A 130049-nucleotide genomic window follows, 5' to 3' on the forward strand; every position below is an offset into this window, starting at 1 on the left:
AATAAATGCTGGAGAGGATGTGGAGAAAAGGGGATCTCCTACACTGTTAGTGGGGATATAAACTGGTACAGCAACCATGGAGAATAGTATAGAGGTTCCTTAGAAAACTAAAAACAAAGCTACTATATGATCTAGAAATCTCACTGCTGGACACATATCCAGAGAAAGCCCTAATTCAAAAAGATAAAATACACCCCAGTGTTCACTGCAGGACTATTTACAAAAGCCAAGACATGGAAGCAATCTAAATGTCCATCAACAGAGGAATGGATACATACAACAGGATATTACTCAGCCATAAAAAGAACAAAACAATGCCATTTGCAGTAAAATGGATGAACTTAGAGATTACCAAATGAAGTGAAGTAAATCAGACAAAGACAAATATCATTATTTCACTTATATGTGGAATCTAAAAAAAAAAATGATACAAATAGACTTATTTACAAAACAGAAATAGACTCACAGACTTAGAAAACATATTTATGGTTACCAAAGTGAAAAGGGATAAATTAGGAGATCAGGATTAACATATATATACTACTACATATAGAAAAGATAACTAATAAGAATCTATTGCATAGCACAGGGACCTCTACTTAATACTCTGTAGTAATGTATATAGAAAAGAATCAGGAAAAAAATAGATACTTTGTGATTGAATCACTTTGCTATATACTTGAAAGTAACACAACACTGTAAATCTACTTTACTCCAATATAAAATAAAATAAAAAATTTAAAAATTCCAGTGGTCAGTACTCCTTGTAATACATAAATCAGACCATGAAATCGTTCTTCTGCTTAAAATCCTCTAAGGCCTGTCAATCACATTTGGAATAAAATACAAACGCCTGACTTAGCAGTTCCCAAGATGAACTGATCCTGTATCTTTATGTCTTTAGTGTTAGCCATTTCTCTTCTTCTTCTTTATTTCCTATGAAATTTTATTGTAATTACAAATTCATGTGGAATACAGAGTACACACTTATTAAATTTCTTCCTATACTGTGCTTATTACATACTTAAGACAAATTTTCCTAACATGCTTTTTACCTTCCTTGCTTCTCAAATTCTATTTTCTGGAGAGCTGAGGGTATGAAATTGTAAAGTTTAAATCTGTAACTCAAATATCATAGTTAAAAATGTTTTAATGTACAGCATCTTAGGAATAGAATACAGCATGGATTAAACTCCCAGGTAAGTTGTTAAGCCAGACAAGTATCTGAACAATAATAGATGGAATGACATGCCTTTGCTTCTCTACCAGGGTTCTCAAAACAGCACTATAGTATTTGGGGATGGATGATGTTATTTCTTCAAAATGCTGTTCTGAGCATTTTACAATATTTAACAGCATTCCTGGCCTCTATCCACTAGCTGCCAGTATTGCTCTCTTCTCTGCAGCTGGGACAATGAAAACATCTCTGGACCTTGGCAAACATGCCTTGAGGGAACAAAACCACTGTCAATTTTATACAAATAGGAAGTGCCATTTGTTAGAATTCCAGAATTATCATTTATTGTAAGGTGTTTTTGTGCTAGAAATGCAGGTTCCAAGCCATTATATTGGGCCCTTTGTGCTGTGCTTAGTTGCTCAGTTGTGTTCAATGCTTTGCGACCCCATGAACTAGAGCCCACCAGGCTTCTCTGTCCATGAGGATTCACCAGGCAAGAATACTGGAGTGGGTTGCCATTTCCTTCTCCAGGGGATCTTCCAAACCCAGGGATCAAACACAGGTCAAATCCCATATTTCAGGCGGATTCTTTACCCTCTGAGTCACCAGGGCCCTTACCCAATTCTTTCTCTTATTTCCATGAAAACATTCTGGAATTTTTATGTACATGACTCTATCATGGGTTTTTGTTTTTTTTTCTTCCCCACTTTCTTAGGTTTCATGCATATTTTCATGTGTATTTTAAACAGTAAAATAAGGCTATGGGCCTTACACACATTCCCAAAACCCTCAAAATAAAAGTGGACATGTAACCCCAGATATTTTATTGAAAATTACTGAATGATAAAAACACAAACTTTAAGCTTAATAGAAACAGGATTTCTGAGGGGAAACTGTAGTTTGTAGATAACTGAGGTAATCCTAAAAAAATTGAAGTTTTCAATTTTCTGTTCCAATAAAAATAATTTCATTTGTTTATATTTCAGCATCTCTAGAAAATAGCCACTACCCTGCCCCCAGAGATGACTCTACTGCCTACACAGCTGTCTGTTCTGAGACCCAGGCTGAGAATACTGTCCCTGACCGTCATTCCACCTCCCAGCCTGGCACCTCTGGACCCCAGTCTGAATATATAATTATACCACCTGGCTATTCAGTGATTGGAGCAGTTGGCTTTTCTGTCCAACTCCAACCAGTGCCTCTTCAGCCAGGTGTGCCTGCATAGTTAGAAGGGATTCCACTTTCATCAGACTGTCCACCAGGGCTGGAATGTTTAAATCAGGTAATTTCAAATACATAAAAGACTCTTAACAAGTAAAACTGTGCTTCCAGTTTACCTAATGACATTAACAAATAACTAATTCACAAAAGTCTGAAATGGTAAAACAACATTTCTTGCTAACAAACTACTCTAATTCTTCTAGGTGAGGTTTACTAGTAAAGCAAAATATAAATGTCTTAGGAAACTGTGTGTTCTATGATCTTGAATATAATCTACAACAATACTCAATGGCAAACCTTTATTAAGCATTATTTTCCAAGTTTTGTTCTTAAGTGTAATACACATATTAATGCATCTAATCCCTTAGAACTTTATGATATGTAGGAACTATAGTTATCACCATTTTACCAAAGGCCTAGAAAAGTTACATAATTTGCACAGCATCAAAACGCACAGGAAGTAGATGTGACTTTTTACTTCTGGAACTTTGGTGCTGGATCCTGTGTCCTTTAACCCCAACACTGAATGACTTTCTAGAAATTAGAAACAAACATCAAATAAAACTTAGTGTTCAGTTCAACAACTCATGTATGACTTAACTTTTTGTTATCATTAATAGAATTACATTTTACGTTGCTTTTATTTTTTTGAAGACAATTTTATAAATGCAACCTTTAAAGGGGAAAAAGTCCTGGATTTTAATGTACTACATTATAGCATATCTCAGCAAAATCATGTTTTACATTTGTTTGATGTTAGAAATCTCATATGTAAAGTAGAATAGGAAGTTCTGTGTGCCCAAACTATATGAAACTAAATATTCCTGTGACATCCAATCAAGTTTCAAAAAGTGAGTAGTGTCTCTTACAAACTCTGAACTAATTTTATATCCTAAAATGTACTTGGGCATCATATATAAGATTATTATTAGTTCATATATTGTCCAAGAAATATCCTCGATGGATATTTTTAAAATCAGGGACTCAAGGAATATGTAGGGGAAGTTTATCACCTACTAGAAATGATGGTATCATGTACACTTAAAAAAAATTTTTGAGATTTGCAGCAATAATACTCTTTAAATAGATTAAAGTGGTCTTAATAGTTCCTAAACCTCTTCTAGAGAGAGCAGTGTGTTCTTATATTTACAGAACTTTCAATGTAAGTCAATTTTATTTCACTTGAATTTTCTTGCACTAATAGTGAACACTTTCAATTGATGTTTTTGAAAAAAAATTACCATTATTTTTGCAACAAAAGGTAATATAAAGTATTATTGAACACTGACAGTATTGATATATATTGATGATTATTTATATTAATTCTTAAAATATAAAAATATATATGATTAACAGCTTAATTTATTTGTTTACTATAATAGGTAGATCAGATTCAGGTTCATCAGCAAATTGCACTTACAGAAGGTAAGTATTCATTGTATTGATTATGTTTCTAGAAAGACGGGACAGTTGATACATTGATAAAGGAGTTGGTGATATGCAAAGAAAAGTGTATCACCAACCACTAACTGCAAATAAAACAGTTTCAGTGATATTGGACCATTAAATCTGTTTATTTACAAAAGCCTCTGTGACAATGAATTGATAAGGTTTATCAGCAGCTCATTTCTTAAAATAGAGAGTCAAGTGTTAAAATACTATTTCTCTGGGTCTCTGTCCTCATGATAAGGACTCTAACTTTGAAAGAAAACAATCAGAATTTACCTTTGTTCCCTATGCTCTCTAGACATCATTTCAAGGAACTTGTCTCTTTACCTGACTTCTATGACTTCAGCTATTTTCTTCCCAATTTCTGACAACCTTGACATTGGCAAAGAGCTACCAGCAATAGTTCATGTTAATTTATTATCATGTATTAATGCTAACACTTGTTGTTTAGTCAGTAAGTCATGTCCAGCCCTTTTGTGACCCTGTAGACTGTAACCTTCCAGGCTCCTCTGTTCATGGGATTTCCCAGGCAAGAATATGGAGTGGGTTGTCATTTCCTTCTCCAGGTGTATTGTATCTGTATATTGTCACCCTGTTTATTTAACTTCTATGCAGAGTACATCATGAAAAACGCTGGGCTGGAAGAAGCACAAGCTGGAATCAAGATTGCCAGGAGAAATAGCAATAACCTCAGATATGCAGATGACACCACCCTTATGGCAGAAAGTGAAGAGGAACTAAAAAGCCTCTTGATGCAAGTGAAAGAGGAGAGTGAAAAAGTTGGCTTAAAGTTCAACATTCAGAAAACGAAGATCATGGCATGTGGTCCCATCGCGTCATGGGAAATAGATGGGAAACAGTGAAAACAGTATCAGACTTTAGTTTTTTGGGCTCTAAAATCACTGCAGATGATGATTGCAGCCATGAAATTAAAAGATGCTTAGTCCTTGGAAGGAAAGTTATGACCAACCTAGATAGCATATTCAAAAGCAGAGACATGTATCTGTAGACAGATGCAAATATTTGTATGCATCTAATGGATCATAATCAGAGAAGGCAATGGCACCCCACTCCAGTACTCTTGCCTGGAAAATCCCATGGATGGAGGAGCCTGGTGGGCTGCAGTCCATGGGGTCGCTAAGAATCAGATACGACTGAGAGACTTCCCTTTCACTTTTCACTTTCATGCATTGGAGAAGGAAATGGCAACTCACTCCAGTGTTCTTGCCCGGAGAATCCCGGGGACGGGGGAGCCTGGGGACTTCTGTCTATGGGGTCACACAGAGTCGGACATGACTGAAGCAACTTAGCAGCAGCAGCAGCAGCAATGGATCATAATATACACAGTTCCTTTTGGCATGTGATTTTAAGAGTATATCTGTTTCATTTTTATCCAACTTTGAAAGTAGATTATAATTTTCTAGAATTTTTTAAGACTGTCTCCGTTTTCAATTTAGATTAAATCTCTTGATGGAAAATATGTGGTTGGCAAGATTTCCAAGCAGTTTACTAGGATTATGAGAGAAATATTTACACACTACAGCAGCTTTAGCATCCAGTTTCCTGCGGACATTGATGTGAAAATGAAAGCTGTGATACTTGGCATGTGTTTTCTCCTTGTAAGTCTGTTCTCACTAATTTTGGCTGTAGATGATTTCTCTAGTATCAGGCTTAAATTATTCAGTAAACTGTACATTTTAGAATGAGCTTCTTAAATTTATAGCTTTCCCCCCAAAAAAGTATTTATTTAATCCTAGCTCTTAAATTCCATTTTCACCTGATACTGTGCATTTATAGGTGACTAGTTCTCTCTGGAACTACTTAGTTTCACATGTCAACAGAAAGACCTTATATGTTAAGGAGAGGCCCTAGTCTTTGGGGCTTGTATTAAAAAGTCAAAATTAGTGATATGGGAATACTTTAAATATGAGCTTACATAGGATAAAACTCAGAGAAACTGATAGGTTTCCTTTTGATTCACTATTAAATCATCTAATATAAAGTGTAATCTGCAATGAATATAAATCCAATCAAGTCATCAGATCAAATTGCAAATTGAGAGGAAGTACATGGGATAAAGCAATGAACCAGACCTTATCTTCACATTAAATCATGTAGGGAAAATTCAGAAACCCCAAATACCATATCATACCCCAGTTCAATTAAGTCAGAAGCTTAGCATCAGAAGCTTGTAAAACTCCTGAGATAAATTCAAATCTGGTCAAAGTCAAAGACACCTGAGACAGAGCAATGATTTTTCTGTAATCCCTTACCTGTACAGTAGAAATGCCTGGGTAGCTTTCACACTCCCTATGTCAAGATTGCCCACATCTAGTAAACCAAAATCTGTGGAGGTGGAAACAAGTCTTTAAGCTGATTAGGCTCCCAGATCATTCCAGTTTCCAAACAAGATTTGAAATCATTAGGTAACTATCTTAAACAGTCGTTGGAGATGTAATCAGGAAAAACCAAAAGGTGAGAGGATATACAGCAAACAGGACCATTTCCTTCAACAAATAATTGTCAAGGAAGATAAAAAGAAAAATAATTTGAAAAAAGTAGAGAGACATCAACCTTACCCAGTTTGTGCAGCATGTCTGGATATTGATTTGAACAAATCAATGTAAAAACACATTAACAGGGAATCCAGGGAATTTGAATACTGACTGGCTATTTGATGATGATGTAAAACTAAAGTTTTTTTAAGCTCTGATGATGATAATAATACCTATGTATTATTGTTGTTCAGTCGCTAAGTCGTGTCCAACTGTGTGCAAACCCCATGGTCTGCAGCACACCATGTTTCCCTATCCTTCACTATCTCCTGGAGTTTGCTCAAGTTCATGTCCATTAAGTCAGTGGTGCTATCTAGCCATCCCATCCTCTGTTGCCCACTTCTCCTTTTGTCTTCAATCTTTCCCAGCATCAGAGTCTTTTCCAATGTGTTGGCTCTTTGCATAGGTGGCCAAAGTACTGAAGTTTCAGCTTCAGAATCAGTCCTTCCAATAAATATTCAGGGTTGATTTCTTTTAGCATTGATTGGTTTGATCTTCTTGCTGTCCAAGGGACTCTCAAGAGTCTTCTCCAGCACCACAATTCAAAGGCATCAATTCTTTGGCACTCAGCTTCCTTATGGTCAAACTCTCACATCCATACATTACTACTGGATAAACTATAGCTTTGGCAATATGGTCCTTTGTCAGGAAATGGATATCTCTGATTTTTAATATGCTGTCTACATTTGTCACAGCTTTCCCTCTAAGCAGCAGCATCTTTTCATTTCATGGCTGCTGTCACTGTCTATAGTGATTTTGGAGACCAAGAAAATAAAATCTGTCACAGTTTCCACTTTTTCCCTGTCTATTCACCATAAAGTGATGGGGCTGGATGCCATGATCTTAGTTTTTTGAATGTCAAGTTTTAAGCCAACTTTTTCACCCTCTTGTTTCACCCTGATTAAGAGGCTCTTTAGTTCCTCTTCACTTTCTGCTACTAGAATGGTATCATCTGCCTATCTGAGGTTGCTGATATTCTTCGCAGAGATCTTGATTCCACTTAGTGGTTCATCCAGTTTAACATTTCCCATGATGTACTCTGCATAGAAGTTAAATAAGTATGGTGACAATATACAGCACTGAAATACTACTTTCTCAATTTTGAACCAGTTCGTTGTCCCATGTCTGGTTCTGACTGTTGCTTCTTGACTCATATACAGCTTTCTCAGGAGACAGGTAAGGTGGATTGGTACTCCCATCTCCTTAAGAATCTTCCACAGTTTTTTTGATCCAAGTAATCAAAGGCTTTATCATAGTCAATAAAGCAAGAGTAGATGTTTTTCTGGAACTCCCTTGCTTTCTCTAAGATCCAGTGAATGTTGGGAATTTTTATCTCTGGTTCTTCTCCTCTTTGAAACCCAGCTTGTGCATCTGGAAGTTCTTGGTTCATGTACTGCTAAAGCCCAGCTTGAAAGATTTTGAACATAACCTTGCTAGCATGTGAAATGAGCACAATTATGCAGTAGTTTGAAAATTTTTTGGCATTGCCCTTCTTTGGATTGGAATGAAAACTGACCTTTTCCAGTCCTGTGGCCACTGCGGAGTTTTCCACATTTTCTAACATATTGAGTACAGCACTTTAAGAGCATCATCATTTATGATTTTAAATAGGTCAGCTGGAATTCTATCACCTCCACTAGCTTTTCTTGCAGTAATCCTTCCTAAGGCCCACTAGACTTCACACTCCAGGATGTCTGACTCTAGCTGAGTGATCACACCATCATGGTTATCCATGTCATTAAGACCTTTGTTGTATGATGGCTCTGTATACTCTTTCTCCCTTACCTTAATCTCTTCTGCCTCTGTTAGGTCCTTACTGTTTCGGTCCTTTATTGCTGGCGACGGAATGAAACACCAACACTGCAGAGTGGTTTGAATCTTTTTATTTTTACTCCTTGCTTCTTACAGCTGCTTTACTTTATATCTTTTGCACAACAATCTACAGGGCAAGTTGCCAAGCACTATGATTTAGTGACTATACAGTGTGCAGGCACAGGGCGAGATAACCTTTACTTTAACTTATTTACTGCAGCTAAGACTTTGTTTTGGGGAACTTCCTTATCAACTTAGAATCTGTTTTGTCCCTGGGTCTGTTCCTTTTGAGGAATCAGAGAAACATCCTTGTGTGCAAGAAATGTTCTTTTCCCACGGGAACAAACAGAGGATTCTTAGCTGAACATCTCGTTTGCAAGAATGTTCAGCCCTGGTTGAGAGTCTCGTTTGCAAGCACTTCTCAACCTTCCTTATACGTTATTCCCTACACTGAGCAGAACATCTTGTTTGCAAGAATGTTCAGCCCTGGTTGAGAGTCTTGTTTGCAAGCACTTCTCAACCTTCCTTATACCTTGTTTCCTACACTTTATCTTGCCTATCCTTGCATGAAATGTTCTCTTGATATCTCCAGTAAGAGATCTCTAGTCTTTCCCATTCTGTTGTTTTCCTCTATTTCTTTGTACTGTTTATTGAAAAAGACCTACTTATCTCTCCTTGCTATGCTCGGAACTCTGCATTCAATTGGGTATATCTTTCCCTTTTTCCCTTGCCTTTCACTTCTCTTCTTTCTCTATTCTCTTATTTCTTCTATTTGTAAAGCCTCCTTAGATAACCACTTTGCCTTCTCGGATTTCTTTTTCTTTGGAATGGTTTTGATGACCACTTCCTCTACAATGTTACAAATCTTCCTCCACAGTTCTTCAGGCACTCTATCTATCAGATCTAATCCCTTGAATATATTTGTCATTTCTACTGTATAATCATAAGAGCCTTGATTCAGATCACACCCAAGTGGCCAAGTGGTTTTCCCTACTTTCTTCAATATAAGCCTGAATTTTGCAAGAAGGAGCTTATGATCTAAGCCAAAGTCAGCTCCAGGTCTTGTTTTTTACTGACTGTGTTGATTTCTCCATACTTGGCTGCAAATAACAGTGTGATTTTGGTATTGACCATCTGGTGATGTCCATGTGTAGAGTCTTCTCTTTGGTTTTTGGAAAAGGGTGCTTGCTATGACCAAGATTTTCTCTTAAGAAAATACTGTTAGCCTTTCCCCTGCTTCATTTTGTACTCCAAGGCCAAACTTGCCTGTTATTATTCAGGGTATTTCTTGACTTCCTACTTTTGTATTCTAATCCCCTATGATGAAAAGGACAATTTTTTTTTTTTAATGTTAGTTCTAGAAGGTGCTGTAGTTATTCACAGAACTTGTCAGCTTCAGCTCCTTCAGCATCAGTGGTTGGGGCATAGACTTGGATTACTGTGCTGTTGAATGATTTACCTTGAAAACAAACTGAGATCATTCTATTATTTTTGAGGTTGCACCCAAGTACTGAATTTTGAACTCTGCCCTTGACCCAAGGGGTATTCCATTTCTTCTAAGTGATTCTTGCCCACAATAGTAGATATAATGATCATCTGAATTAAAGTCACCCATTCCCGTCCATTTTAGTCACTGACTCCTAAGCTGTCAATGTTACTCTTGCTATCTCCTGCTTGGCCATGTCCAATTTACCTTGATTCACAGACCTAAGATTCCAGGTTCCTATGCAACACTGTTCTTTACAGCATCAGTCTTAACATTCACCACCAGACATATCCACAACTGAGTGTCGATTCTGCTTTGGTCGAGCCACTCCATTCTTCCTGGAGATAGTAGTTATTGCCTTCAGCTTCCCCAGTACTATATTGGACACCTTCTGACCTGGGGGACTCATTTTCATATCTTTTTGCCTTGTCGTTCTGTCCATAAGGTTCTCCCTCCAAGAATACTGGAGTGAGTTGCTATTTCCTTCTCTCCAGTGGATTATGTTTTGTCAGAACTTATCACTATGACCTGTCCATCTTGGGTGGCCCTGCATGACATGACTCATAGCTTCACTGAGTACACAAACCCCTTTGCCATGACAAGGCTGTGATCCATGAAGAAGAAATTATCAGAAGAAGAATGGAATTCTTACAGTTATCAAAAAATGCATAGAATTATGGGATTTCATTTCTATTAAAATTAAATGCTGCATGTGGAGCTCATATAGCTATAGACTCGCTACAGCTTTTTAATTTTCATAGTTATTTTTTCTTGTTTAACAGATATATTACTGTGTTTCATCAGATCCCTTAGCATCCCTCTGCATCAAAATTATCTCTGTTATGCTGCTGAAATTCATTTCTATATTTTTGTTTTTATCTAGGATTTCATGTTTTATTAAAACAATGGCTGCATTCAGATTTTGACAGGAGGCATATGGTAGCAGAGTAATGAAAGTATCAAAAAATTTGATGTCTATATTGATTGGGACTGTATAAAAGAAAAACTCATTTTATTTTCTTGAAAGTCATTATGCCACATGTGAAATACTCTTGATATCTGTAGCCCCAGAATGTGATTTCAGTTTGAAACTATGGTCCATTTTCTGCTCACATGCTTATAAATATTTTATACATTTTCTTTGAATGTTCACTGTATATTTGGGAGAAATGCATAGGACTGTTTACCTTTAGACATGAAACTTCTTATGAAAAATGATTTTGAATTATATTCTGATTTATTTTACATTTTATAGCAAAAATTAATGAAAGACTTATTAAATTAATTATACTGTAAAATTATATTTTATTAAATCTAATTATTTCATACATAATAAGTGATGTTATTTTGCAAACACTGTATATTTGAGAACTAATATTAACATAATTTTAGTTTCCTTTACAATTATGTTCAAATAATAATATAAATACCAAGGAAAGTAAATGTGTTTGTTTTATATTCAGGGATCCACACTATATTAAATTTTTGATAAACTAATCTGCTAATGTAAACAAAATCTTCATATTGACAAGGCAATAAATTGCCATTTTTGACAGTTTTCAGCAAACAAATAAAAACATGATTCTGTCCCCAAAAGGACACATTTTTAAAACTCACCCTAAAACTGGGGTATTGTTATAATTTTTGAAGTAACCATTTACACATGAAATAGCTCCTATATCCTACTGTTTACAAAACACAGAAACCTTGATATTATTCTATGTATTAAATATAACATACCTACTCCTTTGCAGGGCTTCCCTGGTGGCTCAGTGGTAAAGAACCTCCTGCCAATGCAGGAGAGGCAAGTTCAATCCATGGATTGGGAAGATCTTCTGGAGAAGGAAGTGGCAACCTACTCCAGTATTCTTGCCTGGGAAATCCCATGGACATAGACTGGCAGGCTATAGTCCATGGGTTAGCGAAAGAGTTGGACATGACTTAGTGACTAAACAACATCAGCAACTCTTTTTCAGGGTAAAAACTTCAATAGAAACCTAATATGAAGTGTACCAATGATCAAATAAGTGAAATTTTAGAATTGTTAACTTGTTTTCTTATACATCTGATTTTCTAAACAATCAGTGAACAAATAATTCAGGTGGTATTCTGAATCCTGTGCCTCTCATTATCTTTCAATCTCCTTAAAAGGAGCAAAAGCATATGACACTATTAGTAAAGCCAATACTAGTACTAGGAAATAGGATTTCTGTCTATCAGTACCTGGTCACCTGAGCTGCTCGGACCTGAGAAGGGCAAAAAACGCACATCCAACTGAGTCTGTGTCCTTGTGGAGTGCCTGAGAACCTGAGTGGCTTAGACCTGGGAGGTTCATGAAATGCAGGGTCTGCTTTGGACAGTGCCTTTGCAGAGAAACCTGGAGCCTGAACAGTGTAGACACAGGAAACACATGCTGCCTTGATTGGCAAAGCCAGTGTGGTCCATATTCTGTGATCACTCCCAACACATGCCAGCGATATTTGTTTGCAGTATTCCTCCCTCCCTACAACACAACTGAACAAGTGAGCCTAAATAAGTGAACACCTTCGCTCCCTTGTGTCAGGGTGGAAATTAGACACTGAAGAGACTTGCAAAGAGAGGAAGCCAATATTAACAAACAAGAGGGAACCATTCTGGAAGTAACAGGTGCAACAGATTAAATCCCTGTTTTTAACATTGACTAAGCATTGGAGGGGGGCTATAGACCTTAAGAACAAGTACAAGCTCAAACAAGGAACTATCTGAAATTGAACTGACTCCACACTGCCCACAACAGCTCCAGAGAAATTCCTAGATATATTTTTACTATTATCACTTTTTTAAAAAAGTTTAAGTTCTTTATTACACCTTTAATTTTCATTTTTATAACCTACTATTACCTTGCCAAAAAAGGCCCTATTTTTAAAGCTAATTTAATATATATATATATTAATTTTTGTGATTGATTTTGGTTTGTATTTTTTATATTGTATCTTTGAGAGTCTAACCTCTATACTAGATTTTTAATTTCTGCTTTTTGGTATTTGTTATCAATTTTGTACTCAAGAATCTAATCTTCAGTATCCATTTTCACTTAGGGATGTGATTACTGGCTTGGTTGCTCTCTCCCCTTTTGACTCCCCCTTTCTCTCCCAGGTCTCACCTCTATCTCCTTCCTCTCCCTTCTCTTCTCTACTTTGTGAGCCTCTCTGGGTGTTCCAGACTCTGGAGAGTACTTAGGGAATTGATTACTGGCTACATTGCTCTCTCCTCTTTTGATTCCCCTTCTTCTCCTCTTGCTCACCTCTATTTCCTTCCTCCCTCTTCTCTTCTCCATGTAACTCTGTGAACCTCTCTTGGTGTCCCTCACTGTGGAAACTGTTTCACCATTAACCTAGATGTTTTATCATCTGTACTGAATGGATGGAGAAATCTTGAGGCTATTGTAAGAATAAGACTGAAAACCAGAGGCAGGTGGCTTAACTCCAAAACCTGAGAACATCAGAGAACTCCTGATTTCAGGGAACATTAATAAAGAGCTCATCACCCAAAAGCCTCCATACATACAGTGAAACAAAGCTCCACTCAAGAGCCAATAAGTTCCAGTGCAAGACATACCATGCTAATTTTCCAGTAAGCAGGAACACAGCCCTGAGCATTAAAAGACAGGCTGCTCAAAGCCATGCCCACCCCATAGACACCCCAAAACTCACTACTGGACACTTCATTGCACTCTAGAAGAAGACATCCAGCTCCACCCACTGGAACACAGACGTTGGCTCCCCTAACGAGGAAAAGTTGAAAAGCCACTAGTCCAACCACCCACAGGGAGCAAGCTCCACAATAAAGAAGAATCATTAACTTCCAGCCTAGAGACAGGGCACCATAAACACAGCAATCTAAACAAAAAGAAAAGGCAGAGAAATACTCAGCAGGTAAAGTTCAGTTCAGTTGCTCAGTCATGTCTGATTCTTTATGACCCCATGAACTGCAGCATGCCAGCCCTCCCTGTCCATCACCAACTGCCAGAGTCTACCCAAACCCATGTCCACTGAGTCAGTGATGCCATCCAACCATCTCATCCTCTGTCATCCCCTTCTCCTCCTGCTCTCAATCTTTCCCAGCATCAGGGTCTTTTCCAATGAGTCAGCTCTTCGCATCAGGTGGCCAAAATATTGGAGTTTCAGCTTCAACATCAGTCCTTCCAATGAACACCCAAGACTGATCCTTTAGGATGGACTGGTTGGATCTCCTTGCAGTCCAAGGGACTCTCAAGAGTCTTCTCCAACACCACCATTCAAAAGCATCAATTCATTAGCACTCAGTTTTCTTTATAGTCCAACTCTCACATCCATACATGACCACTGGAAAAACCATTGCCTTGACTAGACAGACCTTTGTTGGCAAAGTAATGTCTCTGCTTTTTAATATGCTGTCTAGGTTGGTCATAACTCTCCTTCCAGGGAGTAAGCATCTTTTAATTTAATGGCCACAGTCACCATCTGCAGTGATTTTGAAGCCCAGAAAAAGAAAGTCAGCACTGTTTCCACTGTTTCCCCATCTATATGCCATGAAGTGATGGGACCATATGCCATGATCTTAATTTTCTGAATGTTGAGCTTTAAGCCAACATTTTCACTCTCTTCTTTCACTTTCATCAAAAGGTTCTTTAGTTCTTCTTCATGTTCTGCCATAAGAAAGAAAGAAAGTGAAGTCACTCAGTCATGTCCAACTCTTTGCAACCCCATAGACTGTAGCCTACCAGGCTCCTCTGTCCATGGATTTTCCAGGCAAGAGTACTGGAGTGGGTTGCCATTTCATTCTCCAGAGGATCTTCCCAACCCAGGGATCAAACCTGGGTCTCTGGCATTGTAGGTAGATGGTTTACCATCTGAGCTACCAGGGAAGCCTTGAATATTCTGCCATAAGGGTGGTGTCAACTGCATATCTGAGTTTACTGATATTTCTTTGGGCCATCTTGATTCCAGCTTGTGCTTCCTCCAGCCCAGCATTTCTTATGATGTACTCTGCATATAAGTTAAATAAGGAGGGTGACAATATACAGAAGGTAAAGGAATATGACAAGTGCCCACAAAACCAAAGAAGAGGAGATAGGGAGTCTACCTGAAAAAGAATTCAGAATAATTATAGTAAAGATGATCCAAAGTCTTGAAAACAAAATGGAGTTTTTCTTTTTTTTAAAAATAAATAGACTAGAGACAAGGATTGAGAAGATGCAAGAAATGTTTAATAAGGACATAGAAGAAATAAACATCAGTCAATAATGAATAATGCAATAACAGATTAAAAGCACTCTCGAGGGAACCAAGACTAGAATAACTGAAGAAGAAGAGAGGATACGTGAGGTGGAAGATAGAATGGTGGAAATAAATGAAGCAAAGAGGCAAAAAGAAAAAAAAAGAATTAAAAGCAATGAGGACAACCTCAAAGACCTCTGGGACAATGTTAAATGCCCCAAAATTCAATTCATATGTGTCCCTGAAGAAGAAGACAAAAAGAAAGGGCATGAGAAAATACTTGAGATAATAGTTGAAAACTTATCTAAAACAGGGAAGGATATAGCCACCCAAGTCCAAGAAACTCAGAGAGTCCCAAACAGGATAAACCCAAGGTGAAACACTCCAAGACACATATTAATCAAACTAACAAAGATCAAACACAAAGAACAAACATTAAAAGCAGCAAGGGAAAAGCAACAAATAACACACAAGGGAATCCCCATAAGGATAACAGTTGATCTTTCAATAGGAACTCTTCAGGCCAGAAGGGAATGGCAGAACATACATAAAGGGATGAAAGAGAAAACCTACAACCCGGATTACTATACCCAGCAAGGGTCTCAATCAGATATGAAGGAGAAATCAAAAGCTTTACAGAGAAGCATAAGCTGAGAAAATTCAGCACTGCCAAACCAGCTCTTCAACAAATGCTAAAGGATCTTCTCTAGACAGAAAACACAGAAGAGGTTTATAAAATCAAATGCAAAACAACAAAGTAAATGGCAACAGGATCATACTTATCAGTAATTGCCTTAAATATGAATGGGTTGAATGCCCCAACCAAAAGACAAAGACGCCCTGAATGGATACAAAAGTAAGACCTCTATATGTGCTGTCTACAAGAGACCCACATCAAAACAAGGGACACATACAGACTGAAAGTATAGGGCTGGAAAAACATATTTCATGCAAATGGAGACCAAAAGAAAGCAGGAAGAGCAATACTCATGTCAGACTCATATCAGATAAAATAGACTGAAATAAAAAACCATGAAGAGAGACAAAGAAGGACACTACATAATGATCAAAGGATCAATCCAAGAAGAAGATATAACATTATATATGCACCCAACATAGGAGTACCTCAATACATAAGGCAAATGCTAACACGTACAAAAGGAGAAATTAACAGTAAACAGTAATAGTAGGAGAGTTTAATACCCCACTCATACCTATGGATAGATCAACCAAACAGAAAATTAACAAGGAAACACAAGCTTTAAATGATACAATGGACCAGTTAGACCTAATTGATATCTATAGGACATTTCACCCCAAAACAATGAATTTCACCTTTTTCTCAAGTTCACACAGAACATATTCCAGGATAGATCACACCCTAGGCCATAAATTTAGCCTTGATAAATTCAAAAAAATTGAAATCATTTCACGTATCTTTTCTGATCACAATGCAGTAAGATTAGATGTCAACAACAGGAAAAAAAAGCTATTTATTAAAAATACAAATATATGAAGGCTAAACAATACACTTCTGAATAACCAACAGATCACAGAAAAAATCAAAAAGGAAATAAAAATATGCATAGAAACAAAAATGAAAACACAACAACACAAAACCTATGGGGTTCAGTAAAAGCAGTGCTAAGAGAAAGGTTCATAGCAATACAAGCTTACCTCAAGAAATGAGAAAAATATCAAATAAATAACCTTATACCTACAGCAACTAGAAAAAGGAGAAATGAAGAACCCCAAAGTTAGTAGAAGGAGAGAAAAAAAAATCAGAGCAGAAATAAATGAAAAATAAGCAAAGGAGACTATAGCAAAAATCCGCAAAACTAAAAGCTGGTTCTTTGAGAAGATAAATAAAATCGATAAACCATTAGCCAGACTCATCAAGAAAAAAAGGGAGAAAAATCAAATACAAAATCAGAAAGGAAAATGGAGAAATCACAACAGACAACACAGAAATACAAAGGATTACAAGAGACTACTATCAACAACTAGGCTAGGCTTCCCTGGTGGCTTAGAGGTAAAAGCGTCTGCCTCCAATGTGGGAGACCCGGGTTCGATCCCTGGGTCGGGAAGACCCCCTGGAGAAGGAAATGGCAACCCACTCCAGCATTCTTGCCTGGAGAATCCCATGGATGGAGGAGCCTGGTAGGCTACAGTCCACGGGGTCGCAAAGAGTCGGACACTACTGAGCGACTTCACTTTCTTTCACTTTCACTATCAACAACTATATGCCAATAAAATGGACAACTTAGAAGAAATGGATGAATTCTTAGAAAAGTATAATGTTCCAAAACTGAACCAGGAAGAAACAGAAAATCTTAACAGACCCATCACAAGTACGGAAATCGAAACTGTAATCAAAACACTTTCAACCAACAAAAACTCAGGACCAGATGGCTTCACAGGTGAATTCTACCAACAATTTAGAGAAGAGCTAACACCTACTCAAACTCTTCCAGAAAATTGCAGAGGAAGGTAAACTCTCAAACTCATTCTATGAGGCCATCAGCACCCTAATACAAAATCAGACAAAAAATGCCACACAAAAAAGAAAACTACAGGCCAATACCACTGATGAACATAAATGCAAAAATCCTAAACAAAATTCTAGCAAACAGAATCCAACAACATATTTTAAAAGATCATATATCATGACCAAGTGGGCTTTATCACAGGGATGCAAGCATTCTTCAATATCTGTAAAGCAATCAATGTGATATGCCACATTAACAAATTGAGAGATAAAAATCAAATGATTATCTCAATAGATGCAGAGAAAGCCTTTGACAAAATTCAACATCCATTTATGATAAAAAAAAAAAACCTCTCCAGAAAGCAGGCATAGAAGAACATACCTCAACATAATAAAATCCATATATGATAAACCCACAGCAAACATTATCCTCAATATCGAAAAATTGAAAGCATTTCCCCTAAAGTCAGGAACAAGGCAAGGGTGCCCACTCTTACCACTACTATTCAACATAGTTTTGGAAGTTATAGCCACAGCAATCAGAGAAGAAAAAGAAATAAAAGGAATCCAGATAGGAAAAGAAAAAGTAAAACTCTTATTGTTTACAAATGACATGATCCTCTACATAGAAAACCCTAAAGACACCACCAGAAAATTACTAGAGCTAATGAATATAATAAAGTTGCAGGATAAAAAATTAATGCACAGAAATCCCTTGCATTCCTATACACTAACAATGAGAAAACAAAGGGAAAATAGGGGAAAAATCTCATTCACCATTGCGATGAAAAGAATAAAATACTTAGGAATAAATTTATCTAAAGAAACAAAAGATCTATATATAGAAAACTATAAAACACTGATGCAAGAAATCAAAGAGGACACAAATAGAGGAAGAAATATTTACCACGTTCAGGGATCAGAAGAATCAATATAGTGAAAATGAGTATACTACCCAAAGCAATCTATAGATTCAATTCAATCCCATCAAGCTACCAATGGTATTTTTCAGAGAACTAAAACAAAAAATTTCACAATTTGTATGGAAACACAAAAATCCTCAAAGAGCCAAAGCAATCTTGAAAAAGAAGAATGGAACTGGAGGAATCAACCTGCCTGACCAGACGATACTACAAAGCTACAGTCATCGAGACAGTATGGTACTGGCACAAAGACAGAAATATAGATCAATGGAACAAAATTGAAAGCCCAAAGGTAAATCCATGCACCTATGGACACCTTATCTTTGACAAAGGAGGCAAAAATATACCATGGAGAAAAGACAGTCTCTTTAACAAGTGGTGCTGGGAAAACTGGTCAACCACCTGTAAAAGAATGAAACTAGAACACTTTCTAACACCATACACAAAAATAAACTCAAAATGGATTAAAGATCTAAAATTAAAGACCAGAAACTATAAAACTCCTAGAGGAAAACACAGGCAGAACACTCTCTGACATAAATCACAGCAAGATCATCTATGATCCACCTCAAAAAGAAATGGAAATAAAAGCAAAAATAAACAAATGGGACCTAATTAAACTTAAAAGCTTTTGCACAACAAACAATAAGCAAGGTGAAAAGAAAGCCTTCAGGATGGGAGAAGATAATAGCAAACAAAGCAACTGACAAAGAATTAATCTCAAAAATATACAAGCAGCTCATGCAGCTCAATACCAGAAAAATAAATGACCCAATCAAAAAATGGGCCAAAGAACTAAATAGACATTTCTCCAAAGAAGACATACATATGGCTAACAAACACATGAAAAGATGCTCAACATCACTCATTATCAGAGAAATGCAAATCAAAACTACAATGAGGTACCATCTCATTCCAATCAGAATGGCTGCTACCAAAAAGTCTGCAAACAATAAATGCTGGAGAGGGTGTGGAGAAAAGGCAACTGTCTTACACTTTTGATGGGAATGCAAACTAGTGCAGCCACTATGGAGAACACTGTGCTGCTGCTGCTGCTAAGTCGCTTCAGTTGTGTCCGACTTTGTGCGACCCCAGAGACAGCAGCCCACCAGGCTCCCCTGTCCCTGGGATTCTCTAGGCAAGAACACTGGAGTGGGTTGCCATTTTCTTCTCCAATGCATGAAAGTGAAAAGCGAAAGTGAAGTCGCTCAGTCCGTGTCCGACTCCTAGCGACCGCATGGACTGCAGCCTACCAGGCTCCTCCGTCCATGGGATTTTCCAGGCAAGAGTACTGGAGTCGGGGGCCATTGCCTTCTCCGGGAGAACACTGTAGAGATTCCTTTAAAAAATAGGAAATAGAACTGCCATACGACCCAGCAATCCCACCGCTGGGCATACATACTGAGGAAACCAGAATTGAAAGACACGCTTGTGCTCCAACGTTCTTTGCAGCACTATTTACAATAGCTAGGACATGGAAGCAACCTAGACGTCAATCAGATGTCAATCAGCAGATGAATGGATAAGAAAGTTTCGATATATATATACAAGTGTATATATAAACTTAGCTATCAAAAAGAACACATTTGAATCAGCTCTAATGAGGTGGATGAAACTGGAGCCTATTATACAGAATGAAGTCAGAGAGTGAAACACCAATACAGTATACTAATGTATATATATGGAATTTATAAAGATGGTAATGATGACCCTATATGTGAGACATTTGTAATTAGTCTCCAATTAAAATTAATTAATTAATTAAAAAAATAAATAAATAAGAGCTTAGGGGAGAGACTTCCTTTCATCCACAGCAGAACTGAACACCACTAGGTTCTAATGTTGAGAACACTGGGATGGCAGAGGAGCTGCAGGAAAAGTCATGTCCAGACCACCTTTCATTAGTCTAAATAATTCACCAAATGCCACTTTGCTATGATGAAGTGTAACTGAGGCACTCACATTCAGTTTTTATTTAGTACAGACAGTGTGCCAGGTACAATGAGGTACAGCTGGATCCTAGTGGTATTAGTTATGCTAGTTAGAGAAGGAGGGCTTTCTGAGCTGTCATGTACCACAGTCAACCCAAAAAGAGGTCAGAGGTACAGATGTTATCTCTGTATAGCTACATCTTGCTTTCATTTTCTCCCTCCCCTTCCTCCCATATTCTTCTTTCCTTCTCTTTACATAGGACCCAGGATCTCTGGTTATGTAAAGTAAAACTGCACTTAATCTGAAAGATTCCTCTGTCTTCAACTGTGTAAGATAGATTTAAGCAGAAATCCACACACCATCTGCAGGACTCATTTAAGTTCAAATACTAGACAAATACCTTCTCAGTAAATATTTACAAAGAGAAAAATGACCAAATATGAAAGATTAGAAATTTAAATCAGAAAATACCATGAATTACAATAAATATCTTATTTATAATCTCTGATTTTTGAGGGAATGCTGCATATGTATTTATTTCTGGAACAAGCAATAGAGAAAAGACAACATTCTGATGTAGCAAAAGTATGATGGAAGAAAGATACCACAATAAAAAGATAGATTTTAGAACTTCTCCAGAAAGTCTAACAAGGTATAGAGAGAAAAGGTGATTTTTGAGGAACAGATATATCAACTTTGGGCTTCCTGGGTAGCTCAGCTAACAAAGAATCTGCCTGCAATGTAGGAGACCCCAGTTTTATTCCTGGGTTGGGAAGATGCCCTGTAGAAAGGATAGGCTACCCATTCTATTCTTGGGCTTCCCTGGTGGCTCAGGCAATAAAGAATCCACTTGCAATGCAAGAGACTTGGGTTTAATCCCTGAGTTGGAAAGATCCCCTGGAGGACAGCATGGCATCCCACTCCAGTATTCTTGCCTGGAGAATCCCCATGGACAGAAGAGCCTGGAGGGCTACATACAGTCCATGGTGTCACGAAGAGTTGGACACAACTGACCAGCTAAGCACTTTACAGTACATATCAACTTACAACCAGAATTCCAGAAGGAAAAATAAGATAGAACCAAAAGAATAATTTTTTAAATTTATTTTTTATTGAAGGATAATTGCTTTACAAAATTTTGTTGTTTCTGTCAAACCTCAACATGAATCAGCCATAGGTATACATATATCTCTTCCCTTTTGAACCTCCCTCCCATCTCCCACCCCATTCCACCCCTCTAGATTGATACAGAGCCCCTAAGAATAATTTTTATAAGTAAGAAACCTTATTCACAACCAGGACTGATTTTACTCTTCCAGGCAAATGAATTTATCATATATCAGAAAAATTCATGGAAATATCTATTTATGATTATTTATTAACAAAACAATTATTATATGTTTGCAGGAGGGCAGACATTGTCAGACCTTAGTAGAATGGTTTCTATGGCTTAAAATTCATGACCTTCCAACAGTCTAGTTAATTTTTTTTTACTTCATCAATAAGGTTCAATCAATTCAGCATTGTTTAATCACAAATATTTAAAAGATCAAAGGATATGAGACAAGGAGAAATCCCAGAAAGGTACTGTGTGCCCCCATTTCCCAAGCCTGCCTTTGAATAGAGACCTTACCACTGCAGAGGTTCTGTCCCTCAGCATGATGTGACTTAGAGATATGGGGTCATTGACTCATTCAGAACACTGACTCATTCAGAACTGGCTATCCTTCTCACCCTGAAAAGAACAAAAGAAAAGCATCACGTCTCAGGTCATCATGCTGCCCACCAAGTCCTAGCTCTTTGCTTATAAGTATCATTCTCTACCCAAACTGAGCTCTTTGAGAAATGAGCTGAAATGAGATCAATTTCTCGGCTGATCAATGAGAAATGAGCTCTTTGATCCTAGAGCTGAAGCAGGGAAAACTAAAAGATGAGCCTTAAGCAAATCATGGAATATCAAGGAAGTGCTCAAGGTATGAAGATGGAATATCAAATGAATAAATTTGAAAGGGCTTCAACCAGCAAAATTAAGGACAATTTGAGCATCAAAATACTTTACTAGATTATTACCATTTAATAAAGTAGGACACCGTGTGTCCTTATAGATATAGTAAAGGTAAAAATGAAAACTTTAATGAGGACACAAATATAGTTTTGAATTACTCTCTCATGAAACTTTTTCAATTTTTAAGGGGAAAATATTAACTTTTACAGCACAGTCTAGCAGCCCCCACTATGATCATGTAATCAAAGTGATCATCATCAATAAGAGAACAAAGTAAATTGATAAGATTCAGTAAGATAGAGCATCAGGAGTCACGATATGTAGTTTAGCATAGCACACAGTGAAGTAATATTTCCAAGTTTTATTGAAATATAATTTATATATAACATTGTATTAGTTTAGATGTGTAACATGATGATTTATGTTCAAATTGCAAAATGATCACCACAGCAAATTTAGTTAATATCCAACCCCTCATATTTAATTTTTTTTCCTTGTGATGAGAATTTTAAGATTTCTTCTCTTAGCAACTTTCAAAATACATGACACAGTATTGTCAACTATAATCACCATACTTTGGCCACCTCATGAGAAGACTTGATTCACTGGAAAAGACTCTGATGCTGGGAGGGATTGGGGGCAGGAGGAGAAGGGGACGACAGAGGATGAGATGGCTGGATGGAGTCACTGACTCGATGGACATGAGTCTGAGTGAACTCCAGGAGTTGGTGATGGACAGGGAGGCCTGGCGTGCTGCAATTCATGGGGTCGCAAAGAATTGGACACCACTGAGCGACTGAATGGAACTGAACTGAATGTTTCAAAACTTGAAATATACTAGATTTTCAGTGAGACATAATATCTCTGTATTTCCTTTAATTAGTAATTTATGTCAGTTCTCTGAAACATGTGATTCAGTTTACTGAAACCAAGAGGATACAATCCTGCAATGCTTGTTTGATCTTTTTGGGTCTAGAAAAAGGAAAGACTTTCAATGTTTTAATCTGGCTGAGGGCTCATGAGTTGTTGTTGGTCTGTACCCATTAGGCTTTCTCATTTTCCCCAGGCAGAAGTTAGGCATCCAAGCAGCACAGTTCCTTTTGGATTAGCGGCACTTTTTACTAAGTGACAGCCTTTATCATGGTCTTTTCCCAATGTAGTGGTCAGTGGGACTTGTCTGTCTCTCCTGAACAGAGTGTGAAGTGCTAAACTCTGCCCCTATTTTCAGGGAACACCCCCACCATTGACATCATGGATAGGGGCCAGGTGGCAGTTCATGCTCACATCCACTTAACAAGCCCCATCCCTTGGCTCACGGTAGTTCACAAATGTTGTGTTGCGTTGACCATTGTTAAGGTTAGCCAAAAGGCTCATGCCCAAGAGAAGCTTACCACAGTATCCCTATCACTCTGCCTCAGGTCCTCATATAGCAAAGGCACTCTGTCTTTTCCGTTTTGAATACCTTTCACCACTTTTTTTGATATACCAACCTCGTTACCTCTTCCTTTACCCAAAGCCTGACACCAAATGCGATGTCCTAATTCACACTCCCTTGCATATATATTTGAAGGGGAGCTTTTCAAGAACATCCCCCTGCACAAGGTGCAGAAAAAGGGGAATCAATACAACAGAAGACTACATACATACTCTGACACCATTTTACCGATTATAATGTAATTTTAAAAATTCTGTGACTATTGTTCAAAATAGAGCTTTAGGGTCTTTAGCCACCAATAAACCCATGAGGAAGTGGCCCCAGCCTGGTCAGTTATTCAAATAAAGTGTGGGTGGCACTGGACAGCCCCCTTTGTCCCTATGCTGCCTCTCCAGAATCACAGCTTTATGTCCTAGTACACATATGAGTATTCACAGAACTAATTAACTTCAAAGTTCTGAATGGAATGTTTATTGTTATGGCGGTTTGGATGTCCCATCTCAGACTCTTCCTCACAGCAGCTCTGGCAAACTGTGGGTGTGAGCCAGACGAAGGACCAGGCCTCCTCAAACTCTCCTCTCAGGTAGCTATTTCACGTGGAATGTCTAGAGACTAATGTGTTCTAACTGTTGGCACCATAACTGATGTCTACCCTATCTTTATGTCTATGGTCTTATTCATGACCTATCTGTTAAAGATGATAACTCACCTTAGGAAACTGTAGTCTTCATGCAAAAGAGTCTCTAACTTGGCTGATGTTTCATTGCTGATGTTCTGATATAAGTGAAAATTTTGCTTCCTTTCTGGAGATAATACCCAGTTTCCTGGGTTTTGGACAAGTCTGTGAGATTCCCACTCAGGTGTTCAATATCAAAAGTTGAAAGCTGAGATTTATATCTGGAGAACAGGAAAACAAATATCATAGCTCATGAGTAACCAATCTCCAATCTCATATGATTTCTGAATTCTAATCAGCCATCTGTGTAAAATATATCTGCCCCTGCCTGAGCCTCTTCTTCCTGCCCAAATTCATTTACTCCATCCACACCCTCTGCCCCCACTTCAGGAACCATTTCAATTACTCCTGCTGTTCCTCTTCTTCGGAAGAGGATGTTAGCTCTAGCTTCCTTATTTATAATTCTCAGTGCCAACAAAGCATCTTTGAGGCTCATATTTTTGATCTGTAAAACTGGGATGAGAGGAGAATGGCATTATTGAAGTGGAAAAATCAGTTTTTTTACCATATTCAACACAAAGAAGACTGATTTTGATCAGTTCAGTTCAGTCGTTCAGTCGTGTCCGACTCTTTGCGATCCGATGAATCGCAGCAGGCCAAGCCTCCGTGTCCATCACCAACTCCCAGAGTTCACCCAGACTCATGTCCGTCGAGTCGGTGATGCCTCCAGCCATCTCATCCTCTGTCGTCCCCTTCTCCTCCTGCTCCCAAGCCCTCCCAGCATCAGAGTCTTTTTCAATGAGTCAACTCTTCGCATGAGGAAGCCAAAGTACTGGAGTTTCAGCTTTAGCATCACTCCTTCCCATGAAAACCCAGGACTGATCTCCTTCAGAATGGACTGGTTGGATCTCCTTGCACTCCAAGGGACTCTCAAGAGTCTTCTCCAACACTGCAGCTCAAAAGCATCAATTCTTTGGCGCTCAGCTTCTTCACAGTCTAAGTTTCAAATCCATACATGACCACTGGAAAAACCATAGCCTTGACTAGACGGACCTTTGTTGGCAAAGTAATGTCTCTGCTTTTGAATAGGCTATCTAGGTTGGTCATAACTTTCCTTCCAAAGAGTAAGAATCTTTTAATTTCATGGCTGCAGTCACCATCTGCAGTGATTTTGGAGCCCAAAAAAATAAATTCTGACACTGTTTCCACTGTTTCTCCATCTATTTCCCATGACGTGATGGGATCAGATGCCAAGATCTTCATTTTCTGAATGCTGAGCTTTACACCAATTTTTTCACTCTCCAGCTTTCATCAAGAGGCTTTTTAGTTCCTCTTCACTTTCTGCCATAAGGGTGGTGTCATCTGCATATCTGAGGTTATTTTTATTTCTCCCAGCAATCTTGATTGCAGCTTGTGCTTCTTCCAGCCCAGCGTTTCTCATGATGTTCTCTGCATATAAGTTAAATAAGCAGGGTGAAAATATACAGCCCTGATGTACTCCTTTTCCTATTTAGAACCAGTCTGTTGTTCCATGTCCAGTTCTAACTGTTGCTTCCTGACCTGCATACAGATTTCTCAAGAGGCAGGTCAGGTGGTCTGGAATTCCCATCTTTTGATGAATTTTCCACAGTTTCTTGTGATCCACACAGTCAAAGGCTTTGGCATAGTCCATAAAGCAGAAACAGATGTTTTTCTGGAACTCTCTTGCTTCTCCCATGATCCAGCAGATGTTGGCAATTTGATCTCATCTCTGGTTCCTCTGCCTTTTCTAAAACCAGCTGGAACATCTGGAAGTTCACGGTTCATGTACTGCTGAAGTGTGGCTTAGAGAATTTTGAGCATTACTTTACTAGTGTGTTAGATGAATGCAATTGTGCAGTAATTTGAGCATTCTTTGGCATTGCCTTTCTTTGGGATTGGAATGAAAACTGACCTTGTCCAGTCCTGTGGCCACTGTTGAGTTTTCCAAAATTGCTGGCATATTGAATGCAGCACTTTCACAGCATCATCTTCCAGGATTTGAAATAGCTCCACTGGAATTCCATCACCTCCACTAGCTTTGTTCATAGTGATGGTTTCTAAGGCCCACTTGACTTCACATTCCAGGATATCTGGCTCTAGGTGAGTGATCACATCATCATGATTATCTTGGTCATGAAGATCATTTTTGTACAGTTCTTCTGTGTATTCTTGCCACCTTTTCTTAATATCTTCTGCTTCAGATAGGTCCATACAATTTCTGTCCTTTATCGAGCCCATCTTTGCATGAAATGTTCTCTTGGTATCTGAAATTTTCTTGAAGAGATCTCTAGTCTTTCCCATTCTATTGTTTTCCTCTACTTCATTGCATTGATTGCTGAGCAAGGCTTTCTTATCTCTCCTTGCTATTCTTTGGAATTCTGCATTCAGATGCTTATATCTTTCCTTTTCTCCTTTCCTTTTTGCTTCTCTTCTTTTCACAGCTATGTGTAAGGCTTCCCCAGACAGCCATTTTGCTTTTTTTCATTTCTTTTCCATGGGGATGGTCTTGATCCCTGTCTCCTGTACAATGTCATGAACCTCCATCCATAGTTCATCAGACACTCTATCTATCAGATCTAGGCTCTTAAATCTATTTCTCAATTCCACCATATAATCATAAAGAATTTGATTTAGGTCATACCTGAATGGTTTACTGGTTTTCCCTACTTTCTTCAATTTAAGTCTGAATTTGGCAATAAGGAGTTCATGATCTGAGCCACAGTCAGCTCCCAGTCTTGGTTTTGCTGACTGTATAAAGCTTCTCCATCTTTGGCTGCAAAGAATATAATCCATCTGATTTCAGTGTTGAACATCTGGTGATGTCCATGTGTAGAGTCTTCTCTTGTGTTTTTGGAAGAGGGTGTTCGCTATGACCAGTGCATTCTCTTGGTAAAACTCTATTAGCCTTTGCCCTCCTTCATTCTGTATTCCAAGGCCAAATTTGCCTGTTATTCCAGGTGTTTCTTGACTTCCTACTTTTGCATTCCAGTCCCCTGTAATGAAATGGTCATCTTTTTTGCCTGTTAGTTCTAAAAGGTCTTGGAGGTTTTCATAGAACTGTTCAACTTCAGCTTCTTCAGAGTTACTTGTTGGGGCATAGATTTGGATTACTGTGATATTGAATGGTTTGCCTTAAGAAACGAACAGAGATCATTCTGTAGTTTTTGAGACTGCATCCAAGTACTGCATTTCGGACTCCCTTGTTGACCATGATGGCTACTCCATTTCTCCTAAGGGATTCCTGCCCACAGTAGTACATGTAATGGTCATCTGAGTTAAATTCACCCATTCCAGTCCATTTTAGTTCATTGATTCCTAGAATGCCGATGTCACTCTTGCCATCTCCTGTTTGACCACTTCCAATTTGCCTTGATTCATGGACCTAACATTCCAGGTTCCTATGCAATATTGCTCTTTACAACATCGGACCTTGCTTTTATCACCAGTCACATCCACAACTGGGTATTGTTTTCACTTTTGCTCCACCCCTTCATTCTTTCTGGAGTTATTTCTCCACTCATTTCCAGTAGCATATTGGTCACCTACCGACCTGGGGAGTTCCTCTTTCAGCAGCCTATCGTTTTGCCTGATTTTGATAGTCATCCATGAATGAGAATACCTTGCATAAGCAGTTAAGCAGAGATATTCTAACACACCACTGGGGCAAGAGATATCAGAGATTAGGCACATTGAAGAGGGTAAGAGGAAGCATTTACTTTATCCACATCACCTGTTCCCAAGGTGGCAAAGCTCAATACCAAGGGAGCCATTCTTGGCTATGATTTTTCACACCAAGCAAAGTCTGTCATCAGAGTGAGTACCTAGATTCCCCAGATGTGCAGGAAGCTGAGAGAGCAACCTATTCAGAATGCTGACTTGTGTAGAACAATGAGGGCACAGCTAGGTTAACTCTACTAGGGCTCTTGGAGGACAACACAAGGACATGGATCCTACTAACTTCATCACAGATTCTATCAGAAAGCCCACCTGCTAGCCCCTGAGGACACCTCACCTAAAGACCCCACTCATCTGGCCCACAGGTACCCCCAATACTTCATGTGCCTCACCTGCTAGCATCCCTACCCTGTAGCCAGATACTGTGCCTGCCCCCATTTGCAGATGGCTAGGGAGTAGGCAGAGAAAGGAAGCCTGACAATGCAAGATTTGAGAAAAGAAATCACACAAACTCTGGCATTCAGCACTATCCTAGGGAAAGCAAACAAGAGACTGTTGGTACCTGGTTGGCTTTGCAGGATAAAGAGAAGACATAAAATCTTAAGAATTAATCTCCCTCCCCCCACAGAGCAGGCATATTTGTAAAAAGGTCTGAACAAGCCTTAGAATCCCTAATAGGACTGTCAAAAATATTTCTCTCCAGAAAAAGATCAGTAAAGACTGAAGGAGTTGACTGATGCTTCAGGTACAAAGAGCAATGTAAAACTTCAAGGAACACAAAAATTAAGGAAACATGAAATCACCAAAAGAATGCAGTAATTTTGTAGTAACCAAATCCTCCAAAATGGAGGTCTATGATTTGCCCAATAAAGATTCAAGACAGTTCCTTTAAAGAAGCTCAGTGAAACACACAAAAAAACCAAAAGACTAATGATATTAGCAAAACAGTACATGATCAAAAGGAGTTTATCAGAGAAAAATCACAAAAAGAACCAAGCAAAAAACAGAGCTGAACTTCCAGGTATATATGTGAAGGAAATTAAATCATTATATCAAAGAGATATGGCCATGTCTGCAGGCTTAGTCGTGTCTGACTACTTGGGACCCTTTGGACTGTAGCTCTCCAGTCTCCTCTGTTCATGGGGTTTCCCAGGCAAGAATACCAGGGTGGGCTGCCAACTCCTTCTCCAGGCATCTTTATGATCCAGGTATTGAACTCGCTTCTCCTGTGTATCTTGCATTGCAGGCAGATTCTTTACCCACTGAGCCATCAGGGAAGCCCTATCAAAGAGATACCTACACTTATTTTCTTTCATTTTTAAAAATTATTTATTGAGATATAATTAACATGTAACATTTCGTATGTTTGAAATGTATAATGTATTGGTTTGATATGTATATGTTGCAATATGATTACCATAGTAGCATTAGTTAGTACCTCTATTATATCATAGTCATAAGGAGAGAGTGGACACATATACATTACCGTATGTAAAATAGCCAATGGGAATTTGCTGTATGATGCACGGAGCTCAAAATCAGTGCTCTGTGATTACCCAGAGGGGTGGGATGGGATGGGAGGTGGGAGGGAGGTTCAAGAGTGAGGGGACATATGTATGCCTATGGCTGATTCATGCTGATGTATGGCAGAAACCAACACAATACTGTAAAGCAATTAACCTTCAATGGGATAAAAAAAATTTTTAAGATACATTCATGTTGTTACAAATGGCAGAATTTCCTTCTTTCTCATGGATGAATAATATTCCATTCCATAGGATAAAAATATCTATATAGATATCTCACATCTTTCTATTCATTTATTCATTGATGAATACTTATGCTGTTCAAATATGTTGGCTATTGTGAATAATGCTGCAGTGAATGTGGGTATGTAGATCTCTTTGAGATACTGATTTCAATTGCTTCAAATATATATCCAGGATTAGAACTACCATTGAATATGGTAGTTCAATTTTTTTAATTTTTTGAGGAGGTGCCAGTTTTTCATAAGGCTGTACTAAGTTACCTTACTAGCAACAGTGTAAGTTTTCCCTTTTCTCCATATCCTTACCACAATTTTTTATCTCTTATCTTCTTAATAAGAGCCATCCTAACAGATGTGAGGTGCTATCTCACTCTGGGTTTAATGTGCATTTCCCTGATGATTAGAGATAATGAGCACCTTTTCATATACCTGTTGACCATTTGTATGTGTCTTTAAGTAAAATGTCTATTCAAGTTCTTTGTTCATTTTAAAATTGGATTATTTGCTTTTTTCTGTTCAATTGTATGAGTTCTGTATATATTTTGCACATTAGTTCATTATCAGATACATTGTTTATAAATATTTGCTGCTAATTTGTTTGATGCCTTTTCCATTATCATTTCCTTTCTTATGAAGAATCTCTTTAATTTAGTCCCACTTGTTTATTTTAGTATTTGTTGCCTTTTCTTTTATAACTTACCCAAAAAAATCACTGCCTAGATATCTTGATATCTCTACACTTCACTCACTTTAGTCACTCAGTTGTGCCCGACTCTTGGTGACCCAATGGACTGCAGCACGCAAGGCCTCTCTGTCCATCAGCAACTTTCGGAGTTTACCCAAACTCGTGTCCATTGAGTCAGTCAGGCCATCCAACCATCTCATCCTCTGTGGGCCCCTTCTCTGCCTGCCCTCAATCCTTCCCAGCATCAGGGTCTTTTCCAATGAGTCAACTCTTCGCATCAGGTGGTGAAAGTATTGCAGTTTCACCTTCAACATCAGTCCTTCCAATGAACACTCAGGACTTATCTCCTTTAAGATTGACTGGTTGGGTCTCCTAGCAGTTGAAGGGACTCTCAAGATTCTTCTCCAATACCACAATTCAAAAAAATCAGTTCTTCAGTGCTCAGCTTTCTTTGCAGTCCAACTCTCACATCCATACATGACTACTGGAAAAACCATAGCCATGATTAGACTGACCAGTGTTGGCAAAATAATGTCTCTGCTTTTTCATACACTACCTAGGTTAGTCATAACTTTCCTTCCAAGGAGTAAGTGTCCTTTAATTTTGTGGCTGCAATCACCATCTGCAGTGATTTTGGAGCCCCCCAAAATAAAGTCTGACACTGTTTCCATTGTTTCCCCATCTGTTTCCCATAATGTGATGGGACCAGATGCCATGATCTTTGTTTTCTGAATGTTGAGCTTTAAGCCAACGTTTTCACTCTCCACTTTCACTTTCACCAAGAGGCTTTTTAGTTCCTCTTCACTTTCTGCCATAAGGGTGGTGTCATCTGCATATCTGAGGTTATTGATATTTCTCCTAGCAATCTTGATTCCAACTTGTGCTTCATCCAGCCAGGCATTTCTAATGCTGTACTCTGCATATAAGTGAACTAAGCAGGGTGACAATATACAGCCTTGATGTACTCCTTTTCCTATTTGGAACCATGTTGTTGGTTTGTTGTTCCATGTCCAATCTAACTGTTGCTTCCTGACCTGCATATAGGTTTCCCAAGAGGCAGGTCAGGTGGTCTGGTATTCCCATCTCTCTCAGAATTTTCCACAGTTTATTGTGATCCACACAGCAAAGGCTTTGGCTTAGTCAATAAAGCAGAAATAGATGTTTTTCTGGAACTCTCTTGCTTTTTCCATGATCCAGTGGATGTTGGCAATTTGATCTCTGGTTCCTCTGCCTTTTCTAAAACCAGCTTCAACATCTGGAAGTTCACAATTCACGTATTGCTGAAGCCTAGCTTGGAGAATTTTGAGCATTACTTTGCTAGCATGTGAGACGAGTGTAATTGTGCAGTTTGAGCATTTTTTGGCATTGCTTTTCTTTGAGATTGGAATGAAAACTGACTTTTTCCGGTCCCATGGCAACTGTTGAGTTTTCCAAATTTGCTGGAATATTGAGTGCAGCACTTTCACAGCATCATCTTTTAGGATTTGAAAGATTTTAACCTAGAATTTCACCAACTCCATTAGCTTTGTTCGTAGTGATGCTTTCTAAAGCCCACTTGACTTCACATTCCAGGATGTCTGGCTCTAGGTGAGTAATCACACCATCATGATTATCTGGGAGGTGAAGATCTTTTTTGTACAGTTCTGTGTATTCTTGCCACCTCTTCTTAATATCTTCTGCTTCTCTTAGGCCCATACCATTACTGTCCTTCAATGAGCCCATCTTTGCATGAAATGTTCCCTTGGTATCTCTAATTTTCTTGAAGAGATCTCTAGTCTTTCCCATTCTATTGTTTTCCTCCATTTCTTTGCATTGATCAGTGAGGATGGCTTGCTTATCTCTCCTTGCTATTCTTTGGAACTCTGCATTCAAATAGGTATATCGCTCCTTTCCTCCTTTGCTTTTCAGTTCTCTTCTTTTCACAGCTATTTGTAAGGCCTCCTCAGACAGCCATTTCGCTTTTCTGCAATTCTTTGCTTGGGAATGTGTTGCTCCCTATCTCCTGTTCAATGTCATGAACCTCTGTTCATAATTCATCAGGCACTCTAAGAGATCTCGTCCATTAAGTCTATTTCTCACTTCCAGTGTAATATCATAAGGGATTTGATTTAGGTCATACCTGAATGGTTTACTGGTTTCCCCCACTTTATTCAATTTAAGTCTGAAATTGGCAATAAGGAGTTCATGATCTGAGCCACAGTCAGCTCCCGGTCTTGTTTTTGCTTACTGTATAGAGGTTCTCCATCTTTGGCTGCAAAGAATATAATCAATCTGATTTCAGTGTTGGCCATCTGGTGATGTCCATGTGTAGTGTCTTCTCTTGTGTTATTGGAAGAGGGTGTTGCCTATGACCAGTGCATTCTCTTGGCAAAATTCTTTTAGCCTTTGCCCTGCTTCATTCTGTACTCCAAGACCAAATTTGCCTGTTACTCCAGATGTTTCTTAACTTCCTACTTTTGCATTCCAGTTCCCTATAATGAAAAGGACATATTTTTGGGGTGTTAGTTCTAAAAGGTCTTGTAGGTCTTCATAGAACTGTTCAGCTTCAGCTCTTCTGCATTACTGGTCAGGGCCTAGACTTGGATTACTGTGATATTGAATGGTTTGCCTTGGACATGAACAGAGATCATTCTGTCATTTTTGAGATTGCATCCAACTACTGCAATTCAGATTCTTTTGTTGACTATGATGGCTACTCCATTTCTTCGAAGGGATTCACAGTAGTACATGTAATGGTCATCTGAGTTAAATTCACCCATTCCAGTCCATTTCATTTCTCTGATTCCTAGAGTGTCGACGTTCACTCTTGCCATCTCCTGTTTGACCACTTCCAATTTGCCTTAATCATGGACCTAACATTCCAGGTTCCTATGCAATATTGCTCTTTGCAGTATCGGACCTTGCTTCTATCCCAGTCACATCTACAATTGGATGTTGTTTTTTCTTTGGCTCCATCCCTTCATTCTTTCTGGAGTTATTTCTCCACTGATCTCCTGTAGCATATTGGGCACCTACCGACCAGCAGACTTCATCTCTCAATGTCCTATTTTTTTGCCTTTTCATATTTTATGGGGTTCTCAAGGTAAAAATACTGAAGTCATTTGCCATTCCCTTCTCCAGTGGACCACATTTTGTCAGAACTCCCCACCATGACCCATCCATCTTGGGTGGCCCTGCACAGCATGGCTTAGTTTCGTTGAGTTAGATAAATCTGTAGTACATGTCTCCAAGGTATCAAGAATATATTCCTCTATTTTCTTTTTCTTCTAAAAGTTTTATAATTTCAGGTCTTACATTTAAATCTTTGATTCATTTCGAGTTAATTTTTGTGAGTTGTGTATAAGCACTCAGTTTTATTCTTTTGCAGATGGATATATAGTTTTCCTAACATTATTGATGAGGCTGTCATTTTACATTGAGTGAGATTGGCACTCTTCCCTGCTTATATGCCAATGCCATGCTTTTTAAATTATTATGGCTTTTAATATAGTTTAAAATCAAGAAGCCTGATGCCTCCAAATTTGTTGTTCTATCTCAAGACTGATTTGGCTATTCAGTGTCTTTTGTAGTTCCATGAAAATTTTAGGATTGTTCTTTCCACTTTTCTGAGAAATGCCATAGGAATTTCTATTAAGATTGTATTGAATGTGTAGATTGCTTTGAGTGGTGTGGACATTTTAACACTACTGATTCTTCCACTTTGTGAACATGGATTATTTTTCCATTTATTTGTGTCTTCTTCAACTTGTTTCATCACTTCTATAGTTTTAACGGTTCAAGCCTTTCATTTCCTTTGTCAAATTTATTCCTAAATACTTTATTAGTATAAATGGGATTACTTTTTAAATATCTCTTTCAGAGAGTTTGCTGTTAGTGTATATAAATGTAACTGATTTCTGTATATCACCTTTGTATCCTGCAACTTTACTAAATCCACTTACTATTTATAAATATTTAGAGTAGTTTGTAGGCTTTACTATGTGTAAGATTATGTCATCTATAAACAGATAGTTTTGCTTCATCATTTCAAATATGGATACTTTTTTTTAAACTACTTTTCTTTTATTGCTTTTATGTAGCTTCCCATAAGTTTGTCTATGCTGTATTTCCATTTTAATATATTTTAAGATATTTTTATTTTTCTTACTATTTCTTTGACCCATTGATTGTTCAGGAGCATGTTTAACCTTCATATATTTGTGAATTTTTCAGTTCTTTTCCTGATATCAGTTTCCACTTTCATACCATTGTGTTTGGAAAAGATCCATGATATGATTAAAATCTTAAACTTGCTAAGACACGTTTCATGACCCATCTTGCAAAACATTTTATTGCACCATTTTCACTGCAGTATTGTTAACAATATACAAGATATGGAAACAACCTGAGTATTCACTGGAAGATTCATGGATAAAGAAAATAATGCTATAAATACTGGAAGAGAAGGTGAAGAAAAGTGAACCCTCCAACTCTATTGGTGGAATGTAAATTGGTGCAGCCATTGTGGGAAACATATGGTGATTCCTTAAAGACTAAAAATAGAGTTACTGTATGAGTCAGAAATCTCACTTTTGGGCATAGATCCAGAAAGGACGAAAAGTCTAATTAGAAAAGATGCATCCACCCACTGTTCATAGTCTGGGTACTTTCAGTTCAATTCAGTCACTCAGTCATATCCAACTCTTTGTGACCCCATGAATCACAGCACCCCAGGCCTCCCTGTCCATCACCAACTCCCGGAGTTCACTCAGACTCACATCCACGGAGTCAGAGATGCCATCCAGCCATCTCATCCTCTGTCGTCCCCTTCTCCTCCTGCCCCCAATCCCTCCCAGCATCAGAGTCTCTTCCAATGAGTCAACTCTTCGCATGAGGTGGCCAAAGTACTGGAGTTTCAGCTTTAGCATCATTCCTTCCAAAGAAATCCCAGTGCTGATCTCCTTCAGAATGGACTGGTTGGATCTCCTTGCAGTCCAAGGGACTCTCAAGAGTCTTCTCCAACACCACAGTTCAAAAGCATCAATTCTTCGGTGCTCAGCCTTCTTCACAGTACAACTCTCACAGCCATACATGACCACTGGAAAAACCATAGCCTTGACTAGACAGACATTTGTTGACAAACTAATGTCTCTGCTTTTGAATATGCTATCTAGGTTGGTCATAACTTTTCTTCCAAGGAGTAAGCGTTTTTTAATTTCATGGCTGCAATCACCCTCTGCAGTGATTTTGGAGCCCAAGAAAATAAAGTCTGACACTTTTTCTACTGTTTCCCCCATCTATTTCCCATGACGTGATGGGAGATGCCATGATCTTAGTTTTCTGAATCTTGAGCTTTAAGCCAACTTTTTCACTCTCCACTTTTACTTTCATCAAGAGGCTTTTTAGTTCCTCTTCACTTTCTGCCATAAGGGTGGTGTCATCTGCATATCTGAGGTTATTGATATTTCTCCCGACAATCTTGATTCCAGCTTGTGCTTCTTCCAGCCCAGCGTTTCTCATGATGTACTATGCCTAGAAGTTAAATAAGCAGGGTGACAATATACAGCCTTGACATACTCCTTTTCCTATTTGGAACCAGTCTGTTGTTCCATGTCCAGTTCTAACTGTTGCTTCCTGACCTGCATACAGATTTGTCAAGAGGCAGGTCAGGTGGTCTGGTATTTCCCATCTCTCTCAGAATTTTCCACAGTTTCTTGTGATCCACACAGTCAAAGGCTTTGGCGTAGTCAATAAAGCAGAAACAGATGCTTTTCTGGAACTCTCTTGCTTCTCCCATGATCCAGTGGATGTTGGCAATTTGATCTCTGGTTCCTCTGCCTTTTCTAAAACCAGCTGGAACATCTGGAAGTTCATGGTTCATGTACTGCTGAAGCGTGGCTTGGAGAATTTTGAGCATTACTTTACTAGCATGTGAGATGAGTGCAATTGTGCGGTAGTTTGAGCATTGTTTGGCATTGCCTTTCTTTGGGATTGGAATGAAAACTGACCTTGTCCAGTCCTGTGGCCACTGTTGTGTTTTCCAAAATTGCTGGCATATTGAATGCAGCACTTTCACAGCATCATCTTCCAGGATTTGAAATAGCTCCACTGGAATTCCATCACCTCCACTAGCTTTGTTCATAGTGATGGTTTCTAAGGCCCACTTGACTTCACATTCCAGGATATCTGGCTCTAGGTGAGTGATCGCACCATCATGATTATCTTGGTCATGAAGATCTTTTTTGTACAGTTCTTCTGTGTATTCTTGCTACCTCTTCTTAATATCTTGTGCTTCTGTTAAGACAATACCATTTCTGTCCTTTATCGAGCCCATCTTTGCATGAAATCTTCCCTTGGTATCTCTAATTTTCTTGAAGAGATCTCTAGTCTTTCCCATTCTGTTGTTTCCCTCTGTTTCTCTGCATTGATTGCTGAGCAAGGCTTTCTTATCTCTCCTTGCTATTCTTTGGAACTCTGCAGTCAGATGCTTATATCTTTCCTTTTCTCCTTTTCTTTTCCCTTCTTTTCACAGTTATTTGTAAGGCCTCCTCAGACAGCCATTTTGCTTTTTTTTTTTTTTCATTTCTTTTCCATGGGAATGGTTTTTATCCCTGTCTCCTGTACAATGTCATGAACCTCCGTCCATAGTTCATCAGGCACTCTATCTACCAAATCTAGTCCTGGGTTGTTTAGCACATAGGTAATAGAAATGCAGTTATTAAGATGCTGATGTTGAGGGCTCAGAAGGAAGTGAGGAGCATCATACTCCTCAGAAGGAAGTGAGGACAACATACTTTAGAGAATATCTATACTATCACAACCAGACTGTTGGTAGAAATACATACATTAAAACACTGCTGGTGAGGGGACAGGAATAAATGACAAAAATACGTTATTGGAAACCTGAGTAATGGGTGTTCTCATAATAGAGTGACAGAATGCTTAGCTGAATTTTGTCCTAGAGTCATGTTGAAAGAAGAATTTGTAACCAATGAAATTGGATATTTAGCTGAGGAGATTTCCAAGTAAAGTATTGAGGGTGTACACAAAGAAAGTCCAGGCCCAGATGACTTACTTGGTTAACTCTACCAAACATTTAAAGAAGAATTAATACAAATTTCCCATAAACTCCTGAAAACATACAACAAGAGATACTCTTTTCAAATTATTATTGAGACCAGTATTACTTTGATGGTAAAATCAGACAAAGACATTATAGGAAAAGAAAGCTACACATCCAAAAGATTTTTTAATAATTTAACACAAAAATTCTCAAGAAAGTATAAGCAAACCAAACCCAGCAAGATAGAAAAAGAATTACATAACAAGAATAAGCAAGCTTTATTTCAGAAATGCAAGGTTGATTTGAAACTGAAATCAGTTAATACATCATACCATATAAACAGAATAAAACACAAAAGGAGATAATCATCTCAACAGACACACAAAAGCACTTGAAAAAAAAAGTTAAACACCCATTTGTGAAATAAAAAAAATAAAAGAACTAGGAATACAGGGAAAATTCCTCAACCTGGTAAATAACATCTGCCAAAACCAAAACAAAGAAAAGCAAAACCCACAAATAACATCATATTAAATAAAGCCTGTTTTCCCTATAAATTCAGTAACAAAACACAGATATTCCTTCCACTTCTACTCAGCACCATGCTAGAGGTTCTAGTCTGATCAAGTAAGAAAGAAAATGAAATAAAAAACATGTAAATTGGAAAGAAAGAAGTAAAACTTTTTCTATTTGTAGACGGTACTAACAGAAAATCCAAAGGGCTCCACTAAAGCAAAATTAGAGTTAAGTAAGTTCAGTAAAGCTGCATTACTTAACATAATTGAATCAAATCAATTTTAGTTGCATAAAACTGCAGTGAACCATACTAAAAATAAGAAAATTTTATTTACGATAGCATCAAAAAATAGGATACTTAGAAATAGTTGTTTTAAAGATGTACAAAGTTCTGAAAATCAGAAAATATTATTGAAAGAAACGAAAAAGATCTAAATGAGTGGAAATACATCTAATGTTTATTGATAGGAAGTATTGATATTGTTAGAATGACAATACTCCCTAATACAATCAATGGATTCTATGAATCTCAGAATCACAGGTAGCTTTTTTGTAGATACTGACAAAATTACCCTAAAATGTATGTGAAAACTCAAGGGATCCATAATACACAGAGCAATCTGGAGAAGGAACAAAGTTGAAGGACTCATTCTTCTACATGTCTAAATTTACTACAAACTAAAGTAAGACACTGTAACTGACTTAAGGTGGGCATATGTATCAGTGGAACAGAATGAGAGTCCAGAAAAACACCCTCATGTTGATGGCCAATTGATTTTTAACAAGGATGCCAAAACAATAGAGGAAAACATCTTCAACAAATAGTGCTGGAACCACTAGATATTCCTATGTCCAAGAAAAAGTTGGACTTCTACCTCACAGTATACACAAAATTTAACTCAAGGGATGAAAGATCCAAATGTAAGAGCTAAAACACTATTAGAAAAACCAGAGGAATAAATCATTCTGATTTTGGATTAGAAAGTGATCTCTTAAATATAACAGCTATAGTACAAGCAAATGACAAAAATTTTGTACTACATCAAAATTATAAACTTTTGTGCTTAGTGGACATCATCAAGAAAGTTAAAGACAACCTACAAAATGGGAGAAAATATTTGCAAATCTTATGTTTTATAATGGGATTTTTAAACTGTCACAGTTCAACAATAAAAATGCAAGTATTCAATAACATAAGGAAAAAATGCATAAGAATTTGAAGAGAGTTCTTCAAAGAAGATATACAAGTGGCCAATAACACATGAAAGGTTGCTCATGAACATTAGTTCAGTTCAGTTCAGTTCATTTCAGTCGCTCAGTCATGTCCGACTCTTTGCGACCCCATGAATTGCAGCACACCAGGCCTCCCTGTCCATCACCAACTCCTGGAGTTCACTCAGACTCATGTCCATCGAGTCAGTGATGCCATCCAGCTATCTCATCCTCTGTCATCCCCTCCTCCTGTCCCCTGTCCTTCCCAGCATCAGAGTCTTTTCCACTGAGTCAACTCTTCGCATGAGGTGGCCAAAGTACTGGAGTTTCAGCTTTAGCATCATTCCTTCCAAAGAAATCCCAGGGCTGATCTCCTTCAGAATGGACTGGTTGGATCTCCTTGCACTCCAAGGGACTCTCAAGAGTCTTCTCCAACACCACAGTTCAAAAGCATCAATTCTTTGGCACTCAGCCTTCTTCACAGTCCAACTCTCACATCCATACATGACTACTGGAAAAACCATAGCCTTGACTAGACGGACCTCAGTCGGCAAAGTAATGTCTCTGCTTTTGAATATGCTATCTAGGTTGGTCATAACTTTTCTTCCAAGGAGTAAGCGTCTAGACACCTCCAAATTTAAACCTATAGCTACTAGATGACCCAATTAAACTAAAAAAAAAGAAGAAGAAAGAACATAGCTCTTCAATTTGCATTTTCCTCTTTTCCTAGGATCCTTTCTTCACTTCTCTTAACGTCAACTCTCATTTCATAGCCTGATTCTTTAGACTGCAACCTATTATTTAAAACTCACTTTTGTTTTCAGTAATAAATATTTTTCCAAAATACATCTTTCTCTCACTACAACTGATAGTCATGTCTTACATTAATTTTGTGATGTCTTGTTTGTTTTATTTTTTAACATATCAATACCTGAGAGTAAAACATATATTTGCCCCTAAACAAAGTAAGTAAATTGTTCAATACTTCTAATGTGTTTATCATCACCATTAGAATCATTTTTTAAAACTTTGAGCTGGAAGCATGGGTTTGTAAATTTATTTCATAGATTTAATCCTGATGCAAGCTGAAGAAAATACAGAGAATAATGAGAATTTAATAAATGCCAATTAGAAAATTTTGACTCCATATATATTTGTTCTGTTAGGACACGGCACTACAGTTAGCACCCCAAACCTCATTTTTAAATAGTTTATCTGGTCTTTATGCAGGATAAAATGTTTTCATGTCCACCATAACATATCCCTCAACAGTGGAGGGGAAATGTTTATCCAGTCACTGTCAAATGATTCTGAGCCTAAAGATTTAATTTTATTTAAATAGATCAAGGCCACATAGGAATGTGTATAACAAACACTCAGTTTATTACTCATATTAACTGGGGACTTCTTGTAGTCCTGAGGTTCCTTTTTTTTTTTTTTCTTGAGAGATAGACTCTGTAAATAAAACCGTAAATATTTCAATTGAGAACACTTTAAAAAAATATGGATGATGTTCACCATTTAATTTAATGCTTACCATTAAATGAAGAAAAACTAAACCTGAATTGAGGTTGATTCCTGTCTCTAACCATGTTAATGTTTCTGTAATGTTAGATTTTGAAGACAAAAGGAGAAATCTTTCCAATCTGTCACAGTCTTGAGTATTTATATAATCTCGATTATGGCTTTTTGTAATATACAACCCAGGACACATTGGATGCAAACATCAGGGTCAACAGCGAACTGTCCACCTGGATTAGAATATTTGACTCAGGTACAATAATGTGTTTCTTAATTTAGTTGATGGAAAATAATATGAAGTTAGATAGTTTCAAAATATTATTTGTTACTGGAAAATATTTTTACTATAGATTAAAATACTACACTTATAACTTCAAAAATTTTACATTTTATTTAATTTTAGTTTCTGATTGAGGCAGTAAACATAATTTAAATACAGTCATTTCTTTGGAGAAAGAAATGGCAACCCACTCCAGTATTCCTGCCTGGAAAATCCCATGGACAGAAGGTCCTGGCAGCCTACAGTCCATGGGGTTGCAAAGAGTTGGACATGACTGAGTGACTGAGCACATCCCTTGGCATCTATGGGGAATTGGTTTCAGGACCAGCCTGGCAGATACCAAAACCACAGGGTTCTCAAGTCCCAGAGCCCACCCTCTGAATATGTGGTTTGGTGTCCACAGATACAACCAACTGTGGATCATAAACAGGGCATGGTCAGAGGTTACCTGAATCTGCAGATGTAGAACCAAGAACTGTATGCTGACTATATAGTTACTCAAAAGAATCTGCTTATAAGCAGACCCTAATAGTTCAGACAATGTCTCTTAAGGCCCAACTATGGTAAAACATTGTTTTTTTATAAATTTATCATCTGGGAAACTTATTTACAAGGCAACCCACTCCAGTACTCTTGCCTGGAGAATCTCATGGAGGGAGGAGCCTGGTAGGCTACAGTCCATGGGGTCGCAAAGAGTCAGACACGACTGAGCAACAAACTACTACTACTTTTTAAAACAGGAACCTGGATTTGGGGAATGTAAGTAAAAATTACTTAAGGACTCTTCAGTTCATCTAATGCTTAGTACAAGCCTGGTTTACAAATGTAAAATATGAACACTAATATTAGAAAAAATATCTATTCTCCACAAAATTTAATGATAGAGAATAATTATCTTTGTGATATCAATTCTGATTTAATTTCCTGTAGGGCTATCTCTGAATAATAAGCTTTGGCATTTCACATTACTAATTACTGGCTACATCTTATTTTTTAACTCTTTAAAAGTGAAACAGTATGCATGTTCCTTCTTAAAAAGGTTATTTACATTTTCAGTGCTTAATTGTAAATTTGTTCCAAACACTAATAAAAATCTAATTTCATTTTTTAATATGGGCAAAAACTACAAGAAACTTTTTACTTTAAATTGCAATACAGATATTTCTCTCTGAATTTCAAAAATATATTTCATAAAATTATTTAAAAATTTTTGTGAACAATAATGTTGAGACATTAACAATAGAGCAAAGAGAATACACTTTATAGATTATCTGATAATATTTTGTCATTTCCTTTTTCTATGGTAAAAAATATTAAAACTTCACATGTAGACTCATATAAAGGTATGATATTTGACAGAAAAAAATGAGAATTCTTGATAATGAATCAATTACTTTAAATATCCTAAATGTAAGTATGAATGTATATAAGTATTGTTATGTGCTTTAAATTTAGTTTGATTACTCCATTCCACATATGTTTATTTTCTACTGTAATAGATAAATCACTTATTCGTGTGTCAACGTTTTGATCTGGAAGGTATGTACCAAATGCACTGATATATTAATTCTTAAATATGTAATTTGTTTTGCTATAGATCTACCAATCCCTATAAATTAAAGTGCTTCTTTTGTCTGAAAAAAACTAAACCTTGAAATATACGGAGATTGTATAGAAGATCTTGAGATGATGCAAACATGAATATGATCATAGTCTTCTCATGGGAAGAGAGGCAGAAAGATATTGGCTCCAGATTATAACTGAAAATTCTAGTCTGCATTAGTCTTGCTAAGAGCAGGTCCATTTCCTGAAAACATTCACCCGTCCTGAATTCCTTTAAGATAGGTATTTGAGAGAAGCAATGATTTCAGATTCTTCGGGAATTCTGAATAGAAACAGGATACAAGTAAAGTAATGGGGAGTCCAATCCACTCTTTAGTCTGAGAAATTAAACTGTCCTTTAGAATGCAACTGTTTACCTTTATCTCAACTTAATACCAAGATACATTGCTAAGTATAAAAAGCAGTTAGAAAGTAGTGCATATTGTAGTTTGTGAGTGTATGTGTATATAAAATACATTTAGTCTTTGCATATGTTTAAGATTTCTCTAGAATAATGCATATGAAATTGGAGAAAGGAGAAGGAATACAATAAGCCTAGAAGGAAGAATTATTTTAAATGTTATGTTCTTTGCATTTTTGAATTTGTGCCATGCATATGTAATTTCTAACCATAAAAGGAAATGAAATTTAAAAGGAAGCCAGAAGGTTTTTTTTTTTTCATAAATTTTGAGTTATAGTCTATCTGTGAATGTTAAATAAAAATGAATACATTCTAAATATGTTGGTACAATATGAAGACATAATTATGTTCATTTTTATGAATTATGTTCACTTTTTAACGGTTAGTGGAAAATATTGTAACTAAGTTTCAAAGGTCGATATTAAAACAAAATGTTAAATGTATATTAGAACAACATATATTCATTATACATATATTCACTAAAGAACATTTTAAATTAAGAAAAGCAGAAGATAACCATCTATGCAAAACTACTGATAAAGCTGTTCTGAAGCCTTTTAAAAAATATTCCTTTGATGAGGCTTTTTGAAATCATTTTTACTCATTGTCCATGAAATAAAATATATTGAATATAGTTCCCTGTGCTATACAGGAAGATCTTGTTTTCCTGTTTTATGTATAGTAGTATAAATGTGTTAATTCCAAACTCCTAGTTTATCTCTCCCCACGTCCCTGCCCTGCTTTCGATTTAGGTAACCATAATTTCATTTTCTATGTCTTTGAATCTAGTTTTGTTTTATAAATAAGTTCATTTGTATCATTTTTTAGATTCCACATATTCAGATATCCTATCAAGAGATATCATATATTATTTGTGTTTATCTGAGTAACTTCACTTAATATGATTATGTCTATCCATGTTACTGCAAATGGCATTTTATGGCTGAGTAGTATTTCTGTTGTATATATACACCACATCATCTTCATTCAATCATCTACTGATATACATTTAGGTTTGCTTCCGTGTTGTGGCTATTGTAAATAGTGCTGCTATGAACACCAAGGTGTATGTATCTTTTCAAATAGAGTTTTCTCCAAACGTATGTCCAGGAGTGGCACTGCAGGATGATTTGGTGCTAGTTTTAGTTTTTTAAGGAGCTCTTAAAGTGGCTCTACCAATTTACATTTCCACAAACAATTTAGGAAGGTTCCCTTTTGTTCCACACCCTCTCCATTTGTCATTGTAGACTTTCTAATGATGACTATTCTGACTAGTGTGAGGTGATACTTCATTGTGGTTTTGATTTACATCTCTCTAATAATTAGTGATGCTGAGTTCTCTACAGATATATGCCCAGGAGTGAGACTGCAAGATCATATAGTAAGGAACTATTTTTAGCTTTGTAAGGAACCAACATAATGTTCTCCATAGTGGCTGTACCAATTTACACCCTGACCAATAATGTAAGAGGGTTTCTCTTTTTCACACCTTCTCCAGAATTTATCATTTATAGACGTTTGAATGCTTGCCCATTCTGACAGGTGTGAGATGATACTTCATTGTAGTTCTGTTTGCATTTCTCTAATAATTAGTGATATTTAATATCTTTTCATGTGCTTATCAGCCATCTGTATGTCTCTTTCAGAGAAATGATTATATAGATCTTCAGCCCCTTTTTAACTGAGTTGTGTTCTTTTTGACTTTTAGCTGTGTAAGCCATTCATATATTTTGGAAATTTGATCCATTGTCAGTAGCATCATTTGCAAATATTTTCTCCCAGTCCTTAGGTTGTCTTTCCATTTTGCTTATGGTTTCCTTAGCTGTGAAGAAGGCAGATACAAAAAATTCTTACTACAATTTATGTCAAAGAGGGTTTGGCCTATGTTTTCCTCTAGGAGTTTTATGGTATCCAATCTTACATTTAGGTCTTTAATCTATTTTGAGTTTATTTTTGTATACAGTGTTAGAGAATATTTTAATTTCATTCCTTTACATATAGCTGTTCAGTTTTATCAGCATCATTTATTGAAAATACTGTCTTTTTTTCCATTGTATATTCTTACCTTCTTTGTTACAGATTAACTGACTGTGTCAGTTTATTTCTGGGCTTTCCATCCTGTTGCATTGATGTATATGTCTGTTTTTGTGCTACACTGCTTTGAATACAATAGCTTTGCAATATAGTTTGAAATCAGGGAGTTTGATTCCTCCAACTCCATTCTTCTTTCCCAAAATTGTTTTAGTTATCCGAGGTAATTTTTGTTTTCATACAAATTTTGAGATTTTATTTTTGTTCTAGTTTTGTGGGTAAAAAAAATGCCATTGATACTTGATAGGGATTGCACTGAATTTATAGTATAATCATTTTAACAATACTGATTCTTTCAATACAAAACCACCGTATATATTTCCATCATTTGTGTCATCTTTATTTCCTTCATCAGCATCTTAGTTTTCAGACTACAGGTCTTTTGTCTCTTAGGTAGGTATATACCTAGGTATTTTATTCTTTCTGATGCTACAATAAATGGGATAATTTCCTTAAATTTTCTGTCTGATCTTTTGTTGTTAGTGTACAGAAATGCAAAAGATGTCTGTAAATAAATTTTGTATTCTGCAACTTCAACAGATTCATTGTGAGCTCTAATAATTTTCTGGTAGCTTGCTTAGAATTTTCCCTATGTTTTCCCATCATGTTTTCAGCAAACAGTGATAGTTTTACTTCTTCTTTTCCAGTTTGGATTCCTTTTATTTCTTTTTCTTCTGTAATTGTCATGGCTAGGACCTCATAAATATGTTGAATGAAAGTGATGATAGTGCATTCTTGTCTTGTTCCTAATCTTAGAGGAAATGCTTTCACCTCTTCACCACTGAATATGGTGGTAGCTGTGGATTTGTCACATATGGCGTTTATCCCTGGTGCTTCATAAGGTAAAGAATCTGCCTGCAATGCAGGATACTGAAAGGTTGTTGTTGAATGAAAAAAAGATGCCGTGATTCTTGGCCCCTGAAGGAGAAGAATTCAATCCAGGGCCAGAGACAAGGCTTGATCGTTCAGAGCTTTTGTGTAATAAAGGTTTATTAAAGTATAAAGGAGATAGAGAAAGCTTCTGACATAGGCATCAGAAGGGGGCAGAAAAAATACCCCTCTGCTAGTCTTCAGCTGGATATTATATAGTCACTAGCAGTCTCTTAATGAAAGAAACAGAAGGCAATGGCAACCCACTCCAGTAATCTGCCTGGAAAATCCCATGGATGGAGGAGCCTGGTAGGCTGAAGTCCATGGGTTCACGAAGAGTTGGACACGACTGAGTGACTCCACTTCACTTTTCCTTTCATGCGTTGGAGAAGGAAATGGCAACCACTCCAGTATTCTTGCCTGGAGAATCCCAGGGACAGGGGAGCCTGGCGGGCTGCCATCTATGGGGTCACACAGAGTCGGACATGACTGAAGTGACTTAGCAATGAAAGAAAAGAATGTCTTAAAACTCAGAATGGCACCAGGCTCCTCACCCATAAGATGCATTTTGGGATAATCTTGGCACCAAATGGTTTATCCTGGGCCATAAAATGATTAACTTGAGTCTTGAAGAAGGACAGATCACCATACAAATAGTTTCATTTACATAGATTAGGGGAACAATATCTGAGTATAACATGCTGGTTTGTCAAGGAGGTTCTGAGCCAAGAGGCGGAACAACTTGAAGACAGAGTATGGAGTAAATGCACAGTATGTTAGCATAGCTTAAGATAAACATTTCCAGAAGAGAAATGCATTGGTTATCTCTAGGTTTGAGAATAGTTAACTTCAGGTGAAACCAGGTGTCATTATGGCAGCACAGTGTTTTAAGAGAAACCTCCTTTTAAAATTCTAATAGATGGAGAAATATACCATGTTCATGGATCGGAAGAATCAATATAGTGAAAACGAGTATACTACCCAAAGCAATCTATAGATTCAATGCAATCCCTATCAAGTTACCAACGGTATTTTTCACAGAACTAAAACAAATAATTTCACAATTTGTATGGAAATACAAAAAACCTCGAATAGCCAAAGCAATCTTGAGAAAGAAGAATGGAACTGGAGGAATCAACCTGCCTGACTTTAGGCTCTATGACAAAGCCAGTCATCAAAGACAGAAATATAGATCAATGGAACAAAATAGAAAGCCCAGAGATAAATCCACACACCTATGGACACCTTATCTTTGACAAAGTGGCAAGAATATACAATGGAGTAAAGACAATCTCTTTAACAAGTGGTGCTGGGAAAACTGGTCAACCACGTGTAAAAGAATGAAACTAGAACACTTTCTAACACCATACACAAATATAAACTCAAAATGGGTTAAAGATCTAAACGTAAGATCAGAAACTATAAAACCCCTAGAGGAGAACATAGGCAAAACACTCTCCAACATAAATCACAGCAGGATCCTCTATGACCCACCTCCCAGAATATTGGAAATAAAAGCAAAAATAAACAAATGAGACCTAATTAAATTTAAATGCTTCTGCACAACAAAGGAAAATATAAGCAAGGTGAAAAGACAGCCTTCTGAATGGGAGAAAATAATAGCAAATGAAGCAACTGACAAACAACTAATCTCAAAAATATACAAGCAACTCATGCATCTCAACTCCAGAAAAATAAATGACCCAATCAAAAAATGGGCCAAAGAACTAAACAGACATTTCTCCAAAGAAGACATATGGATGGCTAACAAACACATGAAAAGATGCTCAACATCACTCATTATCAGAAAAATGCAAATCAAAACCACAATGAGGTACCATTTCATGCCAGTCAGAATGGCTGCAATCCAAAAGTCCACAAGCAATAAATGCTGGAGAGGGTGTGGAGAAAAGGGAACCCTCTTACACTGTTGGTGGGAATGCAAACTAGTAAAGCCGCCATGGAGAAGAGTGTTGAGATTCCTTAAAAAACTGGAAATAGAACTACCTTATGACCCAGCAGTCCCACTGCTCGGCATACACACCAAGGAAACCAGAATTGAAAGAGACACATGTATCCCAATGTTCATCACAACGCTGTTTATAATAGCCAGGACATGGAAGCAACCTAGATGTCCATCAGCAGATGAATGGATAAGAAAGCTGTGGTACATATACACAATGGAGTATTACACAGCCATTAAAAAGAATACATCTGAATCAGTTCTAATGAGGTGGATGAAACTGGAGCATATTATACAGAGTGAAGTAAGCCAAAAAGAAAAACACCAATATAGTATACTAATGCATATATATGGAATTTAGAAAGATGGCAATGATAACCCTGTATGCAAGACAGCAAAAGAGACACAGATGTATAAAACAGTCTTTTGGACTCTGTGGGAGAGGGAGAGGGTGGGATGATTTGGGAGAATGGCATTGAAACATGTATAATATCATATAAGAAACTAATTGGCAGTCCAGGTTCGATGCAGGATACAGGATGCTTAGGGCCCGGTGCACTGGGATGACCCAGAGGGATGGTATGGGGAGGGAAGTAGTAGGGGGGTTCCGGATGCGGAACACGTGTACACCCGTGGCAGATTCATGTTGATGTATGGCAAAACCAATACAATATTGTAAAGTAATTAGCCTCCAATTACAATAAATAAATTTAAATTTAAATAAATAAATTTGTATGGAGAAGGGAAAAATCTTGCTAGCTTGTTTCCTCGTGTTGCTTAAGAGAGATAAAAATGTCTGACACCTGCAGGCTATTTCCTCCATTTGGAGATCCCTGACCTTCCTGCCTGTTACCCTCTCAATACCCAGGTTAGATCTCTGGATCAGGAAGATCCCTGGAGAAGGGAATATCTACCCACTCCAGTATTCTTTCCCTGGGAATTCCATGAAAAGAGGAGCCTGGCAGGCTACCGTCTATAGAGTCACAAAGAGTTGGACATGACTTAGCAACTAACACTTTCACTTTCATATTCCCTCTATGCCCAGTTTCTGAAGATTTTTTACAATAAATGGATATTTAATTTTATCAAAAGCATTTTCTGCCTCTATTGAGATGATCATGTCTGTTTTATTTTTCAATTTATTAATGTGGTATATCACATTTAACGAGCTGCAGATATTGAAAAATCATTGCAAACTTGGGGTAAAACACACATGATTATGGTGTATGATCCTCTTAATGTATTGCTGGAATCAGTTTGCTAGTATTTTGTTGATGATTTTGCATCTATATTTATCAGTGATACCTGTAATTTTTTGTGTGTGTGCGATATCTTTGGGATCAGGGTGATTGTGGCCTTTTAGAGTGATTTCAAAAGTGTTCGTTTCTCTGCAGTTTTTTTGGATTAATTTCAGAATTAGTTAAATCTTCTCTAAAGGTTTGGTAGAATTCACCTGTGAAGCCATCTGGTCCTGAATTTTGTTTGTTGGGAGTTTTAAAATTACTGATTCAATATTTTTTGTTCCTTCTTGGTTCAGTCTGAGATTGTATCTTTCTGAGACTTCTTCCGTTTCTCCTAGAGTATCCATTTTATTGGCATATAGTTGCTCATACTAGTCTTTTCTAATCCTTTGTATTTCGGTGGTTTAGGCTGTAACTTCTTATTCATTTCTGATTTTACTGACTTGGGCCTTTTTTTTTTTTTTTGGATGAGTCTGGTTAAAAGCTTACCAATTTTATCTTTTTTAAGAAACAGCTTTTAGTTTCATTGATTTTTTTCTGTTGCTTTTCAATCTCTTCTATTTCTGCTTTTATATTTCTGATTCCTTTCCTTATACTCACTTTGGGTTTTCTTTGTTATTCTTTCTCTAGTTGCTTTAGGCATAAGGTTAGGTTGTTTATTTGAGATTTTTCTCATTTCCTTAGGTGAGATTTTTAAAGTTATAAACTGGCCTCTCAGAAATACTTTTGTTGCATCCCATAGATTTGGATTGTTGTGTTTTCATTTATTGCTAGGTATTTTTAAAATTTCCTCTTTGATTTCTTCATTAATCCACTGAATGATTAGTAGCATATCATTTAGCCTCCATGGGTTTGTCTTTTTCGTGTGTGTGCCCCCGCCCCGCCCCCCCACCCCCCTCCGCGTTGTTGATTTCTAGCCTCATATTGTTGTGCAAAGAAAAGAGCCTTCATGTGGTTTCAGTTTTCTTGAATTTATGTAGCCTTGCTTCGTGGCCCATCTTGTGATTTACCCTGGATAATGCTGCATGTGCACTTGAAAAGAATGTGTATTCTGCTGCTTTTGGCAGCAGAATGTTGGAATGCTCAGTTAAATCTGTCTGGTCTAGTGTGTCATTTAAAGCCTCTATTTTTACTGATTTTACTGTCTGGATGATCTGTTCATTGATGTAAGTGGGATGCTAAAGTTCCCCAAATTATTATGTTGTAACTGTTCATACCAGACCACCTGACCTGCCTCTTGAGAAATCTGTATGCAGGTCAGGAAGCAACAGTTAGAACTGGACATGAAACAACAGACTGGTTCCAAATAGGAAAAGGAGTATGTCAAGGCTGTATATTGTCACCCTGCTTATTTAACTTCTATGCAGAGTACATCATGAGAAACGCTGGGCTGGAAGAAGCACAAGCTGGAATCAAGATTGCCGGGAGAAATATCAATAACTTCAGATATGCAGATGACACCACCCTTATGGCAGAAAGTGAAGAGGAACTAAAAAGCCTCTTGATGAAAGTGAAAATGGAGAGTGAAAAAGTTGGCTTAAAGCTCAACATTCAGAGACGAAGATCATGGCATCCAGTCCCATCACTTCATGGGAAATAAATGGGGAAACAGTGGAAACAGAGTCAGACTTTATTTTGGGGGGCTCCAAAATCACTGCAGATGGTGATTGCAGCCATGAAATTCAAAGACGCTTACTCCTTGGAAGGAAAGTTATGACCAACCTAGATAGCATATTCAAAAGCAGAGACATTACTTTGCCAACTAAGGTCCGTCTAGTCAAGGCTATGGTTTTTCCAGTGGTCATGTATGGATGTGAGAGTTGAACTGTGAAGAAGGCTGAGCACCGAAGAACTGATGCTTTTGAACTGTGGTGTTGGAGAAGACTCTTGAGAGTCCCTTGGACTGCAAGGAGATCCAACCAGTCCATTCTGAAGGAGATCAGCGCTGGGATTTCTCTGGAAGGAATGATGCTAAAGCTGAAACTCCAGTACTTTAGCCACCTCATGCGAAGAGTTGACTCATTGGAAAAGACTGATGCTGGGAGGAATTGGGTGCAGGAGGAGAAGGGGACGACAGAGGATGAGATGGCTGGATGGTATCACTGACTCGATGGACATGAGTCTGAGTGAACTCCAGGAGTTGGTGATGGACAGGGAAGCCTGGCATGCTACGATTCATGGGGTCACAAAGAGTCGGACACAACTGAGCAACCGAACTGAACTGTTCATTTCTCCTTTTATATCTGTTACTATTTGCCTTATATACTGAGGTACTTCTATGTTGGGTGCATACATATTTATAGTATTTTCTTCTTGAATTGATCCCTTGATTATTATGTATCATCCTTCTTTGTCTCTTCTAACAGTGTTTAAAGTCTATTTTGTCTGATATAAGTATTGCTTGCTATTTCAGTATTCGATTTCTATTTCTGTGGAATACCTTTTTCCATCCCCTCACTTTCAATCTGTATGTGTCTTTACATCTGAAAGGAGTCATTTTTAGGTAGAAAATATATGAGTCCTCCTGGTTTTATATCCATTCAACCAGTCTAGGTCTATTTGTTGAAGCATTCAGTCCACTTACACTTAAGGTAATCATTGATGAATATGTTCCTAACGACATTCTTTCAATTGTCTTGGATTTGTAGATCTTTTTCTTCATTTTCTCTTTTGTTCTCTTGTGATTTGATGACTATCTTTAGTATTGTGTTTGGAGTTTCTTTTTCTTTTCTGAGTGTATATCTATTAAAGATTATTGTTTTACAGTTACCATGGTGAAACCAAGCATTTTAAATAGATACCCAATAATTCTCAAGAAGGGATAATACATATTACCTTTCGTTGTTAAACATTTACTTTGCTTCCATGTTATTTTTTCTAAGTTGTGTAGCAGTAAATATTTGGTACAGAGAGCGATTTTTAAATTTTTAGAAGTTTTTGTGTGATCAGGGGAGTAAGATTATTAGGACAAAAGATAATATTTCCATTTTCTTGCCAAAAAAAAAGGTGAATTCATTATCTTATGTGGACGACATATGAGAGTGCTCACTGTCTCCCCTAATTTAAGTGAAATATTTTTGCTTGGTTTCTATTAGCCAGATTGAAGACTAATAAAGTCATTTTCATGACCTATAGGAAGAAAACTGGAGAGGAGCAATTTTTTTAAAGTAACTCAAAGCCTATAGTTACAGGTTAATTTCCCTGAACTTCAAAAATGAAATGCTATGCATGGAATTTTAGCATAAAAGGAACCAGAGAACAGCTACCATTTCTTTTATTTTTCTATATGGGGAAACTAAGAAAGTAGTGAAGAACATTCCTTAAAGCCAAGGGGTTTCTTACTCAACATTATGCAACTTATTTGTATTTGAACATAATTTGGTATGCAGTGTATCAGATCATATACATATTATTCATAATCACCATTTTATTTCATTCTTTAGTAGTCAGTCCCTTTGAAACTAATAAAACATATGATGTCATGAATAATCAAGGACAACGACTTTACTTTGCAGAAGAGAAAAGTAATTGTTTCATCAGACACCTCTGTGGACCTTCAAGGCCCTTTACCATGACAATTTATGATAATGTAGGATGTGATGTCATTACTCTGCATAAAGCTCTAAGATGGAGCTGTTGCTGGAGTAACTGCTGCCTACAAAAGGTCAGTAAATATTATTTCTACAATGTGATTAAAATGTATTTGAGTTCCTTCAAAAAAGCCTCAACACTGGGAAGTATATTAAAATTAAAACACTGGGACAAAGGATAATCTGGAATAAAATATGTCAGAGTGAGAATTATATAATATCTCATACTGTCAGAATAAGACCCATGTGTAACACTGTAAATATTTTTCCGGCAACGAAAGTTAAAAGAAGTTTAGATTTTTAGAAGTTTTCTATTGTAAAATATCATTGTGACTTTTCCAAACTTTAAACATCTTATTTTGTATTGTTGGTTAACAATTTTGTGGTAGCTTAAGGTAAACAGTGAAGGGACTCAGCCATTTATATACATGTATCTATTCTCCCCTAAACCTCTCTCCCATCTAGGCTGGCATATAACATTGAGTAGAATTTCATGTGCTATGCAATAGGCCCTTGTTGGTTATCCATTTAAAATATAGCAGTGTGTAGTGTGTACATGTGGAGAAGGAAATGGCAACCCACTCCAGTATTCTTGCCTAGAGAATTTCAGAAGAGCCTGATGGGCTGCTGTCCATAGCGTTGCACAGAGTTGGACATGACTGAAGCGATTTAGCATGCATGTATGCATTAGAGGAGGAAATGGCGACCCACTCCAGTATTCTTGCCTGGAAAATCCCAGGGACAGAGGAGCCTGGTGGGCTGCTGTCTATGGGGTCGCACAGAGTTGGACACGACTGAAGCGACTTAGCAGCAGCAGCAGCAGTGTGTACATGATCTTCCCAAAATGCTAACTATCCCTTCCCCCTGCAACCATAAGTCATTTTCTAAGTGAGTCTCTTTCTGTTTTGTAAGTCCATTTATATCATTTCTTTTTAGATTCCACATATAAGGAGTGTCATAAGCTATTTCTCCTTCTCTGTCTGACTTCACTCAATATGACAGTCTCCAGGACCATCCACGTTGCTGCAAACGGCATTATTTCATTCTTTTTAATGGCTGAGCAATATTTAGTTGTATATATGTACCACATCTTCTTTATCCATTCCTCTGTTTATGGGCATTTAGGTTGCTTCCATGTCTTGGCTATTGTAAAGAGTGCTACAATGAACACTGGGGTGCATGTATCTTTTTCGATAATGTTTATCTCCAGATGTATGCCCAGGAGTGGAACTGCAAGGTCATAGGGTAGCTGTTTTTAGTTTTCTAAGGATCTTCTATACTATTCTCCATATTGCATTTCCCTGTGTGTATTTATTAGCTACTGAATATATAGTATTTAAGTCTTTTGCCCTTCCTAAACTAAGCCAATTCATCTTACTGAGTTATAAGCATTCTTTAGATAGTGTGAATACAAACCTTTTCTCAGATATGTGCATTGCCAATATTGTACCCAGGATTATGGCTTGGCTTTTCATTTTATCACCCGTGGAAAAAAGGAGGGTTTCAATTTTGATAAAATCTAATTTATCATATATATTCTCTTATGGCCCATGCCTTTAAGAAATTACCTAAAAAAATTTGCCTATCACAAAATAGCAAAGACTTCCTTATATTTCTTCCAGAAATTATATATTTAAGTCTAGTTCCATTTGAAGTTAATTTTTTGTACCTGTGAGGGAACAGCTGAGATTTCTTTTTTATTATTTAATGTCCAATTTTTTGAACACTATGTTTTGAAAAAAGACTACCCTTACCATAGAATTGTCTTTTATATCTTTGAAAATAAATTGTCAATATATGTGTGTACCTTTTTCTGGAATCTGCTCTCTTCCACTGTTCCACTGATCTGTTGTTGTTGTTATTGTTTAGTCACTAAGTCGTGTTCAATTCCTTGTGACCCCATGGACTGCAGCATGCCAGGCTTCCTTGTCCTTCACTAACTCCCAGGGTTTACACTGATCTATACATATAGCTGTATACAGATATGTCCCCTTATGCCAATACTACATTGTACTGAGTACCTAGCTTTAAAGTCTTAATACTAGCCAGTATAAGCATTCTAATTTTAGTTTGCTTTTTTAAAATTGTTTGATTCTGTTAAGTACTTTGCACATATAAGTTTCAAAAGAATATTTCATATTACTTGAAACTTCATGCCTAGATAATGATTTGGATGGCACTGAATCTATTTGTTAATTTTGGGAAATAGTGGTTTATTTGGCTCCCCAGGTGGGCTCAATGGTAAAGAATGAAGGAGGTACAGGAAACACAGGTTCAATCCCTGGGTCAGGAAGATCCCCTGGAGTAGGAAATTGCAACCCACTCCAGTATTCTTGCCTGGAACATTCTGTGGACAGAGGAGCCTGGAGGGGTACAGTCCATGGGGTCGCAAAGAGTTGGACAAAACTGAGACACTGAGCATGATTTATTTTACTTATTTATTTATTTTAATTTTTGGTTGTGCTGGATCTTAGTTACTGTGTGTGGGCTTTCTCTAGTTGTGTAGAGCAAGGGCTACTCTTTAGTTGTGGTGCATGGGCATCTCATTGCAGTGGCTTCTCTTGTTGCATAGCACAGGCTCTAGACTCATGGGTTTTAGTAGTTGCAGCATGCAGGCTCAGTAGTTGTGGCACATGGGCTTAGTTGTTCCACAGCATATGGAATCTTCCTGGACAAGAGACTGAACCAGTCTCCCCTACATTGGCAGGCAGATTCTTATCCACCGTGCCAGCAGGGAATTTCAGGAAGTGTTTTTTTACTAATATAATATCTTTGCTTGATGACTATGGTATAGCTCTCCTTAGATTTAGGTCTTCTTTAATAACTCCTGGTATTTATTTTCAGTACATAGTCTTATAAGTACCCTATTAGGACTAAATGAATATTTAGTCCTAAATATTAAAAATACTAAAAATATTTCACATTTTTAGATACAATTAAATGAATGTGAAAGTTGCTCAGTCATGTCCGACTCTTTGCAAGCCCATGGACAATAAAGTCCATGGAATTCTCCAGGACAGAATACTGGAGTGGGTAGCCTTTCCCTTCTCCAAGGGATCTTCCCAACCCAGGGGTCAAACCCAGGTCTCCCACACTGCAGGCAGATTCTTTACCAGCTGAGCTACAAGGAAGATACAACTAAAAATATATTCAAATTAAATATTTCATTTGTGTTGCTCACATATAGAAAAACAATTGAGCCTTGATTATTGATCCCTTACCCTTTGACAGCCAAAAATCACTTATGAATTCTATTAGGAATTTATATATTCCTTAAGGTTTTCTCCAAGTACATAATAAGAAAAAAACTTTTACTTTTGCTTTTCTTATCTGTATGCTTTTTATTTATATGTGTATATGTATAAATGTCACATTTATTTATTGTCAACTTTCTAGTCAAGAAAACTATTATAATATTGAACATAAGTAAGAAAGGATAGTCTTGCCTTTTGTACTGATTTTTAAGATCTAATCTTTATCATTAAGTATGACATTCTTCCGTAGTTATTTTACATATAAAAAACTTTGTTTCATATACTTTCTTAGGTTGAGGAACCTCTCATTTATTCCTAGTTTTCTGAGTTTATATCATAAATAAATTATGTATTTTGTCAAATATTTTTCCACATCTACTCATTTGATTATGACTTTTTTAATCTGTGATTATGTAAACTGCATCAAATGATCTTTTTAAATGTTAAATCAACTTGACATTCTTGAGGTAAATTGCACTTGTACACATTTGTTATTCTTTTTATATATTTCTGGATTCACTTTGCTAATAGTTTGTGTTTATGTATATGATATATATGCCTGTATTATTCCTTTAAGTTTTTGTGTGGCTTCGGAACCAGGATAATGTTGGTTTCATAAAGAAAGTTGGAACTATTCCTTATTTGTTTCTAAAAAAGCTTGTGTAGGATTTGTATTATTATCTTATTTAAATATTTTATTATGTTCTTTCAGTTCAGTTTAGTTGCTCAGTAGTGTCCGACTCTTTGCAACCCCATGAACTGCAGCACGCCAGGCCCCTCTGTCCATCACAAACTCCTGGAGTCCACCCAAACCCATGTCCATTGAGTCAGTGATGCCATCCAGCCATCTCATCCTCTGTCGTCCCCTTCTCCTCCTGCCCTCAATCTTTCCCAGCATCAGGGTCTTTTCCAATGAGTCAGCTCTTCGTATCAGGTGGCCAAAGTATTGGAATTTCAGCTTCAACAACAGTCCTTCCAATGAACACGGAGGACTGATCTCCTTTAGGATGGCCTGGTTGGATCTCCTTGCAGTCCAAGGGACCCTCAAGAGTCTTCTCCAACACCACAGTTCAAAAGCATCAATTCTTTGGGACTCAGCTTTCTTCACAGTCCAACTCTCACATCCATACATGGCCACTGGAAAAACCATAGCCTTGACTAGATGGACCTTAGTTGGCAAAGTAATGTCCCTGCTTTTCAATATGCTATCTAGGTTGGTCATAACTTTCCTTCCAAAGAATAAGCATCTTTTAATTTCATGGCTGCAGTCACCATCCACAGTGATTTTGGAACCCATAAAAATAAAGTCAGCCACTGTTTCCACTGTTTCCCCATCTATTTCCCAGGAAGTGATGGGACCGGATGCCATGATCTTCATTTTCTGAATGTTGAGCTTTAAGCCAACTTTTTCACTCTCCTCTTTCAACTTCATCAAGAGGCTTTTTAGTTCCTCTTCACTTTCTGCCATAAGGGTGGTGTCTTTAGTGAAGCTATTTCAGTCTGTAATAGTGGGTGTGTGAAGGATTTTAGACTTATATTCAAAACTTGTTTTAAATATATATATAGATAATCAGGTTTTCTTTTTCTTCTTAAGTCCATTTTTGTAATTTGTTTCTTTCAAAGGATTTGTCTATAGAAGCTGTTGAATTTTAATTGGCATAAAGTTGTTAATATATTCTTTACTTTCCTTTTAAGTTTGCAGATTATGTAGTAATAGCTCCCTTTTCATTTCAAACAGCAGTAATTTGTGTTTTCTTTCTTTTTTCATGTTTAGCTTAAGGAACTTTACTTTTGGTTTTGTTTTCTCTTTTTTGGTCCATTTCCTGTTTCATTTTTTTCCTCTAATCTTTTATTATTTCTTCCACAATTTCTCCTACCTCCTTAAAATAGGAACTTTTATTAAAAAGTCTTCACAACCTTGTACAGCACGTACTGGGGCCAGACCTCAAATAAAAAGCCACAAAAAATCAAGAAACTCTCAACCAGTGCCATTCCCTTTTTCCAGATGTTGAGTCATGTCGTTTTTATCTTCAGAATCATTTTAAGAGATTCTAATAGGAGGGCAGAATTCTAGGAATTTCCCTTCTGTTTGATTGTGTAATGTTAGGAATATGGTTTCTTGGTTCTTTTTGAGATTTACCTTCTCTTTACACCATTTCCACCTTTACCTGAACTTCTCTTTCTTTAACCTAGATCTTCCTGTCTTATGCAGTTTTTATTCTACTCTCTGTTATGAAAGGGAATCTTGGATGGATGACATTGTAAAAAGTTATGTCTAGACATCAGCCCCAGTAGGTCCCCCCATCGTCTTCTTGTACTGACAATGGAGGCAGTAGGGGCTGTGCTGTCGCATCCCATTTTCAGTTATGTTTCTCAGACTGGTCCTTTGAGATTTTTTTTTTTCTCTTATTGATTCTTGCCAAATGAAACACCTCCCATGACAAGAGTTATCCGCATATGTTTGTAAAGTACTTCTCCCTCTGTTTATACTATTTTATTTTCTTTTAAATTTATTGATTTTAACTGCAGGCTACTTATCTTCTGAGGGGGATCTGTTTCTCTTTGTGATGATACTGGTGAGTGGTATCTGGATTCCTTGGATCTCAGGAGTTATCTTGCTGCTGTCACTTGTTTTACTACATCTACTTGTATTTTGAGATGTGAGGCTATAATTTTTCCATCTACTTTGATAAAGAATTTCACAGTGGTTTTGTTTGGTTTAGCAATCATACTTACTGTGTCCTTTCTATGAGGATTTTGAGAAGACTCATAAACTATATCACCACTACCACCTTATTCACTTAAGGTCTTATTTTTTGATAGAATAAGAAATACATATGTATATATAAAAAGGAGGAAGTTAAAGAGGAAAGGAGAAAGAGAAGGTGGGAGAAAGAAAAAAATAAAGTTAGCAGAAGTATATTCAGGAAAAATAATGTCTGTCAAACTCTTAGTTCCCATGTCTGCTTTATTCTTCTTCAGAAGCAGCTGCTATTATGAGTTAAAGAATTATTCTATGAACATTTGTATAATAGATGCATCAGTTCACTTCAGTTCAGTTGCTCAGTCTGTCTGACTCTTTGCGACCCCATGAATCCCAGCTCGCCAGGCCTCCCTGTCTGTCCATCACCAACTCTCGGAGTTCACTCAAACTCATGTCCATCGAGTCAGTGATGCCATCCAGCCATCTCATCCTCTGTCGTCCCCTTCTCCTCCTGCCCCCAATCCCTCCCAGCATCAGTCTTTTCCAATGAGTCAATTTTTCACATCAGGTGGCCAAAGTATTGGAATTTCAGCTTCAGCATCAGTCCTTCCAATGAACACCCAGGACTGATCTCCTTTAGAATGGGCTGGTTGGATCTCCTTGCAGTCCAAGGGACTCTCAAGAGTCTTCTCCAACATCACAGTTCAAACGCATCAATTCTTTGGCGCTCAGCTTTCTTCACAGTCCAACTCTCACTTCCATACATGACCACTGGAAAAACCATAGCCTTGACTAGATGGACCTTTGTTGGCAAAGTAATGTCTCTGCTTTTCAATATGCTATCTAGGCTGGTCATAACTTTCCGTTGAAGGAGTAAGTGTCTTTTAATTTCATGGCCGCAATCACCATTTGCAGTGGTTTTGGAGCCCAAAAAACTAAAGTCTGACACTGTTTCCACTGTTTCTCCATCTATTTTCCATGGAGTGATGGGACATCAGATGCCATGATCTTCGTTTTCTGAATGTTGAGCTTTAAGCCAAGTTTTTCACTCTCCTCTTTCACTTTCATCAAGAGGCTCTTTAGTTCCTCTTCACTTTCTGCCATAAGGGTGGTGTCATCTGCATATCTGAGGTTATTGATATTTCTCCCAGCAATCTTGATTCTAGTTTGTGCTTCTTCAAGCCCAGAATTTCTCATGATGTACTCTGCATAGAAGTTGAATAAACAGTGTGACAATATACAGCCTTGATGGACTCCTTTTCCTATTTGGGACCAGTCTGTTGTTTCATGTCCAGTTCTAACTGTTGCTTCCTGACCTGCATACAGATTTCTCAAGAGGCAGGTCAGGTGCTCTGGTGTTCCCATCTCTTTCAGAATTTTCCACAGTTTATTGTGATCCACACAGTCAAAGGCTTTGGCATAGTCAATAAAGCAGAAACAGATGTTTTTCTGGAACTCTCTTGCTTTTTCCATGATCCAGCGGATGTTGGCAATTTGATCTCTGGTTCCTCTGCCTTTTCTAAAACCAGCTTGAACATCAGGAAGTTCGTGGTTCACGTATTGCTGAAGCCTGGCTTGGAGAATTTTAAGCATTACTTTACTAGCATGTGAGATGAGTGCAGTTGTGCAGTAGAAGGAATGTTTGAGCATTGTTTGGCATTGCCTTTCTTTGGGATTGGAATGAAAACTGACATTGTCCAGTCCTGTGGCCACTGCTGAGTTTTCCAAAATTGCTGGCCTATTGAGTGCAGCACTTTCACTGCATCATCTTTTAGGATTTGAAATAGCTCAACTGGAATTCCATCACCTCCACTAGCTTTGTTTGTAGTGAGGCTTTCTACGGCCCACATTCCAGGATGTCTGGCACTAGGTGAGTGATCACACCATCATGATTATCTTGGCTGTGAAGCTCTTTTTTGTACAGTTCTTCTGTGTATTCTTGCCACCTCTTCTTAATATCTTCTGCTTCTGTTAGGTCCATACCATTTCTTTCCTTTATCGAGCCCATCTCTGCATGAAATGTACTTATTCTTATCTATCTATCTATATATACTCACATATATATGTGTGTGTCTGTTTGAGGTGTGTTTGTAACACGGTAGATATTTTTTTGCAATTTTTTAACTTGAAGATTATATTGGTATGTATAGAACTTCCTCAATCTCATAAATGGTTGCATAATAAGCCATTTTATGGGTGATATGCCATAATTTATTCAACTAGTCTATTGATTTTTATGAACTGGATTTTAAATCACAATGAGCATAAAGAACTTCAATGAAGTCATATTTGTATTGTCATAAAGGTACAAAAGTTCTTGGCGTATTGGATAATAAACAGTTTTGGTGTGATTTGTGCTTTTAAGGCATATCTAATAGGCATAAAAATTTAAAAAGTGATCCTCATAAGCACCAACTGTTATTATCATCCCTCTTTTACAAGTGGAAAATTAATTTCAGAGAGGTGAGTGATCTGTCCATATTTCATGTGGTTAGTGAGCAGCAGCATTAGATCTCAATTCAGGGATTTCAACATCCAAATTCTTCTTTTTCACTTCCATGCACGTGGGCTAAGTTGCTTCAGTTGTGTCCAACTCCTTGCAACCCTATGGACTGTAGCTCATCAGGCTCCTCTGCCCATGGGATTCTCCAGGCAAGAATACTGGAGTGGATTGCCATGCCCTCCTCCAGGGGATCTTCCTGGCCCAGGGATCGAACCTGCATCTCTTGCATCTCTTGCATTGGCAGTCGGGTTCTTTACCATACCACCACCTAGAAAGCCCTTTCACTTCTGCATCAGTCCCCAAATATAGGGCATGCCTAAAACTCAAGAGTTCTGTTCACATATACAAAAACTTAAGTAAAAGGTGGCATATAAGTAAATATAGTATTATTTACAAATCAAATATATCTAATTTGATTAATACTATATGTTTTTTAATATTTTGTAGCTAAAAGTTGAGGCGCCTCCTGGAGAAATAATTGGATATGTTTATCAATACTATCACCCATTTTTGCCAATGTTTAAAATAAAAAATGAAAATAAGGAGAATTTAATGAAAATCAGAGGGCCATGTGTGGTTTCTAGCTGTCTCAAAGATCTAAATTTTAATGTGAGTAATTCATTATGTTTTAGGATATCATGCTCAAATTAGTTAATAATTTGATACTTTTCTAATGCAGATAATTAAGGTGATTAAAACAAAATTAAAACATGTTATAATTATTACTATACCTATTCGCTTAATTTTAAAATTGAATTTTTAATTCATAATTTCTTTGCTTAATTAAGCCCTACAGTTTGTGAAGCTTATAAGGCATCTTTTAATCTATATTTTAAGTGTTTAACTATCAAACAAGAAGCTTTGTATCTAATATTTGAAAATATGGAAAAAGAAAATTACCTTTATTTCAATAGATAATGACATAATCCAGCATTAATTATAACTAATATATTAATGCTAAATTTTATAAAATTCTGAAATTGCTATGATATAATTTTGTTAATGTTTTATGTGCTTACTGATTTACTTCTCATAAAATGGCCAACATTCAGATAATAATTTAGGAAGTAAACTACTAAATATAGTTAATAAAACTAACCCACTACAGTTGTTTAAATCTGTAGATTCCTAATCAACAGAGAATATTGTCTTGGTATGATAAGATATTCTATTTGAAAAATGTACTGCTTGTCAGCCTTTTATCAAGGATACTTCGCTTGTTTTAATATCTGAAACGTATAATCAGAAATTTGGACACAGTTAAAATACTACCTGAGTTTTTTCCTCCTCTAGAATTATGTCAATTCAGTTTAGTGATGCTAATTCTGATTGGCACTTGCATGCACTGATTAAAGAAGGCATACTTAAAAATTAATTATAATAATAATGCTTTATTTGAAATTTTAATAAAATGAGCATACAGGACTCTTATTTTTCTATTTCAAGTTGAAAACCAGTGGAACAGGGTGTTCTGTGCTTAAAACTCTGGAAGGTAAAGCTACTTTGCCTCATTTTTTAATAATACCAGTTTTTTATCTCACATTATGGTACAGTAAATTGTACTTTATTCTACTGTCTTAAGAACTTTCTCTACGGTATTTAATATACTTCCTATTCCCTCTAAATTTGAAACAAAGCCATTTTATAGTTGGCACTTGTAGGTAACCTCCAAGAGTAAGGAACAAGAAAAGGAGGTAATGATTCTGTGAGAAACTCATCTTGTGCACAAATGTGGGCAAATCTTTTAATACTTTTGGTTATGAAAAAGAGGAGACATGTAAAGGGGCAGCTGGTTATAGAGCAGGACTAGGGTGTGGCAAATAAGATGTTTGTCTCAGGTAAAAAATTACAAGGGGTACCAAAAAACCTGATAATTAAGATAAATGATACCTAAATATATTTTTAACATCAAAATTAATGCAAAAGTCTATTATAAACAAATACCAAACTTTAGAGAAGACAGAAACTAACAGCATCTATATGACCTGTCTCCCTGTATTACCATAAACCTGTTCCTGAGTGGGTCAGGGCACAGAGTGGACAGGGAGGTATATTTATGAAAGGTGTTTCCTTAGTACGCTTTGATTTTAAAGGAAACAAGCCAAATTGGAGGAAAACTGTGGAGAAACAACATAAACTGAATATTTGATGAACTTTGTCTCTTACTTGGTATGGAACCTAAGGCATACAGGGAACTGGTCTTGAACAGGCGTAGAAATGGCCCATTCATCACACTAGAAAGGAAGCAGGGAGTGTTGGTGCACATAGAATAACTTCCTAGGCTGGTGTCTGCAAGTTTAGTAAGTTCCTGTCCAGTTGCTCCTATTTTCTCCTCAGTGGAAACGATAAGCTATTTTGCTGAGGGTAATAGGGAAAGATGTGTTCACAGTTCTGGAAAAACTGGATGTTTGACATAATCATGTAAAAATCTTCCATATTTCTATTCCCCAATTTCCTTAGCATTACTTACAAGGCTAGGCAGACCTAGTCCTCCATACCTCTCTTTTCTTACTCATTTTCTACCACTATCTCCTTTACTCATTTGTCTCCAGCCATGTTCCTTCCTAAATCACAGCCTTTTTACATATAGCTGACTCTCTCTAGGAGGCTCTCATTTTCCCTATTCCTCTGTCACTAGGAATTTCCCTATTCCTACCAATCCTCCAAATCTCAGCTCAAATGATGCTTTGCCTAAGAGGTTTTCTCTAAAACCATCCCTCCAGTTCTTTCAGTCTGCCTATTATCTCCCTTTTATACTCCATCATATCACACTTCCTTTCCCTTCTGGCATTCATTACAAAATAAGCAGTGGAATTTATCACAGATGTATTGTTTTATATTTACATGAGTATCTCATGTTGAGAAATAATATTAGCTGGTACGAGAAGTTGTACTCTAGGGAGTCTAAATGAGTAAAGGAAAAAAGGGCATGAGGAAATTGCAGAGGGATTCAGAAAATTAGGATCTCTTAGGAAAGAGTTAGCTGTGCGGAAGAGCTGAAAAGCTAGTGGTTTTCACTTCACAATTAAATGGATTCCCCAATCAAATTTAAGCAAATTATATATATTAATATAATTTTATATAATATGCATTATATATAAAACATACATATATATACATAATATATGTATGTATACACACATATACATAAAATCACTTGTATCCAATCAACTGGAAAATTTTCCTTTAGGTAGACAATTGTCTGTACATGTTTTTAGAGGCTATCTTCTGATCTTATTGAATATTCTTTTTATTTCAGGGTACATCATTATTATATTATAACTCATACGGGTCACATCTAATTACTAAAATTGATGTAGGAATGCCTGTTGTTTTTATTTCAGGGGTTTTAATCTAAGATTTAAAATATTTTTTTTATTTTAGTTATTGTCCCTGGATGAAGAAATGATTATTGGTAAGATTTCAAATCAGTGGATTGGATTTATGAGAGAACTTTTCACCAATACCAATACATTTGGGATCCAGTTTCCATTTGATGTTGATGTCAGAATAAAAGCATTGATGCTTGGAGCAAGTTTCCTCATTGTGAGTCTATTTTCATTCTATTTTAGCTGCACATTAATTTTCTGAGATTATCACTATACTTTTGCTATTATTTCTCCTCAAATCACCTAGATCAATTGCAATCTGTGCTTTTGGTCGAGTCCTAGGTCCCCAAATTACATCATGGATTGAGTGTTCACACTGCAAAGGAAATAAAAGCTAGAATGTCCTGGAAATGTGATCATTAGAGTTGAATTCCTTTGCCCTAATGAAAAATAAGAATACTTCACTGAAAATAAGACTACAATGTTTCATTCAATGTAATTTACTGTTATTTTTTCAGTGGTAAGAATCCATTTGCCAGTGCAGGAGACTCAGGAGACTTGAGTTCAGTCTCTGGGTCAGCAAGATCCTTTGGAGGAGGAAATGGCAACCCACTCCAATATTCTTGCCTGGGAAATCCCACGGACTGAGGAGTCTGATAGTCTATGGTCCATGGGGTTGCAAAGAGTCAGACATAACTGAGCGACTGACCACATACATACACCAAGAATTTAAAATTTTATAATAAGAACTTTTTTAAACAGTTCATTGAAAAAGGTAATATTGCTCATTTGGAGACCATAGATATGTAGAAATATTTAAAAAGAATTTGTCATTCTTGATTTCATTGGGTCTTAGGAGAAAATGAATATAGCAACTGTCTTCATTCTCCAAATATTATGAAATAACAGGAAATGGCAGAAGAAGTATGCAGGGATGTGTCATACAGTATTAAGTAATTTGGAGAAAGAGAAAAATAAACAGATTAGATAGCAGATCAAATGTAGATGAGGAAAAAATTAGTGAACTGGGATATACAGTTGAGGAAATTATTCATAATAACCTACAGAGACAAGGAAATATGAAAGTCAAGAGTCTCACGATAGGATAGGGAATAATAACTGCTATAAAAAATTTCCAGAAGAAATGAATTCAGTGAGGCAAAAAGGACAACATATCTTAAGTAATATAATTAAAAATTAACACCTATATAAATCATAGTGAGGTAGCAAAATAGTAAAGAAAAATAAGTAACCAGAAAGAAAAGAAAAATCTACTACAAACAAGGCTGACAATTGCCTTCTTAATAGAAAGAGTGGAAGCCAGAGAGAACAGAATAATGTCTTCAAAGTACTGATTTAAAAAACAATTTTAACTCTCAATTTTAATTTTCTTCAAGAATATCTCAAGGAGAAGAGCAAAATAAATAAGTTTTTTTTTTAAAAAGCACATTTTTTATTCACATAGACCATTTCTAAAGGAAATAATTCAGGAAGAAGGGACATCATCTGAGAATAATCATCTGAGAATAATCATCTGAGGTTCAATAATACGAGCAAATAAAATGCTAACTATATTTGTGAATGTAAATGTGTTTTTACAAATAAATATCAGAAGAGGTTCAAGACAGCAGTGTAAGAACCTCTTGAATTCACCTCCTCCCATGGGAACATCAAATTAACTCCTACATATGGAATAATTGTGGCTTCTCCAGTGGCTCAGAGGTAAAGAATTTGTCTGCAATGCAGCAGATGAAGGAATCATACATGACTGAAGTGACTGAGCACACACACATGTACATGGAATATTTCCTTCTGAAAAAAAGGCTGAAAACTAGCTAAACAACTCTTCAATGATGAAGGATAAAAAGATCAATATAGGATGGAGAAACAGATGTGTTCTCACCAAAAAAATGCACATCTGGTGTGGAGACACACAATTGGGAGGGCTCTCACAAATACAGAGCTTACTAGAAGCAAAGGGTTGGTGTCCTACTTCAGGCACTCCAAGTCTTGGGACCTGCACTGGAGAAATGAGCCCCCAAACATCTGGCCTTGGAAACCAATATGGCCAAGGTTCAGGACATTCAAAGTGCTGCAGGGAACAGAGATTCCTCTCTTAAAGGGCTTACATGCAGACTCACCCCAACATAGCACATAAGCTGCAGTTTGAAAAACATCTAAATGATATTAGCTAGTGAAGGGGGTTAACTAGCTAATCTTAAAGCATGTTCTAGAGGGAAGAGGGCCTGTGGGACTTTCCAGATAAAGCTGCTAGCATTTTATGCTCTTATGTTCTCATTCTACATTGTAAGGGCCAGCACTAGTAGGTGCCAGTTTTGCTACTGTGCTAGTGCTGGTGATCATACTCTGCCAGCAGCCTTGTTAAAGCCAGCAGGCATGCCTTGGTTCCAAGCTCAACTGCAGTCCTGCTAAAGCCAACAGATATATACAGTCAACACAGGGGGATATTCCTTGATCACCTGACTCTGGTGGCCAGGGGTACTTGGGCTTCTGGGCCCCAAGTGACTGAAACAGTCTGAGAGATAGTTCTTCACAGGCTACCATGTGCCAGACCATGACATAGACAGGAGGCTAAAACATAGCCCTAGTCTTCCTATGAAAAAGTCTTCTTTACTTGGGCTGGAGTCTCAGCTTGAGGGGCAGGTTTCAAGTTTACCATACATCTAGAGGCTATGAAGTTGTTCTCAGGGAACATAGGCTGGGGGGTTCTATTTTTGTACTCTCAGTCTTGCTTCAGCTCAAATTACTCACTAAGAAGGAGGTTACACATTCATCTAAAGTCCCAGTATCTGCAAATGTCACCAAGGGATACACCCAAATTACTTGGTTTGGAGTCCAGCAGGGATTATGACTATACTCCCAAAGAGCTGAATATATTTACATACCCTAAAAACTGCTGCTTGAGGATATGGTATCCAGTGAGCCTGTAACTAGGTCCTGACAGATTCTTCCTTTGAACACTGAAAAGTCTTGATTTCAACCACTGGAACCTATCAACAACAAATCTGGGTGCTTAGATAATCACAAAAGTTTGAGAGATAACTAACAGCAAGGGTTAGGTAAATGATAAGGTTCATCTCCTATACAAGACCATTCCTTCAAGACTGGGAGAGGTAGCTGCTTTGCCTAACATAACACAGAGCCAAGCAAAATGAAGAAACAGAGAAATACACTCCAAGTGAAAGATCAAGATAAAACATCAGAAAATAAAATTTAATGAAATGGAGATAAATAACTTACCTAACAAAGAGCTCAAAATAATGGTCCATAGAAATGGTCACTAAACTCAGAAGACTGAATGAACACAGTACATTTTTATACCCTGCAAAAAGAAAACCATTAGAACTAATAACTAAATTCACTAAAGTTGCAGGTTACAAAATCAATACACAAAAACCTGTTGTGTTTTTATACACTAGAAATGAACTATCAGAAAGATAACTTAAGAAAAGAATCTCATTTACAAGGAAATCAAAAAGAATAAAATAACTAGGAATAAATTTACCAAAAAGTGAAAGACCTATACACTGAAAACTATAAGACACTGATGAATAACTGAAGAAGACAAATAAATAAATGGAAAGATATTACGTGTTCATGGATTGGAAGAATTAGTTCAGTTCATTCACTCAGTCATGTCCAACTCTTTGCAACCCCATGGACTGCGTAATGCCAGGCTTCCCTGAACATCACCAAATTCTGGAGTTTGCATAAATTAATGTGCATCCAAGTCAGTGATGCCATCCAACCATCTCATCCTCTGTTGTCCCCTTCTCCTCCTGCCTTCAATCTTTCCCAGCATCAGGGTCTCTTCAAATGAGTCAGCTCTTTGCATTAGGTGGCCAAAGTATTGGAGTTCCAGCTTCAGCATCAGTCCTTCCAATGAATATTCAGGGTTCATTTCCTTTAGGATGGACTGGTTGGATCTCCTTGCAGTCCAATGGACCCTCAGGAGTCTTCCAACACCACAGTTCAAAAGTATCAATTCTTTGGTGCTCAGCTTTCTTTAGTTCAACTCTCACATCCATACATGACTACTGGAAAACCCATAGCTTTCACTATATGGACTTAATATGCTGTCTAGGTTGGTCATAGCTTTTCTTCCAAGGAGCAAACATCTTTTAATTTCATGGCTGCAATCACCATCTGCAGTGATTTTGGAGCCCAAAAAAATAGTCCGTCACTGTTTCCATTGTTTCCACATCTATTTGCCATGAAGTGATGGGACCAGATGCCATGATCTTCATTTTCTGAATGTTGAAGTTTTTTTCAGTCTCCTCTTTCACTGGTCCATATTTCCTAAAGTAAATAGAACAAATAATCCTAAAATATATATGGAACCACAAAAGATACTGAAAGTCAAAGCACTCTTGAGAATGAAGTACAACACTGTGGGCATCATGCTCCCTGATTTCAAATGATATTAAAAAGTCATAGTAATCAAACTAGTATGATATTTGTATAAAAACAGATACATAGATAATGAAAAGGCATAGTAACTTCAGAAATAATGCATGCACATATGATTGATTTATGACAAAGTAGCCAAGAATATACAATGGGAAAGTATTGGCTCTTCAATAAATGTTAATAAAACTGAATAGACACGTGCAAAAAACTAAAATTAGACTACTGTCTTATACCATTCACCAAAATAACTTAAAATGTTTTAAAGAATTAAATATAAGACCAGAGACCATAAAAATCCTACAAGAAAACACAGGTGATGAACTCCTTGATCTTGTTCTAAAGGAGGAATTTTTGGATCTGACTCCAAAGGCAAGGGCAACAAAAGCAAAATAAACATGTGGCTTTATTTCTTGTTTTTTTAAGGAATCTCCATACTGTTTTGAATAGTGGCTTTATCAACTTACATTTCTACCAACAGTGCAAGAGTTTTCCCTTTTCTCCATATCCAACCCAGCATTTGTATTTTGATGTAGATTTGTATTTGTAGATTTTTTATAATGGCCATTTTGACTGGTGTGAGATGATACCCCATGGTAGTTTTGACTTGCAATTCTCTAATAATAAGCAGTGTTGACCTAGCAGTCCCACTACTGGGTATTTAGCCTGAGAAAACCATAATTCAAAAAGACACATGTACCCCAATGTTCATAGCACCACTATTTACAATAGCTATGACAAAGAAGCAACCTGAATGTCCATTGATAGATGCATGGATAAAGAAGTTGTACACACACACACACACACACACACACACACACACACATAATGGAATATTACTCAGGCACAAAAAGAAATGAATTTGAGTCAGTTAAAGTGAAGTAGATGAACCTAAAGCCTGTTCAATGGAGTGAAGTAAGTCAGAAAGAGAAAAACAAGTATTGTTAATATATATACATATATAGTATATATTTGAGGGAAGCTCAAAAGGCAGGGAATATATGTATACTTATAGATGATTCATGGTGTTGTACAGCAGACACCAGCACAACACTATAAAGCACTTATCATCCAATTAAAAATAAATTTAAAAAACAACACATGAAACTACATCAGATGAAAAAGATTCTGAACAGCAAGGACACCATCATCAAAATGAAAAGGCAACTTACTGAATGAGACAAGATGTCTGCAAATTTATATCCAATAAAAGTTAATATCCAAAATATAATTAGAACTCATACAACTCAGTAGTAAAGAATACACTACAAGCATTACAATATAAATTTTTAAATGGGCAGAGAATCTGAATAGACATTTTCCCAAAGAAGACATGCACATGGCCAAGAGACACATGAAAAGATGCTCAACATCACTAATCATCAGGGAAATGTAAATTAAAACTTTAATGAGATGTCAGCTCACATCTGTTTGAATCACTGTTATCTAAAAGACAAGAATAACAAGTGTTGGCAAGCATTTGGATAAAAAGGAATCTGTGTACACTATTGGTGAGACTGTAAACTGGTACAACTACTATGGTAAACAGTATGCAGGTACCTCAAACAACTAAAAATATAACTTCCATATGATTCAGAAATTCTACTTCTGGGTATTTACCCTAACAAAATAAAAACTTTACCTTGAAAAGATATTTGCACCCTCATGTTCATTGCAGCATTATTTAAAGTAGCCAAGTTATGGAAAATATAATGTAAATATAATGTAAAATGTAAATATCCATCAATAGATGAATGGACAAGGAAGATGTGGTACACTTATGATAGACTACTATTTAGCCATAAAAAACACTGAAATAAGTCAGAACAAGAAAGACAAATATCACATGATTTCACCTGTATGTGGAATTTAAAAGACAAAACAAACAAAACTGAACCACATTAAGCTAATAGAAGAGATTGGAGAACAGGCAAAATAAGGGGAAAGAATCAAGATGTAAAAACTTTCTACTTATAAAATAAATAAGTCGATATGATATATAACATGATGACTCTAATAATATTGTATTGCATATTTGAAAAGTGCTAATATAAAACATTTTAAAAGTTCTGTTTACAAGAAAAAAAGGTTGTAACTTTATATGGTGGTAGATTGTAACTGAACTTACTGCAGTGATCATTTTGCAGTGTATACAAATATCAAATCATTATGTTGTATATCTGAAACTAATACAGTATTTTATGTCAATTGTGTCTCATAAAAAACAATAGTAGCAAATGTCTAATTTGTGAGATCAAAAAAAGCAACACTAAAATAATAGGCAACAAAAGTAAATAAGCTGTGAGAAAATTACTAGAATTACAATGTCATAAGGTCTTTGTATTGTTCAGGAGGTGAATTAAGTGTGCATGTTAATTTCATGGACAACCACTGAAAAAATGAAAGGACTTTATAAACTGCAAACTAGTAGAGAGGAGAAATAGGAATAAAATACAAGCAAGTAAACAAATGAGTGAAAGAATCTATTTCAGGGAAAGAGCAAGAAGCAAAAAGCATAGACAAAGTGGGACAAATAGAAACAGGAAATTAAACTGGTAGAAAAGAGCTACCTATTCAGGTATATCAATATGTCAATTAAATATATTCTATACAATATCTTGGACTTCCCTTGTAGCTCAGTTAGTAAAGAATCTGCCTGCAATGCAGGAGACCCAGGTTCAATTCTTGGGTTGGGAAGATCCTCTGGAGAAGGAAATGGCAACCCACTCTAGTATTCATGCCTGGAGAATCCCATAGACAGGGGAGTCTGGCAGACTACATACAATCCATGGGGTCGCAAGAGTTGGACACAACTTAGCAACTAAACCACCACCATCACACAATATCTTATAATACCTACAATAAATGTAAATGGCCAAATATTGCAAGTAAAAGAATAGATATGGTTCGATTTGAGTTTTAAAATATTCAGAGGCTCTATATAGGAGACAGACCTAAAATAAAGACAAAAAAAATTGAAAGAAAGTAAAAATGGGATAAGTTAACAGAAAAATGCTAACCATAAGTAAGCTAACAAAGCAAGGTCGCTATCAGGAAAAAAAAAATAGATGTTAGGACAAAAAACACTATTAGGGGCAGACAGAGGGTAACTACATAATGATAAAAGTTTTACTCAGAAGATACAAAAATTCTAGGGTTCTGTGTACCTAATATAAACCTCAAAATATAGAGAAACATGTTATATAGTTAGTGAGAAACTCATCATCATAGTGGAAAATTCACACAGTTTTTAATTTTTACTCATTGTAGAAGACAGAACCTTAGTAAAGTTATTTAAATTTGAACAAAAATATTAAGAAGATTGATTTAAAGAATGTATGTAGAACTCTGTATCAAGCAAGTAGATAATATATTTTCAACAAACAATTTTTTATAAAAATTTTTCTCATACTAGGTCAAGAAGGAAGTCTCAACATGTTTCAGAGAATGGGTATAATTTGGATCTTAGTGTCTAAGCAAGTAACAGTAAATTAGATATTGATGAAGATACACATTTTAAAATATTTTGTACAGGAAAACATGTAAATAAGTCAGGGATAAAAAGTAACACAATAAACATTTTAAAGTACATTAAATTGAATAATATTATATTTTAAAATTTTTAGAATGCAACTAAAAATGTTAAATAAATACTTTTGAAGAAGAGAAAAAAAGTGAAAAATTAATGAACCTAGTATCTATATAAAAGGTTAGTAAAAGAACAGAACAAACCCAAGGGACCATAAGGAAAGAAGTATTGAATTACTGATCAAAGATAAATGAACAAATAGGATTCACATATGTTTTCTAGATAGAAAAGAACTTTCAAAGCAATTAAGTCACAGAGTAAAAGACTGCTAAATTAGAATATCTTAACTTCTGTGCATGTGTGCTCAATTGCTTAGTCATGTCCAGCTCTTTGCAACCCATAGACTATAGCCCACCAGGCTCCTTGTCCATGGAATTTTCCAGGTAAGAATACTGGAGTAGGTTGCCATTTCCTTCTCCAGATCTTAAACTTCTGTACCTCAAGACAAATCATAATACTAAACTTTCAACAGCAGATAATAAAGTAGCTAAAATATATGATTCATAGAAATAATATCATTATATTAATAAAAAATTTTACTTAAGTGAGAAAAAAATCAAATCTCAAATGAAATGGATATATAATATTAAAAACTAATTAATACAGCCATTAATAAGGGAATACAGATAACCAGTAACTATATGAAAACATTTTCAAAAACCTATCAAGTAAAGGAATAAACAACAATGAAATATCTCTTTTAATTTTTTTTCCCAATCAGGTTACAGGAATAAGAAACTCAAGAGCTATACATACAACTTTGGGGGGACAAACTGAAAATATCCATTAAAAATTATAATGTTGATATTTTTTCATATGTATTGCTTTCTTCCAAAAAATGAAGAGATGCAGACAATTATGTAGGGCTCCCCTGGTGGTACAATGGTAAAGAATCCACCTACAATGCAGAAGCTGCATGAGATGCAAGTTCAATCCCTGGGTTAGGAATATCTGCTGAAGAAGGAAATGGCAACTCACTCCATTGTTCTTGCAGAAATTCCATGGACAGAGAAGCCTAGCAGGCTATATATAGTCCATGGGTCACAAAAGAGCTGGACAAAACTTAGTGACTAAACAACAACAGACAATTCTGTGTACATTAGTAAACAGAAATGTATACTCTATGTTGCAAAATTCACTCTAATAAATAAAAAATGTTAAAATCTAAAATGTAAGTTATAAGATTTATTAATCACATTATAAACTATCTATGAAGTAGAATGTTAATAACTCAAATGCTCAATGACATGAATATTCAGTGTATATTATTTAATGAAAAAAGTAGGATATAAGCATATCATAATACTAATTTATGTACCTGGAAGGAATTTAAATCAAAATATTAATGGTAGATCTTGGAGAATTGAAATTATAAAATTTTCTCTTTGGTATTTCTATATTTTTCTGTATCGAGTATACACGAATGAGAAAATACAGAGGAAAATAAAGTAAGGTGAAATTAGTTGCTGTTCTCTAAGGGAAACAAATTAATATTATATTCAAATTTATTATTTTGGTGTATTAAGAGTAGTCAAATAACCATACTTAATCCTTTAGAAGTTGCCTGTTACTGCTATTAAACCAGCTTAATCATATTTGTGTTTCATTTTCATTCTAGGACTACATGTATTTTGAACTCTGGTCATAAGAGTCAGCCTGAAAAATCATGCCAGATATTACTGGCATTAAGTTTTGCCAGTCCTCACCAAAATTAAACAACTTTTACTTAGAATATATAATAAAGTTTTATTTCACTAAAATTATTTGTATGATTTTTTTTTCCACATAATAGGACACACAGCATTTAATTTTCTACGTACTGAACCACACCAAAAATTTAGGAACTTAGAAATGATCATTGGAAGCAAAAATAAACAAATGGAATCTAATCAACTTTATAAGCTTTTGTACAGTAAAGGAAACCCATGAACAAAACAAAAGACAACCTACAGGCTGGAAGAATTTTTTGCAAATGATACTATCAACAAGGACTTAATTTCCAAAATATACAAATAGCTCATACAACTCAATAACAAAAATAACAAACAACCCAGTCAAAAAATGGGCAGAAGACTTAAGAGACATTTCTCCAAAGTAGACATACAGATGGCCAATAGACACATGAAAAAATGCTTAGTATCATTAATTAATAGAGAAATGCAAGTCAAAATTGCAATGTTGTATCATCTCACACGAGTCAGAATGGCCATCATCAAATGACAAATAGAGAGGGTGTGGAGAAAAGGGAACCCTCTTACATTGTTAGTGGGAATATAAATTAGTGCAGCCACTATAGCAAACAGTATGGAGGCTCCTTAAAAAACTAAAAATAGCATTGCCATATGATCCTGCAAAGCCACTCCTGGGCACATATTTAGAGAATACTCTGAATTCATAAAGATCCATGCACCCCAATGTTAAAGCAGCACTGTTTACAATAGTCAAGACATGGAAACAACCTAAATGTCCAATTACAGATGAATGGATAAACAAGATGTGCTACATATATACAATAGAATACTATTCAGCCATAAAAAGAATGGAATAATGCCATTTGCAGCAATATACATGAACATAGAGAAACATACTAAGTAAGCTAGATTGAGGAATGACAAATGGCATATGATATCACTTACAAGTCTAATCTAAGTAGAAAATGATACAAATGAAGTTATTTACAAAATAGAAATAGATCCATAGACACAGAAGACAAACTTACGGTTACCAAAGGGGAAAGGGACACAGGGATAAATTAGGAGTTTGGGATTACCATATACACATATACCATTTTATATAAAATAGACAACCAACATGGATTTACTCTATAGCACAGGGATTTATATATGTATAACTGAATCAATCTGTTCTATACCTGATGGTAACATAACATTATGAATCAACTATTCAGACATGACTTAGGAACTAAACAACAAAAATATACTTCAATGAAAAAAAAAAAAGATCATTGTATTTAGCTGAGGATTCTGCTGTATAATTCTCCTTATCAAGTCCTGGATCATTCATGCATGTGCAGTCACTTAACAGATTGGCTGGGGACTGTCTCATCCCAGATGGTCTCATTCATATGTCTGGCTGTTGCCTGAGTTAGTAGGGGCATCAGGCCACATAGCTTTCATCATCTAGAAGGCTGGCCAAAACTTACACATGATGACTATATTAGAAAAGCAGCAGGAAAGCAAGCTCAAATGTTCACACTCATCCCAAACCTCTGTTTCTATTATACCTACTAATGTCCCTTAGGGCTTCCCTGATGGCTCAAATGCTAAAGCATCTACCTGCAATGCGGGAGACCCAGGTTCGATTCCTGGGTCGGGAAGATCCCCTGGAGAAGGAAATGGCAATCCACTCCAGCACTCTTGCCTGGAAAATCCCATGGACGGAGGAGCCTGATAGGCTACAGTCCATGGGGTCGCAAAGAGTCGGACACGACTGAGTGACTTCACTTTCACTTTCTAATGTCCCTTAGCCAAAGCAAGTCAAATAGCCAAGTCCAGATGCAAGAAGTGGAAAAATAGACTCTACTTCTTTATGGGAAACGCTGAAAAATACTGTGGCTTTTTAATTCTCTCCTTCTACCACTTTTTATTCTCCCTTTTACCCCGTCCACCCGCCGGTTATAATTATTTCATTCTCCCCACATGCAAAGTATCCTCAACCTTCCCAGAACTTCCAAAATTATCTTTCACTTACAGCATCAGGCTCAAGTCTAATATCATGTGATGTGCATCATTTGTGAATGCAAGCAAGGATACCTGGATGCAGTTCCTCTTGATTCAGAGACTTCAAAACTAAAAAGACCCACCAAAAAATAGCACTGTGTTTTGTGCTGTGTTCAGTCATGTCCGACTCCATGGACTGTGACCAAGGTGAAAATAACTACAGTAAACAAATGGTACTGATCAATAGCAGTTTTAGAACTCAGATGGACATATGCTGCCAGCTCCCCTTACTCTAGGAACAGAGAATGTTCTGCACTCTGGCAGTGGCTCTCTAGTCCACTGTTCTCTGTAGCTATGACCTTGGGGATTTTGGCTCTGCCTTCTGAGACATTTTCCTTCTCTAAATTAAATGGCTATGTTTTTAACTGAATAGTTTTGTAGCCCTTTTCCTACTTACAAAAAGGTGGAGATAGAAGTTTTTAAATTTTAAACTGTCTCAGTCTCTTTTAAGTCTCTGTCAATATAACTCTCTTAAAAACTCTGTGGCTTTCCATGTATCAGATTTAGAAAAAGCTACATTCAGTCTTCTTTTCAGGTCGGGCTTCTATCTCTGAATTTAATAACAAGAGTCTAGTTTATATGTAGCTGGGTTCTGAAAGCAACCAGAGGACACAACCTTATGCATAAGCACTTTTCAAGCCTCTGTTTACGTCCCATTGACCAACTCAAGTCACATGTCTAAATCCACATTCAGTGGACTTTTAAAGAGATCCCATTCCTTGATTTGAGGCACTGTAAAAACATTTTTTTCACAATCCACCACATTATTTAATGGGTGATTTTTCTTGATTTGAGTGCGCCATAGATTGACTGTTTCTGTCCCTCACAACTGATATTTTGAAATTTAATCTCCAATGTGATAATATTGGAGGTGGGACCTCTAGAAGATGATTAGTTCATGAGAATGGAGCCTGCAATGAATGGGATTGAGGCCCATATAAAAAAGGCCCCCTCAGGGAGCTCCCCTGCCCATTCACCATGTGAAGGTTTAGCAAAAGACTATAGTTCAGGAAGGGGATCCTCATTAGACAATCTGCCAGCATCGTGATCTTGGACTTTCCAGATTTCAGAACTGTGAGAAATAAATTTCTGGTGTTTATAAGCCACTCAGTCTATGGCATTCTGTTATAGCAGCCCAAACCGACTAAGTCAGTGTTACCTAAAAAATAGTTTTTTGTTTTCTTTTCCTTTTCCCACTTCTGGATATTTATTGAAGGAAAAAAAAAAAACAAAACACTAACCTGTGGGAGACAGGAAGAATAGAAGAAAAGCAGGCCCCAGCAAGGAATTTATAATTATTGATAAACTGGATGCTTCAAGGCATGAGACTCATGGAATAAGTCCAGAGGGAACAGTTCATAATCTTGAAAACAAGATATGATCCTGGGGTTGGAAAACAGACCCCAGACTGTTTCCCAGCTGGAGTCTCAGAGTCACATGTTTTACATATCTGAAGGAAAATCTATAGATAAGAATATTAGTCTTACTTACTAATTTGTTATTGATTACTGTTTCTTGGTTACTTAATGGTTAATGATCACTTTGTTCTTTGGCCCTGAAGGCCACATGAGTTATAGCTTAACTCTCTGCACATTCTTTCCTTCATGGCTGAGAGTATAGTAAAGCTGGCATGGATTCAGTTTTGGCACCTTCACCTTGGAGCAGTCTTGGCCCCCTGATCCTCGCCTTTCACTGAACTCACGTGTCATGTTTCTCATTCTCCCGCCGCATCACACTTTCTGAAACCCTGGTTGTAGAACCAGACTTGACACTAACTGGAAAAGATACATGCTCATTGTGTTGTTGTTGTTCAGTCTCTCAGTCATGCCCAACTTTCTGTGACCCCATGGACTGCAGCATGCCAGGATTCCCTGTCCTTCACCATCCCCCAGAGCTTGCTCAAACTCATGTCCATTGAATCAGTGATCCCATTCCAACCACCTTGTCCTCTGTCATCCCCTTTTCCTCCTGCCTTCAATCTTTCCCAGCATCAGGATCTCTCCTAATGAATCAACTCTTCACATCAGCTGGCCAAAGTATTGGAGCTTCAGCTTCAGCATCAGTATGTTCATTGAGGTGAATATGATTTCTGGTGTTCCTTTATTGGAAGTTAGTCGAAGTTTTTTCTCCTACTCCTGTGTTTCAGGGGTACGTCTTGAAGAAGTCAATGTGTAAATGCTGCCTATTTCTAAGATTCAAGCTCATAAATTTCTTTGGGTGAACAGGCTAATTTTCCCCAGGTAGTGTTAATGGAAAGTCAGATCTGGCTGCTCAACACTTGAAAACTAATAGTCCAGAGGCAAGGTTGGTCAAAAGGAAGTTTGCTTTATTTTGGATACCAGCAACTGTTGGAGAGGGTCCACATGTCCAAAGGCCCACTCCCCACTGACAATTGAGGACAAGAGTTTTTAAATGGGGAGTTTCTGGGGTGTATAGGGAAAAAGAAGGGACTCCAGACAGAAACAGCAGTCAGCTCTGACAGTCATCTTGAAATTGGTCATGTGATTCTCTGACCAGCATCATCCTGATTGTTTTAAGTCCAGTTAATATTCAGGTCCAGGGTCATTTTTTTCCAGTTTTTCCGAGGCCAGGTCTTGGAATTGTGCCACCTATGCCAAGGACAGTCTGGTCCTCCTGCGGTTAACTTCTTCTGTCAGGTGGGGTTTTTAGTTTCTATAAGACAGCTCAAAGCATATGGCTCAGAATATTATTTAGTCTTTGTAGAGGTAAGAAAGGTCCTTGACTTTGATTAATGACTAAACTATAATTATTTTATCCTGTTTGCTTTTCCTTTGTTTCTGGATTTTCTCACTTCTTAGATTAAATTTATTCTTTGACTAAAGCTATCCTACAGACAAAAGGCAGGCTGAGGAATTTGCAGGCAGAGGGAGGAAGGACTATAAGGTCCCGCTCTGTTTCAGTAGTAAGTGAAAGAGGCAAGTACCTCTGAGAGTCAGGATAGTGGAAGCAGACAAGAGAAAAATTAGAAAGATTCTCTAAGAATAATGCAAATTTATCTAATGTTTGTGCATGCATGAGAAAAAGGTTTTGATGAAAACTTTTCAGGTGAACGTGCATATCATCTGTAAATACATTGATGAGGCCCATGGCACACAAAAGAGAAACTCTTACAGGAATCTCTTTGCAGGAATGAGTCAGTGCTGCTGTCCATGTGCCAATCTATTAGCCCAAACCTCAGTCCAGTAGCCATCACTTTCAAGATGAATTTAGTCAACTGGTGTACCACACACTCACGTCCTTCAATAATGGTTCTGTGCTGGCAATCTTGACCTCTTTACCAATCTTCAATTTAGGCATTTACATTCATATTTCCACCATGATAATATGGAGAAATCTACCTGAAAGTTGGTGAAATGATAATGGGATTCAAGCCTATTAACCTTTTTTTTTTTTTTTTGTATTATGAGAGAAAACTATAAAGAAAGGGCTCCTTGAGACCCAGAATAATTCTTAGGTATAAGGTCAATTGCTCTGTGAGTCATGTGCCTGCTCATTCACTTCAGTCATGTCCAACTGTTTGTGAACCCAGGGACTGTAAACCACTAGTCTCCTCTGTCCATGGGATTCTCCATGCAAGAACACTGGAGTGGGTTGCCCTCCTCCAGGGTATCTTCCAGACCCAGAGGCTAAACCTGGCCCTCCTGCAGTACCAGCATTGATCCTCCTGCAGATCTTTTAAAAATTTATTATTTTTTAATGAAGGATAATTGTTTTACAGAATTTTGTTGTTTTCTGCCATTCATCAACATGAATCAACAATAGGTATACATATATCCCCTCCCGCTTGAACCTACTTCTCATCTCCCTCCCCATCCCACCCTTCTAGGTTGATGCAGAGCCCCTGTCTGAGTTCCCTGAATCACACAGCAGATTACCATTGGCTATCTATTTTACAGGACTAAGAAAGGAGCAATGATTCCTCAAGAGACTGATCCAGACTTGCCTGTGAGTGTCTAGGAGGGAGGTGTGGGTTGGTGCTGGCCTGTTGAAGGGTTGAGGGCACTGAGGGTGCCAGTACATGCATGGGATCTTTTGAAGTAGGTCACCATTACCTCCACCACAGTTTGGCTCCAGGTAAAAAACAGGGAGGGAACACAGCTCCACCCATCAACAGAAAATTGGATTAAAGATTTATTGAGCATGGCACCATTCATCAGAACAAGACTCAGTTGCCCTCTCAGTCAGTCTCTCCCAACAGGAAGCTTCCATAAGCCTCTTATCCTTCCCCATCACAGGGCAGACAGAATGAAAACCACAATTACAGAAAATTAACCAATCTAATCACCGGGACCACAGCCTTGTCTAACTCAATGAAACTATGAGCCATGCCATGTAGGGCCTCCCAAGACTGATGGGTCATGGTGGAGAGGTCTGACAGAATGTGGTCCACTGGAGAAGGGAATGGCAAACCACTTCAGTATTTTTGCCTTGAGAACCCCATGAACAGTTCAGTTCAGTTCAGTTCAGTCATACAGTTGTGTCCGACTCTTTGTGATTCCATGAATTACAGCACGCCAGGCCTCCCTGTCCATCACCAACTCCTAGAGTTCACTCAGACTCACGTCCATCGAGTCAGTGATGCCATCCAGCCATCTCATCCTCTATTGTCCCCTTCTCCTCCTGCCCCCAATCCCTCCCAGCATCAGAGTCTTTTCCAATGAGTCAACTCTTCGCATGAGGTGGCCAAAGTACTGGAGTTTCAGCTTTCAAAGAAATCCCAGGGCTGATCTCCTTCAGAATGGACTGGTTGGATCTCCTTGTAGTCTAAGGGACTCTCAAGAGTCTTCAACACCACAGTTCAAAAGCATCAATTCTTCAGCGCTCAGCCTTCTTCACAGTCCAACTCTCACATCCATACATGACTACTGGAAAAACTCTGAACAGTGTGAAAAGGCAAAATGATAGGATATTGAAAGAGGAACTCCCCAGGTCAGTAGGTGCCCAATATGCTACTGGAGGTCAGTGGAGAAATAACTCCAGAAAGAATGAAGGGATGGAGCCAAAGCAAAAACAATACCCAGCTGTGGATGTGACTAGTGATGGAAGCAAGGTCTGATGCTATAAAGAGCAGTATTGCATAGGAACCTGGAATGTTAGGTCCATGGATCAAGGCAAATTGGAAGTGGTCAAACAGGAGATGGCAAGAGTGAACATCGACATTTTAGGAATCAACGAACTAAAATGGACTGGAATGGGTGAATTTAACTCAGATGACCATTATATCTACTACTGTGGGCAAAATCCCTTTGAAGAAATGCAGTAGCCATCATAGTCAAAAAAAGAGTCCAAAAATGCAATACTTGGATGCAATCTCAAAAATGACAGAATGATCACTGTTCATCTCAAAGGCAAACCATTCAATATCATGGTAATCCAAGTCTATGCCCCAACCAGTAATGCTGAAGAAGATGAATTTTAATGGTTCTATGAAGACTTACAAGACCTCTTAGAACTAACACCCAAAAAGATGTCCTTTTCATTATAGGGGACTGGAATGCAAAAGTAGGAAGAAACACCTGGAGTAACAGGCAAATTTGGCCTTGGAGTACAGAATGAAGCAGGACAAAGGTTAATACTGTTTTGCCAAGAGAACTCACTGGTCACAGAAAACACCCTCTTCCAATAACACAAGAGAAGATTCTACACATGGACACGACCAGATGGTCAACACCGAAATACAACTGATTACATTCTTTGCAGCCAAAGATGGAGAAGCTCTATACAGTCAGCAAAAACAAGACTTGGAGCTGACTGTGGCTCAGATCATGAACTCCTTATTGCCAAATTAAGACTTAAATTGAAGAAAGTGGAGAAAACCACCAGACCATTCAGGTATGACCTAAATCAAATCCCTTATGATTATACAGTGGAAGTGAGAAATAGATTTAAGGGCCTAGATCTGATAAGAGTGCCTGATGAACTATGGATGGAGGTTCATGACATTGTACAGGAGGCAGGGATCAAGACCTTCCCCAAGCAAAAGAAATGCAAAAAAGCAAAATTTCTGTCTGAAAAGGCCTTACAAATAGCTGTGAAAAGAAGAGAAGTGAAAAGAAAAGGAGAAAAGGAAAGATATGAGTGCAGAGTTCCAAATAATAGCAAGGAGAGATGAGCAAGCCTTCCTCAGTGATCAGTGCAAAGAAATAGAGGGAAACAATAGAATAGGAAAGACTAGGGATCTCTTCCAAGAAAATTAGAGATACCATGGGAACACTTCATGCAAAGATCGGCTCATTAAAGGACAGAAATGGTACGGACCTAAAAAAAAAAGCAGAATATAATAAGAAAACCTGGCAAGAATACACAGAAGAACTGTACAAAAAAGATCTTCATGACCCAGATAATCACAATGGTGTTGATCACTCACCTAGAACTAGACATCCTGGAATGTGAAGTCAAGTGGGCCTTAGAAAGCATCACTACAAACAAAGCTAGTGGAGGTGATGGAATTCCAGCTGAACTATTTCAAATCCTAAAAGATGATGCTGTGAAAGTGCTGCACTCAATAGGCCAGCAAATTTGGGAAACTCAGCAGTGGCCACAGGACTGGAAAAGGTCAGTTTTCATTCCAATTCCAAAGAGAGATGATGCCAAAGAATGCTCAAACTACAACACAATTGCACTCATCTCATGTGCTAGTAAAATAATGCTCAAAATTCTCCAAGCCAGGCTTCAAGAGTATGTGAATTGTGAACTTCCAGATGTTCAAGCTGGTTTTAGAAAAGGCAGAGGAACCACAGATCAAATTGCCAGCATCCTCTGGATCATCAAAAAAGCAAGAGAGTTCCAGAAAAACATCTATTTCTGCTTTACTGACTATGCCAAAGCCTTTGACTGTGTGGATCACAACAAACTCAGGAAAATTCTGAAAGAGATGGGAACACCAAACCACCTGACCTGCTTCTTGAGAAATCTGTAGGCAGTTCAGGAAGAAACAGTTAGTTTCTGGTTCCAAATAGGAAAAGGAGTACGTCAAGGCTGTATATTGTCACCCTGCTTATTTAACTTACATACAGAGTACATCATGAGAAACGCTGGGCTGGATGAAGCACAAGCTGGAATTAAAACTGCCAGGAGAAATATCAGTATCCTCAGATATGCAGATGACACCATCCTTATGGCAGAAAACGAAGAACAACTAAGGAGCCTCTTGATGAAAGTGAAAGAGGAGAGTGAAAAAGTTGGCTTAAAGCTCAGTATTCAAAAAACTAAGATCACGGCATCTGGTCCCATCACTTCATGGCAAATAGGTGAGGAAACAATGGAAACAGTGACAGACTTTATTTTGAGGAGCTCCAAAATCATTGCAGATGGTGACTGCAGCCATGAAATTAAAAGATGCTTGCTCTTTGTAAGAAAAGTTATGACCAATCTAGTTACCATATTAAAAATCAGAGACATTACTTTGTCAACAAAGGTTCATCTAGTCAAGGCTATGGTTTTTCCAATAGACATATATGGATGTGAGAGTTGGACTATAAAGAAAGCTGTGCACCGAAGAATTGATGGTTTTGAACTGTGGTGTTGGAGAAGACTCTTGAGAGTCCCTTGGATTGCAAGGAGATCCAACCAGTCCATCCTAAAGGAATTGAGCCCTGAATATTCATTGGAAGGACTGATGTTGAAACTGAAACTCCAATACTTTGGCCACCTGATGGGAAGAGCTGACTCATCTGAAAAGACCCTGATGCTGGGAAATTTGAGGGCGGGAGGAGAAGGGGATGACAGAGAATGAGATGGTTGGATGGTATCACCAACTCAATGGACATTGAGTTTGCGTAAACTCCAGGAGTTGGTGATGGACAGCGAGGCCTGGCATCCTGCAGTCCATGGCCTCGCAAAGAGTTGCACACGACTGAGCAACTGAACTGAACTGAGCTGATCTGTTTTTTATATGGTAATGTAAATTTCCATGCTTGTCTGTCCATACCTCTCATCTTCTCTTCTCCCCACCATGTCCATAAGTGTTTTCTCTATCTCTGTTTTCCCACAGCTACAAAATAGTTTTTAATAAATGATTTTCTTCAGTTCTCTCTACTGTGTAACTGACTGATAATTATTCATGATTATTTCTGGATATGGTTGGTTTCAATGAAAGATAAGATCCAAAGAACATATCTACACGTTCTCTACATGAGAACTACACAGACAACTGTCTTAAGGGGAACAAAAGAGGTAAAGACTCAGTGAAATATAATAAAACAAGGACTGAATATTTACACACAAAGGCTACTCTTACTCTTCTTTTTAAAGGGTTTGGGTAGAGCAGCCCTTGTCATACAAAGATTGCCATTTCAGATTCTGAATAAATCCTATGCCTGTGGTTAAGGATTTCTGTCTGCAGAAGGAAGTAGTAGGTTTTGATTGCACAAGCTCATGCTTGAAATGGGTATGACTTGGATCATTCTAGAAAGATGAAATGGAAAATCTGAAGGAGTCAAAAATGGCTCATCTACAGAGAGAGGGCTCGACTTGAGTCACCTACTCCTTTTCAGTAAGAGGTAAATGGACCCACATGTATGCCCAAAAATGTTTACCAGGTGTTTGGCCTGGGAGCTTCCCTGGTGGCTCAGTTGGTAAAGAATCCACTTGCAATGCATGAAACCTGGGTTCAATCCCTGGGTTTGGAAAATCCACCAGAGAAGGGAAAGGCTACCCACTCCAGTATTCTGACCTGGAGAATTCCATGGACTGTATAGTTCCGTGGGGCACAAAGAGTCAGACATGACTGAGCAAGTTTCACTTCACTTCACTGGCCTGGGAAACTTACTTAAAGAATCCCATTCTTTGGCACATTCAGAGGGAGTGAGGGCTTGCTCCTTCCTTCCACAGGACATTGGCCTGTTAACTTCTCCCCAATTTTCTATAGTGTATAACATTTTTTAGCAGTCTTTTATGACCTTTTAATTACAAAGCAACACACACACAAGACTGACTCTCTCTTACCACACTGGCGATGAGACTTGGAACCAAACTGATTTCAAGAAAAAATAATACAAATATTTCATGCCCAAATTTTGTGGAGCAATTTAATGTCCAAATTATCTGTCTTATTCCCAGTTCCTACTATGAAAATTATCTGCCTAAAAGCCCTGAAAGTTACATCTACTTTTTTACTCTCCATCCAGGTCTGACAAAATCAGGGTATGGCACCACTGGGGCCAGGTACTCAGCCCCTCTAAACTGTGTCTGTGGTAACAGTACCTACTTAAAGCATTGTTTGCAACATTAAAATTTGATTATTTTTAGCACAGTGTATGGTACACACTGAATGATTTGTGTATATTAATATTACCATAGCTATATTCAATTGAATGTTGATAGTTCAGATAGTCTCATACCCACAGTGGAATATTAATATATGAAGAAAACTGGACCTTATTCACACACCAGTATCTTGTTTGTTTGTCTCCATTTATACAGATATAAACTCACTTTTTAGAGGCCAAAGGAGTTTGAAGTTGCTAAATTTGAGTATTTTCTGCTTTCGCTTTGATCAGGCCTCCAAAGGATAAGCACAAAACACTAATATTTCAAAGCTCACATTCCAGAACAAAGTTCTAAACTATTTCTATGGGATAAATAAACTTGTCTCCAGCTCACAACTTATCAAATATATTTAATGCAATAAAACAGGAGAGGAAGATGAAGGATGAGCTATGTATCTCTTTCCAGTCTCATCCTCTGTGATTTGGGCATTGGTGTTGGAAGCCAGTAAAACTGATAAAGAAGAGACCATGTAGGCATTTTGACACAAGTGAAGTTGTTTTAGAGACAAAGTTTATCCCTACTGTTATAGATGATTTGAGGCTCTCCTAGCTCTCTGAAATTAGAAGCTTTGACAGCACCTAGACCCACTGTCCTTGGTATGAAAAGTGATATTCCTACAACAGGTCATAGTACAGGTGAGGTTTCTTTAGATGACATTGGAGATGGATAAGTGGAAGCAAGGACCCAAGAAACAGCGAGCAGCATGCAATGTCAAGATAATAGGGATAGACCAAATTTTAAAAATACATTAAGTACTTCTAGACTCTAATATGACTTGGTCACATGAAGAGTCTTGCTAATAACCTCATAGGGAGCTAGTGAGCCAGCAGGTACTTGGGTTAAGTTGTTATTTTTGTAATTAATACTCTGAAGAGTATTTGAGTTTTATCAGGTGCTGTGTGCTGTGCTTAGTTGCTCAGTCGTGTCGGACTCTTTGCGACCCCGTGGACTGTACCCCTCCAGGCTCCTCTGTCCATGAGGATTCTCCAGGCAAGAATACTAGAACAGGTTGCCATGCCCTCCTCCAGGGGATCTACCCAAGCCAGCAATCGAACCCAGGTCTCCTGCATTGCAGGCAGATTCTTTACCATCTGAGCCACTTGAAAATAACTTAGCTACACTAATTGAGGGGTGTTCTTGTTGGTATGTGTGTTTTATTTTCTGAATGTGAAACTCCAAGAAGTACCATTAACCTTGGGTGCCTCATTTCTTTTGTCACTTAATATGTGAACATGTCGGATTCACATATGCTCCCCAATTTATCAGCAAGTGAATACATTTGATATGGTGCAAATGAAATTTTCAATTGCTTTACAGAAGCAATCCCACATGCAAAGTCTACAGGGCAATTATCAGTACTCAAACTACTAGGTGACTAGAGAAATTTTTGGTTTAGATTAGTTTTAGTTTGAATTCCACAGTTTATAAGCCAAATGTCTACTGAATGACTGTCTAAAGGTAATTTCTACTTCTAAGCAAAAGAGTTACCTTTGCTGTTGTGTACGTATTATGAACACTGGTAGAACAGTACTGCTTTCTTGTTTTTTATGTGAGGAAAAAAATGTTAGAATCAATATGGTTACAACTGCACACAAGTCTTGGGACATTGATGCAGCCTGGAGATGCAGCTGTCTGGAATTAATTTTGCCACTACATGAGTAATTGTTGTAGATAATTTCTTCATGACTATGTATGTGTCAGATACATGTGACCACCCCACACCATCAATACTAGCTTAAAATGCTTGAAGTCATCAAAGCAGAGCTTCCTTAGCTTCTTACTAATCTACCAACAACTTATCTGAATTCAGACTCATACTTTCTTTTTTTTCCCCTCCTTATCACAAAAGAAGGGGAAACACCTTCCTGTCAAAAAGGCAACCAGATATCCATCAACAGATGAATGGATAAAGAAACTGTGGTACATATATACAATGGAATATTACTCGGCCATAAAAGGGAACGCCTTTGAGTAAGTTCTAATGAGGTGGATGAACCTAGAACCTATCATACAGAGTGAAGTAAGTCAGAAAGAGAAAGTTAAATATCATATTCTAACACACATATATGGAATCTAGAAAAATGGTACTGAAGAATCTATTTACAGGGCAGCAATGGAGAAACCGGAGAAGGCAATGGCACCCCACTCCAGTACTCTTGCCTGGAAAATCCTATGGATGGAGGAGCCTGGTAGGCTGCAGTCCATGGGGTTGCTAAGAGTTGGACACAACTGAGCAACTTCACTTTCACCTTTTACTTTCATGCACCGGAGAAGGAAATGACAACCCACTCCAGTGTTCTTGCCTGAAGAATCCCAGGGATGGTGGAGCCTGGTAGGCTGCCGTCTATGGGGTCTCACAGAGTTGGACACGACTGAAGTGACTTAGCAGCAGCAGCAGCAGCAGCATTGGAGAAACAGACATAGAGAATAGACTTATGTACATGGGAAGAGGGGAGGAAAGGGTAAGATGTATGGAAAGAGTAACATGGCAACTTACATTACCATATGTAAAATAGATCACCAATGGGAATTTGCCATATGGCTCAGGAAACTCAAACTCAGGGGCTCTATATCAACCTAGAGGAGTGGGAAGGTGAGGGAGATGGATGGGAGGTTCAAAAGGGAGGAGATATATGTATACCTATGGCTGATTCATATTGAGGTTTGACAGAGAACAACAAAATTCTGTAAAGCAATTATCCTTCACTAATTAAAAAAAAAGGCACCCAAACCATTGGTTTCTATATGCCTTCATCCTCCCAAAGCATCTTCCCCAATCAATTAGCTCCTTTCTCTTCATCTCCAACCTCTCTCCCTACAGCGGAGTGTTGCTCTTTTGAGTTAGCAGAATTAAACATAATCTGAGAATTTTTTAAAAGGACAAATTCATGAGCCCCACCCTAGACCTACCTAATCACAAACTCTGGAGTTGGGGCCCATCAATTTGTGTTTCAACAAAATGAAGGTAATTTAATCGTCACAAGAGTGTGAGAAGTACTAGATTTTTCTATACATTAGAATCACCTGGGAGCTTTAAAAAAACTATTGCTGCTTTGTCCCATCCCCAGAGACTGATTTCATTCATCTAAGGTAGAGCCTGTGCACTGGATTTCTTTTAGCAGAATTTTTAAGAACAGTTTTAGGTTCACAGCACAGAGATCTTTCCATATACCTTTTGCCCCCACATACACAGAGGCCCTGTAATTTTTGAAAGCTCTCCAGGTGATCCTCATATGTAGTGACATTTGGGAACCACTCCCAAGAATATTTTTATTAGTATTAAACATGCTCATGATTCTCTTATTTTTCCCCACATTTCCTTCAGTCACACAGCTTCCTCTAGCTTTAACATTTTTATTGTTGTTCTTTTATATCTAAGCTTGATTCTTCTTTTTAAAATATATTTTTTATTTATTTGATTGTGCCAAGCCTTAGTTGCAGCATATGGGATCTTTAGTTGTGGCATGCAAACTCTAATTTGCAGCATGTGGGATCTAGTTCCCTGATCAGGGATCAAACCTAGGGCCCCTGCATTGGAAGCATAGCTTCTTAGCTACTGGACCACCAGGTGAGTTCTAAGCTTGATTATTCTCTACTTTACTTCTCTACTTCCTATTTACCACCCAGATCACTGTGATTTTTCTCCCATATCCACCATACCCCCCTTATTTGACCAAGGGACTCTTTCAAACCTTATCTTATTTGACTTCTGTAGGGCATTTGGTGTTGCTGACAATTCCTTCTTGAACTTTTCTAGTTCACTGGTTTCCACAGAAGCTGTTCTCTGGGGTGATTCCCCAGTTCTTCCCACTCATTCTCAGTCTCTATTAGATCTTCCCTGTGCTCACCCCTTAAGTGTTGATTTTCTCCAAGTTTGCATCCCAGGCTTTCTTCTGATCTAACAGCGAGAAAGTCAGAGGTACATGGAGAATTTTTTAACTTGTTTTATTAATGAATAGCATGTGAATAGTTTAAAAAGCCAAACACCACTAAAAAAAAAAATCTTAGAAGTCTCTGGCTACTCCTCTTTATCCATTTTCTCATAAAAACAAACAAACACACTTGCTGGGATTTTTATTCAGAATTCCATTGAATCCACAGATCAATCTTTGAAAACTGACATTTTCACAATATTAAACATCCACTCTGAGAACATAGCACCATTCTCTTTTATGTAGGTTTTTAATTTCTATCATCAAAGTTTTGTAGTTAGCAGAGTAGAGGTCTTACATATTTTTCATTACTTTTAACTTGATATTTGATGTTTTTATGCTGATGTACATGGCATCTATTATATTTTTAAATTTTTGTTTCTAGTCTATGGGAATAAATTGATTTTGTTTACACTGACTTGCATACTATGACTTTGCTTAATTCACTTATTAGTTCTCATAGTTTCTTTGCAGTCTTTTGGATTTTTTTGTGCACACAATCATCATATGCAAATAAAAATAAGTGCAATTTTACACTTTCCAATTTTATGGATTTTTCTCTCTTTCTTGCTTTCTTTGAACTTGATAAAACCTCTAGTATAATGGTGAATAAACATATTAGCAGGAGATTTCTTTTTTCTCAACTTTTTTTTAAGGGGAAATCTTTTGATAGTTCACTTTTATATATGTTGTTAGCTCTAGGTTTTTGATAGATACTCTTAATCTAAGTAAGTTTAATTATATTACTAAATTGCTGAGATTCTTACCAACTTTGTTATTGTTGTTTAGCTGCTCAGTCACATCCGACTCTTTGTGACCCCATGGACTGCAGCATGTCAGGCTTTCCTGGTCTTCACTATCTCCCAGAGTCTGCTCAAACTCATGTCCATCGAATCAGTTATGCCATCCAACCATCTCATCCTCTGTTGTTCCCTTCTCCTCCTGACCTCACTCCTTCTCAGTATCAGGGTGTTTTTCAATGAGTCGGCTCTATGCATCAGGTGGCCAAAATATTGGAGCTTCAGCTTCAGCATCACACCTTCCAATGAATATTCAGGGTTGATTTCCTTTAGGATTGACCTGGTTGATCTCCTTGCAGTCCAAGGGACTCTCAAGAGTTTTCTCCAGCACCACAGTTTGAAAGGATCAATTCTTCAGCACTCAACCCTCTTTATGGTTCAACTCTCACATCTGTACATGACTACTGGAAAAACCATAGCTTTTCCAACTTACATTTAATTAATTTTTATGCATCTAGTCATAAGGTCACATGGTTTTTCTCCTTATTCTGACAAGCTGGTGAATAAAATTGATTGATTTTGAACTATTTAGCTAAACTTTAGCTAGTTCTAAAATATCAACCATATTTCCATACCGCACTTGATCATAATGTTTAGTTCATCTGTTTTTGCTGGTGAGTACTAATTGATAGTCTATCTTTATATCTATATTCCTGAGTGACTTTAGTCTGTAATTCTCTCCCCTTACAATATTCTTCTTATGTTTGGGAAATAGGGTTAATGTGACCCAATGCTATGCTGATAAATGTTGTCATTGGTTTTCCAGGGGAAATAAAAGGCCTTGATTTATAGTGATTGATGCTTACGTTGGTGAACATACTCCCATTACAGCTGATTTCAGTCTACCAAAGTGATGTCATTGAATACAGATTCAGAAGTAGATGCTCACAATAGGTTCTTGTTAGCTGGCTGCAGTATAACACTACTCTGAAGTAAAAAAGGAAAAAAAAAGGGGGCTGGAATTTGTTCTTACATTCTGAAAGAATTGGTCTACTATTTTTACTTCCTCTTTAAATTTTTGTTGACATTCATGTGGCATTAATTAGTGAATCTGAACATTGATCCTATCACTTCTGAAATAGGTATAACTTTTTCTTAATGCAAGACATTTTATTTTCTTCCTCTACAAAGAGTAAGTCTTCAATTGCACTGTACCTTTCAAGAAAACCTATTATTTAAAACGTGAGTGCCATAGTCCAGGAAAAAGAAAAGCAAATGAAGCAAAGAGCAAAAAGAACCTTATGATTCTGCTGACAAGTACATCTGTAGTTAGCTAAAATATTACCAGTGGATTTGTCAAATGGTATTGAAGGAAGGTTTATGCTAATGAAGGCTCACTTTATCTTATGTTAAGACATTAGTTTAATCAGTGGCTCACTTCCTCTTTAGCTAAAACATTAGATAAATCATGTTGGGAAAATAAAACCCAGAGGCAGAAACTAATTGGGAATGTTGCTTTTAGGTAATGAAGCACTTATGCATACATTTTGAGGACTCATTAAGTTTCAGTTTGGGGATGTTTTCACATAACTCATGTAAAAAATGCATAGTTGTTGAGATATATAACTGCCAAATTCTGAGTAAAAAGGGAATTTGGCATTTTACTTCATCAAACATTCCATCAAAATTTTGACTAAATTGTAGGGGTCCAAAGATAAAACAATGAACAAAGCTGTATTCTACTAACTAAGGAGATTAGTAGGGGAGACATATATTTAAACAAATATATTTAAACCCAATATAACTCCACTGGGTGATAAGGGCCATTAAAGAGATTTATATTAAGTACTGGACTGGAAAAGGTCAGTTTTCATTCCAATCCTGAAGAAAGGCAATGTCAAAGAATGTTCAAACTATTGCACAATTGCACTCATCCCACATGCTAGCAAAGTAATGCTCAAAATTCTCCAAGCCAGGCTTCAACAGTATGTGAATCGTGAAATTCCAGATGTTCAAGCTGGATTTAGAAAAGGCAGAGGAATCAGAGATCAAATTGCCATCATCCGTTGGATCATCGAGAAAGCAAGAGAGTTCCAGAAAAACATGTACTTCTGCTTTATTGACTACACTGAAGTCTTTGACAGTGTGGATCACAACAAACTGGAAATTTTTTTAAGTGATGGGAATACAAGACCACCTTACCTGCATCCTGAGAAATCTGTATGCATGTCAAGAAGCAACAGTTAGAACCAGACTTGGAACAACAGACTGGTTCCATACTGGGAAAGGAGTACATCAAGGCTGGACATTGTTACCCTGCTTATTTAACTTACATTCAGAGTACATCACCTGACTGGATGAAGTGCAAGCTGGAATCAAGATTACAGGGAGAAATATCAATAACCTCAGATATGCAGATGACACCACCCTTATGGCAGAAAGCGAAGAACTAAAGAGCCTCTTGTTGAAAATGAAAGAGGAGAGTGAAAAAGTTGACTTAAAACTCAGCATTCAGAAAACTAAGATCATGGCATCTAGTCCCATCACTTCATGGCAAATGGATGGGGAAACAATGGAAACAGTGACAGACTTTATTTGGGGGGGGGGTTCCAAAATCACTATAGATGGTGACTGCAGCCATGAAATTAAAAGACATTTGCTCCTTGGAAGAAAAGTTATGATGACTAACCTAGACAGCATATTGAAAAGCAGAGATATTACTTTGCCAACAAAGGTCCATCTAGTCAAAGGTATGGTTTTTCCAGTAGTCATGTATGGTTGTGAGAGTTGGGCTATAAAGAAAGTTGAGCGCCAAAGAACTGATGCTTTTGAACTGTGGTGTTGGAAAAGATTCTTGAGAGTCCCTTGGACTGCAACAAGAGTCTACCCTAAAGGAAATCAGTCCTGAATATTCATTGGAAGGACTGATGCTAAAGCTGAAACTCCAATACTTTGGCCACCTGATGTGAAGAACAGAGTCATTGGAAAAGACCCTGATGCTGGACAAAATTGAGGACAGAAGGGGAAGGGTACGACAGAGGATGAGATGGTTGGATGGCATGAATGACTGGATGGACATAAGTTTGAATAAGTTCCGGGAGTTGGTGATGGACAGGGAAGCCTGGTGTGCTGCAGTCCATGGGTTTACGGAGTGGGACACAACTGAGCGACTGAACTGAACTGATAGTACTATAGAGAGAGCAATACTTTTTTCTAGGTAAGAGACTGAGTCTACTAACAGTGTTATAGTCTTTTTGTCAGTCTTTTTGTCTCTCCTCTCCCTCCCTCCCTTCCTCTCTCCCCCTCTCTCTCTGCCTTCCTCCTCCTTCCTTTCCCCCTCCCATAGATTTATTTTTAAGATCAATCTGAAAAAGGGTGAAAGTATTCCTTCTGTAGGTCTTCCCTGGTGGCACAGTGGTAAAGAACCTCCCCTGGAGGACAAAATGGCAACCCACTCCAGTATTCTTGCCTGGAGGATTCCAAGGACAGAGGAGCCAGGTAGGCTACAGTCCAGGGGGTCGCAAAGAGTCAGAGTTGGAGATGCATGAGCCACTGAACACATTCCTTCAGTAAACCAGAGGAAGTAAGTAAGTGAAGTCACTCAGTCATGTCCGACTCTTTGTGACCCCATGGACTGCAGCCCACCAGGCTCCTCAGTCCATGGGATTCTCCAGGCAAGAATACTGGAGTGGGTTGCCATTTCCTTCTCCAGGGGATCTTCCCGACCCAGGGATCGAACCTGGGTTTCCCGCATTGGAGGCAGATGCTTTAACCTCTGAGCCACCAGGGAAGCCCTAGGAAGTCACTTTTAAGTCCTATGGTTTGCAAAAAGATTTGCTCAGCCCAAAGGAAAAGGAATTCACTCCCAGAAGCATCACTATGGGCATAGAGCTATTCAGCACAAGTAAGCACATTTAGGGTTAATGAGTACCACTCTCATAGGAAAGAGAAATCTGATATCTGAGAGTCAAGCAATTTTAGTCATGGTGAAAATATGTGAATCAATTCCCAATCTGTCCAGGAAAAGTCTTGCTTGTTGATTAGGATAGGTTTCATCACATCTTTAAGTGTGATGTTTAAAGCGTTTAAAGACAGCTGTTTAAAGAGTTTTTGAGGGGGCGGTCCTAAGATGGCAGAGGAGTAGGACGGGGAGACCACTTTCTCCCCCAAAAATTGATTGAAAGAACATTTGAACACTGAGCATATTCCACAGAAGAACTTCCGAATGCTGGCAGAGGACATCAGGCACCCAGAAAGGCAGCCCATTGTATTCGAAAAGAGGTAGGAAAGAAGATAATAGATACAAAGAGAGACAAAAGAGGTAGGGATGGAGATCCATCCCAGGAAGGGAGTCTTAAAGAGGATGAGTTTCCAAACACCAGGAAACACTCTCACCAGCAGGTCTATGGGGAGTTTTGGAATCTCAGAGGGCAACATAACCAGGAGGAAAAATAAACAAATAAATAAAACCCATAGATTACATGCCTAACGGCAACTCCCAGCATTTGCATCTGCCACCAGCAAGTCGGGGGCTGAACAGGGAGGCGCGGGTTGCATTGCTTAGGGTAAGGACTGGGCCTGAATGCCCCGAGGGCAATCTGAGAGAACTAACCTGAGATAGCAACCCAAACTGTGGGAGAGCCAGAGAAAGAGAAAGAGAGGGGGAAAAAAGAGAGAGAGAGAACTATTCCACGAAAAGCCTTAACCTAAGGCACTGCCAGGCCTGCTCATAGAACAAAGGACTGAGCGAATACCAGAGGAGAGCTAGCAGGCTGTGCACCGGCCCATCCCCTGCCAGATACAGGGAAGCAGGCGAGGGGCAGCCAGAGATGGAGAGGGGCAATCTCGGCCCCAGAGAGGGATCCTCTACCAAACTGCAAGCAGGCTTCCAGTCGCTAACCAAGACTTCTTGGGATTCTGGATGGTTGACATCCGCCGGGAGGGTCGCAGCCAGAGATCAGCTCCCCAGAAGAGACACAGGGCACACCTGAGACAGGCGTGCCTGCTGCCACCCAGGAAACTGAGCAGTTGGGACTGGGGAGGTGATAAGACACACTCCCCACACAGGGAGACTGTGCTCACCAAGCACCTGGTTGCCTGAGCTGCTTGGACCTGGGAAGGGCACAAAACGCAGGCCCAACCGAGACTACACCTTTGTGGAGTACTCAGAACCTGAACTTGAGCGGCTTAGACCTGGGAAGTGCACGCAAACCAGGGCCCACCTCAGAGGAAGGAACATGGCAAACAAATATCGCTGGCATATGTGGGGAGTGCTCTCAGTGTTTCGGCCGCACAGGGTTTGCCACCACTCATGGTGCTTGCACTTTCCCAGTCTATACTTCTCAGGCTCTAGGTTGCTCTGCTGGGGAACTGTCTGAGGTGGGCCCTGAGCCTAAATAAGTGCAACCTTTGTCCCCTCATGTCAGGGCGGAAATTAGACACTGAAGAGACCAGCAAACAGAAGCTAAAATAAACAGACGGAACCACTTTGGAAGTGACAGATGCAACAGATTAAAACCCTGTAGTTAGCACCAACTACATTGGAAGGGGCCTATAGGTCTTGAGAAGTAAAAGCCATATCAAGGAACTATCTGAACTGAACTGACCCCACACTGCCCACAACAGCTCCAGAAAAAGTTCCTAGATATATTTTTACTATTATAATTTTATAAATTTAAAAAATTAAGTCCTCTATTACTCCTTTAATTTTCATTTGTATAACCTACTATTACCTTGCAAAAAAAGACCCTATTTTTTAAAGCAAATTTCTTATATATTTTTTATCATTTTTGTGACTTTGTTTTGTTTTTTTAATATTATATTTTTGAGAGTCTAACCTCTACTCTAGATCTTTAATCTTTGCTTTTTGGTATTTGTTATCAACTTTGTACCTTTAACAGCCCAATCTTCAGTACCCATTTTTACTTGGGAGTGTGATTACTGGCTTGATTGCTCTCTCCTCCTTTTGAATCTCCTATTTCTCCACCAGGTCGCCTCTATCTCCTCCCTAAACCTTCTTTTCTCTACCCAACTCTGTGAATCTCTTTGTGTGTTCCAGGCTGTGGAGAACACTTAGTGAACTGATTACTGGCTGGATCTGTCTCTCTCCATTTGATTTCCCCTTTTCTCCTCCTGGACACCTCTGTCTCCTTCCTCCCTCTTCTTTTCTCTGTGTAACTCTGTGAACCTGGGGCCAGACTGTGGAGAGCACATACGGAATTGATTCCTGGCTAGCTTGCTCTCTCCCCTTTTGATTTCCCCTCTTCTCCTCCTGGTCACATCTATCTCCCCCCTCCCTCTTCTCCTCTCCATGTAACTCTGCACACCTCTCCGGGTGTCCCTCACTGTGGAGAAGCTTTGCATCATTAACCTAGATGTTTTATCATTGGTGCTGTATAGATGGAGAAGTCTTGAGGTTACTGTAAGAATAAGACTGAAAACCAGAGGCAGGAGTCTTAAGTCCCAAACCTGAGAACACCAGAGAACTCCTGACTCCAGGGAACATTAATTGATAAGAACTCATCCAAAAGCCTCAATACCTACACTGAAACCAAGCACCACCCAAGAGCCAACAAGTACCAGAGGAAGACATACCACACAAATTCTCCAGCAATGCAGGAACATAGCCCTGAGCTTCAATATACAGGCTGTCCAAGTCACACCAAACCCATAGACTACTCAAAACTCACTACTGGACACTACATGGCACTCCAGAGAGAAGAAATCCAGCTCCACCCACCAGAACACTGACATAAGCTTCCCTAACCAGAAAACCTTGACAAGCTGCCTGTCCAACCCTACCCACAGCAAGGAACCTCCACAATAAAGAGGAGCCACACACTGCCAGAATACAGAAAGGCCACCCCAAACACTGAAATCTAAACAAGATGAAAAGGTAGAGAAATACTCAGCAAGTAAAGGAACATGACAAATGCCCACCAAACCAAACAAAAGAGGAGGAGATAGGGAGTCTACTTGAAAAAGAATTCAGAATAATAATAGTAATAATGATCCAAAATCTTGAAAACAAAATGGAGTTAGAGATAAATAGCCTGGACAGAAGGATTGAGAAGATGCAAGAAAGGTTTAACAAGGGCCTAGAAGAAATAAAAGAGTCAATATATAATCAATAATGCAATAAATGAGATCAAAAACACTCTGGAGGGAACCAACAGTAGAATAATAGAGGCAGAAGATAGGATAAGTGAGGTAGAAGATAGAAATGGTAGAAATAAATGAAGCAGAGAGGAAAAAAGAAAAAAGAATTAAAAGAAATGAGGACAATTTCAGAGACCTCTGTGATAATGTTAATCACCCCAACATTCGAATCACAGGAGTCCCAGAAGAAGAACACAAAAAGAAAGGCCATGAGAAAATACCTGAGGAGATAATAGTTGAAAACTTCCCTTAAATGGGGAAGGAAATAGCCACCCAAGTCCAAGAAACCCAGAGAGTTCCAAACAGGATAAACCCAAGGCAAAACACCCCAAGACACATATTAATTAAATTCACAAAGATCAAACACAAAGAACAAATATTAAAAGCAGCAAGGCAAAAACAACAAATAACACACAAAGGGATTACCATAAGGATAACAGCTGATCCTTTCAATATAAATTCTTCAGGCCAGAAGGGAATGGCAGGACACACTTAAAGTAATGAAAGAGAAAAACCTACAACCCAGATTACTGAAGCCAGCAAGGATCTCATTCAAATATGAAGGAGAAATCAAAAGCTTTACAGACAAGCAAAAGCTGAGAGAATTCAGCACCACCAAACCAGCTCTTCAACAAATGCTAAAGGATCATCTCTAGACAGGAAACACAGAAAGTGTATAAACTTGAACCCAAAACAACAAAGTAAATGGCAATGGGATCATACTTATCAATCATTACCTTAAATGTAAATGGGTTGAATGCCCAACTAAAAGACAAACACTGGCTGAATGGGTACAAAAACAAGACCCTTATATATGTTGTCTACAAGAGACCCACATCAAAACAAGGGACACATACAGACAGTGAAGGGCAGGAAAAAGATATTCCACGCAAATAAAGACCAAGAGAAAGCTGGAGTAGCAATACTCATATCAGATAAAATAGACGTTAAAATAAAGGCTGTGAAAAAAGACGCTACATAATGATCAAAGGATCAATCCAAGAAGAACATATAACAATTATAAATATATATGTACCCAACATAGGAGCACCACAATATATAAGGCAAATGCTAACAAGAATGAAAGGGAAATTAACAATAATACAATAATAGTGGGAGACTGTAATACCCCACTCACACCTATGGAATTAAACAGAAAATTAACAAGGAAACATAAACTTTAAATGATACAATGGACCAATTAGACCTAATTTATATCTATAGGACATTTCACCCCAAAACAATGAATTTCATCTTTTTCTCCCAAGTGCACATGGAACCTTCTCCAGGATAAACCACATCCTGGGCTATAAATCTAGCCTTGGTAAATTCAGAAAAATTGCAATCATTCCAAGCATCTTTTCTGACCACAATGCAGTAAGATTAGATCTTAATTACAGGAGAAAAACTATTAAAAATTCCAACATATGGAGGCTGAACAACACGCTGCTGAATAACCAACAAATCACAGAAGAAATTTTTTTTAAAAAATCAAAATATGTATAGAAACGAATGAAAATGAAAACACAACAACCCCAAACCTATGGGACACTGTAAAATTAGTGCTAAGGGGAAGATTCATAGCAATACAGGCTTACCTCAAGAAACAAGAAAAAAATCAAATAAATAACCTAACTCTACATCTAAAGCAACTAGAAAAGGAAGAAATGAAGAACCCCAGGGTTAGTAGAAGGAAAGAAATCTTAAAAATTGGGGCAGAAATAAATGCAGAAGAAACAAAAGAGACCATAGCTAAAATCAATAAGCCAAAAGATGGTTGTTTGGGAAGATAAATAAAACTGACAAACCATTAGCCAGACTCATCAAGAAACAAAGGGACAAGAATAAAATCAACAAAATTAGAAATGAAAATGGAGAAATCACAACAGATAACACAGAAATACAAAGGTTCATAAGAGACTACTATCAGCAATTATATGCCAATAAAATGGAAAACTGGGAAGAAATAGACACATTCTGAGAAAAGTATAACTTTCCAAAACTGAACCAGGAAGAAATAGAAAATCTTAACAGACCCATCACAAAACTGTAATCAGAAATCTTCCAGCAAACAAAAGCCCAGGACCAGACAGCTCACAGCTTAATTCTACCAAAAATTTAGAGAAGAGTTAACACCTATCCTACTCAAACTTTTCCAGAAAATTGAAGAGGAACATAAAGTTCCAAACTCATTCTATGAGGTTACCATCACCCTAATACCAAAACTAGACAAAGATGCCACAAAAAAGAGAAAAGTACAGGCCAATATCACTGATGAACATAGATGCAAAAAAAACCTTAACAAAATTCTAGCAAACAGAATCCAACAACACATTAAAAAGATCATACACCATGACCAAGTGGGCTTTATCCCAGGGATGCAAGGATTCTTCAATATCCACAAATCAATCAATGTAATACACCACATTAACAAATTGAAAGATAAAAACCATATGATTATCTCAATAGATGCAGAGAAAGCCTTTGACAAAATTCAACATCCATTTATGATAAAAACCCTCCAGAAAGCAGGAATAGAAGGGGCATACCTCAACATAATAATAACTATATATGACAAATCCACAGTAAACAGTATCCTCAATGGTGAAAAATTGAAAGCATTTCCTCTAAAGTCAGGAACAAGACAAGGGTGCCCACTCTCACCACTACTATTCACCATAGTTTTGGAAGTCTTGGCCACAGCAATCAGAGCAGAAAAAGAAATAAAAGGAATCCAGATTGGAAAAGAAGTAAAACTCTCATTGTTTGCGGATGACATGATCCTGTACATAGAACACCCTAAAGACTCCATCATCCAATGAGTCGGCTCTTTGCATGAAAAAAAAAAAAAAAAAAAAGACTCCATCAGAAAATTACTAGAGCTAATCAATGAATATAGTAAAGTTTCAGGATATAAAATCAACACACAGAAATCCCTTGCATTCCTATACACTAACAATGAGAAAACAGAAAGAGAAATTAAGGAAACAATTCCATTCACCATTGCAATGAAACAAATAAAATACTTAGGAATATATCTACCTAAAGAAACTAAAGACCTATATATAGAAAACTATAAAACACTGAGGAAAGAAATCAAAGAGGACACAAATAGATGGAGAAATATACTGTGTTCATGGATTGGAAGAATCAATATAGTGAAAATGCAATCTATATACTCAATGCAATCCCTATCAAGCTGCCAATGGTATTTTTCACAGAACTAGAACAAACAACTTCAAAATTTTTATGGAAATACAAAAAACCTTGAATAGCCAAAGCAATCTTGAGAAAGAAGAATGGAACTGGAGGAATCAACCTGCCTGATTTCAGGCTCTACTACAAAGCCACAGTCATCAAGACAATATGTTACTGGCACAAAGACAGAAATATAGATCAATGGAACAAATAGAAAGCCCAGAGATAAATCCACGCACCTATGGGCACCTTATCTTTGACAAAAGAGGCAAGAATATACAATGGAGAATCTCTTTAATAAGTGATGCTGGGAAAACTGGTCAACCATTTGTAAAAGAATGAAACTAGAACACTTTCTAACACCACATACAAAAATAAACTCAAAATGGATTAAAGATCTAAAATTAAAGACCAGAAACTATGAAACTCCTAGAGGAAAATACTCTCTGACTTGAACCACAGCAGGATCCTCTATGACCCACCTCCCAGAGTAACGGAAATACAAGCAAAAACAAACAAATGGGACCTAATTAAACTTAAAAGCTTTTGCAAAACAAAGGAAAATATAAGCAAGGTGAAAAGACAGTCTTCAGAATGGGAGAAAATAATAGCAAATGAAGCAACTGACAAAGAATTAATCTCAAAAATATACAAGCAACTCCTGCAGCTCAATTCCAGAAAAATAAACGATCCAATCAAAAAATGGGCCAAAGAACTAAACAGGCATTTCTCCAAAGACATACAGATGGCTAATAAACACATGAAAAGATGCTCAACATCACTCATTATCAGAGAAATGCAAATCAAAATCACAATGAGGTACCATTTCACGCTAGTCAGAATAGCTGCTATCCTAAAGTTTACAAACAATAAATGCTGGAGAGGGTGTGGAGAAAAGGGAACCCTCTTACACTGTTGGTGGGAATGCAAACTAGAACAGCCCCTATGGAGAACAGTGTGCAGATTCCTTAAAAAGTGGAAATAGAACTGCCATATGACCCAGCAATCCCACTGCTGGGCATACACACCGAGGAAACCAGAATTGAAAGAGACATGTGTACCCCAATGTTCATTGCTGCACTGTTTATAACAGCCAGGACATGGAAGCAACCTAGATGTCCATCAGCAGACGAATGGATAAGAAAGCTATGGTACATATACACAATGGAATATTACTCAGCCATTAAAAAGAATACATCTGAATCAGTTCTAATGAGGTGGATGAAACTGGAGCCTATTATACAGAGTGAAGTAAACCAGAAAGAAAAACACCAATACAGTATACTAATCCATGTATATGGAATTTAAAAAGATGGTAATGATAACCCTATAAGGGAGACAGCAAAAGAGACACAGACATATAGAACAGTCTTTTGGACTCTGTGGGAGAAGGCGAGGGTGGGACAATTTGACAGAAGAGCACTGAAACACGTATATGATCATATGTGAAACAGATCGCCAGTCCAGGTTCGATGCATCAGTCAGGGTGCTCAGGGCTGTGCACTGGGATGACCCAGAGGGATGGGATGGGGAGGGAGGTGGGAGAGGGGTTCAGGATGTGGAATACATGTTCCCCCATGGCGGATTCATGTCAATGTATGGCAAAACTACTAAAAAATTTTAAAGTAATTAGCCTCCAATTAAAATAAATAAATTTAAAAAGACATATATGTGGAGTCTAGAAAAATGGTAAAGATGAATCTATTTGCAAAGCAGAAACAGAGACACATATGTAGAGAACAAATGTGTGGATACCAAGGTGCTAAAGGAGGGAGGGGAAATTAGAAGATTGGGATTGACATATATACACTTTTATGTATAAAACAGATAACTAATGAGAACCCAGGGAACTCTACTCATGCCCTGTGTTGACCTAAATGGGAAGAAAATCCACAAAATAGGGGATATGTGTATATGTATAGATGATTCACTTTGTTGTACAGCAGAAACTAACACAACATTGTAAAGCAACTACACTCCAATAAAAATTGTTAAAATAATCTATGATGAGTGAAAGTGACCTATCTGAAAATGTTTCCTAAATGGTTACACTAGTTCGTTTCAGCAGAATCTGAATTTTTAAGAAAGGAGATGAAAACAGAGATGGTAAGGAATGTGCTTAACATCACAGCAAAATAAGAAAAAAAAAAAAAAGAGTTGTTGAGCTATTTCCCAAAAGCAGGACCTGTTACATAATTTGCATAAAAATGAAGTGCCACTTATTCAAGTGCCACTGAACTTTCAAGATGCCAATAGCAGCACATTAATCCAAGCACAGCTTCAAGGTCCATGAAGCCATCCCTGACCAGAGGATAGTATCACTGTATACACTGAAGCAAGATAAATCTTTCTTATTTGGTCTAGAATGTAGATCATTATCTTTTAACTATAGCAAATACAGGTCTGAATCCTACCTCCATCACATATCACCAACTGAATGTTGGAAAAGTTACGAAATTTTCCATTTCCTCACTGAAATGTGGCCATGTTAATTAAAATTTCCACTGCAAGTTCTAATACTATACATGAATTTACACATGTGAATTTTCTTCTGGTGAATTTACAAATAATTAAATATATACCCCTTGTGGCTCTGCTGGTAAAGAATCTGCCTGCAATGCAGGAGACCTGGGTTCAGTCCCTGTGTTGGGAAGATCCCCTGGAGGAGGGAAAGGCTACCCACTCCAGTATTCTGGCCTGGAGAATTCCATGGACTGGTATAGTCCATGGGGTTGCAAAGAGTTGGACATGACTGGGCAACTTTCACTTTCAAATATATTATAAAAAGTGTGAAAATTAGTGGCTTTATAACATTGCTATGTTAGTTTTATAAACATAATTATGTTGACACAGTCCTTTAATTACCTTTTAAAAAAATTTCCTTCTCCATTAATGATAGCCCTCATTTCAGTTGTGAGGTATCAATCACATATATTCACCATAAAGATCATTTTAAGATAAGATTTTTAGACATTTAAATAAAAGTTATATATTTAGGTTTAAGAACATAATATCATGTGCACTATATAATCTGTATATTATATTCTCCATTGTAATATTTCCATTATAATACCCCAACACTACTTTGGGGTATTCACAGACAAATTCATTTAATTTACATTGTGTTTAACAATTTAAAAAATCATTTACTAAAGCAGTTAGCATCTTGGCATAAAAATACATAAGTTAACAGAACAGAATAGAGACCGGAAATAAACCTAAACAGATATGGTCAAAATTTACAAAGAAGACAAGGAAAGGACAGTCTCTTCAGTAACTGCTGTTGGGAAAACTGGACAGCCACATGCAATAGAATGAAATCACACACAAACGTTAACTCAAGATGTACTGGAATATAAAGCCTGAAACTGTAAAACTCCTATTAGAAAACATAAGCAGTAAGCTCTCTGTCATCAGTCCAGATGATGATTTTTGTATTTGACACCAAAATGCAAAAGCAACAAAACCAAAGGTCAACAAGTGGGACTACATCAAACTAAAAGGCTTCTGCGCTGTGCTATGCTAAGTCACTTCAGTCGTGTCTGACTCTTTGCAACCCTATGAACTGTAGCCTTCCAGTCTCCTCTGTCCCAGGGATTCTCTGGGCAAGAGTGCATGGGTTGCCATGCTATCCTCCAGGGGATATTCCTGACCCAGGGATTGAACCCATGTCTCCTACAGCTCCTGCGTTACAGGCAGATTCTTCACCACTGAGCCACCAGGGATCAGCAAAGGAAATTTTAAAAAATGAAAATGCAACCTAATGAATGGGAGAAAATATTTGCAAATCATATATCCAATAAAGGGTTAATATCCAAAACATATAAAGAACTCATACAACTCAATAGTAAAAACAAGCAATCCATTTTAAAAAATTGGCAGAGGATCTGAATAGACATCTTTCCAAAGGCATGAAGATGGTCAATAAGCACATGAAAAGATGCCTAACACCACTTATGATCAGGGAAATATAAATTAAAACCTCAGTGAGCTATCACCTCATACCTGCTAAAATGACTATTATGAAAAAAGCACAAGAAATGACAGGTACTTGCAAGACTATGGAGAATAGGGAACTCTTGTGCACTGTTGGTCAGAATGTAAACTGATGCAACCACTATGGAAAACAGTATGAAAGTTCCCAAAAACTGAAAAATAGAACTACCATATGATCTAGCAATTCCACTTCTGGGCATTTATAAAAAGAATAGAAAAACACTAATTTAAAAAGATACAGGCACACTTATTTTCACTGCAATGTTATTTACTCTAGCCAAGATATGAAAACAACCTAAGTGTCCATCAACAGATGAACAGACAAAAAAGGTGTGAAATATATATATATGCATAAATGCAAAAGAATACTACTGAGCCATAAAAAAGAATGAAATCTTGCCATTTACAAAAACATGGATAGTTAGTTCTCGAGGGGATTATACTATGTGAAATAAGTCAGACTGAGAAAGACAAATATTGATTTCATTTTTGTGTGGAATCTAAAAGAAAATAAAAACTAAACTAATAGATACAGAGAAGAGATTGAAGGGTGGGAGAAATGAGTAAAGGGAGAAGTTACAAACTTTCAGTTATAAAATAAATAAGTCATGGGAATGTAATGTACAGTGTGGTGACTATAGTCAATAATATTATTAATATATTACATATTTTAAAATTGCTGAGAGTAGATCTTAGAAGTTCTGACCACAAGAATAAAAATTTTGTAACCGTATGGTGACTGATGTTCCCCAGACTTAATGGTGATAATCATTTTGCAATATATATAAATATCAAGTTGGTATGTTGTACACCTAAAATTGGGCTTCCCTTGCGGCTCAGCAGTAAAGAATCTGCCTATCAATGCAGGAGATGTGGTTTTGACCACTGGCTCAGGAAGATCCCCTGAAGAAGGAAATGGCAATCCACTCCAGTATTCTTGCCTGGGAAATCCCATGGACAGAGGAGCCTCGCAGGCTATAAGGTCATGGGATCACAGAGACAGACATGACTTAGCAACTAAACAACAACACCCAGAACTAAATAATGCTACATATAAACTATACCTTAATTTTTTTAAGTAAAAATAATTTATTTACTTATATTTTAGATTTCATTCTTATGCAGAAAAACGAATATTATCTTGACTGTGGACCTCTCTCTCTTTCTAGGTTGTCTCGTAACTTTCTTTTTTGTTTCCAGGTATGTTTTAGGGAACTAGCTTTTTCATAACATCATTAAAAACTGAAACCACAACTTCAATTATTTAACTTTCTGAGTAAGATCACTGTTATGCTCTCTCCATTAAAAAGAGAAAAAAGAAGGGTACAGAATACCTCTCCCAACACCCAACCCCATGGTCCAAGCACATCTCCCTAGAAAATTGCAAAAACAAGAACTCACACTCCTACTGACACTGTCTGTGAATTCCCACCTACATTATGTGATGTTTGCTCCTATGTGCTCTGTGCCCTGAGCCTTTGAATACAACTCTTACTTAAATCATTGTGGGATAACAAGGGCAAGCATTACTCATCTTACCAGTGAGAAGCACAAAGGCAGATGAATGAAGTGAAATATCCAAGGTCACAAATCTAGTGATCAAAATTGATGTGGCAATTGACCTTCTTATTACAGAATAAATCATCAGTGATGCAAACTTCTTAAGAATAATATCTAACATATTACTCTAAACCAGATCCTGCAACAAACACTTTTCATTCATTGACATATTTAATCTTACAACAAATCTCTAGGACAGATACTAATACCATCCCCTTTTTACAGTGAAAGAAACTAAAGCAAAAGAAAATTTAGTGATTTCTTCAAGGTCATTTTACTACTAGGTAAGTTGCAAAGCTGGAGTTCAAATCTAGGTGTGGTCTGGGTCTAGAGTAGATGTCCTCACTTTCAAACAGTATTTGAAATGACATGTGGCTCAGGAACTCTTTCCCAGTGATGAGAGAGTTGCCCAACTGTGCCTGTTCTGCATCATACAAGGTCAGGGTGTTGTACAGGGCAACCAAGGATGCCTTTGTAGAATATTTGTATTTCCGAGATTTTCTCTGGAATTAGCTGATAGGCTATATACATAAAACAAATATTTCAGTTGTAAAACTGTGTATATAGCATCCTAATTTTTAAAAATGTAAACACAACATCTTTTTGGATATACAGAACTAACAGTACAGTAGCATCTCCTAGCCATGGATGTTGTCCTAGCCAGAACTCTGAAATATAGGCCTAATAAATCTGAGCAGGTGAGAAGGATTATATAAGTTTTCTTGATCTGAAAATCATGATGTAACCACCTCTCGCTTCTGAAGTAAGGAGTTTATATTCTAATCTGATGTATTCAAAATATGAGAAATGCAAAAGAGATAGTCTGAAAATTCATATATTTATAATGATGATTATTACAAAATATTTCCTTTAAATAATTACATATAAAATGTTCTTCATTTAGAATTATTTTTAAAGACATACGTTTTATAGCATTAAAATACTTCTCCACTATTTTCTTGCTAGCATGAAACTCAGTCATCTCAGTTTATCCAAATAAATCATTTTAGTTTTGGTCAGACCTTGCAGAATAAGGTAAAATATTCAACAGGAATATAAATACCATAGATTAGATATTGTCAGGTCATGGCTGAGAAACTCAGTCTAATTTTGTGGTAGATACAATAAAATTTCTCATATTTTTTCTATGTCCAAAAATATTCTTATTTTGGTGGCATACCCTTGAAGATAAATGTAAAGGAACCTTATCTCTGGATGGTTATCGTGGCAATGGAAAGGAAATTACCCTACTATCTGACATAGATATGTTTAACAGCAATACATTCATTGTGTTAGAGGGTCTTCAAAATGCATCTTAAATGAACTTAAACATTTTCATCTTAATATAATTAACACAAAGTGAAAATGAGAGAAATGGAGCAAGCCATGTGTCTCTAGTTCCAGCGCTTTTGCTATTCTGTCAGCTCTTCCCTTGGCCTTCACCTGCTGGCCTACCAGGAAAGTGACATTAGAACTATTGCCCCAAGTAGACCACAATCAGCTAGATAAATCTAAACATGGTGTCTACTAAACATTAGATATTTAAATAGGGCCCAGAGTTTCACACAGTTCATTCAGCAACTGAGAGAATTACTATGCAGAAAATCTGCAAGGATGTAGATGAGCTGAAGAACACAACCAACAGGGAATAACTAGCATATAAAAAACACTCCAGCAATTAACAACAAAATACATTCTTTCACCAAGATAGGCCATATTTTTGATCATAAATAAATCACAACAAATTAAAGAGTTGAAATCTACAGAACATGTTTCTGATTATAATAGAAACAACTAGAAATAAACAGAAAAGAAAAAAACCTCTGAACATTTAGAACATAACACACTTCTAAATAACAAGACATAAAAAGGATACATGGAACTGAATGAAAATAAAGAAGCAATGTATTAAAATATGTAGGATGCAGCTAAAACAGTGCCGAGGGGAAATTTTACAGTAGTGTGTGTATGAGTGTGTGTGTGTGTGTGTGTGTGCACGCGCAATCATTACTGACTCTTTGCAACCCCATGGATTCTAGCTGGCCAGGTTGCTCTGTCCCTGGAATTTTCCAGGCAAGAATACTGAAGTGGGTTGCCATTTCATCCTCTACGGGATCTTCCCAACCCAGAGATCAAACCTGGATCTCCTAAGTCTCCTGCATTGACAGCTGGATTCTTTACCACTGAGCCACATGTTAAAATTTTATATTACAGAAGAGGAAAGATCTCAAGTTAATAATATAAGTTTCTACCTCAAGAAATTAGATAAAGAGAGGCAAAACAAGCCCAATGCAAGCAGAAGGAGTGAAGAGAGTGAAAAGACAAGCTACTCACTAAAAGAAAATATTTGCAAACCACATATCCAATCAAGAAACACAGAATACACAAAGAACTCTCAAAACTCAACAGTAAAAAAATAATACAATTTAAAATGATAAAAGACATGAACAGATAGTTCACAGAAGAAGATATATGAACAGCAAATAAGTTTATGAAAAAATGTTCAACATCATTAGCTATCAGGGAAATGTAAATTGAAACCACTATCTATCTATCAGAATGGCTAAAATAAAACTAGATACCACGCGAAACATTGGCAAGAATCCAGAGAAAACACATCACTCATACACTGCTGGTGGGAATGTAAAATGATATACTAGACCCTCTGAAAATATTTGGCAGTTTCTTATAAAACAAAACAGGTAATTATCATAGAACCCAGAAATTTTCAGCTCAGGCATTTCTCCCAAAGAAATAGAAATTTATTTTCATGCATAAGTCATAGCAGCTTTATTCATAACAGCCCCAAACTGAAAATAGTCCAGATGTCTGTCAATTGATGACTAGTTCAACTGTAGTACATTCGTAATATGCAATACTACTCAGCACTAAGAACAAATCATTAATACATGCACCTTGGGTAAAAAAATGTCAGTCCCCAAAGGTCACATACTGTATGATTCCATTTATGCAACAATTTTTAAATGACAACATTTCAGAAGTCGAGGTCAGAGTCCTGATTTCCAGAGTTAGCATAGGAGAGATGTATGGAGAAACTAGAGCGAGGTGGGTGCGGTCATACAAGGGCAACCTGATGGATTCTTATGATCTGGAATGTTCCATAACATGACTAAGGTGCTAGATACACAAACCAACAACTGTGATAAAATTACATACAACTTAATCCCCCTCTAACACATATGTGTACACACAAACACACACATACACACACACACACCAGTGGAGAATAAAGCTGGAGAAACCTAAATAAATTCAATTATATCAATGTCAATATCCTTGCTGTAATACTAAGTTTACAAACTGTGACTGGTGGGGGAATTAAGTGTTTAAGGGATTTCTCTATTATTTTTAAGCAACTACATGTGAATCTACAACTATCTCAATAAAATTCAATTTAAAAATGATACATGTAAATATTTCTCCCAGAAACTACCCCCAGGAACTCTAAAGTCAGATTAGCCATTGGATTGTTGCCAGAGAAACACTGTATAAAAACTCCCCAAGCCCAGTACTACCTCCTGACCATACTCACTAACTCATCTAAACTATTAAACAATCTTATGAGAAACTGTGGGCTTCCCAGGTGGTGCAGTGGTAAAGCATCTGCCAGTCAATGCAGGAGACACAGGAGACGTGACTATGATAATTAAGCCTATGGATCAAGGTATGCCAGACTCCTGAAAGGGTTCAGAGCACTGAAGTTGTCTCTAAATGACTATGTTTTTTCTAACCAGTATGCTTTGTTTATCATAGCACAATCCACTGGTTTTGAGAAGTTGGGACTTGGCAGAGTGTGCTAATTTCCTGTGATATAATGACTTCTACTATGACTTGGCGCAGACCAAACTGAGGTCAAAATGAGCAGCTCTTTTCCAATATTTTTGGAAGAGACACTGACAAAACCCTCCTTTCTTTTGACAAAGCTTATTGCCCAAGTGATAAATGCAGAGATATAGGAGCTAAAGCTCCCTTGATAGCAAAAAGCAAACAAAAGAGATTACATATTTTTTTCCTAACTGGACAATTTTTAGCTTCAGAAGCTCTGAAAAATAAACATGAATGTATTTTTGATGATGGGGAAAAGGTAGGAAAAGACCAGTTTCAACAACAGAAGGTAGGAGAAGATTACACATTAAGTTTGAGACATATAAACAATAACAAAAGTGATGAAGTTCTTCCTTCAAAATCAGCAGGGGAAAGACAAGGAGCAAGAAGATAGAATTGCTGGTTTCACCAAAATACTACAGCTGGAAGAAGTACTTAATTTCTGGGCCCTATATCAGAATAATTAAGTCAGGGTCTCTGTACATACAGTCTGGATTTTAATAAATTTCTCCAGACTAAGGTACAGACACATTTGCGAACCATGGTTCTAGACTGATGTTAGGCTCAAATGTATTTCCCATGTGGAGCTTAGAAGATACCCCAGTATACACCCAGCAAACGACTCTTATCTAACGTAGTTTGTCTACCAAAATCTCAGAACACACTATGAGTGCTGCAGAAAGATAACAAAGCAAACATCAGATATATACAACTTGAATGCACTGTTTTATAAGTTGGTTCAAAAATAAATTTGTCTATACCTATAGGGTGATTCTTTCAACTGAGGAGTTTTTTAAAAAAGAGAGAACAGATCTGTAGTCCTATATGAATATAAAATATCTATATAATTGAATTTGGTCTAGTGGGAGTCTGAATTTTAGGCTGAAGACATGCTAAACCTCACTCTATAAAAAATCTTGCTTGAGTTCAGAAAGTAAGTTAATGGCAAAGTCCTAACAAAAACCCTTTTTACTATACTTGGCTATAAGTATAGTAGCAAGTAAATTGTTGGGGAAAGTGCTACATTAATTTTAGTCTAAGTTTTTATCTGGGTTTTCTAAATTCACTGTCCATATTATCTTAGAGATAATGTTAAATGAAGAGAGAAAGAATCAAGAGGTGAATAAAAGGAGAAAGTAAACATTTTCTTTGGTCTTCATCAGCTCAAGAGGATTCAGCTTCGGATTATTCTGTGAGAAGTTTAAACTATGCTCAATACATTTCCAAAATATATTCATATATACTATTTCATCTGATTCAAATTCTTTCACAGCAAAGTGTTTGTATAGGTGTCGAGTCCGGCTCAACAAGGCACGGTTTCCAAAAGCGCAGCACGTTTTCCCGAAAGCATGGTGCGGCAAAAGAATGAGAAAGACACAAGAATTGAAAGTGAGGATCAGGGGACCAACACCATTCTGAGGTGAAGGTACCCAATCTGATCAAGTCAGCTTTATTGTATGTTTTCAGGCAGGGGAGTATGTGCAAGGGAGAGAGAACATGCTCTCAGAAGCATATGGAGCCATACGGCTGTCAAAGATAGGCTAGGCATGTAGCATAAAGATTTACTTTTATCTAATGACTTATGTTTCTGTCTAAAAAACAAAGCTCCAGACACAAAAAAATATCTGACTCAGAGATGCCAGGTCACAGAACAACCTGATGATGGCTTTCCACCTCCAGGCACACATTGTGCTTTCAAGATGTTTTTCTGTTCCCTCTGGACTTATTCCAAGAGTCATATGTCTTGAGGCATCTGGTCAGCAGACTAATAATGTTTTTGCATGCCTTTCCTAGGGTCTGCTTTTTCTCTCTTGTACTTGTTTCCTCATAGGTGCGTGTCCTCAGTCAAGTCTGACTCTTTGCAACCCCATGGACTATGGCCAGCCAGGCTCCTCTGACCATGGAATTTCTCAGGCAAGGATATTGGAGTGGGTTGACATTTCCTCCTCCAGGGGATTTTCCTGACCCAGGGATCAAACTCACATCTCTTGCATTGGAAGGCAGATTCTTTATCATTGCTTTATTTAAACACATTTGGTATCCATAGAATCTTTAATCTATTCTTTTATCCTCCGTTTTTGCATCATCACTGTCTAGTTATATTTTTCAGTTTTAACAATTTGTATTCTTCCTTCACAACATTCATTCCCATGGAATTTCAGCATGGATGAGAGAATTCAAGACTCTAACCCCCAACTACTTACTTCCGCTTTCTCCACAAGTATAAGACAGTACAATATTTCTCAGGCTTCTTCCTCCAGAAACCAATGCCAACAGTGCTTATGTGACCTATGAATGGGTACCATACACACTCTCACAGAATGCATTCTACAGGAAAATGGATATCAGAAATTTATTTTTAAATTTATCTTTTTTTAGTTCTGAAAAGATGGTTGATCTTCCAAGTACTGGTTTTGTCAGATTTGCTTGAAATTTTTTTTTTCCCTTTCAAGATTTACACCAAATTTTTATCTTTTACATTCTTTGATAAGCCTTCCCATTTTTCTTCTGGCCTTTCCTCTGACTTTTTGATACATGTACACTAGAGGATTTAACCCAATGTCTTGACCCAATGTCTTTGTATCTTATTTTTATGAACTCCTGTTTAACCTGTTTCAGAATTCTCTACATCCAAAATATAAAGGAACAGTATTGTACCACCCAGCTTTGATACCTTTCTTTGTTCTCTGCTGAGGAAGGAGTACTGTTATTAATATATATGGGAAGGGCATCTTCACATAGTTCAGATTGTGTCTAGGTCATACTATAACTATACGGTATAGTCAATCCAACATTTTCTTAACCCAAACAATAAAATACCACTCTTCAATGAGCTTTATCATTTTTCTCATGTTAACACAGAAATCAGGGTGCTTTCTCCCTCAAGGTCCTCTATGACCTACATCTGCCCATTTGCACAACTTGACAACTTTCACCACAAACATGTTATACCCCAAAATCAGTCATCACTGTTAGTAGATCTTTTGCAAAATATGGTTGCTGTAGATTTTGTTTAGTTGGTTGTTTAGTCTAGTTCAATTCTCTTGAAGGTGCCATAAAGAGAGGAAATTTGTTCTCTCAGGTCTTGAGGTTGTTTGGAACTCAACAGTGTAGACATGCACCACTTTTCTCCTGAAATATTCTTTAGCATAAACAACTTAACTTTGTGGTTTTGTTATTGTTTCATTGCTTTCTTCTAATGCTTTATACCCCAGAATTAGTTTAATTTTACTCCCCTCTCTTAACTCAGTCCTGATCATCCAAGAACTGAAATTTCTCTTTTGATGCCTCAGAAACTTTATGGATTTCGGCAAACCCATATTTCTTACAATTGTTTCAAGAGCTAGGGGAGTAAACACTGACAATGAAGAAGTCTTTTATCTTCATATAGATGAACAGATTAACTGTTTTCAAATAGCCTAGAACAAGTCCAAAATTGGTACACAAGAAACATTTTAGTGTACTCTTCCATTGGAGGGAAAGTGTTGTGTCCAAAAATTTTGCAGAAATTGTTGATTCTTCTAAAATCTTATCAGTGATTTAAAATCAGTTTCTACCCAAGCCCATTAAAAGTGCTGGTAAATATCTGAAGCATATTACTTTGAAGAAAGGTCAAAGTTTTACCTGCTCAGGGCAACTTACTGGGCTGTCTTCATTTCTGCCCCTAGAGGAATAAGTAATGATAAAACTGTCTTAAGCTAATAGAAAAGATCACCAAGTAAGACACAGAAGTAATGTAACTAGCAAGCTAGAAAGGTCCAAAACAGAAGTGTTCTTTCCAATGTTACATTAAAAAGGCTTCATCTGAATAACTATTTGATTGTGACATATTCAGCAACTTCCCAGGTGGCCCACTGGTAAAGAATCTGCTGCCAACACAGGAGACATGGGCTTGTTCCCTGGGTCAGGAAGATTCCCTGGAGAAGGAACTGGCAACCTACTCCAATATTCTTGCCTGGGAAATCCTATGGACAGAGGACCCTGGCAGGCTACAGTTCATGGTGTCACAAACTATCAGACTCGACTTAGCAACTAAACAAAAAGCAAAATTCAGCATTACTTATTAATCACCTAATGGGCCAAACTGGATTACTCGCTGGACACAAATTTGAAGAAGCTGCCCTCATGGGGCTTGCAGACTTTTCAGTTTTAGTCTTCACAAAGATTCTTTGAAACATGAGGGTTGGTATTATTATGCCAATAATAACTAAGAATAAAGAATCAATATCTTGCCCAAGGTCCAACTAAAAGTTAGAGGTGATTTAAAATCAGTTTCTACTCAAGCCCATTAAAAGTGCTGGTAAAAAAATAAATAAATAAAAGTGCTGGTAGATATCTGAAGCATATTACTTTGAAGAAAGGTCAAAGTTTTACCTACTCAGGGCAACTTACTGGGCTGTCTTCATTTCTGCCCCTAGAGGAATAAGTAATGATAAAACTGTCTTAAGCTAATAGAGATAGGTGTTGAAACTCACTTCTGATATATATAGTTATCATTATGTGGACATATGAATGAATAAAAGAAACAAATTAAACTATAAGTCAATGCAATTGCATTTCATTCAACATATCCTATACATCAGAAACTAACCCCATAAATATTTTATTAGTCAGAGTTCTTCAGAGAAAAAGAACCAACAGAGTGTCATGCTCAGTATATGAAAGAGAGAGAGATTGAGATTGACTTGCTATGAGTCACATGATCATGGAGACTGAGAAGTCCCATGACTTGCAGTCTGCAAGGTGAAGATCCAGGAAAAGGTGATAATGTAATTTAATCTGAGTCCAAAGGCTTGAGAATGAGGGACAATGATGTTATAAATCCCCTTTTCAGGGCAGCACAAGATGAGACGTTGCTGGGAGCCACCACGGGAGATCCCACCCATGACAAGGTCATGTGGAAGAGAACGGTTAAGCAAGGCTTCAGAACTCAACGGGCTCCCTAGGCTTTCTTGAGCATCTACCCCAAAACCAGAATCTGTCTGTTTTACTATTTCATGACTTTCACCAACTCCTCTGACATTAACAGGGGTCTAACCCTGACCACCTTTCTCTGGAGAAAATCAACTTCGGGCTATAGCTAATAAGTTTCCTGGACATGAGAGGAATATTTCAAATCAAACCCCCTCTGTTAGCATTCTAGCTTGCTCGGTAGGTATATCCAGACTCTTACAGCTACACATGTGATCATTTACAGCCTCCCAACTGTGAGAGGCATGGAAAGCCTAAAACATAGAGCCTTTGAAAGAGTTCAAAGTTATTAGAGTAGTGCTGGTGTAGGATTTCATTATTGGGCCAATGCTTGTTGCTAAGTTCCCATATCTCTTATCCACTGTGCACCTGGGAATGCATTAGTTAACATAGTGAGAATGTAAGAAAAACAAGTGAAGCCTTGAATTTAACCACATTAGATCTTTGAGCTAATTGGTTCTTTCTTGTAACTCACTACACCTTTACTCTGTGAAAAATGTAACTCTGTTTGGCATTTTCTGAAGCTGACATAGATTAGAAATATAAAGAAAAAACATCTTGAGGGAAAATAAGTTTTCTGGTTGAGTAGCCTTTATCAAAAGAGGGTCATAAAATGTTCACAGGCCTCCAAGGCCAGAAGATACTGTACACAACATCACTTGTGGGAAAGGTATGCAGAAAAAATCCTGGTTTCGACAAGGGCAAAACTGCTGGAATGTTTGGGCTGACTCTGTATGATCTTGCATCTTTCATTTCCCTCTATGTATAAGGCAAGGTATAAAAGTACCTTTTGAAAAATAAAGCTTTTGGGCCTCGCTATTCGAAACAGCTTGGTCACCTCGTGTTTTTTCTTCTCTCTATTTTTCTTTCTCTCTCCCTCTCCCTCTCTTTTTCAGGCTGATCCCTTGGAGCATAGAGGCTCCCTGCGTTCACTTATCTGCCCAGGTTTCTAAGACCTGAAAGGGAAAATAAACCAAAGAATATCAGCCTCTTTCCTCTATTTTCTTATCTTCAACATTCTTTCCTTATCTCTCTCTCTCGAATGTACACCCGTGGTGGATTCATGTCATTGTATGGCAAAACCAATACAGTATTGTAAAGTAAAATAAAGTAAAAATAAAAATTAAAAAAAAAATCAATCAATCAATCGAAATCGCCGACACCGTTCCTCCTTTGGGTTTCCCTGGATCCTGCGGGGGCTGGACCCCAGCAAGATGTCCTATCTTAAGTAGTGAGGCAGGGAAAAAAAAAAGGGCACATTCCTTCTTTCTCTACCTTTTGTTCTCTTCAGGCTCTGAACAGATTAGATGATGCCCATCCACATGGAAGAGGGCAATTTGTTTTGCTGAGTCCATCAATTCAAGTGCTAATTTCATAAAACGACACTTAAACTCTTAAACAACACACCCAGAAATAATGTTTAATCTGGGCATCCTATTGCCAATAAAGCTGACACATAAAAGTAACCATTACACTTAGACTCACACATTTGATAAAAGGTATGTGTATCCAAATATTCATTGCAGCATGCAGCTTTTAATATTTAAAAGCTTGCCAACTTCCATATATTAGCAATTTACTCTTTGATTATTGACTTAAAATATAATTGCAAAAGCCATCACACTATTTAGGTTTCACGGTATTATTTTTTGAAAGATAATACATGTGAGTTGTAGAAAAAATCAAGTCCATGATTTATGAATGGATAAGTAAATGTGATATAGGCATAAGTGAAATATTTGATAATAACAAGAAATGAAGTACTGATACAATGGTACAACTTCAATGACCTTGAAATTATATTAAATGAAAAAAGCTAGTCACAAAGGACCACATATTGTGTTGATCTCATTTTTATAAAAAGTCCAGACTTGGCAAATCTAGAGAGACAGAAAGTAGATGTGTTGTTGCCTAGGGGTAGGGGGGGCTTCCCTGGTAGCTCAGATGGTAAAATGTCTGCCTATAATGTGGGAGACCTGGGTTCAATCCCTGGGTCAGGAAGATTCCCTGGAGAAGGAAATGACAACCCACTCTAGTATTCTTGCCTGGTTGCAAAAAGTCGACAGGACTGAGCAACTTCACTTTCAGGGGTAGGGGAATGGAGGAAGCAGGGAAAGGTTGGGGTGAAAGGTAAAGAGGGTAGAGTTTCTTTTGAGGGTAATAAAATATTCTAAAATTGATTGTAGTAATGGTTGTACAACACTGTAGATGTATTAAAAGCAACTTTATTGTTCACTTTAAATGAATGAATTATACTGAAATAAAGTTGTTTGAAAAGTACAGAAGGACATATAATGAAAAGCATCTCTCTATTCCCAGTGATTTCTTTAGAGTCGATCACCTATTTTATCCTATTGTGTTCTGGATAATGTTTCAGTGCATAGATAAGTGTTTATTGATCAATTATCTATGTATCTATCTAAATTTCCAGTTTCTTTTCTCTGCTTCTTTTTTTTTTTTTGGTCTTTTTTAGGGGGAGGTGGTATTGGCATCAATAGGGAAGGTACTTAAAACTGTTCTGTAATAGTATACATAAACTTTCTTTAATGCCAAACAATATTTCATCATACAAACGAGTCAGTCATACATCCTAAGTTATAAGGAATTATGATCATTTGTCTTAAGAATAAAAACAATCCATTGAAATAGACTTAAGATGACTCAGAATTGTAAAAGTTTTCATAAATGTTCAAGAGCTTAGAAAGATGATTATAATGAAGAAACACACTGCAAAACTCAACAGAGACACGGAAGATGCAATAAAGAACCAAACAGAAAGAGGAGAAATGATAAGTGTAACATGTGAAATGGAGAAATCATGGGAGAGGCTTAACAGCAGATTGAAATGAAGGTCAAAGCTTGAAGAGAAATTCAAAGAAAATATCCAGTTCAAATAGAAGAACAAAAGAATGAAAATACAAACAAAGCCTCAGTGATCTGTGGGACAAAATCTAGAGTTCTGGCATATATTTCAGTTGGATTCCTAGAAATAAGGGAAAGAATGGCGAAGAGAACTTTCAAAAAACACTGGCTAAAATTGGGAGAGGAGGAATCAACTGACATATCCACGAAGCTAGGAGAACCCCAAGCAGGAAAGACACAAAGAAAACCACATATTTTAGACTAACTGTAAGAAAGCCAAAGATATAAATATATCTTTAAAACAATGATAGCCTACTCAACATCAGATAAAAATGGAAATCAAACGGATGCTGTCTTTAAAATTTGCGGAAATACAACAATAAAACACTGCCAATATACAATTATGTATTTAATAAGATGAATCTCAAAATAAAAGCAAAATAAATTTATTCTCAGATTAATAAAGGATGAGAGAACTTACTGCCACCAGATCTGCACTTTGAGATATTCAAAAGGAAATTTTTTAGCCCAAGGAGAGGTGCACTATGTAAAACTCAAATATCCAAGAAAGAATGAAGCACACCTGGAACTGTATACATGTGGTAAGTATAAGATCTTTTTCTCCCTTCTCTTAATACCTATGAAATAAAACTGACTCTATGCCAAAATTATAACAATGTACATGAAATTTATATATGTTCACATAAAATATGTGACAACAGTGACCTGAAGGATTGAGGAACTGAAGCATGTTGCACAAATTTCTTAATTTTGTATTAAGTGATATATTAATACACTCTAAGTGGACTGTGACAAAATAGAAGCAATCAGTTAAAAATAACAACACACAACATGAAAAAGTGCAGCTAAAAACACTAAGACAGGTGAAAATAAATACTTTAAAAAATATGCAGTCATCACCTGACTTACTGAAGCCAGAACATCATCAGATCCTGACTTTGTTAAAGACTTAAGTTTAGATCATCATAGCTTTGGTGCCTGTTTGTTTTATACTTTCATGGTAAAGAATCTGCCCACAATGGGGGAGACCTGGGTTCAATCTGTGGGTCGGGAAAATCCCTTGGAGAAGGGAATGACAACCCACTTCAGTATTCTTGCCAGGAGAATCCCATGGACAGAGGAGTCTGGTAGGCTACAGCCCATTGGGTCGCAAAGAGTTGGACAGGACTGACAGACTCACACTATCTCTACATTTGAAAAGTGTTCTGTGCAATTTCTATGAAAAAATACAGTATTTTTTAAAAAAACTTATTCTCAAATAGCATGCATATCAAAGAAAATGGAAAATTCCAGAACTTCCCTCCCATATGCTTTCTCCTATCCAAACTTCTCCCATAGTGGGGGCAGTGCCAAGTTCTCTTCAGAGTATAATCTATTTTTGTCCAGTTCTAATTTCTTATATGCTTTTGAACTGTGGTGTTAGAGAAAACTCTTGCGAGCCCCTTGGACTGCAAGGAGATCCAACCAGTCCATCCTAAAGGAGATCAGTCCTGGGTGTTCATTGGAAGGACTGATGTTGAAGCTGAAACTCCAATACTTTGGCCACCTCATGCGAAGAGTTGACTCATTGGAAAAGACCCTATACTGGGAAAGATTGAGGGCAGGAGGAGACGACGACGACAGAGGATGAGATGGTTGGATGGCATCACCGACTCAATGGACATGAGTTTGGGTAGACTCCGGGAGTTGACTGACAGGGAGGCCTGGCATGCTGCAGTTCATGGGGGTCACAGAGTTGAACACGACTGAGCGACTGAACTGAACTGAACTGAACTGAATTTCTTGTAAGATCAGGGGCACAGATTCTCCCAGTTCTCCTCAATGTGTAACCAAATAGGACTACTTCTGGTCTTCTCAGAACAGACCTCCTGCACCCAGATTCCTCGGCCACCTCTTGTCTGTAGAAAAACTTTAGCTCCAAGGCCTTCACTAAGTTCCAAATAATAAATTTAATCAGAGAGAACACAGAAAGAAAAACAGTCAAAACAGTCAAACAAGACAAACTATATAATAACGAAAGCCACTAAACAAAGTCATAGGCCTTAAGTTCTTTGATCTCAAAGGCTATAGATAATATTCTGAGCCATATCCTTTGAGCTCTTTTGCAGAAATTGAAAACACCAGCATGTGGAAGAAGTCTACTGGCTGCTGCAAGCAGGTAGACTGGCCCAGACTGGCTGGAACCAGAAGGCTGAAGATGTTGACACCCGATTACCTAACCACCAACAAATCAGAACAATGTCCAGGAGCGGATTATCCACCCCACACCCTGCCTCCTCCACTCTGACTTTACCCTTTTGCCTAAAGACCATCAGGGAGTTCAGATCTTTTAAGCACCGGCTGCCTAGACTGCTTGCTTGGCACTCTGCAATAAACCACTTTCCTTCACCACAACTCTGGGTCAGTAGATGGGCTTTACTACAGTGACCCAACAGCAGCTTTACTGACCTAACAGCGACAAAAGAACTGTGTTCCTTCCCCGTGGACCTCAGACCTGAACCTCAGTAGTTTAAAATCAATACGTGTCTAAGAACCTTAATTAACAAATGCCATTTTTTCTCTCAGAAAACACAGGCAACCCTGCTCCCTTACTCCTCTTTCCTGACGCCATTCCTTGCTCCTTCCGACATCAAACTGGCCTCCTCCGACCCTGTGGAAAGGAAAACAAATGCCTGAGCCCTGAACCTCCGTTTTCAGCCAGCACTGCATCACCAAGACCAAGCGCGCAAGCCAACGGTCTGGGCAGGGGCGGAGGGGACGACTGGTGCAAATTAACAGCGCTTCTTTTCCTTCCTGGACTCTGTAACCTCTGTCAGGAAGTCCTGCCTCACAGGCTCTAGAAAGTGTCTCTCGGATTACAGGCAACCGTCGACTTGCTCTTATTCTTTTCTTTACCTCACATGAGAGCGGTGGCGGTGACAACTTGTTTCTCCCTGTTTTCCTGTCTCCCACGTTTTTCGCTTGTAAACTGGCTCCAAGTGGCGGCCGCGCCTCCAGAGGCCGCGGACCGCGGAGGCGGCGGAGCGCCCAGCACCGGGCGGCGCGGGAGGGGAAGGTGCCGCAGGAGGGTCCCTGCGCGCGGGACCACGCCCCCAGGCCAGCGCCCCTCCCCCACCACCTCTATTTTAATTTGAGTTTGAACAGCCTCCTCTTCCTTCTCCCTTTACCCGCCCCGCCCCTTTCCCGTTCCTCGGCGGATGAAATCGGACCCCAGGCCCGGCGTCCCGGTTCCGAGGGGACAGCTGATCTGGCGGTGAGTGGGGCTGGCCCCCTGCTAACAGAGGTGCGAGGCCGGCAACGCCCCGCGCCGCATCCTCAGGTAGTTCCTGAAGTTTCGGGGCACCGGGAGGGAGCCGGCTTTGAAGACCGCGGCCGTGGCCCAGGGAAGAAGGCTGTTGGCTAGAGTGTTCCGCCTGGGCCCGCCCCTAGGGCCGCTTGCCCACCGCCGCGTTTCTGTCCTGCAGGCCGGGTCCCGCCAGACGGGGCTCCTCCGGGATCTCGGGCTGGCGTTCCCTCTGCGCAGCGCTGGGGACCCGGGTCAGGTCGACTTGCAGTTAAAAGGGTTTGTAGTCACTTAACGTGCTTTGCTGGCAGAGGGACGGGGATTACAGGGAGAACCCATCTCTCTAGCATTCAGGCAAACTGGAAAGATGTAGTTATTTCAGGTGCTCCTTCTCAGTTAAGTCGCAAGGGACTCTTTGCTACCTCATGGACCAGCAGGCTCCTCTGTCCATGGGATTTTCCCAAGCTAGAATACTGGACTGGGTTGCCATTCCCTTCTCCAGGGGTCTTCCCCACGCAGCGATGGAACCCCGTCTCCTGCATTGGCAGGCGATTCTTTGCCACTGAACAACCAGGGAAGCCCATTTCAGGGTGCACTTGCATGTAAAAGAAAACTGGTATTTCTAGACTTAGGTTTTCCCTAAATTTCATATTCTCCTTTTTGTTTACCTTTACTGAGAACCTGCGGTGAGTTAAATTTTATATCACATATTTAAAATTGGAGCCACCTAAAATAGGTATATTGGAGAAGGCAATGGCAACCCACTCCAGTACTCTTTGACGGAGCCTGATAGGCTGCAGTCCATGGGGTCGCGAAGAGTCGGACACGACTGAGGGACTTCACTTTCACTTTTCACTTTCATGCATTGGAGGAGGAAATGGCAGCCCACTCCAGTATTCTTGCTTGGAGAATCCCAGGGACAGAGGAGCCTGGTGGGCTGCTGTCTATGGGGTCGCACAGAGTTGGACACGACTGAAGCGACTTAGCAGCAGCAGCAGCAGCAAAGTGAACTAAATCACCTCTAAATGAATGATGTTGCACACTGCCTTTTAAAGCATTAAGTATATGTTGCTTTGTTTTGAACTTACTTTGACACAGCCGATTTCCAAAAAAGATATGGGGGAAAAAATCAGATTGATGTCATGTATGCCAAATTCTTCATAGTGCATTAGAAGACAAAGAATTTTGACTATCTTGGAAGGAATTTGGATATACAAATAAGAGCAATATCAGGTCATATGAACCACCAGCCTGAGAACTCAGTGCGTAAATCACAAGTACAGTATAATTGCTCAGCTTTATTCACTTATGTTCAGCCCAAGAATTACTGTGTGTATAGATTAATGTTTAATATATAATATATTTTACATGTTCTATAGTAAATATAGTGGTATATATTGTAGTGATTATATACACTGATTATTTAGCATACTAAAAATTTAATATCTTCAGTCATCAAATTATTTTATTTCTCCCTTGTAGTCTACCTCTCTCTAAGGCCTATTACCATAAGCCTTGATCAACCTGTCAATGAAATGGAAAATAAAACAGAGCTCCTGGATCTAATGTCTGGTGTTTCTCCTGCCTACTACTGCCATTTAAATTCATCAGATCCAAATTCTGATGCCCCTCCAGAATACAATTCCCAATTTATACCTGCTAAGTTAAATATTCTCTTCGACAGAAAATGACACGAAAAATTAAGGTTGCTCTTTTAATTAACTGATTAGTTTCTTGATTCAACAAATAAATATTGCATGCCTGCTGGATTCCAAGTAGTTTACTGGTTGTCAAGTGGAACAAATTCCTGCCCTCAGAGAACTTATAGCCTCCTGGGGTCAGAAGTTGTGAAAACATTGATGGCATTCTCCACATTATTAGGGAAATATGAAGCAAATATTATAGAGGAACAGAAGACAGAGTAACTGATTCTGCGAGAGATGAAAGTGAAATGAAAGTGTTAGTCATTCAGTCATGTCTGACTCTTTTCCAATCCCATGGACTGTAGTACCCACAGACTCCTTTGTCCATGGGATTTCCCAGACAATAACACTAAAGCGGATCACCATTACCTTTTCTCCAGGAGATCTTCCAAACCTGAGGATCAAACCCAGGTTTCCCACATTGCAGGCAGATTCTTTACCATCTGAGCCACCAGGGAAGCACAGAAGACAAGAGTAGCTGATTCTGCCAGTGATGAGGGAAATCCTAGCTAAGGAAGTAAAGTTTTGTTGTCATGATAATGATTTTCTCAACCCTCCCAAAAATCAGAAAGGGACCAAGCCTTGGAGAAAGAAAAACATATCCAGAAGCACAAGGTCATGAAGACCTGGTGGTTTCTTGGGGACATGATAAAGGCCTATTTGGGACAAATAGCAAAAGTGCAGAGAAATGATGGTAAAAGGGCTTGAGTGCAGATAAGGAGTTTGCATCTTATCCAAGAGACCATGGGGATCTGCAGATGCTGTTTAACAGGCCATCGGGACTATAAAGTAGATACTTGAGTTTGTTTTTTCATCACCTTCCCAACTTCTGGCACAGGGTCCATTGCATAATGAGTGCTCAGTGAATATCCTGTGAACAGCTAGTTGATATCTAATAAGACAGCTCTAAGGATCAGTGTGAAGGAACTACTGGAACAAAAAGAAATAAGAAAAAGGTGAGAAGTCAACAATAGTCCCAACTGGATGAGGCTTGGTAACAGTATCAAGAAGAGAGGCAAAAACTTACAGTTTCAAAAATAACCATCTGTGAGATGATGCAGAGATACTGTGTCTTTCTAGAAATGAGATTCTGTAGCTCAGGCAGCCTTTGCTCCTGCATTGTTTTCTGAAAATGGCAGGGCTCTTTTCCCCTCTGCCTCATGTTTATGCATGTTATCTGGATCTGGTCCAGTGTAACCCCCAATTCTTGGGTCAATCCCTTCTAAACCCAGATGTTAACAATCCAACATAATACAGTCAGTACCATTTCTCAATATTTAGTGTCTTTCAACATGATTTATCTTAATTTCTTTTTTTAATGGAGATAAATTTCTATACATAAAATTCACCACTTAAAAAGTATGCAAGCCAGTGGTGTCTAGTATGTTCACAAGGTGGTACAACCATCACTAGTTTAAATTTAAATTCAGAACATTTTCATTTTATTCATCACCTTCCGTTAACGATCACTCCACATGTTTGTCCTTCTCCTGGAAACCACTGATTTACTTATTGTATCAGTTCAGTTGAATTACTCAGCCGTGTCTGACTCTTTGAGACCCCATGAATTGCAGCACGCCAGGCCTCCCTGTCCATCACCAATGCACAGAGTTCACTCAAACTCATGTCCATCGAGTCGGTGATGCCATCCAGCCATCTCATCCTCTGTCAACCCCTTCTCCTCCTGCCCCTAATCCCTCCCAGCATCAGAGTCTTTTACAAAAGTCAGCTCTTCACATGAGGTGGCCAAAGTACTGGAGTTTCAGCTTTAGCATCATTCCTTCCAAAGAACACCCAGGACTGATCTCCTTTAGGATGGACTGGTTGGATCTCATTGCAGTCCAAGGGACACTAAAGAGTCTTCTCCAACACCACAGTTCAAAAGCATCAATTCTTTGGAGCTCAGCTTTCTTCACAGTCCAACTCTCACATCCATACATGACCACTGGAAAAACCATAGTCTTGCCTAATCTGGATATTTTGTATAGATGGAATCATAACACAGATGGCCTTTTATGCCTACTTTTTTCAGCATATAGTTGTCAGGGTTTATCCATGTTGCGGCATGTGTCTGAACATTATCCCTTTTTATGCTGAATCATATTCTGTTGCATAAACATCTTAATTATCCATTGATTGCTTCATGAACATTTGGACTTTTTCCACTTTTGGGCTACTATAAATAATGCTGCTATGAACATTCACTTTTAATGGCAGGTTATGTGTTCAGTTCAGTTCAGTCACTCAGTCGTGTCCAACTCTTTGCGACCCCATGAATCGCAGAATGCCAGGCCTCCCTGTCCATCACCATCTCCCGGAGTTCACTCAGACTCACGTCCGTCGAGTCCGTGATACCATCCAGCCATCTCATCCTCGGTCGTCCCCTTCTGCTCCTACCCCCAATCTCACCCAGCATCAGAGTCTTTTCCAATGAGTCAACTCTTCGCATGAGGTGGCCAAAGTACTGGAGCTTCAGCTTTAGCATCATTCCTTCCAAAGAAATCCCAGGGTTGATCTCCTTCAGAATGATCTGTTTGGATCTTAAGTTTCAGGAAAAAAAATTCTAATAATCTCTTAAAGTGTAGTTTAATATATGCTAAGTGTATCAAAACAGTAGGATTTCTTTTAATAAAATAAAAATGATAGATTTCTGGCCATATATTGAATCAGGATCTCCAACAAAAATCTTGAAAAACATCCTGTCTTGTTGATTTTTATCAACAGCTAAATTTTTAAATTTTATTTTTAATTGGAGGACAGTTGCTTTACAATGTTGTTTTGGCCTCTGCCATACATCAACATGAATCAGCCATAGGTATACATATGTCCCCTCCCTCTTGAACCTTCCTCCCACCCCCAGACCCCACTCCCACCTCTCTCGGTTGTCACAGAACACCAGGTTGAGCTCCCTGTGGTATACAGCAACTTTCCACTAGCTAGCTATTTTACATATGCTCATGTATATGTTTGGAGAAGGAAATGGCCACCCACTCCAGTGTTCTTGCCTGGAGAATCCTAGGGACGGGGGAGCTTGGTGGGCTGCCGTCTATGGGGTTGCACAGAGTCGGACACGACTGAAGCGACTTAGCAGCATGTATATGTTTCAGTGCTACTCTCTCAGTTTGTCCCGCCCACTTCTTCCCCTGCTGTGTCCACAGGTCCATTTGCTACATCTGTGTCTCTATTCTGGCCCTGCAAATAGGTTCATCAGTACTATTTTTAATATGCATTAATATATAATACTTGTTTTTCTCTCTCTGACTTCAGTTTGTATAACAGACCACTTTGTATAACATTCATTCACCTCACTAGAACTGGCTCAGATTCATTCCTTTTTATGTCTAAGTAATATTCCATTGTATATATATACCACAACTTCTTTATACATTCATCTATCAATGGACATCTAGGTTGCTTCCATGTCCTGTCTATTATAAATAGCGCTGCAATGAACATTGGTGTATGGGTGTCTTTTTGAATTATGTCAACAGCTAAATTTGAGAATTACTGTTCTAATATTGTTTCCCAACCTATACATCCATGAGTAGACTGTGAAATTAAGTTAGAATTTTCAGTCAATAAATTCTTGACAAAAAAAAAGTGAGAATAAATAAAAACCCACAAATGTTATCAAGGCTTCAGTCAGTTTTATAGGTCAGGTCTCAGCTAGAATCTCCTGTTAATTTGGAGTTAGTTGCATTTTAACTAAAATAAATCTGTAATAAACCTGAGAATAAAATATTCAACCTGGTTTCTTCTATTTTGTTTTTAACTACAGTAGTTTTTAAAAACCATCTCTTTTGGCTGGGGTTAAGAGGAAAGCACCTTTTGTCTTGTGGATCTGACTGTTTATTACATTTTGTTCTGGCCTTTCCTCAAAGGTCAGAGAAAGAGAGCTGTGGTTCTCCCTCTCACAGGGCTTCAGGTAAGGCTCTCCAAAGCTAGAAATAACTTAGAGTTTATTAGATACCCCTTAGTAGTGGACCCGGAGAAGGCAGTGGCACCCCACTCCAGTACACTTGCCTGGAAAATCCCATGGACAGAGGAGCCTGGTAGGCTGCAGTCCATGGGGTTGCTAAGTCGGACACAACTGAGCAACTTCACTTTCACTTTTCACTTTCATGCATTGGAGAAGGAAATGGCAACCCATTCCAGTGTTCTTGCCTGGAGAATCCTATGGATGGAGGAGCCTGGTGGGCTGTTGTCTATGGGGTCGCACAGAGTTGGACATGACTGAAGCAACTTAGCAGCAGCAGCAGCAGTAGTGGAAAGTGAAAGTGAAGTCGCTCAGTCGTGTCCAACTCTTTGCGACCCGTGGACTGTAGCCCACCAAGTTCCTCTGTCCATGGGATTCTCCAGGCAAGAATACTGGAGTGGGTTGCCATTTCCTTCTCCAGGGGATCTTCCCGACTCAGGGATCGAACCCAGGTCTCCCACATTGTGGGCAGACGCTTTAACCTCTGCACCACCAGGGAAGCCCCGTAAGCAGTAGTGGACCAAAGCCCAATTACTTACATAAATAAACCAATTAATTAGTTTAAATCTAAGAAAGTAAAATGAAACAAATTTGGAGATAAAAGTACTTAGATCTTATTTTTTTCAAGAACTATAGATTCTTCCCAGCAGAATGGACAGTCTCATGTCTAAATGCTGGTAATTCTTCATATTTTAAGCAGTCATTGTGAAATGTTTGTGGAAAGTTACCCATGCTTCTTTAAATGTTAGGGGATCCTGATTCCTTACAGGGAGCCTTCCTTTTGCACAGGTGGAGGTGCAGTGCTCCTTGTTACTGCTGGCAGGAGTTCAAGCTCCCTGTTAGGCCTGTACTGATACCATCCTGGCTGGAGAAGGCAGAGATAAAAGGAGACGATATCCCTGCTGCTTTTAAGAGACATTTAGTAAAAGAAAAACAAAATCTGAAGTCACCCATTAGTTATACCCTCTTATTAAGTTATGATTTTGAGTGCTTATCTTCTTAAACATCATGTCTATTTAAGGAAATCTGGTTTCCTTGACTGTGATCTTTTTTATATTGACAGAGTTAAAATTTAACTGATCCTTGGTTGGAGGAAAGCTTGTGAGAACCAGATGATGAGGGTATAAACAGGTGATGGAGTCACAGACAATGCAGCAGTCTAAATCATCCCTTTGAAACTAGCACATGACTTCAAATCTCAGTGTTACCACTTACATGAACTTGAACAATAATGGTAAAGAATATAAAAGTAGAAATTTGCATCATGGTAATTTTATGCCAGACCCTGTGTTAACTAGCTTTATGTGATAGGCATAGAGAGGGTAACACATTACTTAATCTCCTCAACCTTAGTTTTTGTACTTGTGAACTGGGCATAATTATCTCACAGGTATAAGAAGATTAAATGAGTTAATAATCTGGAAATCCTCCCACTACATTTTTGGTACATGCCCCTTCCCTTAGAAAATGGAACTTCTTGCCATTGTTAAGAACCTGTCATGTGACTCATCTAATCTTCATATAAAAATTAATGCTAAGTCTCAATATATTAGTTTTCACTATATATAATTGTCTCATTTGTTTTTTAATGCAGGCTCCCTGGAACAGCTGTTCCTTCACCTGCATACCCCCCAGGAGACTTGCCTGTGGGATACTACAGCCTACAGCAACTCAGGACCCTCCCTTCATACCTGCCAACTGGTGGCACCCATCCTATACAGTGCCAACATGGCTGGTACCCTTCACCAAGTAAGTCTGCTCCAACAACTTGGATGCCAGAGCCAGAGCCTATGCTGAACTGTCCTCCTGGTCTGGAATACTTAAATTGTTTTCTTATGAAATATGATCTGGGAGATCCAACAAGAAGAAATGAAAAGTTGAAGAGGGTGGATAAAGGTTAGTGATAACAGGTGTCTAATTTGTGAGACTTTAAAAGTGGTGGTACTAATTTAAGAAATGTAGAGGATAGAGATTCTTTTAGTGGGAAGAGTGTGATTTTCATAAACAGAGTAGGTTGAACTGTAAGATACTCCAGGTGGCCTCTTGTAGAGAATTAGAAAAACAGAAGTAGGAATAGAAAAATGCTATGGTAGATGCAAGCTGGGGTGTCATTTACTAGGCACTAAGAGTGGACATGAGAAAAGGTGATATGAAAGAAACAGACACTTAATGGCCAAATCATCAAGTGGCTTGACCCCTTGCTTTCCCTCACTACTCATAATTCATTAGCCACTCCAGCCCCCACCAAAACCTAATACCTCAGTAAAAAAATAAGGTGATTACCAAGCATATATGGGCTTCCCTGGTAACTCACTTGTAAAGAGTCCACCTGCCAGTGCAGGAGATGGAGGTTCAATCATTGGATAGGGGAGATCCCCTGGAGAAAGAAATGGCAACCCACTCCAGTATTCTTGTCTGGAGAATCCCATGGATGAAGGAGCCTGGGGAGCTACAGTCCATGGGGTCACAAAGAGTTGGACGCGACTGAGAGGCTAAACAACAGCAACCAAGCACACATAGCTTCAAGTCAAGTCCATAAGACTCCCCTTCCCACAAAACAGTGATCTCCTCAATCCCTTCCACATAAAAATTGTAGAACCACCCTGAAACCCTGATCAGAAATTTGGGGATAGGCAGGTTTGGTGAACAAAATGGTGTACACGCAAAAATTGTACTTTAAGATAAAGTTGTTAGTGGAAAACCTTCTGTAATCTTGGCCCATTTGGTTTTGGATGCCAGGGGTTCTGAAGTTCTCTGTGAGCAAAAGACTATAATTTAATACTTGTCTCCCAATATAGTCAATAAAATATTCCTTGAGGTTGCCCAGTTCCTTTTGGCAATTCTATATATTGTTAATCTTATGCACTGCAAACTATTGATACAATGCTATAGAAACAGTGTGTGAAATTCAATACAGTTGTATTAGGAAACTGAAATTTAACACAAAAATTTTACTAAATTTTCTCTTTGTAAAACAACTATAAATACACATAAAATCCATTAAACTGCTAGAGTAAACCCTTTTATAGAATGTTTATAGGTAATACATTTTGGAAAATCACTTTTCTACT

At 37.8% G+C, this 130049-nt stretch overlaps 1 protein-coding gene and 1 long non-coding RNA gene across 2 annotated transcripts; one reads left to right on the plus strand and one right to left on the minus strand.

Moving 5' to 3' along the window:
* Positions 1–21369: 21369 nt before the first annotated feature.
* LOC138425344 (uncharacterized) lies at positions 21370–121060 on the minus strand. The gene is made up of 5 exons (XR_011251179.1): positions 120912–121060; positions 68297–69004; positions 67946–68027; positions 24430–24617; positions 21370–22015 (listed from the first exon to the last, which is right to left on the minus strand). It is a non-coding gene; the product is annotated as an uncharacterized lncRNA (long non-coding RNA).
* Positions 40997–65208, plus strand: LOC138430178 (phospholipid scramblase 1-like). The gene is made up of 6 exons (XM_069572174.1): positions 40997–41089; positions 42616–42655; positions 52748–52968; positions 61803–61964; positions 64740–64901; positions 65203–65208. The coding sequence occupies exons 1-6, from the start codon at positions 40997–40999 to the stop codon at positions 65206–65208; spliced, it is 684 nt and encodes a 227-aa protein (XP_069428275.1).
* Positions 121061–130049: the final 8989 nt, after the last annotated feature.

Source organism: Ovis canadensis, chromosome 1, assembly GCF_042477335.2.
Source record: "Ovis canadensis isolate MfBH-ARS-UI-01 breed Bighorn chromosome 1, ARS-UI_OviCan_v2, whole genome shotgun sequence".
Lineage (NCBI taxonomy): Eukaryota > Metazoa > Chordata > Mammalia > Artiodactyla > Bovidae > Ovis > Ovis canadensis.

What these genes read in the sequence shown, in the direction of transcription:
- LOC138430178 (XM_069572174.1), top strand. Translation starts at nt 40,997, where the DNA reads ATGGCTTTTTGTAATATACAACCCAGGACACATTGGATGCAAACATCA. An exon ending in TCAACGTTTTGATCTGGAAG is followed by an intron (nt 42,656 to 52,747) that starts GTATGTACCAAA and finishes TTCATTCTTTAG; the next exon opens with TAGTCAGTCCCTTTGAAACT. An exon ending in TCAAAGATCTAAATTTTAAT is followed by an intron (nt 61,965 to 64,739) that starts GTGAGTAATTCA and finishes TTTTTATTTTAG; the next exon opens with TTATTGTCCCTGGATGAAGA.